The sequence below is a fragment of the Megascapheus bottae genome, chromosome 1, assembly GCF_031878675.1.
Source record: "Megascapheus bottae isolate mThoBot1 chromosome 1, mThoBot2.hap1, whole genome shotgun sequence".
Lineage (NCBI taxonomy): Eukaryota > Metazoa > Chordata > Mammalia > Rodentia > Geomyidae > Megascapheus > Megascapheus bottae.
The window spans coordinates 73,594,503-73,716,398 of record NC_143509.1 but is presented as its reverse complement, the minus strand read 5'-3'; the positions used below and the strand labels follow the sequence as shown (position 1 = coordinate 73,716,398).

At 40.0% G+C, this 121,896-nt stretch overlaps 3 protein-coding genes and 2 pseudogenes across 3 annotated transcripts; 4 read left to right on the top strand and 1 right to left on the bottom strand.

Annotated features, from left to right (window-relative positions):
• The first annotated feature begins 382 nt into the window (after nt 1–382).
• On the top strand, nt 383–15,242 carry Nit2 (nitrilase family member 2). Its single transcript, XM_090347289.1, has 10 exons — nt 383–439; nt 1,094–1,212; nt 1,960–2,080; nt 5,295–5,383; nt 5,705–5,798; nt 6,233–6,307; nt 7,486–7,564; nt 10,371–10,469; nt 13,613–13,668; nt 15,074–15,242. Exons 1-10 carry the CDS (start codon nt 412–414, stop codon nt 15,163–15,165), a joined length of 852 nt encoding a protein of 283 aa, XP_090203415.1. The 5' UTR covers nt 383–411; the 3' UTR covers nt 15,166–15,242.
• Nucleotides 15,243–17,078: 1,836 nt separating this feature from the next.
• Nucleotides 17,079–53,434, bottom strand: Tomm70 (translocase of outer mitochondrial membrane 70). The gene is made up of 12 exons (XM_090347252.1): nt 52,864–53,434; nt 38,593–38,766; nt 36,895–37,021; nt 33,449–33,558; nt 32,005–32,153; nt 29,858–30,065; nt 27,533–27,667; nt 26,318–26,425; nt 24,704–24,820; nt 22,095–22,192; nt 21,399–21,521; nt 17,079–19,308 (listed from the first exon to the last, which is right to left on the bottom strand). Exons 1-12 carry the CDS (start codon nt 53,188–53,190, stop codon nt 19,155–19,157), a joined length of 1,830 nt encoding a protein of 609 aa, XP_090203378.1. The 5' UTR covers nt 53,191–53,434; the 3' UTR covers nt 17,079–19,154.
• Nucleotides 53,384–116,291, top strand: LOC150069436 (transmembrane protein 45A-like). Its single transcript, XM_090347264.1, has 7 exons — nt 53,384–53,607; nt 84,994–85,140; nt 97,866–98,058; nt 99,439–99,627; nt 101,605–101,789; nt 106,360–106,505; nt 115,707–116,291. Exons 1-7 carry the CDS (start codon nt 53,542–53,544, stop codon nt 115,798–115,800), a joined length of 1,020 nt encoding a protein of 339 aa, XP_090203390.1. The 5' UTR covers nt 53,384–53,541; the 3' UTR covers nt 115,801–116,291.
• On the top strand, nt 76,344–76,817 carry LOC150069438 (barrier-to-autointegration factor pseudogene; annotated as a pseudogene).
• LOC150069437 (DNA polymerase epsilon subunit 3 pseudogene) lies at nt 109,920–110,621 on the top strand (annotated as a pseudogene).
• Nucleotides 116,292–121,896: the final 5,605 nt, after the last annotated feature.

The following is a 121,896-nucleotide window of genomic DNA, read 5'->3' as shown; positions in this document are numbered from 1 at the left end:
GGGACATAGTGATTTCAGGACTGTAATGAATGATTTGGCGTTTTTTTAGCGCCCACAGCAGACCATTGGCGATTTGGGACGGAGGGGGTTGAAGCCAGTCGTGAAGCCCTTGCTCAGCACGTTCAGCTCGAGCCCCAGCACCGCACACTACAAAGATCTCCCTCCCTCCACCTCAACGGAGGAAACCGGGTTGAGGCAGGAAGACAAATCTGTCCTCCCGCAGACCTTGAGCCCTGGGCTGCAGGCCGACTGGGGGGCGTGGCCCTGGAGGCAAGGTGCCAGGGGGCGTGGTTCAGGGGCGGGGCTCGAGCTGACCCGGGGGCGGGACCTGTGTGGACACGCCCCCTGGGTCTTGGCCCCACCCCTCACGCGCTGTCACTCCCCTGGAGTCTGCGCCTTTCGTCGCCGCTGATGTCGCTTCCACGGGGAGCCATGGCTAGTAAGTAGCGCCGTCCAATCCCCCAGCCACCTTGGCGGGGCTCTGGCGGAGACCCGTGGCCTCAGCTCCGCGCGCCCCACGTCCCCGCCGCCTCCGGGGTCACGGGTGTGGACGGGTCCGGCTGAGGGCCGCGCGGCCGGCGGCAGGACGGCTCTGAGGCCGGCCTCGCGCCCCGGAGATTCCCGGGTTCCGGCTGGCCCGGGAGAGCACGGGACTCGGGAGAGGCCGGGGTCGGGAGCCACCCCTCCCGCCGCCTGCCTGAGACCCGGGGTTCTCCGTGGTGCCTGCGCACCCCGCGCCCCAGCTCGTCCCTGTCCCGAGAGCGTGGCTCTTCCTCCACCTCCCAGCTCGCGGCCCGGGACGGCTGCCGTGCCCGCGCCTGCCCTCCCGACACCCCAAACTGCTTCACAGCCCGCGCCCGGGGCCGAAGCCCGTCCTCCCCGCCGCGGGTCCGGCCAGGTCGGCAACCGCCGAGGGGCTGTACTTGCAAGCTTAGCCTTGAGGCGGTTTTGGTAAGTTTGTGAATAATCTTACCTGTCCGTTAGATTGTCCGTAGTTTCTCCAGACAGTGCCCACTGCCCACGGTTTCAGAATACGAGTTGTATCTGAATTTAGTAGTCCAGTCTTCTGAAAACTCTTTTGTCATCTACTCAGCTTTCCGCTTGGCCCTCATCCAGCTTCAAGTTTCTCCCAACAAATCGGATAACGTCACTCGAGCTTGTAGCCTTGTCCGAGAGGCGGCAAAACAAGGAGCCCAAATAGTTTCCCTGCCGGTAAGTATGAGATAACCATGCCTTGCCAGGTGCTGAAGACCCAGCCACATCGTATTCTCTAATTCAGGCTTTAGCCCAGACCAAATGTGGACAGAATGTAAAAATGGTTAACCCATGATCTCCAGATACGTTTGATAAACAGGTCTTCTTCATGGCACCAGTCAATGAACTCACCTAGTCATGGTATCTTACTGGTTTCTGTTGCCGAGAAAGAGTAAATGCCTAGGGGTGAAAGCACTTGACTTCTGTGCATACCTGCTTCTCTGAATGACATGCATCCTATACAAGCTGGGGATCTTTGAGGATGAGATTCCTAGCACATGCTTGGTACATCTACATAAACTTTATTTGTGCATAGACTACATATACGTATAAATATTTTATTGCTTTGCCTAGTTAGTAATATGGCTTTGAAATAATGCCCATGCCCAGCTTTGTGAGTAAGCCCAATTCATTATGCAGTGCATGGATCCAAGGTTGGGAACTCATTGTTCAGCAGACTTAGTCTTGACATCAGCCAGGATATGGCAGCACTCACATGACTTTCTCTAGCCCAACTGGGACAAGTGCCTGGTCTGCCTTTGGTCACAGGCTCTTTAGCTCTCAGGTCTTTCTTGGCTGTAGGTTACCCACTCAAAAGAGCACATATATGGAAACAGCATTTGTTTTCTTTCCACAGAACTGTACAATGAATCAGATGAAATGGTGTTTTTTTCCCCATTTTGTTTTCTACCTACGTCATTCTAGGAGTGCTTTAATTCTCCATATGGCACAAAATATTTTCCTGAATATGCAGAGAAAATTCCTGGTGAATCCACACAGAAGCTTTCTGAAGTAGCAAAGGAGTGCAATATATATCTCATTGGAGGTAATTCCTTCCATGTAGAATAATGTCCTAAGCATTAAAAATATTTCAGTGATAGTTTTCACTGTATTTGAACCGTGCCACATAATGAATTTCTGAGGCATAGTGTCACATGTGAGCTCAAAATCAGCCTGGGCTATATAATAAAACCTTATCTCAAAAAGAAAGGCTTAAGCTGGGAATGTGGCTTAGTGGTGGAGTGCTTGCCTAGTGTGCATGAAACCCTGGGTTTGATTCCTTAACACCGAATAAACAGAAAAAGCCAGAAGTGGCACTGTAGCTCAAGTGGTAGAATGCTAGCCTTGAGCAGAAAAAAACTCAGGGACAGTGCCCAGGCCTTGAATTCAAGCCCCAGGACACACACACACACACACACACACACACACACAGGCTCAATATGAGTATGAAGAGGGTCTTTCTATTGAGATTAAGCCAGTACACACAAAAGTCACCTACAGACTTTTATAAGTAATTACTTATGTAAAGGAATACTAAGTATTATAGAAAGACATGTCAGCTGTACTGCTGTACCAGCTTGCAGCTCTCAGGAGGCTGAGATCTAAGGCAGCTAGGACAGGAAAATCCTTGGGACTCTTACTCTAATTCCCCCAAAGCCAGAAGTGGAGCTGTGGCTCAAGTGGTAATGCATAGCGTTGAACAAATAAAGCTCAGAGACAACACCCTGATTTCAAGCTCCAGGGTCAGCACACACACACAAACACAAACCCTACTACTGATGAGTTTCCTTGGAGAAGGAGAGGGAAAGCAGAGGCGATAGAAATGTGCTTCTAAGTCAGAGTCTGGTGGCACACGCCTGTAATCCTATCTATTCAAGAGGCTGGGATCTTAGGATCAAGAATCAAAGCCAGCCCAGGCAGGAAAGTTTGTAAGACTCTTATCTCCAATTAACCACCAGAAAACCTGAAGTGGTGCTGTGGCTCAAAGTGGTAGAGTGCTAGTCTTGAGCAAAAAGAGCTCTCAGAGGCTGGGAGTTTGGCCTAGTAGAGAGCTTGCTTAGCACTCATGAAGACCCAGGTTTGATTCCTCAGTACTACGTGCGTAGAAAAGTCGAAAGTGGTGCCGTGGCTCAAGTGATAGAGTACTAGCCTTGAGGAAAGTCCAAGGACAGTCAGTGCTTAGGCCAATCCCAGAATTGCCAAAAAAAAAAGGCACTCTCAGGGCTAGCACTCAGGCCCTGAGTTCAAACCCCACGACTGACAAATAAAATAAAAAATAAAGAAAAGAATATAATGTGCATCTATAGGATTCATGGATGCCACCTACATAAAAGCAGCCTTGTATTTGACTTTATTACCCGGTATATTGTATATATGTTTATTTATTTGAAATAGGAAAGGAAAGGGTAAAATAATGATTGGGAGGGGGTGAGGGGAGATAAATGGGGACAAAAGCATAAGAAGGGGTTTCAATGTGGAGAAGTAATATATCTGGTGAATGTAACTGTAACCCCTCTATACATTACCTTGATAATAAAAAAATAAAATGAAAAAAAAGCAGCCTTATTTTTGTGGCTTTGACATAAATTTTTAAACATTGTATATGTTAAAAATATAATAAACCTGTATACATAAATATAATACAATTATATATCTGTTAAGACTGGAAAAAAGAGTAGGCAAGGCAAGAAGCTTCCAGATGGATGAGCATGCCTATTGCATGGCATCTTGCCTTGAGGCTTTGGGGGTGTTTTTGTTTTGTTTTGTTTTGTTATGTTTTGATTTGTGTGTGTGTGTATATGTGTGTGTTTGTGTGTGTGTGTGTGTTTGTGTGTGTATGTTGGTATTGGGGCTTGAACTCAGGGCTTCACATGGCTTTTTTTTTTAATCACAGCAGACACTCTTTAGCTATGACTCTACTTTTGACTAATTTTAATTTTTATTGTTATTATAAAAGTGATGTACAGACAGGTTACAGTTTCATATGTCAAATAAAGATTGCATTTCTTTTTGGACGTCACCCTGTCACCCATTCCCTTGTTCTCTCCCATCCCATCCATAAGTTTGTATATCTTGGATTTATTTTCCTGCCTCAGCTCTCTTCAGAGCTCTATTCTCTGATTTCAGCTTTCTGAGTAGATAGGAATATATAGATGTGATACACTGGCACCCAGTTTGGGATACAGTTTTGTTGGGAACCTAGTGAGTTTAAGTTGACAATTAAGCCTATTAATTTTATATCATCATTATGAAGGTGATGTACAGAGCGATTATAGTTACATAAGTCAGCTAATAAAGACATTTCTTTTTGGACAATGTCTTCCCCTTGCTCTTTCCAGTTTTTCCCTCCCATCCCCACCCTATTTCTTTCAACCTGACTTTTTTTTGGCATCTAGCCTACCTTTTTTTCCCTCTAGTCCTGGGCCTTGAGCTCAGGGCCTTGGGCTTTCTCAAGGCTAGAACTCTACCATTTGAACCACAGTACCGCTTCTGCCTTTTTTCTATGTATGTGGTACCAAGGACTTGAACCCAGGTCTTCGTGCATGCTAAGCAAGCACTCTACCACTAGGCCAAACTCCTGGCCCCTCTAGCCTACTTTTTAAATCTGCACTTTGGAGTTTATCTCTGAAAGATATAATGAAGAAAAATGCTTAAATAATGCTTAGAATAAACTTCATTATTGGCCCCAATTGACAATTTGTCAGGCTGAGTGTGTGTATATGTATGTATGTGTATGTATGTCTCTGTCATAGGGCTTGAATTCTGGGCCTGGGTACTGTCCCTGAGCTCTTCAGCTCAAGGGTAGCACTCTACCACTTGAGCCACAGTATCATCAGTTTTCTGGTGGTTAATTGGAGATAAGAGGCTCACAGACTGGGCCGGGAGTTTGGCCTAGTGATTAAAGTGCTTGCCTAGCATGCATGAAGACCCGGGTTTGATTCCTCGGTACCACATACATAGAAAAAAGCCGGAAGTGGTGCTGAGGCTCAAGTGGTAGAGCTCTAGCCTTGAGAAAGTCCAAGGACAGTGCCCAGGCCTGAGCTCAAGCCCAGGACTGGCAAGAAAAAAAAAAAAAAGTCTCACAGACTTTAGTGCTCGGACTGACTTTGAACCACGATCCTCAGAGCTCAACCTCTTGTGTGGCTAGGATTATAGGCCCAGCTTTGTCAGGCTTTTATCTAGTTATCACGTAATATTTGCTACATTTGTTTTTCTCCTTATTGTTTTGTGTGCATATTTATGTTTTCTCTAATTGAAAGGCTCCATCCCTGAAGAGGATTCTGGGAAATTATATAACACCTGTTCTGTGTTTGGGCCTGATGGAACTTTGCTGGTAAAGCACAGGAAGGTAAGAAGGGATACGAAAGTATTGTTGCTTTTAAGAATTTGCCATGGGCTGGAGCATAGCCTAGTGGTAGAATGCTTACCTAGCATTCATGAATTCCTGGGTTCGATTCCTCGGTACCACACACTCAGAAAAAGCAGGAAATGGCACTGTGGCTCAAGTGGCAGAGCAGTAGCCTTGAGCAAAAGTACCCAAGGACAGTGACCAGGCCCTGAGTTCAAGCTCCAGTCAGTACTGGCAAAAAAGAAAAAGAAAAAGATGTCTGTTATTTCAGTTTGAACTGTGCTGGAAAGGAGATAACCAAGCCCATTGTTTGTGATGCAGATCCACCTGTTTGACATTGATGTTCCTGGGAAAATTACATTTCAAGAATCTAAAACATTGAGTCCTGGTGATAGTTTCTCCACGTTTGATACTCGTACGTACCAGACCAGTGTGCCTCTTTCAAAAATCCAGAAAAGAGGAGGGGGTCTTCCGTTCTTATTCTTTGATGTCTGCCTCCAGTGTCTTCACAGAAGTGAGGATGACTAAGAACAGTCTGAAAAGTTCTAGTTGAATGGACAGCTAAGGTTTTGACATGTTTTTGCTCTTGCATTTGGCCTCAGCCTTCTATGGCAGCTTGCAGAGAGTGCTTATTGAGTCACAATTGAACACATAAGCCTTTAGGATGAATTCCTCATATCTGCTCTGATATAAAATTGTGTCTTTGAGATGGAGAGAACTTACAAATAGTCCCTGTCCAGGGCTCGCATTGTTTCATCCAGTGTTTGTGATTATGGAGGCATGATATTTCCTTGCCACCTCATACCATAGGATGCTAACCTTTGACTTGTATATTTTGTTTGAAAACAGCTTACTGCAAAGTGGGCCTGGGCATCTGCTATGACATGCGCTTTGCAGAGCTTGCACAAATCTACGCCCAGAGAGGTGAGAGCATGTGGGGTAAGGGACAGAGGTGCTTCACGTCTGGTCTCTGTGTGTGGGAGGAGATTCCTAGTACGGGCTTCACACAGAATGCACGCTCGTGCACAGCAAAGCTGTAGCATCTCCACACCTCCATGTCTAGTCTTTTCACCTCTGCTTGGTGAATTGAACTTTTGCTGTGTAGGAATGTTAGGTTTAGAGGTGTATTTTCTGTGTTTGTGTGTGTGTGTGTGGGGTGCAGTTTGGAATCATGCTCCTAAATGTTTGCTGGATCTTTTTTAGTTTGAGTTTTAGTTTTTGTGCTAGTTCTGGGGTTTAAACTCGGCACTAAGAACTGTCCCTGAGCATTTTCCCTCAAGGCTGAAGCTTTACCACCTGAGTCATAATTTCACTTCTAGGTTTTGGCTGGTTAATTGGAGCTCAGAGTCTCTGGGATTTATCTGTCTAAGCTGGCTTGGAACCATGAATCTCAGATCTCAGCCTCCTGGGCAGCTGCAGATGTGAACCACCTGTGTCCTGTCTGCTTTTTTTGACTTCCATTTGAACTCCTGCTATCACTGGGTTTGGAGTCACTTGGACCCAGTGGAAGTGAAGCAAGGTTGTCTCCACGCTCATGGATCTCAGTGCTAAGATCTATAACTAGTGACACTAGTAGTGGTCACTACCATTGCAAAGTGTGGTGAGCCCTCAAAAGTGATGTGCTTTTCAGTTTCCAAATAGGAATGGTGTGAGGATGGATAGAACCCATGAAGACCTTTGTTGGTACTTAGCACATATTAGTGTCCTTCCTAGACAGGCTCAACTGTCCACAGAGTGAAGGGTAAGGATGTTTGAGTGCTGCTGCATGGGAGGTGGAAACACACTTTTTTTTTTTCTTTTTTTGGCCAGTTCTGGGGCTTGAATTCAGGGCCTGGGCACTGTCCTTGAGTTTTCTCAAGGCGAGTGCTCTACTATGTGAGCCATGGCACCACTTCTGGTTTTTTCTGTGTATATGGTACCAAGGATTCGAACCCAGGGCTTCATGCAGGCTAGACAAACACTCTACCACTAGGTAACACTGCTGGTCCTTACGATGGCCATCTTTTGTGTTTAGAAAGGGTTAAGTTAGGTAAGGAATCGAGGGAGAGACTGGAGTCACCCAGCCTTCACCTGTGTCCACTGTCTGGCTCTTCACCCCCTAGGCTGCCAGCTGTTGGTCTATCCTGGAGCTTTCAATTTGACCACAGGACCAGCCCACTGGGAGCTGCTTCAGCGTGGCCGGTAAGAAAGAAACCAAATATCCCAGTGTTTGTCCTTTGTGGAAAGATTTTTAGTGTGGCAAAAGTACTGAAGTGTAGTGCACCTACTACCTGACCAATGTAACTGTAACCCCTCTATACATTACCCCGACAATAAAAAAAAAAAAAAGGCACCTACTGAAGTGGAATTTTGGTGCTGGCATCCAGTGACAGGGCAGGGCAAATCCACAGGAAGGGCTGCTGCTGAGCAGAACAACCGTGTCAGAGGCCAGGACACCTCATCAAGGATTTTTGAGGACTGGGCATTTTGCATTTTCCAGCACATTCAATCCATAGATAGGCAGTGATTTTATTTTTTGATGATCAGATATGAATATGTCTCTCTGGTTCTTTTTTTGCCAATCCCAGGGCTTGACCTCAGGGCCTAAACACTGTCCTCAAGGCTAGCACTCTACCACAGGAGCCACAGCACCACTTCTGGCTTTTCTATATATGTAGTACTGAGGAATTGAACCTGGGTTTTGTGCATGGTAGGCAAGCATTCCATCACTAGGCCAAACTCCCGCTCCTCTCTCTTTTTTCTTTGGTGATATGTTGGGATTTAAACATAGAGCCCGGTGCAAGCACTGCTAAATGAGCTCAACTCCTATTCCTGATTAGTTTCCCTTAAAACACTTGCGAGCAACTTTTACAGAGAAATTGTGCGTGCATGTGCACACGCGCGCGCTCGTGTGTGTGTGTGTGTGTGTGTGTGTGTGTGTGTGTGTGAATCCATACTGCAGCTTGAACTAAGGCCTTGGACTGTCAGTTATGGGGGTTGAACTCTGGACCTGGGCACTGTCCCTGAGCTCTTCAGCTCAAGCCTGCTGCCACCCTACCCCTTGAGCTACAGCAACACTTTTGGGTTTCTGAGGGTTAATTAGAGATAAGAGTCTCACAGACTTTAGTGTCCAGGCTGGCTTTGAACTACAGTCCTCAGATCTCAGCCTCCTGAGTATCTAGGATTACAGGCATGAGCCACCATATGCTGCTTTTGCCTAGCTTTTTTAGTCAAGATTTTTACTTAACTACATTAACCACACTTTTACTTCTAGTTTTTTGCTGGTTATTGAATATAACAGTCTCTCAGACTTTGAACTGTGATCCTCAGATGACAGATCCTGGAATTATAGTTGGGAGATGCTGGAAACAAGTGCTGAGCTTATGTGCTCATAGTTTCAGAAGCCAGAGAAAGAAACAAGTTATGCTGAGAGATTTGAGGTTTCAGTGTAGCAGATTCTGCCATTCTCACTGGGTGCTATCACTCTGTCCTCTATTCCAGGGGATAATCTTACTTTGTCTAGAAACTCATGATAAGCCTTTGATCTTCTAAACTGTAGCACCAGGCCTTGCACATGCATCTCTGACATGTCATAGTTGTTTTTTCTTTAGCTTTCTAAGTCTCAGCAGTAGTGAAGGTCAAATAGCAGAAGAGGAGGTAACATGGAAAGGAAAAATGTGTGTGTGTGTGTGTGTGTGTGAGAGAGAGAGAGAGAGAGAGAGAGAGAGAGAGAGAGAGAGAGAGAGAGAGAGAGAGAGAGAGAGAGAGCGCTCTATAAATCATGAATGCCTCCAAGAGATGATGGGGGTTTTAAATGGGGGGATGTACCTATAGGAAAATAGTCTTATTTCAAGCACACTTAACGGCCACATTTGCTTGATGGCTTGCTCACCTGGGTGCTCTACTATTTGTGCCCAACTGGCCTTGAACTCATGAGCCTCCAGCCTCAGCCTCTAGAATGCTGGGAGATACACAAAACTATGCCTGGCTCTATTTGCTCATCTTAAAAAACTGAGTTATGGGCTGGGAGTTTGGTCTATTGATGAGTGCTTGCCTAGCATGCACCAAGACCTGTGTTCAATTCCTTGGTACCACATGCATAGAAAAAGCCTTCTAGTAGTGCTGTGGCTCAAATGGTAGAGCTCTAGCCTCGAGAAAGCCCAAGGACAGTGGTCAAACCCTGAGTTCAAGCCCCAGGACTGGCAAAAAAAAAAGGGGGGGGGGTTATTTTCAGCTGGATGCTGGTAGCTCATGCCCTGTACTCTGGAAACAGATCTGAGGAGACTCTTATCTGCAATAACCACCAAAAAGGGTAAAAGTGGATCTATGACTCAAGTGGTGGAGTGCTAACCTTGAGCACAAAAGCTAAGGACAGTGCCCAGGCCTAGATTTCAAGATTTCAAGCTTGCTTTCTGGCAAAGAAAGAAAGAATGAAAAACAAAAGAATGAAAGAGGGGGGGGAGGGAGAAGAAGGAAGGAAGGAAGGAAAGAAAGAAAGAAGGGAGGGAGGGAGGGAGGAAGAGAAGGAGGGAGGGAGGGAAGGGAGGAAGGAAGGATCAATCAATCTGGGTGTTGGTGGCGCATGCCTGTCATCCTAGCTACTCATGAGGCTGAAATCTGAGGATTGCAGTTCAAAGCCAGCCTGGGCACCAAAGCTGTGAAACTTTTATCTCCAATGAGCTACCAGAAAACCAGAAGTGGCACTGTAGCTCAAGTGGTAGAGTGCTAGCATTGAGCTGAAGAGCTCAGGGGCAGTGCCCAGGCCCAGAGTTCAAGCCCCATGACCATCAGAATAATAATAATAAGAAGAAGAAGAATAAGAAGAAGAAGGAGAGAGAGGGAGGGAGAGAGGGAAAGGAAAGAAAATAAATGAAAGAGAGAGATGGAGACTGAGATTACAGATGGTAATCACTTGTTAGTTTGGAAATTTCTGCCCGTTACGGAGATCATGTGCTCTATACAAGATCTATAGAGTGTGAGTTGCTTCTGTCCTGTCCATTCACTACAGGGCTGTAGATAATCAGGTTTATGTGGCCACAGCCTCCCCTGCTCAGGACAACAAAGCCTCCTATGTGGCTTGGGGACACAGCATGGTGGTGAATCCTTGGTGAGTGTATCTGTGAGGGTGAGCTCACGGTGAGTAGATACCTGGGGTCACCTCCTCCTCTACGTCCCCACATACCCTGAAAGGCAGAGAAGCTGCCACCTGAAAACCATACTTCACTGATTGAATGCTTTCATTGTCAGGTAGACCTGGGTTAAACAAGGCAGCAGTGATAGGTGGAAAGAGTTAAAAGAAGCTTGGGATTGGGTGAAAGTTTAGGCTGAGTGACTGCTCCTGGGGCAGGAATGTATTACAGGGCAAGGACTTTGTTCCTGGTGTAATGATTAGAGGAACGGGGAGGATGGAGGGAGCAAGGGAAACTGTGACCCTGTGCTGTGTGAAAAGAGATTTGATTACTCAGTGAAGGCTGAGTAAGACTGCCCCGTCCGTCATCTTTGGATGTACCAGCCCCACAGTCTGCACGTAGCCAATTTACAGAGTACTTTCGCACGTGTGATTTCAGCCTAGACTCCTGTCCTTATTCAGCTTGATTTGTAGACAGTAGAATTGTTAGTCTGCAGAGTTAAAGTGACTGCAACTATTATTTTAATCCAGGACATTGGACTTTGAATTTGGCTTTATTCCATACAGCACGCACAAACACACACATTCTCTCTCTCTCTCTCTCTCTCTCTCTCTCTCTCTCTCTCTCTCTCTCTCTCTCTCTCTCTCTCTCCCTCTCCCTCTCCGTCTTCCTCTCCCTCTCCGTCTTCCTCTCCCTCTCTCTCTCTCTTTCTCTCTCTCTCTCTCTCTCTCTCTCTCTCTCTCTCTCTCTCTCTCTCTCTCTCTCTCTCTCTCTCTCTCTCTGTCTATCTCTGTCTCTGTCTATGTCTATGTCTCTGTCTCTGTCTCTCTCTCTCGCCATTAGGTATTTCTGCAATTTCAGAATAGACCAGTAACAAACACCTCAAAGGGCCTGAAATTACAGCATTTAGAGCTCTATGTATATGGCACAAGGCCTGAAAGCACAAAACTAGTGAGAGGACATTAATGATTCTTCTTTCTGTTCCAGGCTGTTGAAGGCCTTCAAAGTATTTTGTTTGTATTAAAACAGATACACATGCTGGGTGCTGGTGGCTCACGCCTATAACCCTAGCGACTCAGGAGGCTGAGATCTGAGGATCACAGTTTAAAGCCAGCCCAAGCACGAAAGTCCATGAGACTCTTACCTCCAATTAACCACTGTAAAACCAGAAGTGGTGCTGCTGTGGATCAATGTGGTAGAGCACTAGCCTTGAACTGAAGAGCTCAGGGACAATGCCCAGGGCCAGAGTTCAGGTCCCACCATAGGAAAGAAAAAAAAAAAAAGAACAGACACACATGCTTCTAGTCAACTCTCTCATGGGTTTAGCACAGTATGTTTGTCTGACTGATAATTTTTATGGCCCGCAGATGCTATAAATACTTAAATGGCCCTTCACACAAAAAAGATTCCTTACTTCTGCAACACTGGAAGCCAGGAAGGATTATACTGGCTTGAAAACTTCCATGAACTTGCATCAAGTTCCTCTGTGTATTTATTAGTATTATAGGCTCTCTGTCTCTGTCTCTTGTGTGGCTCTGCTCCACAGATAGTTCTCGTGACTGTTACTGATTGAGCCAGATGCTTTGACATGAAGTGATCTACCTTCTCTTTCTTCTGGGGGAATACATTGATGTTGATGTAGGTAGAGAGCAATTTTTGAATGCCAGGACAAATATTAGATGAGATCAGCAAAGAATTCCTTTAAAAGGCATTCACAGTATTATTTACAGCTCATCTCTGCTGGAGATATTTCTGGCTAGTAAGTGGAACTAGTGATCATGCCATGATGTCATTGTTAGAAATGGCTTGGGATGTTGGGGTGTCATACAGGGAAACCATCTTGAAAAGAACTCGACAAGGCAAAGGTTATTTCTGCAGAAGGGGGTGCCATCATCCAGAAATCTGGCAGGAAAAAATAAAAGCGGGGAGGATGCTCCTTTTTTTAAAAAAATCACGAACACAGCACGCCAGTAAGACTTTGAGATAAGATTAACTGTACCCCAGCAATCTCAAAACAAACTCATATCCTTTGCTATTTTCTTGAACAATCTGCAATGTGCTTAATTCCATGTTGGAACCAGTTAAAAAGACAAAACCTTACATTTCAAAAATCTTTATCTGTCCCAAAGCATTTCCTCCTTTCCTTTCCTTACTGATATTGTCTTAACAGAATCATCAAGGCAAGCCACCAGGCCAAAGCAGGAAATTTAAGCAACCCATTTTGATTAAAAAGATGGCTTTTTCTCACATTCAGCCTGATGAACTTCAAGTTTCACCAGAGCTAAGAGTCTAAGCACTGGAAAAAGGTCTCCAGATTTCTCTAGATTTTTGAAGGAATAATATGCCGGCACCGCACATGGATCCCTTTACACTTCTCTCCAAGACCCAGTGTGTGGAAACCTTTCCCCTACTCTGAAGCTGAAACTAGTTAACACAGAGAGATTCCAGCAGATCTGGGCCCTGTATAAGCCCAGCCATAACAGGCTGACTTTCAGTACAGCCTAGGCAGCTAGGAGTTGCCTATGAAAACTGACCTTAACTAGGGCCTTGCCTGGGGCCGAGAGTGTGGTCTAGTGGTAGAGTGCTTGCCTAGCATGCATGAAGCCCTGGATTTGATTCCATAGTACCACATATACAGAAAAAAAATCTGGAAGTGGTGCTGTGGTTCAAGTGGTGGAGCACTAGCATTGAGAAAAAACCCAAGGACAGTGCCCAGGCCCTGAATTCAAGCCCAGGACTGGCAAAACAAAAAACAAAAAAACAAAACAAAACAAAAAAAACTTTGCTTTAGTGCACTTGGGTGGAAATGGGATGGTGATTTTAGCTGGCCCAGGTTTTATTCTTTTCAAATATTTATAGCAGTATGCAGATTGCAAAGCATCCTCTAGGCTTTTCTCACTAAGCCTCATAGAGCTCAGATTTTCACTTCGTGGGGCAGGAAATGGAGATTATACATTGCTTGCCACAGGTCAGAGTTCCTTAAATGCCAGGACAGGAATTCACGTACCTATTGAACTGTTTTAGATCTCAGAATCTTTCTCTTTTGTTCTGTGAACTGGTATAAAACATACTGAATACCCAGCATCAATGGATCCACTCATTCTCCTTGAATCTCTTTTAGGGGGGAAGTCCTAGCCAAAGCTGGCACTGAAGAAATGATTCTGTATTCTAACATAGGTAAGGTTTCCACTGCTATTATTGCTGCTGTTCATGAAGATGAGGTCTAGAAAGGGACTTCCAATGAGTGTTTTCAGATTCTTTTTAGAAAAAAATGCAGAGGTGAGAAAAAATGGAAGAGGGAAGAAGTTTTACTGCAGAGTGAAAGTACATCACTCTCAGGAGAGTGATGCTTTCCACACTTCTCTTCATGAGTATTACACTAAACCTTGGCAGTGTAATACAAGGTTACACAAGTCATTATTGTCACTCTAGTGACAAAGAATATTTCATTTTTTTAATTTTTGCCAATACTGAGACTCAAATCCAGAGTATTGTGCTCTCCCTTTTTCAGCTCAGGGCCAGTGGGTGCTCTACCAGTTAAGCCACACCTCTACATGCTGGTTCATTGGAGGTAGGAGTCTCACAGACTTATTGACACAGGCTGGCTTTGAACTGCAATCTTCAGAGGAGCTACTATTTCAGATGAGAGCTAATATTCCAATCTGGCTGAAATATTTATTTATCACATCAGGGACAGGGGAAAGATAAGATATAATGTTCATAGTTGAAACCTTTCCTAATACAAAACCTAGATTTAGGCTGGGAGTTTGGCTAGTGGTAGAGTGCTTGCCTATCATGCATGAAGACCCAGGTTCAATTTCTCGGTACCACATACATAGAAAAAAACCCCGGAAGTGCTGCTGAGGCTTAAGTGGTAGAGCTCTAGACTTGAGTAAGTCCAAGGACAGTGCTCAGGACTGGCCAAAAAAAAAAAAAACAAAAAACAAAAAAACCAAAACCCAGAAACACACCACGTAGATTGAGGGCTATTGATTCTACATAGGTTCTGAGTTGCTGATGTTTAACACTCCTTGTTTTTCTTTTCCTTGGTCCTGTGAATCCCTCGTTCACAGTAGTTCAGGTCTCTGATATCTTCAGTACTAAGACCAGGTCCCAAAGCTGAGACACTTGTCTCTTGGATGAAAAGCTCCCTTTGTCCAAATATCCTTGGCTGGCTTCTAGGATTTTTTTTTTTTTGCCAGTCCTGGAGCATGAACTCAGGACCTGAGCACTGTCCATGGGCTTTCTCAAGGGTAGAGCTCCACCACTTGAGCCACAGCACCACTTTCAGCCTTTTTCTATATATGTGGTACTGAAAAATTGAACCCTAGTCTTCAAGCATGCTAGGTAAGCACCCTACCACTAGACAAAACTCCCACCCCTAGATTCTAGTTTTGATTCTAAGTCCTGGGCATGTAGCTCAGTTTTGTTCGAAATGACTCCAGACTAGTGCCAGGTTGTCTGTATTGAGATAGGTCCAATTGTTATTGAGTCACTTGGTGAGATTGTTTACTTTTAGTTTGGGAAAGAAATCCTCCTGGTTAGCAAATAACTACTAATCATGCACTTTCCTATTTTGCAGACTTGAAGAAGTTGGCTGAAATACGTGAGCAAATACCAATTTTAAAACAGAAGCGATCAGATCTTTATGCAGTGGAAACAAAAAAACCTTAAGGTTTATGTTTCCAACTTGTCACACTAAAGAAGATATGATTTGTATGCACAATCAGCAATTAAATCTTTATCTTTTCTATGTGTGTTGAGGATGTTGGGAATTGGGTGTTAGGTCTTTCACATATAAGCTTTGTGATCCAACACTTAATCTGTACCCTTATATTCCCCTACTGACTTTGTGTGTGTGGGTCATGAACTCTTGGCCTGGATGCTGTCCCTGAGCTCTTCAGCTCAAGGCTACTGCCATACCCCTTGAGCCACAGCCCCACTTCCCATTTTCTGGTAGTTAATTGGAGATAAGAGTCTCAAGTTCTTTAGTGCCCGAGCTGGCTTGGAACCTTGATCCTCAGATCTCAGCCTCCTGAGTGGCTAGGATTATAGGCAAGAGCCAATGCGATTGGCTCCCCTATTGAATTATTTTTGTTGGTCGTGTGGGGCTTGAACTCTGGGTCTGGGTACTGTTCCTGAGCTCTTCAGCTCAAGCTACCATCCTACCCCTTGAATCACGCCCCACTTCCCATTTTCTAGTGATTAATTGGAGACGAGTCCCACGTTCTTTAGTGCCAGGCCTGGCTTTGACCTGGGATCCTCAGATCTCAGCCTCCTGAGTAGCTAGATTACAGGTGTGAGCTAGGGCTCCCCTATTGAATTTTTAACAACTTTTTAAAAGACTTTAACTGTGCAAAGGAGTTGCCATTCAACAAAGCAGTTTATGAATACAGTACATCAGTTACTTCTTATTCTCTCTGTCCCCTATACTTTCCCAAATTAACTCTGGTTAAATTTACAGGGTATTCATTGAATTTATGACCGCACTCTTCCCACTTCCTGTATGCTCTCTTCCCCTAGCCATACCCTCTACACATCAAATCATTTTATACAATTAAACACTTAAAGCATTTTCTTCCATGTATGTTATATGGGGTGGTGGGCTGGCAATTTACAGCTAACTCACTGATTACCATGGCTTCAGACAGGCATCAACATGCCACTTTGAAAGACTTGGGAATAAATACACAAATTGCCTCTTGTAGCCTAGTGCAGTACTGGTCTACTATACGACTGGCTATAGAAGATAGATATTTATATGGTAAATATTTATCTATTTTTAGAAACATACACAAGTGCATTCTGAGTGAAGTAATCACCTGACATTTAATCTCTGGAAAATAGCAATGTGTCCTCAGAACAAGAGTAAACAAAGTGACTTGCAAATGATTTTTTTCCCTCTAGTTTGGTGAAATTTGACATACTACCATGTAGGAAATACAAACTTAAAAATCAGTTTAGCAGCCAGCTGGAGACAGTTGGCTTTTCTCTAAATACTACTAATTTACCAAGGAAGTATTCGGCTGAATAAGCCTCTTGTATGGTCTTAAGATGACCATCAGTTGACTTCTACGTGTATTGACTATTTTAAGGGACTAACATCAATTCATTTCCAGAAAGCAGAAAGTGCTGTACAAATTATCAAGGATAATTATTTTATGTATGCACCTCAAAAAGTTTCATGTGAATGAGAACTAAAAAAACAAAAATTGCTGGTAGAACCAGTATGTAAAATTTAACTCCAAGGCCTAGTCCCATATCTGATTGGAAACATTCTAGGCTGCTATGCAAATATGAGACATGAGACATAGGTAGAGATAAAGTACAGCACTACTAGCTGTGTGCCTCACTTCATGGCACCATTCACCCCCAGTGTGGAGGCATGGCTCACTTGCCACCCAATGAGTCAAAGCATCTCATGTTCAAGTCCCAGTCTTGGACAAAATACCACCACCAGCACCCGATAAACTTGCTGTGCCTACTTTCAAAATTAGTCTGAACCTGCAAGCACAACTGAATGCACCTTACCCAACACTATAATTGATGAGTAAACTATCTTTCTGCCCAAAGAATAGATAGAAGAGTTGAATGTAATATTTATTTGGTGAATTTACATGTGAGGTCATTTACAAAAGAAAAGATACAGATGCAGCTTTCAGTGCAGTTTCAAATATTTTTAAAACAGGCAAGTCTGTGAGAATCTGGAATGATAGTATTGAATGGCACATGCTTCCTGTTTTTCTCTACTCAACCCCAGACGCAGGGAAAGAAGAGATAGAAGAAAATGTCAGTGTTAATGTAAATACAGCCATGCAAATAAAACCTTTTTTCGTTAAAGCCAGAGACGTAGAATATTTTCTGTATTCAGGGGTTTTCATAATAAGCAAATAAGAATAAAACGCAAAGCTCTCTATTATCCATTGATAATTGCCCCTACTAAAATCAGTTGGTTCCTTAGTATTTTCCAAAGACTGACCTTGGAAGGGGACTCATTTCTAATTTTCTAAAGATAGCATTTGTAGACAAAATCTTTTTGGTTTCAATAGGATATAGCACCCTTTGAAAGAGGGTAAAAATTCTCCCTTACTCCCAACAATGTAAACTAAAATCAGACTTCATTTCCAGGAAAGTATAACAGAAAGTTTGTTCTTTTCATTATGTTCTGACTTAAACCTTTCCCTGTTCTTTCAAAATGAGGCTTCACGAACACAGCCTTCTTCCTATTGGAAAAATACAGCATAAGCAAAATGATGGTCTACAAAAGTAAAACTGGGAATATATCTTAAAACTAAGTTTTAAGGATGAAGAGTACAGGTAAGATCTACAGGACAAAACCACCGTTTGCAGTGTGTCTAGTGCAGACATGGGATGGACCATGGCCTCAGGAGTGCTCTATTTGCACTTGGCAACTCTGAGGACACTGACTCAAAATTCCTTAAGCATGTGTGACCATGGCTGAAACCCTAACGTTTGTTACTTCAAAAAACACTGTCTTGGCTCCAAGATTTATACCTTTTTGAGCCACTGGCCCCCTTTTTTTTCCCACTAGGAAATTTAAGCTATTTAAATACCCACATATACTATTTATTTTGTTTTTGTTTTTTGGGTTATACAAAGAACCCAGTTTCCTTTTTTGTGCCAGTCCTGGGGCTTGAACTCAGGGCCTACGTGCTGTCCTTGAGCTTTGCCTAAGACTAGCACTCTACCACTTGAGCCAAAGATCCACCTCTGGCTTTTTTTGGTGATTAATTGGAGATAAGAGTCTCACAGACTTTCCTGCCCCAGCTGGCTTTGAACCACAACCCTTAGATCTCAGCCTCCTGAGTAGCTAGGATTATAGGCGTGATCCATTAGTGCCCAGCTTCACATTTTCTTTAAAAAGTACACTATTAAATAGCAGTACTTGGCATAGAAAACAGGCACGGGCAACTATAAACTCTCTCATCTTACCTCTTTTCCTGGTTCATTTTCCCCACTAATAGTCTTCTAGCATATACATCTATCAGGATATTCTGATTTTGCATAATTCACTATATGAAAATCAGCAGCTGTGGATTTTTAACATTCTGCAGAATCATAGGTACTATGCATGCTGGCGATTGTTTAAAGGGTCTATTTTACTGCAAACCACATTTTAACTTTACATGTTTCAGAAAATTAACTAAAAAGATTAATTGGATATAAAAGAAACCTATATTACAGCAGTTACTATGTTCATTTAAAAGCCAGCATACTATATAAAACACTCACATATGATACACACAAAGACAAAATCATCCAGAACATAATCAGCCTCAACTCCCATCCAAAAAAAACCCCAAAAGTAAAAAACAAAAAAAAAAAAAAACCAACAATTCAAAGTTTTATTTGCATGGCCAGTTATCTTTTTTTGTACTCTAAAACTTTATTTTAATATCCCTTTAACAAGTTCTAAGCTTTATTTTTGCACAGGGAATAAAAGCTGCAAGACTGCAAACTTCCTTCAACAGCCAAGTCCACAACACATAAACATGAAGGAGATGAAGGAGATGTACTGAGTGACAACACCACAGGGGATACTAAGTTCCACCAGTCAACCTGGTTCATGACAGTGTCTTCAGGGTTCAGTTGAAGAGGAGATAAGCTTCTTTTAAAAAGAGTCAGTTTCCTTTTTCCTGGTTTTATAATGTTGGTGGTTTTAATCCGTATTTCTTTGCAACTTCTGTTTGGGCATGGGCCGCATCACAAAGTGAATAAAGATGAGCCATTTCCATTTCTGATTTGGCCAGGTTTATAGCTTTGTTGAACATATCAATGGCTTTCTCCATGTTTCCTCTGAAAGAACAACATTTTAATTCCCAGATTAAGTATTTCACACTAAAGGGAGCTGACTACAAAACTTTAACTGTAATTCTAAGGAAGTTATTATTTCATAAATACTTTAAGAGTACTCAATGGCTGGTGACCACTTTATAAAGAAAGACGAAGGCCCTACACTTCTTGCATTCTAAGTCATAGGCTATGGAAATTACATGGGTTACTTACCATCGTAATTCCGTGTGTTCCCCAAGTCTGACTATTTCTGTCTTTCAAAGATGAGGACAGCTTGGGAGAACCTGAGTGGCTTCACTGGTTTGTGTGAACTCTCTTTCTGGCTTCCTTATCCTTATCACCATGTACATGGCTTGAGCAGGTACACTTCCACCAAGATTCTTGATTGTACTATATACTCCCCTAACTCTGTGGGTGTAACCCCCCAGTTACTATAACCGCCTCTGTTTCTGATTGTAGTCAAATCTTGCCTTTTCTTTTTTTTTGTCAGTCTTGGGACTTGAACACAGGGCCTGGGCATTGTCCCTGAATCTCTTTGTACTCAAGGTTAGCACTCTATCATTTGGCCACAGGGCCCCTTCTGGCTTTTTCTGTGTATGTTACTGGGGGATTGAACCCAGGGCTTCATGAATGTGAGGTGAGCACTCTTATCACTGAGCCATCTTCCCAGCCAAAATCTTGCCTTTTCTTAGGCTCAGTTCAAATGTGATATCACCAGCCCTCATGTGCACTCTCGCTTGGCTTTCTTACTCACAGCTAGTATTCTTCTTATACTTAACACATAAGCCACATATCCAGTCCAGTGAGAACCGGTATTTAATATCTAACATAATCATGCAACAAAAGGGGCTGGGAGTCTGGCCTAGTGGTACAGTGTTTGCCTAGCATGCACAAACACCTGGGTTCGATTCCTCAGTACCACATACACAGAAAAAGCCGAAAGTGGTGCTGTGGTTCAAGTGGTAGGGTTCTAGCCTTGAGGACCAAGAACAGTGCTCAGACCCTGAGCCCACATCCAGACCTGGGGGGGAAAAAAAGACCTACTGGATGTATGCCAGATTTCAAAAAATAACTATCTCTTTATCCCCTCCCCTATTTGCTACACGGTATATTAAATTTTTTTTTCAAGAGTTCATACTGAAATAACAGATCAACAGTAACACACTGAGGGTCAAGTGGTAGAGCTCTAGCCTTGAGAAAGTCCAATGACAGTGCTCAGGCCCTGGGCTCAAGCCCAGGACTGGCAAAAAAAAAAAAACCCCAAAAACAAAAGGAATGGCTTATGAACTATACAATTTTTCATTGGCCTATATATCTTCTGGAAGAGAGAAGACAACAAGGACAGAGATAAGTAAGGAAAATTAAAAATAAATCATTTTGTGGCACAACCAATTACTTTAATTATTAGTGAGGTACACTCAAATCATGTCTTCCAGTAGTGAGTATTAAACAACCTTAATCTAATCACTCTGACCATTTGGTTTCTACAGAGTTTGAATAAGCTAGGGACCAAACAATCTACTTTTCCAAAGATGGAAGTTTAAGCCACCAAACATGGACGTAATATTCAGAAGACTAGTTCAACACCTAAGCCTACAGTAGAAACATAAATGGAAGACAATGCTAGTACAAATGAAGATGACATATTAAGTTCCACGTATCAATGCTTATCCTTTTAATGCAGATCTTAAGTGCAACAATGGACAAATATTTCTATAAAACAAGTTAGGGCTAGGCACTGGTGGTTCACTTCTATAATCCCAGCTATACAGGCCTAGGACCAGCACCAAAAGTTATGAAAAGACTTGCAAAGAAACATTTATCTAATGCTAATTTTCCTTTTATACCCTTCAACAAGATTACATATGAAAAGAACACACAACAAGTATTGAAGAAAGACCTAATTTTCCTTTCAATTGCATATACGCTCAGCTTTGTATCTTTTAATTTGGAGGAATGATGAAGTAAGGCAAATGTGTAGTATTGAGGGAAGCATGCACCAGAAAGTGTGCGAATTTAAAAACTGAATGAATGTTGGTAAAAACATATCTCTGTAGCTGCCATACTCTCCAGAATAGATTCCTCCACATTACCTTTGGACTTCAATAGTCCCCATGGTTTCGTAGGCAAAATCACACTTGTTGTCAATTTCAATAGCTTTGCTGATAAGCTCCAAACCTTTATCCAAATCTTGCTTCCACTGAAGTTGAAGTAAACTGCAAATGCAAAAAGGTAGTAAGATGAGATCACAGCTCAGTATCAATGGGAATATAAATATATAATTCAGTTTCTTCCTTTAATAAATCTACAATTTACCTTACAAGGGAAAAACAAAAACTAATGCAGAATATAATCAGCATCACATTGTGTACACCACCCTAACAGATACTTGTTTTGTAGTCTTCAAGTTCCTCATTATAAAATGAGCACTTGAGGGGCTGGGAATGTGGCCTGGCGGTAGAATGATTGTCTAGCTTGCACAAAGCCCTGGGCTCAATTCCTGGGTACCACATACAAAGAAAAAGCTGGAAGTGGTACTGTGGATCAAGTGGTACACTAGCCTTTGAGGAAAGCCCAGGAACAGTGCTCAGGCCTTGAGGACTTGAAAAAAAAAAAAGTATCACTGAGATAAGTAACTCATTTCTTAGTGGCTGTGGATACTGTTTCTTCTACAGAAATTAGCAAATATACTATACTGATACTTCTTTCTTATAGTCCCATCCCTCAACGGCCAAAAAGATTTTAATTTGCTATCTTACTGGAATAAACAGAACCATAAAAATACATACCCTTTATGAACATAAGTTGTGGCATTATCTGGTTCCAAATCAATACATTTATCATACATTTCATCAGCTTTACCAAATTGTTGTTGATCTGTTAGTGCCTATGTGAGGAGATACTAGCGTTATATAAAAGTAACTGTTAACCTGAACAGTTAAAAGCATATTGCTTAGGGTGAACAAATGCAGCAGTGGTACTCAATAGACACTTTGTTGAAAATGAACTAGACAATGTTGGGTTGGGATTAGAGGGGAAACTGGCAGAGAACAAAGGTAGGGACAACACTGCCCAAAAAGAAGTACACTCATTATCTGACCTATGAAGCTGTAACCCCTATGTATATCACCTTTACAGTTACAATTTCCTTATTAATCATTAAAACTTATTAGCTCATTTACCTATTCAGACCAAATGGTATACCAAATTATTATTTAAACAGATTCCTATTTTATATCTTCATATGGGAGTTTTCAGGTCGCATTATTGTTAATATAAAACTTTAGCTGTTTTCTCTTTTCTTTGGCAAGTAGGTGATGTGTAAGCATCTAATCTGGTAAACTGCAGAACAGAGAAGATCCTGCTCTTTGTGACAGTTCTTAGGGACCAAATTTTCCCAAATATACTTACATTCACTTATCATTATTATAGTATATATGAATAAAATTAAGACAATGCTCATTTGGAAAGGTAAGTTGTGTTAACTGTCATCACTCACTCCTTAAAAATAACTGATAGGCATCCAAAGGCATGACTTCTTGCTGGAAGTGGACACGTGTTTTGAGTGTGAGTATGGAAGGGCACAGGAATGGAGGAAACATCTTAGAATTGCAATGGTAAAGCACAGGGAAATAAAATACAAAACAATCACCCTTTTGAATGCCTTCGGAGGACTGGAAATGTGGCTTAGTGGTAGTGTTTGCCTAGCACACATGAAGCCTTAGGATTGATTCCTCAATACCATCTAAACAAAAAAAGCTGTAAGTCAGCCGGGGGTTTGGCCTAGTGGGAGAGTGCTTGCCTAGCATGCACGAAGACCAGGGTTTGATTCCTCAGTACCATATACATTGATAAAGCTGGAATTGGTGCTGTGGCTCAAGTCATAGAGCTCTAGCCTTGAGAAAACCCAAAGACAGTGCTCAGGCCTTGAGTTCAAGCCCAGGACTAAGGGGGGTGGGGGGAAGAATGTCTTAGGGAAGAGCCAACAAAGCCTATGGCAACTCTTTAATGTTTTCTCCTATTTCTGATAATTTTCTTTTTGGGGGAAGGGGGAGATTGGTCCTGGGCCTTGAACTCTGGGCCTGGGTGCTGTCCCACAGCTCCTCAGCTCAATGCTGAGCTTTGAGCCACAGTGCTACTTCCAGTTTCCTGGTGATTAATTAGGAGATAAGTGTCTCAGAGATTTTCCTGACCAGGCTGACTTTGAACTATGATTCTCAGATCTCTGCCTGAGTAGCTAGGATTACAGGTGTGAACCACTAGCAACAGGCTTTTCTTTGTAATAAAAAACATAATTTTAAAGTCGGGCATTAGTGTCACCTACCTGTAAGCTCAGTACTTGGGCTTATAGAGAAGCAGGAGGATCGTGAATATAAGGCTAGCCTGAGCTACATAGTATTTTAAATTCACAAGCAAAAGAAAAACAAAAGTTGAAAAATATATTAAATGCCAAAGAATACCGATGGCAACTTTCAACTTATATATAAAGAGAAAATATTCTAATATCATTTATTTCAGGGGCAAAGTAAAATGTGGCCCCATAAATCAAGTAATTTTCACTGAGATAGATGACTTTAAATGAGCAAATTTAGCACAATATTATCAGAATTAAAGATTCATACTTATTGGCTGGATGTGTGGCTTAAGCAACAAGCACATCAGCCCTAAGTGGCAAAGCTCTGTCAGAGTATGAGGACCTTAATTTAAGCTCCAGTGCTGTCATAAACTGACAAAAACAAATCCATTCTAAACCAAGAAAGCATCAAGAGTTTCAGACAGACTGAAGAAAAATTAAAGTAAGCTTCTACATTTCAGCTAACTTTTTTTGTTTTTGTTGTTGGATGTGAGGCTTAAACTCTGGGACTGGGCATTGTCCTGAGCTCTTCAGCTCGAAGCTACCGCCCTACCCTTGAGCCACATCCTCACTTCCAATTTTTAGTGGGAGACAAGAGTCTCAGGTTCTTTAGTGCCTGGGCTGGCTTTGAACCCGATTCTCAGATCTCAGCCTCGTGAGTAAATAGGATTATAGTTGTGAGCCACACTGGGCTCAGCTAACTATTTAAAGACAAAAAGCTTTCCCTATGGATATCTTCTCCATCAACTAGTATGAATTTTCAAGAGTAAAATTTCCAAAGGCATTTACTTTTTTCAAATCCAATTTAAATGAAAACCAACCCCAAATGAGAGAAATGCTGCCTATGTCTCCCCATGCTTTATTTAGGTGTACAGTTTACAGACTGCATAGGGAGCTCAGCCTAAGTTGATTCAGACCCATACTGGGGCCTTGATACTCATAGCACTAGCAGAGCCACCTGCTTTTACTGTACAGAAGCTACATCCCTTACACATACACCAATACAGTTCATATAAAATGTTTTCTGAAACACACTGCACCTACCTGGGCATATAGTGCATAGCCTTCAGCACATTTTGGAAATTTCTTTATGACTTCTTCAAATCCTTTCATAGCTGCTTGGATCTGTGAAGAATTGTTTCCTGTATAAGCTTGGCGATACTATATTAAAAAAAAAAAATCAAAACATGCCTGTCAAATCAAGAACTCAAAAACCTCTGAAATATTAACATATTAGAGATATCAAATTATATAACAGCTTTTTCAGAAAAGCAAGTGCTAACATTTGCTGAATCCAAAGGGTTCTAAAAAAAAAAAATTCCTAACAATGACTCAAAAGAAAACTGACAACAGGTTCACCATATCACTTCCATTACACAAATGTGAACATACAGTAATTATTCAATATAAAATTACTTTGTCAAAAATGGAAATTTTAAATATGATCTTTTACCATTTTTAATCTGTAAGGCAAATGCAATGCTTGCTATTCCGTTAAAAGGAAAATTACCCTATAAACTTTATTGGCTTAATCCTAAAACTTGGTTCTATGGGCTTAATCTCCACATATAGGGATTATTTGCTATGGGAATAATTAATATTATTTCAGTCTTCCAAGTAATACATAGTGTTCAATACATGGAACAGATCAGAAGAAAGATAAGTACACCATTTTCTTCACAATAGATTGTAATTTTAAAAAACTAGGGCCGGGAGTTTGGCCTAGTGGTAGAGTGCTTGCCTAACATGCATGAAGCCCTGTGTTTGATTCCTTGGTACCACATAAACAGAAAAAGTGGCTCTGTGGCAAGTGGTAGAGTGCTAGCCTTGATCCTTGAGCAAAATCAGCTCAGGGACAAGTACCTAGATTCTAAGTTCAAGCCCTAAGACTGGAAAACAAACTAACAACTTATTCTTCTTCTCATAGTGGTGTTAAAATAGTAACTCAATATTAAAATATTAAATGAGACATCACTGTGTGGTAATTTCTATATCTACTGCCCTCAGTGTCTGTCAGATGGAACTGGCTAGTGGTATTCCAAAATAAGACTGATTTTATTCACCCTTCAGCTTTGTGCTTGTGAATATTGAGGAAATGCTCTATATAGTAGTAGTGATGAGTGATTTCCTCAAAAATGCCTTTGAATCTTTTGTGTTGGCTTATCGTATACAAGTAGAGACTAGAAAGTAGGTCTACATAGGTAACCATAATTATGCTCAGGAACAAACACAGAGCTGTCAAGACTTGGGTAATCCCAGCATTTGGGAAGCTGACGTAGGATGCTCAAGAGTTCAATAGCCTGGGCTACAAAGCAAAATCCGGTCTCAAAAACAAAATGAAACAAATACCAAAAGACAAACCACATATTGAAGCTACATATTGACACATACACACACCCCAACGTTTTTCTCATGTTATCCTTTGGGAAGAAAAAAATAGTGTCATGGAAGTAGCACTGTGGCTTAAGGGGGTTAGGGCAGTAGCCTTGAGTTGAAGAGCTCAGGGACAGCGCCCAGTTCCAGCATTCAAGTCCCATGACCCACCAAAACAGAAAAAATAGTACCTTGTTATTACTTTGTATACAATAAGATACTCATTTCTGTTGACATGAAACAAAAATAACATTTAGGAATTACAAAAGGAAAGTAATGACTTACCAATGCAAAACATTTCTGAGCTTGTGCCAGAGCAGACTCTGGTCTTAACCTAATACATTCATCAAAATCTGCTACTGCTTCTTCAACTTGATCAAGCAGTATTTTAAGCTAAGGAGAAAAATACACAGATTTACAGTTAAATCTGTACCAGGTCTCTTGATACTACAGTTAAAGCACAGCATGTAGTAAATATTCAACATGAAAGTACTTTGCCAAAACAATTAGAAAAACCATGTGAGGGGGTATAGAAAAAAAAAAAACACACCGTGATTTTATACTTAAAACTTTTAGGAAAAAAAAACTTTTTGAAAAACAAATTAAATACTCGATTTTGTACTACAATTTTGATGACTAAAAAAAGCTTTCTTTTAGAAAAGTCAGTATCTTTAATTTCAAAGTAAGTTAGACATATAACTGCTTTTCTAATTAATCTTAAGGCATAATAATAAAGACGAAAATGTCAAGAATTTGAAGAGGTGGGCTCGGAGTTTGGCCTAGTGGTAGAGTGCTTGCCTAGCATGCACAAAGACCCAAGTTGGATTCCTTGGTACTACATACATAGCAAAAAAGCTGGAAGTGTTCTGAGGCTCAAATGGTAGAGCTCTAGCCTTGAGAAAGTCCAAGGACAGTGCTCAGCCCCTGAGCTCAAGCCCAGGACTGGGGAAGAAAAAAACAAAAACAAAAAGCCGAGCGCAGTGGCTCACATAAGCTACGCAAGAGGCTAAGATCTGAGGATCGAGGATCAAAGTCATTAAGTCTGTGAGATTCTTATTTCCAATTAACCACAAGAAAACCGGAACTGGTGCTGGGGCTCAAGGGGTAGGGCTGTAGCCTTGAGCTGAAAGCTCAGGGACAGCGCCCAGGCCTAGAGTTCAAGTCTCACAACCAAAACAAACTTCAGAAGAGATTTGTTTGGGAGTACTTATATAGAGTTTGGGCTATCAGTTAGAAAAAGCCCACAACAATCCTCCTGTTGATTCTAGTACCAACTCTCAATATTTGCAGAAACTTGCAGGAATCAAAACCAGGAACATCTGACAAATTAATTCAACTAACAAGTCAACATTTTTTGCCTTTTCTCTTATTTTCATGGTACCAAAATTATGAAGACAAACTAAATAAAAGCAATCCAAACAATAAAATATTAAGATACTTTGTTCATAACTATTAGAAATAATGCAGGAAAACATCAAGAAATTCCCCCAGTGATCCTACCTGTCCTCGGTGATGATACACATCTGCATTCTGAGGATCAATGTCAGCAGCCATATTAAAATCCTGAGTAGACAGCAAAGGCTGCTGCTGCTGCATGTACATGCTGCCTCTCTTGATGAGGGCATTTGCTCGAAGCTACAAAGCCAAAATGAGGAAAAGTTCAGCATTACTTTTCTTTTCTTTTTCTTCCTTGTCCTGGGGCCTGAACTCACGAGCCTGGGCTCTGTGCCTGAGCCTCACTGTGCTTAAGGCTAGCGCTCTACCACTTGAGCCACAGTGCCACTTCTAGCTTTGAGTAGTTTACTAAACAGTCTCACAAAGCTTCCTGCTGGCTTTGAACCACATATTCAGATCTCAACCTCCTGAGTAGCGAGGATTATATGTATATGTATATTTCTTAAAATATAATTCACATACTACTAAGTTTGCTTTTTTAAAACTGGAGGTTTAAAAGTAGAGGTGTGGCTTAAGTGGTAGATGCTGGCCTTGAGTGAAAAAAAAAAAAAAACCAAGCAAGAACTCAAGGCCCTGAGTATTGGAGCAAACCCTGTAACAGCATGCACATGTACATACAGACATGTGCATGCAAATAGACAGATCGTACACGCTCGTTGGTTTTAGTATATTACCTAGTAATTCTAGAACACATCCCCCAAAAAACCATAATTAGGCAGTACTGCTGATTCCCTCCAATTTCTCACAGCTCATAAACTAGAAAATTTTCCATTTATATGAATTTGTATTCTAGTTATTTCATATGCGCCTTTTCACCTGGCTTATTTCATTGAGTATATTAGTTCATTTAGTGCCACAGCATGTGTGAGTATTTCCTTTTTAAAAATCGTTATTACATAGTTGTACAAAGTCCGGTTGTGAATACAATGCTTATTGAACAGTGTTACCCTTCCTTTACTCTCTTCCATTTCTCCCTCCCATATTGTTCCTACAAACAAGTTGGTTTTTTACATCTTGCACACTGAATCCAATGTCTGCATTTGCTTTACCGTTGCTCCATTTCTGTGACCAATTTCTTCTTTGTTTAGGACAACGTAACATTAGTGATAGACGTATCACATTTTACTTATCTATTCATCAGTTCAGGGACATTTAAGTTGCTTCTACCTTTTGGTTATCATGACTATTATATACAAAATTTTGAGCTGATATATGCACTGAATTCTCATGGGTATATACCCAGGAGTGATGTATGGCATATGGTAACATGTTTAACTTTTTTAGGAATTTGTCAAAATAATTTCCACACAGGCATTATTTTACAATCCCATTAGCAGTATAGGAGTGTTCCACTTTGCCACATCCTTACCAACACTTGTTACTACTCATCTTTTCTGACTTAGATTCTTACTGTCTTCTAAAAGTTACAGCAATTCTACTAGATGTGAAGTTAACATCTCATTGTGGTTTTGCCTAATGAATAGTGATTTTTTTCATGTTATTACTTATTATTATTATTGTATATATTTTTGGAAGAAATGTCCATATTCTTTGCCCATTTTAAATGAGGTTGTTGCTGTATTGTTGAGTACTTTATTGTTCTTTATTCTGGATTACTAGTGGTTTATCAGACAAGTAATCTGTGAATATTTTCTTCTGCACTGTGCAGTGTTTCATTTCTCTTAATGATGTCCTTCCAAACACAAAAGATGTGTGCAATTTTGCAAAAGTACACGTTATCTGCTTTCGGTGTTTCAGGAACCCCTCCCTGCCAAATCCAAGGTAATGTATATTTTCTCCTAAGAGTTTTATAAGTTTAGCTGTGATCCATTTTGGATGTCTGACCCATATGGGCTAATTTTTGTATATGGATACAATGAATATCACTACTACTTGCTGTTAAAACTAAATGTCACAATCACAAAAACAAAATACTGTGATTTTTTTTCAAAGCAACATTACATGTGTATGTCAATTACATATATATGTATATATATATATACACACACACATACATTGTATATATATATGAAATGAGAATGCTCCCATAATTATAACCTATCAGTAATAACAATATAAGGGCTGTAGCCATCACCCTTACTCTTACCCAATTACTGTTTAAGATATAAGTAGGCAGTGGTTACAAAGAAGCTGGAACTTCTAGAGGCTGAAAAAAAAAACCCACTTACTTTCCTAGCTGAATACAGTATTAATATTTATGTTTCATGTTCATTATTCACTCATTATTAGGTTGCTTCTATCCAAACAAAAACAGCAATTTGGAGAATGGCAAGAGAAATGCTAAGCTATCTGGCAAACATCTATGAAAGCACCATTTCCATTAACAGATACAGATCTTTCAAAATATACCTTCACATTAGCTTCTTTCAAACTGATGACCTTATCTAAATCAGGTTTGGCTGCGTTGGCATTGCCAATAAGCAGGTAGAAGGTGGCTCGTAGCAACAATGCTTCTGCCATGTATTTGCCTTGAGTATCTATTTCTTTTGAGCATTCACTTATGATTTTATCATAGTTTTCTTCTTCCATGTACTGTTTGGCTTTTAAATATCCAGAACTGAAAATGAAAACACATTATTAGTACAGGACCAAATGTTGACATTCATTACATTTGGGTACATCTGAGTTAAGTATTAAGTAATTGTCGATTTTCTTCTAGGAAGTCCCAGTGTGGGACTGAACTATTGTTTCACTGTAAGAGCCGGGCACAATGGCTCATACCTGTAATCCTAGCTACTCAGAAGGTTGAGATCTGAGAACAGCGGTTCCAAGTCAGCGTGGGCACTAAAAAGAACGAGAGATGCTTATCTCCAATTAACCACTAAAGAACTGGAAATGGTGTTGTGGCTCAAGGGGTAGGGCGGCTGCCTGAGCTGAAAAGCTCAGGAACAGCACTCAGGCCCAGAGTTCAAGCCCCACGACCGACTGACTGACCGACCGACCGACCGACCGACCGACCGACTGACCGACCAACCAACAAGAGACCTAGAATTAATAAGTTGACCTATCAAAAAAGTAAATTTAAAGAAAACATCAAGGGGCTGGGAGCATAGCCTAGTGGTAGAGTGCTTGCCTAGCATGTTCAATTCCTCAGTATCATATACACAGAAAAAGCCAGAAGTGGTGCTGTGGCTCAAGTGGTAGAGTGCTAGCCTTGAGAAAGTCCAAGGACAGTGCCCAGGCTCTGAGTTCAAGCCTCGGGACTGGCAAAAAAAAAAAGAAAAGAAAACCTCAACTATCAAATAAGACTCTCAAAAAAAAAGTATCTCTCAAAAACTGCAGTAAATTGTGGGCAGTGATGGAAAAGGAAACTAGAAAAAAGTGAAAGAAGAGGTGACACTGTCCAAAAAGAAATGTATTCACTATCTGACTTATGAAATGGTAACACCTCTGTACTACAACTTAATAATAGTAAAGTATTTTTAAATAAAATTCATATGTAGTAAGTTTCATATTATTCCTCTAAGATCATGATTGTTATTGGAAATTCATCTTCCATATATATATATATATATATATATATATATATATATATATATATAGTCTTCAATTTATATTTGTACTTTAATATGGTATGAAAGTGAAACACTTTAGTAGAAACCATACTGCAGGGTAGATACCAGTGGTTCAAGCCCATAATCTTGCCTACTAAGAAGGCTAAGATGATCACAGAAACCAATCTGGGCCAACAAAACCATGACTCTTATCTCTAATTAACCAGCCCTCTCCCAATCACCCCCTTCCCAAAACAGTAGTGATGCGGCTCAAGTGTTAGAGCACTGTGCTGGCGAAAAAGAATACAAATTAAGCAAGAGTTGAAGCACAAAAACAGAACAGAAACTGTGCTTCAAATTTCAACCACATCATGGGCTGAACAAAGTCTATCCTACCACTTAATATTGCTAAGCTATGATGTAGGTTAGACATAACAACCTTTTTTTTTTTAACTTAATTTTCACCACTTGAACTCTGGGTCTGGGCACAAAAGCCTTTGAGACTCTTACCTCCAATTAATCACCAGAAAATCAGAAGAGCTCAGGGACAGTGCCCAGGCCCAGAATTTAAGTCCTATGACAGATTAAAAAAAAAAAAAAGACCAAATAAGATGATGTAAGCTAAATTACAATCTTATGCCAGTTGTTATATTTGGTATAGAGAAAACTGGCAAGTGACTTTAAAGAAAAGCTGTGTCAATCAAAATCTAGTATACCTCTAGCTGTGCTTTGAGTTCAGCTTTCTACAGGATGAAATACAAAAAGTTGAAAGAATATCATTTTGTTACACAAGCAGAAATCTTGAAGGAATTAATAGCATGCCTATATTTGGATGTTAATCTGCACAATATTTTAGGTCAGTGCCTCTATTTAAATTCAGTTAACCACTTGACTCAATAGGAATCATCCTGGGATACCACACTGCACTATAATAGATTCCTGACACTAAAACTTGAGTCACACATGCACAGAGTGGTGCACACACCTGCTTGGCATACTTACTTTTCTTTTACTTCTAAAGCTTCTCCCTCCTTGTCTTTATCTTCATCAGACTTCTCTCCTTTAAGCATGGGTTGAGAAATTATATCATCCGTGAAAGAACTGAAGTAAGATTTAATAAACTGTGGAGATGGCATCAGAGGTTCACGATTCTGAAATTTAATCATGTTTAAATTGAGCAGGATTATAGATGTGGAAAGTGGTGTTTTATTCTACAGAATATAATTTCTTACTATCATAATACATTTATTACTCAATATAAGATTCCTTTGGAGCTTGGCACTGATTTATCGTGCCTATAATGCTAATTTGACTCAGGAGGCTGAGATCAGAGGATCATGGGTTGAAGCCAGTCCAGGCAGGAAAAGTCCATGAGACTATTCCAGTTAACCACCAGTAAACTAGAAGTGAAACTGTGGCTCAAAGTGGTAGAGCATTAACTTTAAGCACAAAAGCTTAGGGATAGCACCTAGACCCCGAGTTCAAGTCCCATTACTGACAGAAAGAAAAAAAAAAAGATTCCTTAAAGATTCAATTTCTGAGACTGTAACAAGATGTTTTTCCAAGTATTTTTGAGAAACATCAGTCTCATGAAATGCTCAAGGAAAAATGTTCTATAGTTTAAAGAGACATTTTAGAGATCCACAACACATTTTAATACATTAAAATCTTATAATACCATAAGTTGTTTAACTGTTTACTAACAGATACAGGGAAAAGGGGTGAGGATGAGAAGTATTAAGATTAATTTAAGAAAAAAGCAAGTCATTAATAGAAAGAAAAAAGGGAACCAACTTTCAAGTTATTATTGAAATTTAGCAGTGAACCTAAGTGATGTGACAGTCTCCCTTGTATACTCAACTGTATCAAGACTTTTATACTATGAGTCTTCCAATAAATTCTAATTCTGAGGAAAAGAATTATGCTTTGTTTTTATACCTATCCTTTCAGCATGGAACTTTGTTTTAGAACTGCTGAATTAAACTGCCAGACACTAATATCCTTAAATTCTAAATTCATACAGTACACCTTCAAAAGCAAATGATGAAAAACAAGGGCTGGCGAATTTTTCTACAAATGGCAGTTTTAAGTAAATAGTTTTAAGTTTTGCAGATCAAAAAGTATTCCTATGCTTAAAAAAAACCACTTAGCTACACTGTAGCTCAAAAGCAGTACAAAACAATGTATAAGTAACCATTATTTTAAAAAACAGAAAACAGACTAGATTTGGCTCATGGGCTATTGTGTAGCAACCATTAATACAAATGAATTACAATACCTTCTTATTGAAAAGGATATACTCTGTTATCACAAGATTATAGGAAAAAGAAATACAATCCATTTCTAATTTTTAGTTATGTTGAGCACTCTGTTCAATTCAAATGGCATAAATTAAGAAATTACTTTTAATGATATATACTATACAACACAATTCATAGTAACTTACCTTATATTTTTCTTTGGCTTTCTCTTTTCCAAGAAGTTTAAGTACTTTATCAGCTAACAGCATGCTTTGCTGATTTTGGAACCCTTCTAATATACACACAGCAGTGACATCTAGAAATGGTGAAAAAAATAATAGTAAATTTGAAATTATTGCAAAGATAACCAGCAACATCAAATGGCATAACTACAGAAAGCCAAACTAAGCCAGGAGCAGTAGCTCACGCCTGTAATCCTAGCTATTCAAGGAGGCTGAGATCTGAAGATAGAAGTTCAAAGGTAGCCCTGGCACTAAAGATGGTGAGACTCTTATCTCCAGACAACAATTAGAAAATGGGAAGTGGGGCTGTGGCCCAAAGGGGGTAGGGCGGTAGCCCTGAGTGGAAAAGCTCAGGCCCAGCACCCAGGCCCAGCGCCCAAGCCCCACTTTCCACCAAAAGAAAAGAAAAGAAAAGAAAAGGAAAGAAAAGAGAAGAAAAGAAAAGAAAGCCAAACTAAATCCATATCCTCATGGGGATGTTTCATTTTGAATGGATTGTAAATTCCTTTTATTTTATGATAAAAATGAAAGTTCAAAAACTCATTCCAATTCTCTGAGGGTTTGTTTTTTCCTAACTTGTGGAAGGGATTGTACTGCAAAAATTATGATTTTTTTTAAAAACTGGTCTAACATTCTATAAGTAGCAAAACTAAGAAAACCAGATATTCTCTTTGATTAGTAATCCTAAGGAAATCAACCCAGTATGGCTTCTCCTAGCTAGTTTTTTTTCTTTGAGATGGGGGTCTTGTGATATTCTCTTGGCTGCCATTAAAATCCTGGGCTGAAAATCAATCAATCAATCAATCAATCCTGGGTTTAAAGTGGTGCTGTGGCTCAAGGGGTAGGGGCTGAAGAGCCCAGGCTCAGAGTTCAAGCCCCATGAATAACCAAAAAATAAAAAAAATATATATATATATCCTGGGCTCATGTGATTCTTCAGTCTCAGTCTCCCAAGTTGCTCACCACTGCACTTAGCAAATGGATTAGATTTATAGGCTCCAATGTTATTCTCTGTACCCAAAGCTAACCTGCCACTGAACCTTCAAATAAAACTGCTTTTCATTTGGTTATGTTACAGCATAGATATGCTTAAATTTTAAATATATCAATGAGTGGTCTTTCCATTCAAAGTAGTCAAACAATGACTGTCCCCTTTTTCTGAGTTCAATTTCTCATTATTTCATATCCCCTTTCCTCTAAACAAGTCAACCGGGTATTATATTTCCCTGATAAGATTTTCCTAGTACCAATAATGTTAATGTCTCTTTCTTGTTCCATTTCTTTGATCTAAAATTGCAATGATCTCCTTTCTGTCAAACATTCTAGGAACATCAAAAGACTACTTCAGAACGTAGGATTTCCTTTTCTGAAGCAACTGTTCCTTCCATCCATGACCAAATTAAAGGAGACCCAAAACTTAACTGTTGCCAAGATGTTCTCAAACAGTCATTTGATAATCCGTGTTCTTAAAACTGAGCTTTTATCTTTGAGAAAGTGTCCCTGAGCAAATGATGTGGCTCAGCAGAAGGTACTTAGCAGTTGTGACCTCGGGTGTGATGCCCAGTAGGTGAAAAACAAGTGACTCTTAAAAATAATTACAGCTAAATATTATTTTTGTTTTAAAAGCATATTTAAACATGTACTAGAAAGAACTGTTAGAATGTAGAAATTACAGGGCTAGGAGCATAGCCTAGTGAGTGCTTGCCTAGCATGCATGAAGCCCTGGGTTTGATTCCTCAGTATCACATACACAGAAAAAGCCAGACATGGTGCTGTGGCTCAAGTGGCAGAGCACCAGCCTTGAGCTAAAACATGTCCAAGGACAGTGCCCAGGCCGAGTTCAAGCTCCAGGACAGGCAAAAAAAAAAAAAAAAAAAAATGTAGAAATTACAATTTAGTTTTACTTCATCTAGAAAAATGTACTTTAGAAACTAATTGCAGTTTGGGGAACAGACATAGTCAATTTAAGGCTATAAACATTTAGAGCATCTGCTCTAAATATTCACTTACTTTACTGATTACCAAATTTGTAAGTGGCTATAAATTAACATTTGAAAATTTGAAAGGCAAAATCATAAAGTTATCTTAAAGTTGCCTCATATTTTCATAAGGTATTAATTGAAATAATAAAACTTTTCCAATTTCCTTTATCATAGAATTATACTAATGGCAAATTTAAATTGTGTGATATAGAGGCTAGGAGTTTGGCTTAGTGGTAAAGTGCTTGCCTAGCATGCATGAAGACCAGGGTTCGATTCCTTGGTACCACATACACAGAAAAAAGCCGGAAGTGGTGCTGAGGCTCAAGTGGTTGAGCCCTAGCCTTGAGAAAGCCCAAGGACAGTGCTCAGGCCCTGAGTTCAAAGCCCAGGACTGGCGCAAAAAAAAAAATGATATATAAACTACAAATCTTTTTTTTTTTTTTTTTTTGGTGGGCAAATACAGTCAGTATTTATTTGACATATTTGGAAATGGAACCACATAACTTTGAGATTATGGGTGAGGTTGAGAGATGTAAAAGAAAGGAGTAATATTGAACAATATATACTGTACTTATTAACTGATAGCTTGAGTTGAAAACTCTTTCTACAACTACTTGAACATAATCCAAAATAAGTAATAAAGAATCCGGATGTAAAAGAGCAAACAAAGTAGAAAAAAATGAAGAGTATAAGCTGGGGCATGGCTACAAATCTTTTTTTTTTAATAATTTTTTTATTTCAATGTTACAGTTATATTTGCCAAATAGAAGGTGCATTACTTCTCACACATTGGTATCCCTTCTTCTATTTTTTGTCCCCATTTCTCTCTACCTACCCCACCTTCATTTTTCCCCACCTATTTCAAATAAACAAATAAACATCTACATAATATACCAGGTAACAAAGTAGGATGCTGTAACAATATGAGATTAACCAAAGGGCAACACAAGAGAAGAGAGAAAACATAATATATATAGAATAAGTCTCTTATAGTTGAGAATAGAAGCAGTACTTGAGTGCCATTGTTTTCAACTAGAGAACAACTCTCAATTGGGAAAAAAATTTTCAACTTTTTTGGCTGGTTGTGGGCTTGAGTTCAAGGCCTGGGGACTGTAGATGAACCTCTTTGTGCTCAAGGCTAGCATTCTACCACTAGAGTCATAATGCCACTTCTGGCTTTTGAGTGGTTAATTGGAGATAAGTCTCACCAGTAGTTTTCTACCCAGGTTGGCTTCAAACCATGATCCTCAGGTCTCAGCCTCCTGAGTAGCTAAGATTACAATAGTATTGAGCCATGGGTGACCCCAGCTCAACTTTTCAAGGCAACTGATTTCTGTATTCATAAGGCAGATTTCCATACAAATTTACCAATGACTATAAAATCCCCAATACTTTTCACAGGCAGACACACACAAAAAAAACCCTCACCTTCTAAACATTCCTTCTTATTGTCTAGCTTCTCATGGGCTTTTGCACGTCTAAAGAGAGCTTTCACATATTTGGGATTAAGTTCAACAGCCTTTGTACAATCCTGTGCCACCTCTTTCCATTTTTGCTGTAATTCAAAGTATTAAAAAAAAAAGTGTCACATCAAAAATAGTACACTGTTCAAGAGAAATCCACTTTTCAAACTGAATGGGTCAAGTATTAGAATTCTATACGTGTAGTAAAACAAATTTTAAAAATATAGGCAATTTACACTTAGGCCATCTGTCTACTTTCCAATCTACAAACTTACATACAGCTTTGTGCTCATATCATTTTTTTTACTACTCTCGTTAAAACTAAAATCCAGGAGGTTACCCATCTTCATGCCAGGTCATACCTCAACTGATGATTTCAGTTTGTTTCAGGTAACCTTTCTCTGCACCAATCTGCTTTTTCTTCTCACAAATATAAAATCTCTTGCTCTAATTTTGAAGCTCCTGTGACTACAGAAAGCTACACCTTTATTTCTCAGCTCTTCTTCATTAGCAACTTTTCAAGTTTTGTACCTGATTTCCACCTACCTCACTGGCTGTTCCTCAATTTTCTTTCCTGAATTCTCACTCTTATCTGATCTTTACATGAAGAAATGTTCAATGCCTCATTTCTTTTCATTACCCCTAGGTGATTCACCTAAAATTAGATGATTCTCAAATTTCTCTCTGTCCAGAAGCTCTCCTAAATTAGAGACATTTTCTCAGTTTAACTGTCTTAGTTGTTTCACTCCTTCTCCACCAACTGGTACTTTACAACTAATGAAAAAGCAAGCTATGCTGGCCGTCAGCTTTCCTTTATGCCTTATCTAGGCTAAAGTAACACAACCAACCCTCTTGGTTTCCTTGTTTCCATTCTTGACTTTCCAATATAGTTTCACTAGAAGAGTGAAAGTAATCTTGATGATTTATCTGTCCCCTACTGAGGACTTTAAATATTGCCATTACCCTGAACATCATTCCTAAAGCTGGCCAAGCTTTTACTTTTTTGAGACAGTGTCTTGAACTTGGATTCCACTTTCACACCACTAGTGCAGGACAATAGCAGCCAAAATCCTAATTCTTCACTAAGGCTTTTCCTTACTTGATCCCCAGTTTCATCTATTTATACAGTTTAGGAACTTCAGTGTTTCTTTAAGCATATCAAATTCTTCCTTGCTGAAATTACACATATTATTTCCTCTATAATACTTTCTTTCCCATTGTCTTATACATCAATCCACGGTACAAACATGGCTCTACATATAGCCTTCTAAAAGAATGAAATAAATTTTATTTATTTTGATATGAAAGATGCACAAAATACAGGGGCAACTGAAAAAACCTTTGGTTTTCTTCCCTCTGTATATAGAACTTATTACTGAGACACACACAAAGTTCAAGGAATAGCCCCCAACTAGTAAGGATAAGCTCACTAGAAAACTTCTATGTCTGATTTTATAAAAAGCAAAATACATGTAACTTGGCAGTATATTTGTAGGTAGTACAACTGTAATTTTTTCTAAATTTTTAATTAAGGGAAACAGTGAAAATTCTATAATTCCAAAGCAATTTTTCTAAAGAAACACATCTGCTTAAATTAGCTGAAACTTTATGCAAACCAACAAATAAAAGAAACAGAAAAAAAAAAACAACCCAGAGGACATACCAATTGCTCAAAGGCAGCAGCTCTGTTTTGATAAAATGTGGAAAGGTCGACATTCTTCTCAGTAGGGCACAAACTAATAGCCTCAGTATAGCACTGAATAGCTTGGTCGTATTTTCCTGCTTTAAAATATTTATTGCCTTTGTTCTTGGCTGCTTGGGCTCTATCTAGAGAGTTCTGAAATGAGAAAAAAATATTAAGAATATTAAAAAAATGCTCAGGCCACAGTGATTAAGTGATATACTAATGCATGAAAAAGAGGAAGACAGCTGTTTACAGTGAAAGCTACTACCTTTAAATCTCTACTTGAAATGGATTCTTTTTTTTCATATTTTTATTATAATTAATACAGGGGTTACAGTTATATTCACCAGATAGAAGGAGCATCACCTCACACACATTGATACCTCCTCATGCTTTTGTCCCCATCTTCTTCCCTCCACCCCCTCCCCATCTTGTTTTTCTCCCTTCTCTTTCCTATTTCAAATAAACAAATAAATGTATATACAATATACCAGATTACAAGGTAAGATACTGTAACAACATGAGAACAACTAAGGGACAAGAGATGAGAAACAACACAGCACACCAAGAACAACAAGCACACAGCTCCTGGCCCACACTCTGGAGGTCCTTTCATTTAGCCTCATCCCATATGGCCTTACGTATCTAGGATGTGAACTATTGTAATCCTCTACTTGAAATGGATTCTTATAGAATAAAAATGGTTCAGTGAAAATGTTTATGAAATGTTAATTTTAAGATGCAGATATTTTCTAAAATGGTTGCAATACTTGAAAGTACCATTTTCCCACCTTCCATACATTAGCAATTGTAGCTATTTTAAGTTTAGATTTGGGACTGTACAAAATACAATGTATTATATACTTACTGACAGAAATTCATCTGGCATCGACAGGAGGAATTCCATACCACATAACAGGAGAAAAGGATTTACATTCTATGCTATACACAGGTGGGCTATCTGTCAACCAAAGTGTACCTAGCATTCCTCAAAAAAGAAAGAAAAAATTGCCATATCCAATCATTAATAGCACAACATACTTGGCAAACTGTCTTAACTCTTTTGTCTTTAGTTACAAAAGGAGATTTGTGCTTGTCTCTGGAGGCAAAATGATAATTACCAAAAGAGGACAGTATGGTCTTGTCAAGTTAGATCCCGATGGCTATCCCAACAAACCAACCAATCAGCCTCCCTTCCTTCCCTACAACTGAGATCAAACCCAAAGCTTCATTCCACTAGGCAAGCTCTCTGTAGATGAGGCACAACCTGAAGGCCTAGACACATTTTTACTGCCATACAAAGTGCTCCTAGTATCAATTAGGCAGAGGACCAGGATGCTGCTGTCCTTCTATAATAAACAGGATAGCCTACAATGAAGAATTACTATCTCCAAAATGTCCAAGACCTGGGCTTATCAAGTAACACTCTCATATGATTTTTTTTTTTTTGGCCAGTCCTGGACTTGAGCTCAGGGCCTGAGCACTCAAGGCTAGCACTTTACCACTTGAGCCTTTTTTTCTATTTATGTGGCATCAAGGAATTGAACCTGGGTCTTTGTGCATACTAGGGAAGCTTTCTACCACTAGGCCAAACTCCTGGCCCACTCTCATATGATTTTAATGTATACTTTTCTTACTATTCTTGAATTTAAAAATATTTTATTACTAGCTTTTTGACTTTCTTGTTCTAAAAACCATTTATTCATATATTTTGCTTTTTTCGCTACAAGGTTCTTTGCAACTGATACCAAATATAAACACTGGTATATTCATTACAACGGTTACTCTAAATTTATCATTACTCATCAACAGACCTCTTGCACACTTATCTGCCCAGTGTCTGCTTTCTAAAACCCAATATGCATATATTTGGGAAATATTACCATTGTGCTTCATTTACGTTAATCTTGAAAGGATGGTTTTCCTGCTTCGGCCAGATGGCTTGGCCCTTATTAATTACATTTGAATTACATCCTTTTTCTGAGCATTTTAATTAAGACATCCTGTTAGAAGTTCCTTGAACTTCATGCATGTTTTAACTTCTTACAGCCATCCTGGTACCTACCTCTCTTGATGGGTGGAGTGAGTTCTCCACCCAGTGCTAAGGAATCTACAGGGGAGAGAGGCCATTTATTGAATTTCAGATGCCTAGTACAGAGGAGCTGGGAGCTCTGCTTCAGACAAATGCAGATGTCATAGATGCCATAGGAAAGCTTTGCCTAGAGAATACTCTGCGCTTCTCCCTTTGATTACCTCTCCAAATGGCTTGAATCATTTGCCTCTGAGTAACCTGTAAATATACCTCTATATGGAAGGGTGAGGCATATCTCCACTGATGGAAAATTTCTGCTGGTACTTGAGCTTGTACCTGAATGTGTCCATATAAGGTCTGCTTTTGTTGGGTTCGAGTGGCCTCATCCAAGCATGTCGTTTCTGTCTCTAAAAACATTCTCTAAGAAGCTCTGTTCTGGGCTGCTGGTCTTTGAAACAATAATCTGCCATGAAGATGCTAGCTTTCTAATAAAGACTTTCCAATTCCATCTCCCCAAATGTGGCTTCTCTGCATCTGACTGGATTTACCTTACAAAAGGTAAATTTGCCAATCACTAAACATGTCAATAGTCACAATAATGTGAATAGATTAGGACTTTATATTAAGTGATCAACTAACTAAATGCTGCCATTAAATTAAGAGGACCTAAAGCAAAATAATCCAGAAAAGTTAAAGGAAGAAAAGTAAGTTCAGGGCCGTCCAGGCCTAGAGTTCAAGTCCCACAAGCGACAAAAACCAAAACAACAACAAAAAAGTAAAAGTTACAGAAGGCAACTATTACAAAAAGAAGAAAGCATCTTATACCTACTAAGAGCACCAGACAGAATACAGGAGAGTTTTTAGTGCTAAAAGGATATAATAATCATGACTATCCAATAAGGCTTTATAATAAAATACTATTACTGATTACTAGCCCAAGGACAGTGCTCAGGCCCAGAGTTCAAGGCCCAGGACCGACCAAAAAAAAAAAAAATCATAAAATAGCATTTAATTTCATCTCTCAGAAGTTCTTTTGTACTGTTTTCAAAGTCTACTTTTTATAGTTTCATTAAAACTCTTAGAATTAAAGGCAAAAGCTCAAAAATAAAACCAAAGACAATTTTGAAAGTACTTTTTTTTTTTTTGCCAGTCCTGGGCTTGAGCTCAGGGCCTGAGCATTGTCCTTGGACTTTTTCAAGGCTAGAGCTCTACCACTTGAGCCTCAGCATCACTTCCGGCTTTTTTTTTTCTATGTATGTGGTACCGAGGAATCGAACCCAGGTCTTCGTGCATGCTAGGCAAGCACTCTACCACTAGGTCAAACTCCCAGTCCCCAAAGTACATTTTTATAAATGAAAATGTAAGACACAGAGGTCGAAAACATATCAGAAAATTGTGAAAAGCTACTATTTTTTTTAACATTCCTTTTGCCCATCTGTTAAATAGGAGTAAAACAATAAACATAGTGTTATTTACATCACTAGAAACAAGTTGATTTTGGTAATCTTAAGCCACATGCTGTGGCTCACACCTGTAATCTTAGCTACTCAGGAGGCTGAGATCGCAGTTCAAAGCCAACCTGGCCACTAAAATCTGTGAGCTGAAGAGTTCAGAGTTCAAGCCTCGGTATGGCTCCCACCCCCCACAAAAAATTCTATTTTATACACATTCTCTGAAAATAGAATTTTTTATGTCACTTCCAACCAACTAAGTTTTTTAATTTTCGGGGGGGGGGGGTGTGGTTGTGGGTCTTGAACTCTGGGCCTGGGCTCTGTCTCTGAGCCCTTCAGCTCAAGGCTAGTGCCCTACTCCTTGAGCCACAGCACTACTGGCTTTCCCGTGGTTAAATGGAGACTGGCCTTGACTTTAGGCCCCCGGCTGGCTTTGAACAGTGATCCTCAGATCTCAGCCTCCTGAGCTGCTAGGAGATTATAGGCATGAGCCACTGGAGCCTGGTTCCAACTAAGTTCCATTTCATTTTACACCTCTGTTCTCTCTCTTTTTTTTTTTTTTGCCAGTCCTGGGCTTGAGCTCAGGGCCTGAGCACTGTCCTTGGACTTTCTCAAGGCTAGAGCTCTACCACTTGAGCCTCAGCACCACTTCCGGCTTTTTTCTATGTATGTGGTACCAAGGAATCGAACCCGGGTCTTCGTGCATGCTAGGCAAGCACTTTGACCACTAGGCCAAACTCCCGGCCCAACCTCTGTTCTCTTATATGGAACTTTGGTGAGCCCAAAGAACACTAATTTCATCTGGTATATAAGTTATACCTGTTAATCCCTATGAGGCTAAGCTAGGCAACATAGCAAGACTTCTTCGTGTGTGTGTGTGGGGGGGGGGGCTGTGTGCCATCCTTGAACTTTCTTTGCTCAAGGCAACTTTCTTTGCTCCACTTTTGACTTTTTGTTGTTGTTGTTTAAAGTTTATTAGAGATTAGAATCTGAGCCTTTCCTGCCCTTGCTGGCTTCAAACCATAACCCCTCAGCTCTCAGCCTCCTGAGCAGCTAGGATTACAGGCATGCACCACCTGCACCTGGCAAATCTCTTCTCTTAATATTAAAATGACAATAAAAACTAAAACCCTATGGTGTATTTGTAAAAGAAGAGCATTTTAAAAATATTTGGTTCTATGTCTTCAATTTCAAAGGCATAGATCTGTAAGGTGTCAACACTACTTAGGATATAAATAAATTAAAGATGTTCCTTGTGACTCTATGTCTCATTACTATTATTCAAAATAATCTACCAGAAAATTTAACCTTCTCCACCCAAGATGTTAATAGGTTACATCTCCATGCGACTGTTAAATAAATTCAACCAGTATCTGGATACAAATCTTATAGCTAGTCTGGAAATAAGTATCAAGGATTCTTTAGAATACCATTCTAGAACTACAACATCCTCATTTTATATGTGAACCACTGAATCTCATATAGGTTGAGAAATTTGCTCAAGGTAAGATTCAATCTCCAGCAATTTGACTCCAGACTAACTAAACTATGAATAGATGGTACAGCTGACCATGGTTAACGAAAAGTAGGAATTTCTTTTTTTAACCATCAGAACAATCCTCAGACTCATAGTCTAGGACGGAAACAAAAAAGACCTCAAATCTTGCTAATTAGTGCATGCAGAGCAAAAACACAATGATCAGTTTTAAGATAGAAAGTTGTACAAATCTGTAATTAAATGTGCACAGACTTTTTGGGGGAAGATATGACAATGTAAATACAGTATCAGTATTTACATTGCATTAGATGCTAGTAGTAATATACAAATGACTAAGCATCACTGCGCACTGACGTAACCCTGGAGGATCCTGGAACCAATTCCATGTTGATTTAGAGGTATGATTATACAACCAAATGACTTTCTTTATCTTGAAGCCTGCCAAGAGAGGCAGTGTAGAAAACAAAACAGCAACTCTCATATGAAACACTGATATTACAATCCACATTAAAAAAAGTATTGATTAGTAAACATCATTGCTCCAAAGAGTTAACAGCATACACACATAAACCCAAACTATCTGAACAAAACACAAGGTGATTAAAGACAACTAATCCAGGCCAGGGGCATGGTCTAGTGGCAGAGTGCTTGCCTAGCATTCATGAAGCCCTCAGTTCCATTGCTCTGTACCACATAAAAAGCTGGAAATGGCTCAAGTGGTAGAGTGCTAGCCTTGAGAAAGCCAAGGATAATGCCCCAGGACTGGCCAGAAAAACAATAAAACAAAACAACAACAAAAGCACAACTAATCCAAGTAATACAATGAAAAACATTAAATGTCTTTTTCCCTCTCCAACGCAGATATCCTGACATCTGGCAAATCCTGAAGAGGCAAACCTATCAGTACTTTTTAAAAAGACAGCTCTAGGGATTATGATAAAATCTGGGTCTATTTAGTGGAAAAAAAGCAAGAAAACAAACTGTGTAAACTACCAGTGAATGTAGCTGAGGATCATCTATGAAACAGTAATGACTGAAGAACAGGAGGGCAGCATGAAGCTCAGTGATAGTCTTTTGCTTATTAGCAAGTTCCCTAAACCTTTGAGAAAATAACAAAGAAAGGAAACTTTATTTCCTCCAGCTGTTACTCCAAGAAGAAAAAGAACCTTAAAAGGATCAGCATACACAGGGAAGGTCAGAATATCAGAAAAGGATTTGTCTCTAAAACCAGTCCTATGATAAAACTATATAATTTCTATAGAAAGCTTTTAAAGTGAATCATTTTTCAATAAGGAACTATTGTAAAGATTTAATAAATGTTTAGATATGACACATACCATCACTACAAAAGAAAATGTACAATTAGGTCTATTAATTCATGTATGAGAAAATAAAATGGGTATTGTCACCAAAAGGTTACATTTATATTTAGTTAAATATATATGATTCAGTTTACTAATGTTGGTCTTATTAATATTAAGTGAGCCAAGTGCTATGGCTTACGCCTGAAATCCTAGCTACTCAGGAGGCTGAGATCTGAGGATCAAGGTTCAAAGATTCAAGCCAGCCTGGGCATACAAGGACCTGAGACTCTTATCTCCAATTAACCTCTAGAAAACAGGAAGTGGGGCTTGGCTCAAGGGTAAGGTGGTAGCCTAGAGCTGAAGAGCTCAGGGACAGCAGCGCCCAGGCCCAGAGTACAAGTTCCATGACAAATAATAATAAAAAATCTATATCTATAAGTAGTAAGATGATAATAATGAATCAAAACTAAAATAAGTCCTTTCTCATATCTCAAAAATTTTAAAATCCATAATCATCTCCACCTACTAAATTATAATCTGTAACTGTAAAATGAAACTACTTATAAGAATGATGTGCAAGACTATGGTTATAGGTCACACTAAATCAAGAACATCATAAAAATATTAAAGTCCAGACCTATGACTACCTAGTCTTTGATAAGGGAGCCAAAAAAATAGGATGGAAGAAAGAGAGCCTCTTCAACAAGTGGTGCTGGCAGAACTGGTTAAGCACCTGCAGAAAACTAAAATTGGATCTATGTCACCCTGCACCAAGATTAACTCCAAATAGATCAAAAACTTTGAGGTAAAAGCAGATACACTGAAAACTTTACAAGAAGGAATAGGAGATACACTAGGCCTCCTTGGCACAGGTCAAAACTTTCTTAATAAAGACCCAGAAACAACAAATCAGAGAAAGTCTGGATTAGTGGGATTGCAGTAAACTGCAGAGCTTCTGTATGGCAAAGGACAAGAAAGCTAAATAGAAAGCCCAGAGTAGAAGATCTTCACTAACCATACAACAGACAAAGGCCACATTTCTAAAATATATCAACAGCTCAAAAAATTGAGTCATTCCAAAACTAATCTCCAAAGAAACAACCATCCCATTAAAAGATGGGCCAAATACTTAAGAGTCTTCTCTAAAGAAGAAATAAGAATGGCCTATAGACTCATGAAGAAATGCTCAACATCTCTGGCCATAAAAGAAATGCAAATTAAAACAACTCTGAGATTCCACCTCACTCCATTTAGAATGGCCATTATCAAGAAATCTAATAGCAACAGATGCTGGCGGAGAAGTGGCCAGGAGGGATCACTACACCATATCTTTGGTGGGAGTGTAAACTCGTTCAACCACTATGGAAAGCAGTATGGCAATTCCTCAAAAGACTAAACATAGAGCTCCCCTAAGACTCAGCAATTCTACTACTTGGCATTTACCCAATCATCCAGAAACAAGGACATACTAAAGTCCCTAGCAAAACGATGTTCACTGCAGCACTATTTACCATAGCGAAGATATGGAACCAATCCAGATGCTCCTCAGTTGATGAGTGGATCAACAAGATGTGGTACTTATACACAATGGAATTCTATGCTGCTGTCAGAAAGAATGACATCACCCCATTTGTAAGGAAATGGAAAGACTTGGAAAAAAAATCATATTAAGTGAAGTAAGCCAGACTGAAAGGAACATATAGGTTCAATGGTTTCCCTCATTTGTCATAATTAATATAAACCTTGGACTCTCCTTGCAGAGGTTACAATAGGGAAAACCTAGATACATGACCCTAAATGAAAGGACCTCCAGGATATGAAAACAAGAGCCATATAATGTGATTGTTCTTAATGTACTGTTATTTCTCCTCTCTTTTGTTGTCCCTTGGTTATCTCATATTCTTACAGTATCTTACCTTGTTATCTGGTATGCTGTATATATGTTTATTTGAAATAGGAAAGGGAAGGGTGGGAAGAGGGAAATAGGGACAAAAACACGAGAAGAGGTATCAATGTTTGTGAAGTAATGCAACTTCTATCTGGCGAATATAATGTAACCCTTCTATTAGTTATAATAAAAATATAAAATAAAAAAATTAAAGTCTGAGATACTCTATAGACATGTCATATAGACCGATATGTATCTATGACATACAAGTCCTCAGCTTAATTTTAATTATGCTCTAAAATGTATGTGCCAGTGATTGCATATAGAGTCCCTTCTTGAATACTTGTTTGTTAAACATGATATTTAAAATATGTAAAAAAAATCAGTGTTAATAAAATTTTTTAAAATAAAAAAGTCTGGGATATACTTTTATTCAATGTGAACTAGTAGAATAAAAATCAAAAGCTGGAAAGTGGAAATTATGTAACTTGAGAAATTGATATATATGCACATATGTTGTTCAACATACTATGTCCCACTAAACCCCTTGTATTTGAAAAATATTAAGTAAAAAATGGATTTAATGAACCTAAAGTTCTATATATCAAGACTGAGCCAGGTTTACTGCCTGTAAACCTTCATTATCCTGTGCGTAAAAGGCATGATGACAATGTCCCAAATTCCAAAGAAGGCATCTCCAGCCTGAAAAAATATCATACCATGGCAAAATTAACAAATCACCCTAATTTGGGGTCTTCTTCACACCCTATCCTCAACAAGCTTACAGGTGTCGAATCTTTAATTACTAGTCAGGAGATGAAGCTTCATTCATTCACTGTTATGACATTATGCAAGATTTTGAAAACACAATGGAAAACAAGATGGAGCAGATGAGCTTTCAGATTCAGGAAGGATTTGTAAAGGCAAATAAGCAAATCTAACATCATGTGCTAAGTGCTGAAACAGAAAGGACAAAAATCTTGACTTAAGTTATGGAATCAGTGATATTCTTAGGCACAGACTCAAAGAAGTGTGAGTATGTATGCTTGTGTGGGGGAGTGGGGTGGGGGGAGGTTCCATTGTTCACACTACACATAAAGACCAGAACATACACTAATGAAAAGACTTAAATTACGGTAAGTAGCTCCAACTTTTATCTTCATGGGAAACCTACTTTGTTAACTCAAAGGGGAGAACAGATGGGATGCACTCTGGTTCCCATAGGGGATCATAACCAGGACCTCTACATACCACACCAAACTCTGTGGATGTTCATGTCCTTACAAGGGACAGTGCTTACATATAACCTAGGCAAATCCTCGTGTATACTTTTTTTTGCTCTTGAGACAGTCTTGCTATAGTTAGCAAGAGACTGGGACATTAGATGAAGCACATTAATTAACACAGGTATTTTTAGACAAAGACATGGAGTGTTAAGTACTTAAGATTCAAAGATAATTCCTATTAGTTAGGCTTCCTGGGAGGTTTAAGTTAAGAGACCAGAAATTATAGAAGTGCTATGCAAAGCTGCTGGAGGGCAAACAAAACCTAGGGAATGTAAGGAATATAAAAGAATGCTTAAGACAAAACCAAGGTTACTCAAAAAGAAAAAAGCAGAGTAGGACAATAGAACGAGGCTAAAAGTCCATCAGTGATGGGCCTCAGGATATTAAAAGGAAAGAAAAAAAATGGTGGGTCCAGCAACAGTGAAAAATATATTAGGAGGATAATGTGAAATGTTGCAAAGATAAAATAAGAAAGACCTAAATGTGTTTGTAAGTCTCATGCCTGGACGTTTGACATTGCTTACTTGGACAAACTTGTAAATAACTAAAAACAATTTTATTTCAGCAATTTATTTCATTACAATACATTATAATATACCAAATCCCTCAGTTCTTGATCCCTTTACTATATGTGTTAAGTATGGCCTACTCTACCTATTCCAGAGACCTGGCTTAGAAAGTGGTTACTAAGGCGGAATTCAAATTTCTGCATTACAGTTAGATGCTTTGTAGCTATGGAAACAATATTGGATCCACATCTCCAGGGTAACTGAGAGCTTGGTGAGGGCTCTACCAATCTACTGGAGGTCTAGATTCAAGGTAGCCACACACTAACTGCTAACCTGACTTGTAACTGTTCTGCCTTGTTGATTTGGAGACTACTTGGCTTAAGACCGTATCACTGTGGCTTGAGGTGATATTTTCAGTCTTTCATTGCCTTTTTTTTACAGTGTCAATCTTGACACCGAATCCAACATCCTGAGTTACTTCTGTGATTGTATTTGCCAACAAGGATTCTGCTTTATCATTCATTACATTCATGCTCTCTTTATACAAGATACTTTGGAATTTAAGTCTTTTTAGTTTTTTTTAAAGGTTTTCATTTTCTTTTTTCTGTTAAGTTAGAAGTGCACAATCATAATGTAAAAAACAAAAGCCTGATGTATTGTACTTCAAGATTAATTACCTGGTATACACCATCTCCTTGTAAAATATAAAACTGCATAGTATGTCAGTCTTCTCACCAATATTAAAATACAAGTCAGGCACAGTGACTCACACCTGTAATCCCAGCTGCTCAGGAGGCGGAGATGTGAGGATCAAAGCCAGCTCCGGCACTAAAGTACATGAGACTCTTACTACCACCAATTAACCACTAGAAAACCAGAAGTGGCGCTGTGGCTCAAGGGGTAGGGCAGCTTTGAGCTGAAGAGCTCAAGGACTGCTCCCAGGACCAGAGTTCAAGCCCCACGACTGACAAAAAATAAAAAAATACAAATATTTTATGTGGAATAGCACCTATCTAATGATAAAAAATTATGAACATTACAATAATTATCTCCATGCTTTTTAAAAAGGTGAATTTAAAAGAAATCTCAAGTTGTTGGAAAAGGATAACTAAATAAGGTATTTCTAAAGCTAGAATAGTATATTTGATAGTTCCTTGAGATACATTTAGATTGAGTAGTGCTGCGGATTAAGATCATTTTTAAAGAACTCTTTCAATTTTTTTTTTTTTTTTGGCCAGTCCTGGGCTTGAGCTCAGGGCCTGAGCACTGTCCTTGGACTTTCTCAAGGCCAGAGGTCTACCACTTGAGCCTCAGCACCACTTCTGACTTTTTTCTATGTATGTGGTACCAAGGAATCGAACCTGGGTCTTCATGCATGCTACGCAAGCACTCTATCACTAAGCCAAACTCCTGGCCCTGAATTCTTTCAATTTTGAAAAATTGTAATTCAAGTCTATTTGTTGTTTTTTTTTTTTTTTTTATAAAAAAGCAAACCAGTGCATAGTGGTAAAATTTGGTTGCTTAAAGTGGATATAATGTAATAAGTAGCTTGGTCTCAGACACTATCCATTGTGACTGGATACTCTTCTGTGACTCCTTGAAATTTTCATTAATTAAAACAAATATGAATAGCTTTTTAATTTTGCATTACAAAATTTTATTACAAATCAAGACAACTGGATAAGATCTATATTACACAAGGAAACTCCAAATCCAAGAGATAAAAGCCTAGTAATTTCAGTTGACTTTACATAAATCAACCTACACAAAGCCAAACACAGAATTTTCCACACTATTGTTGACATGGAATCTAGACTAGACAAATTTTATTGTCCATTCTTTCCTTTAAAAATGTCACCTACTGGCCAGGAGTGTAGCCTAGTGGTAGTGTGCTTGCCTAGCATGCAAGAAGCCCTGGGTTCAATTCCTTGGTACTACATATACAGAAAAGGCCGGAAATGGTACTGTGGCTCAAATGGCAGAGTGCTAGGCTTGAGCAAAAAGTGTCCCAGGACAGTGCCCAGGCCCTGAGTTCAAGCTCTAGGGGAAAAAAAAGAGTAAATGAAAATAACTTATTGCTCAGAGAAGTCAGAAAAATTTTCAGTTTTCTTTTTTTGAGCTGAAGCAAATATTTACCTATTTACAAAACACAGCAAGGCTGCCAATTTATAGTCGCTATTAGAGTAATTCCATACAACTGAAGATAACACGTTAATTACAAGTTAGGTATATTTAGGCAGTCTAAAATATTTCTAAGATTATTTGAAACAAAAATAATATATTTATTGATCACCAAAAATTAAAATAGGCATTTCTGTAAAAAAAAAAAAAAAAAAAATGAGAAGAGGGCTGTGAGATTGGCCTGGTGGTAGAGTACTTGGCTAGCACACCAGAAGACTCAGGTTCAATTCCTCGGTACCACATACATAGAAAAAAGCCAGAAGTGGTTCTGAGACTCAAGTGGTAGAGCTCTAGCCTTGAGAAAGTCCAAGGACAGTGCTCAGGCCCTACGCTCAAGCCCAGGACTGGCAAAACAAAACAAAACAAAAAAAACCCCGACAAGACATTCTTATTATTGCTTTATTAACTAACCCAGAAATTCAAAGTACTATATTAGGTAGAAGACCATAAAAACTTGACAGCCCAACAGTGGCGTGTACAGGGTGTCTGTTTTGTCTGGGATCAAAACTAGTAAATCATTTTTAAAATTTAAACTCTCAAAAGGAATTTGCTAAATCCTACCAAGAACAAATAGTATAGAATTTCTGGAAAGAAGTGCCATGGTTGAAACTTTGATAAAATGTCAAAACCATTGCACATACAGCAACTGTACTTTCATGTACTTTTCATTCATTTACTAGCCTATGGTTAAAATTAAATGACCTGAGAATTTCATGCATATGAAAAAAGACATTCTCACCATCATCTGTTCTTAGTCATGGAGGCAATGAAACAAGAAATCTAATATTCTAATCATTTTATTCCACAGCAATGACATGACAGGCAGATAAAATGACTCTCCCAGTGATAGTGATGGAGAGTCCATTTTTAAAGTATCCCCTTTTTTCCTACCACTCTCCTTCTGACAGCCCATGGGTTCTTCCCTAAAGTGTAATTTACTTCTTTATTAAAAAATTAGAAATAGGCCAGTTTTATGGCCCCCATAAGAAAGATCTCATATATGGCTCTCTTAATGGCTACCTAATGTGTCCCATAGTATAGGCACTAATCTACTGCATTCCCACCATAAAAATATTATAGTGTACTGTAACCATTCTTATATCAAAACTTACTTTGACGCTAGACTGACTAGATGGCAAAAACGTCTTCAAACTGAATCGAATGAAAATAACTGGCATATGTGCAAAGGTATTTGAGCTTTTATATGTAGAAAAGCGATTTACACGTGCACATAACTGGAAATTGTTTACCCTTGAGTTTCTCTGTACCCTGTGTTTTCTACAGTAGAACCACTGTATAAATCTAGAGTGCATTCAAATAAAAACACCCCAATATTGTTAAGAAGCAGTCAGGCTAACTCTGCCCACAGCTGTCAGATACCAAAAGAGTAGAGTTCAATAGTTCAACAAAATCAGACAAAGCAGTTTATCAGAACTTTCAATGATTAGCTTTTATCAGAGTACCTATTAAGATAATTTCAACTCTAGCAGTCTAAGAATTTTCTCTCATAGATTCAAAAGGAACGCAACCAGCATTATTTTTTAACCTTTAGAAATAGCCTGGGCCTAAAAAAAAAATAATAAAAATCAAAGCCATCTCTCTTCTCTTCTTTATGGTAGCTCTCCCCATTTCCCCATTAAAAAAAAAAACTTCAAAAAGGCGGGATTTCATCATTAAAAACTTCTTGCAGAATAAATTCTGGTTAACACAAAAAAGCAATCCGTTTTCCAACGAACCAATTGTTACGTTGTATTTTAACAAATCACTACATCTGTAAATGCAATCGCTACATTCGTAAATGTTACCCACACCTATGACTGTGAAATAAATGCTGTGTCACTGAGAAGACAAAAAAAGAAGATGAAGAAAAAAAGCAAAATAAGGTGTTACGGAAAGGTCTAGGAAACGGTTACGGAATGCGGCTCCCCGGTTCCCTCGAGCCCTGATCCCCATACAGGTAGCAGAAGCGAAGCCGCGGCATCTCCGGGGCCGCCTTCGGCAGTCTGTGAATGCTGGGGAGCCCCCCCCCTCGCGGACCCCAGCGGTTGGGAGGAGCCGGGGCTCGGGTTCCCCCCCCCCCAGGCCCGGCGGGCATCCTCACCAGTTCCAGGTGGGCACCCGAAGCTTCCGGAAGTCCGCTCCCCAGGGCTGGGCTAGCCCGGCCCTCCGGGGTCTTCCGTTCGCTGTTGCGCTTCAGGCCGCTGGCATCGCCCCGGCCCCCGGTCTCCCGGCGCCTCCGCTGTCGGCTCCACAGGTACATGGCCCCGGCGCCCAGCAGCAGGGGTGCCCCGACCGCCAGTGCCACCTGCCATCGCGGGAGGCCGCCCGAACTGGGGCCCGCGGCCCCGCCGCCTCCGCCGACTCCACTCCCGGGGCCCGGCGCAGCCACGGCGACCACTGCCGCCTCCACGGGCTTAGAGGAGGCCATGACGACTGTCCCCGGCCACCGCCTCGCAGCCCGTCGCGGACGCCACAGTCACCGGGCAGCGTGCGAAAGCACAGTGGAGGGACAGAGGAAGGTGATGGAGGAGCAAGCACGCCAGACACAAGGAGCGGATTAGAGAAAAGGGCCAGAGGTCACCGGAAGCCCGGGGCATGCTGGGCCAGACCCAGCCGTCATTCTTCTCCCCTCCCCACCGCGCAGCGAGAATCTCTTCCGGGTGAGGGGGCAATGCCTTGGGGCGGGATAGGGGGCAGCGTTTTCTCTTTCCTTTCCCCTCGCTTCTGGAAGGGATAGCTACCAGGGTGGTCGTTTCCACATTCAGGATGAGGGGAATAGATGGTCTCACGTGATGGGGAAGGGGGCGCCTGCCACAACGGGTTTGGCTATGTAGGTGGAGTAGAGGTAATGCATTTGGAGGGGTGGTGGGGTGTGGATGGGCGGGGCCTAAGAACCGTGGAGATAATTGGCTGGTGAGAATGGTGGGCGGGCCCTAGGCCGAGCCACTCAGGTGATTGGTCGGTTTTGAGGCTTCCGCCACGTTGACGCTGGGTCTTGGTCGGCGGTTAGCTTGGTTTGCTGTCGCGCGTTGGGGGAAGTAACCGATTGGAAGCGGTTTAAAGACGTGGGGGAAAGCGCAGGAGATACCATGTTCACTTCGCCCCGTTTCTTTGCCTTAAGCTTTAGCCAGCTTGTAAGCTGGAGGGATTTCGGGTTATGTGGGCGGGGGGGGCGAAAACGTCACGTAGGTTGGCTCCTGTGGAGGTGGCACGGACGGGGTCCGTGGGGGTCTCTCATCCTCCGTGGTCCCCCGCCGGTGACGTGTGTGTGGCGCGGTGTGCCGCGCGGGCCGACGCGCGAACCCCGGGTTCCCGTCCGCTTCCAGCCTTGCCTTTATGCATTTGTGACTCGGAGCTGAACATCCCCCGGGTTACCGGGGCCCGCCACCGCGCCCCGGTCCTCCAACTCCCTTTCTCTTTAAAAAAAAAAGAAGAGATTCGAGCCATAGCTTTCATACTTCCAACAGATTCTTTTTTAAAATTGTGTTTTACCGTGGGGGTGATGAATAGAGGGGTTGCAGTTACATTAGAATCTCGAAAATACCTTGTCTTCCCTCCCCCCCTGCTGTCTGGACTAGATCTGTGAAATCACCCTTGCCAAGAAAAAAAGACAAGGATGAGTGCAAAATCCCCAGGCATAGCTCCTCGCTTCAGCCCTACTGGTTTGCAGACCCTTGGCATTAAAATTGTATAGTTGAGGGGCCAGGAGTTTGGCCTAGTGGTAGAGTGCTTGCCTAGCATGCACGAAGACCCAGGTTCGATTCCTTGGTACCACATACATAGAAAAAAGCCAGAAGTGGTGCTGAGGCTCAAGTGGTAGTGCTAGCTTTGAGAAAGTCCAAGGACAGTGCTCAGGCCCTTAGCCCAAGCCCAGCACTGGCAAAAAAAAAAAAAAAAAAATTGTATAGTTGAGCGTCTGGTTTTGAGTACATACAGCAAGTTGTTCAATCGAACACTGAGCTATGAAGATGGAGAGGAGATAATTTATTAAAGGTCACCAGAATGGTCTGATGAAAATAGAATGGCTTAATCCCAACGAGCTTTTCTCTCGACTTCATGAGATTTCCGACTGATAACTTGCTTTCAGGCAATAGTATTCTCTTTAGCAACAAACCAAAGACAAAGAAAAAAATGGCAGTGGAATTGAGTTTATCAAGTAGTGGTTGTTACAGGAAATCTGTTTTTCCTGGTCCTAGAACCCCTTCAACATAGTTGTGCCCTCACCTTTTAAGAACGTAAGAGTTTCTATTCTGAAATTACAATTTTTCTGTGGTATGATTGCAGCATGCTAGTAATTTTAAACTATGGGAACAAAATATTTTGAAGAGTTTTAAAAAATTGCCTATTGCAATAGGCAATAAGCTATTATGGTTTGAATTTAAAAGTTAGAAAAGGTTGACCATGATATGCCTCCCTCCAGATCCTGTGCTCAGTCACACCATCGCCATCCCCAAAAGGCAATTATGTTAGTTAAATGAAACATTTTTATATTAACTAATATTTATTTGAATGGTTTGATTTTGAATATCTCAATTTTATTCCCTAGTTTATTCATCTTTTTTTCCTCCATTTTTATAATTGGTTATAGTGAAATAAGGATACCTAAATCTAAGTAAAGCCATCTTGGCTGGTCGTGGGACTTGAACTCCGGGCCTGGGCGTTGTCCCAGAGCTCTTCATATCAAGCCTACTGCCCCTCAGTGGCCTCAGGGCCACTTCCGGTTTTCTAGTGATTAACTGGTGAAAAGAGTTTCAAGGGGGGCCAGGAGTTTGGCCTAGTGGTAGAGTGCTTACCTAGCATGCACAAAGTCCTGGGTTTAATTCCTCGGTACTACATACCTAGAAAAAAAAAAAAATCCAGAAGTGATGTTGTAGCTCAAGTGGTAGAAAAAGCCCAAGGACAGTGCTCAGGCCCTGAGTTCAAGTCCCAAGACTGCCCCCCCCCCCAAAAAAAATAGTCTTAAGGACATTTTAGTGCTCGGGCTGGCTTTGAACCACGATGCTCAGATCTCAGCCTTCAGAGTAGCTAGGATTACAGGCTTGAGCCACTGCGCCCAGCCCGTCTTGGCATCTTGATAGAAGTTAAAAGAAAATGGATACTTTCTGAGAACTCTAGAGGTTGTAGAGGACATTTCTTGGTTGCAATTAGGTCATGAATTGTTGCGCTCTGGAAGCTCATGTTTCCTCTAGACAATTGAGGTCTGAGTCTGATTGCATTTATTTATTGGTTGATTGATTGCCAGTCCTGGGGCTTGAACTCAAGGCCTGGGGATTGTCCTTGGACACTTTTTGCTCAAGGCTAGCACTCTGGCACTTGAGCTGCATCGCCACTTCTGTTTTTTTCTGTGGATGTGGTACCAAGGAATCGAACCCAGAGCTTCCTGCATGCTACTCAAGCACTTTAGCACTAGGCTACCCTCCAGGCCCCTGATGGCCCTTTAGTATTCCCCGTTATAGTCAGTCTGCCTATGTATGAGAATTCTATTAGGAATAAGTTACCCTCTGTAGGGTTGTGTGTGTGTTGCCAGTCCTAGGGCTTGAACTCAGGGCATAAGCACTGTCCTTGAGCTTCTCTTGCTCAAGCCTAGCACTCTATCACTTGAGCTACAGTGCCGCATCTGGCTTTTTCTGTTGATGTGGTACTGATGAATCAAACCCAGGGCTTCATGCATGTTAGACAAGCACTCTCCCATTAAGCCACATTCCCAGCCCCTTGCTGTGTTTTATGTTGAACACTTTGTTAGATTGAAGTACCCTCATCCAGTTTGCTCTGCCTATGGATAACATGTTTGCTAAGGCTCAGTTTCTACCCCAACATGTGTTTTTTGTCTTTAAAAGCTATATTTTAGCTCTGGGACTGTAGGTCTTTGAGACTAGGATCTACCTGCAGCTGCAGGCTTTCTAATAGAGACTCCCAATGCAACTTCTCAAAATGTGGCTTCTCTGTATCTTACCAAATGAGATACCTTACAACAGTAGGATAGAGATGAACTAAAGAGTTTCGCTTAATGACTTAGAGACTTTAGCAATACCAGTGCATTCTTTTCTAAGCTGTGAAATGGAAAAATCTACAACTAAAGGTTATAATAAAGACTTTCTGAGATAGCATTTAAATTTTTCTGTTTGCCAGTTCTGAGACTTGAACTTAAGGACTGGCTGCTCTCCATTATCTTGTTTGATAAAGATACACTACCACTTGAGCTCCACTTCTGGATAATTAATTGGAATTAAGAGTTTCCTAAATTTTCCTGCTCAGATTGGCTTCAAACCATGATTGATCATCAAAACTCAGCTTCCTCAGTAGCTAGGATTTCAGGCATAAGCCAACAGGGCCTGGCTTAGAAATTGTTTTGAGGGTTGTTGCAACAATCAAATATACCAATTATTGAATATACCAACCATCAAACATCATACTTAATTTTCTCTTACTAAACATTTAAGAAAATTTTTTAAATGTTTCTAAAAATGATGTTTTGTATACATGAACATTTCTTGATGGATGGAATTTTTTTTAAAAGCAGCTCTTTTCAACTCTTCTCTGGTTTGTGTCCTATGAGGCAGTTGTATGAGGTAAAAAAAAAAAATCTACTAGATTGAGCAGAGAGTACAATACCAGGCATGTCCTTCTGTCATAACCACACTTAGATCTGCTAGTTCCAGACTGTAGCATGCTGTATCCCTCTTCTGTCACTGTTCCTGCTTTCAGTGGGACTTGATTGGTTTGTGCTTTGTATTTTATTCTACATGGAAATGTTGTAAGGTAACTCCATTGGTAAGATACAGAGAGGCCACATTTTGAGAGGCTGATATCTGCAGGTGGACTCCTGCCTCAAAGACTTGCAGCCTAGTACGGAGCCTGAACAAAGTGTTTAAAGACAAAAACCACATGTTTGAGTAGGGCACCCAAGCCCATCAGAAGTGTTATACATAAAACAAAGAAAGCTAGATGAAGATATTTGTTCATGATAACAACATCATAATAGGCAAAAACAACTATCTAGGGAAACAACCAGGCAATTAAGCCCTGACATGTCTGCAATCCAAAAATGTTTTCTATTACCTCTAGAGTTCTTCTATTAAGATACCAAGATGACTTAGATCCATTATCCTTATTTCAGAGACTCCTTTTTCTTCTCACTCTATATGTTGTTTTCCAATCCTGATGATTTCTGCCTTACTCAACTTCCAGCAAAGCATTAGCTTGAGTAGGTGGTACTGCTTTGCATGTCAGGAGGCACGCTGAGTCATGATTCAATCAGGAATTGCTCTTTTCACTGTCAAAAGAAGCCTCTACAGTTTCTTCGGAGAAAAGTCTACAGTAACAGGCTCCCTCTCCTGTGTGATAATTCCTGTGTCTAATTTATATACTCATCTGCTATCTTCTGCCCACTCTCACATATCTAAGATCTTTCTATCCTTATCAACTAAGTTCATTGCCACCCACGAGAATTTGTGTCATTTGCAAATGTTGCCTTGTACTTTAACTTGTAAAGCTATTACATACGGATTGTATGAATTTAGGCCCTGCATAAGGACACTGGGACAAATGAGAAAGGAGATCCAATGTGTACTTTGCTCACCACCAGTCTTGAGTCAGGTCGGTTTGCATAAAGATGCTGGTCTATCACTAACTGCCTGGCTTAGAGTGGAACATTCCAAACAAAAAAAATAGCATTTTCCTATTCACTTACGTTAGATTGTTATTGAAAGCATCTAGCCCAGAAGATCACAGTCATATACAGGAGAAGGAGACTTATAAGGAGGGTAATCAGAGGGGCTGAAAAGGCTATCTCTCTCACAGTAGAGGGAGAAATCTGATGCCTGTCCCTATCCAGGGGCATGCTTGTAACACCAGAAGGTCTGAGTGGAGAGTGGGAATGCCCATCTATCCCAGAGAAAATTGGTGGGAACCCCAGGAGAGTTCTTTTTGAAGGGCAGGATGGAGTTCAGGTTTGGGTGGAGGGCATTCCACGGATACAGCTAGGGGCAGATACCAGCTGCTCTGGGAAGTGAAATGGAGAGGATGTGGATATGGGATGGAGAGAATGGTAGTAACATTCCCCTCTTTGTTGCTTAATAAGTACAGGTACCAGGTTGGTAGTATGGACAGAGGTTTTTTTCTGAAGTTACTTCCTGCTGTAAAGGAGTGAAGTAGTCATAGGTCCCTGATTTATTGTTCAGCTGGCTACCATCCAAGAAGTATGTGCTTGACAATTTGATTGGTAAAAATATTCATCTTTTCCAGGAGAATAGTTATCTAAAATGCAAGGCACAATTAGTCGAAGGCAAAAATTACTAGCAGACCCAAGGGAGGTATAAGCCAGGGAGGGACTGATTCCCAGAAAGTGCTATCAAAGAGATTGCCTTCTCTGTTTGGATATATAAATGATATCTGACTCCATATCCTGGAGGGGAAAGTAAGACTTTTCCAGCTTTATCTTAGGATCATAGGAGCCTGAGGAGAACATAGAAATATTTAAAGGTACCAGAGCCACTGGGTGTTGTGGTCTGATCTGGCTACTTCCTGCTGGCATGGGGGTGTTGAGGAGTCACTAGGGCTGGGGTCTTTAGGGTCCAGGTCTGCACTGGGCAGCAGGGTAGGGCAGTGTAAGTGAAGCCTCTGATTACCTGTAGTACCAGGATGGCCTTGACTTGTTCCCAGGCGGTGTCCTGGGTGAGGGCTTTTATCCTGTTAAAAGAGAAACTTTTGAAAAGGTGAGATCAAGACAAAGCCTGACCAGGTGAACACACCCTGGCCAAAAGCCAGAAAAGTTCCATTTGGAGCACAAGCCCAGTTATGGACAGGGAAGGAGGGATAACTGGACTAGGGGCAGGAAGAGAGGGTCTAGGGGTTTTTTTTGTTTGTTTTTTTTTTGGCAACTGGGTACGGGAGAGCATAGTAGATTGGTTGGAATAGCCAGTCAGAGACCGGTGATTAAGGGCCCAATGGGAGGCCTTGGTAGATGTCTGGGCTATAGACTATATGTGGGAGACCCAGGGAGCTGTCATTAGTCTACGACTGACTATACAAATATACACTGTTACGCATTTCAGGTATCAAATGCAAGAATGTAAGTTCCTGTTCAGTTAGATGGTAGAGAGCTATGGACATTAGATGGACAAACTTATAAACTATTTTGAAAGGGTGAATGTAAAGTGACTCCATTAGGATGTGACATCATCTCCTCTCCAAGGTTCCTTGTTGTAAGGACTGGCCTTGTCCTGGTGGCAGGGAGGGGAGGGTGGAGGGGTGGTTCTGGATGGTTGCTGTCAGTCACAGGGTTTGGACTCAAGGCCTAGGCACTGTCCCTGAGCACTTCTGATGAAGGCTACCACTTGAGTCAAGCACCAGTTCCAACAGTTGGCTTGCTAGAAATGAGTCTCCTGAGCCTGCCTCCCTCCCTCCCTCCCTCCCTCCCTCCCTCCCTCCCTCCCTCCCTCCCTCCCTCCCTCCCTCCCTCCCTTCCTCCCTCCCTTCCTCCCTCCCTCCCTCTCTTCCTTCGTTGGCCCCCCCCATTTTTCTTTCTTTTTCTCAGCAAGGAAAAGTTTACTTCTGCAGAAGGATGTGCCACCAGTCAAAAATCTGCAAGCAAGCACACAGAGCAGGCAACTGCTCTCTTTTTATCCTTACCCAGCAGGCCCCACCCCTTTGATGGAGCTCAGGTTCACAATCTGCTAAAAGATGTGGCTTAATTAAGAGAATATAACTAAAACTCAAGGAACTTCTCAATCAGGTTTTTTTTGTGGGTCTTGGGGTTTGTACTCAGTCTGGGTGCTGTCCCTGAGCTCTTCAGCTCAAGGCCACCACCCTACTCTTGGGCCTGGGTGTTGTCCCTGAGCTCTTCAGGTCTAGGCTACCACCCTACCCTTGAGCCTAGCCCCACTTCCCATTTTCTAGAGGATAATTGGAGATAAGAGTCTCAGGTTCTTTTGTGCTGGCTTTGAACCTTGAACCTCAGATCTCAGCCTACTGAGTAGCTAGGATTACAGGCTTGAGCCACCACTGCTGGCTAATTTTTTTTCTTTCTTTCAGCACTACTTCAGGCATTTTTTTTTTTTTTCTGTGTATGTGGTACAGAGGAATCGAATCCTGGGTCTTTGTGCATGCTAGGCAAGCACTCTACCACTAGGCCAAACTCCCAGCCCCAGGATGTTTTAATTCAAGTGCAAAAGGAAAAGGATGTAACTAAAATGTAATTAACAAGGGCCAAGGTTCATTCATGGTCTTGTATCTATTTATAGCTAATTGTCTCATTCACAGTTCCAGTGACTCTGATGATTTCTTTAAGCTATTTTATTAAGTGTATCTCACATAAAATTTTAGATTAATTCCTAAATTCCTACAAACTATAATTGTGCTTTTGTGATATTGTTAAAATCAGAACCTTGTTAAAAGTCACCTTACAGGATGTTAATATCAAAATGGAATGGAGTTGTTGCTCTTGCTAAATATCAAAGGTTTAGGGTTGCTATTCTGGGAATAAGATGCCATATGCTTAGGCATGTCACTCTATCTCTGTAATAAAGTCATTAGTCACAAAAGCCTTAGTTATTTCACCTCCCTCAGATTCATTTTCCTCATTTTGAAGTGGAAATGACAACTCCTTTAGATTTTTTTTTCTTTCTATTTGGGGGGTCATAGGGCTTGAACTCTCAGCCTGGGTGCTGTCCCTGAGCTCTTCAGCTCAAGGCTACCACCCTACCCCTTCAACCACAGCCCCACTTTCCATTTTCCAGTGCTTAATTGGAGATAAACATCTCACATTCTTTAGTGCCTGGGCTGGATTTGAACCTTGATACTCAGATCTAGGCCTCCTGAGTAGCTAGGATTACAGGTGTGAGCCACCGTGCCGGGCTTCCTTTCGATATTTATTTTTTCTGGGTTTAGAGTCTAAGCTACAACACCCAGTGTGCCTGGTATACTCTGTATCAAAACTCATTAACTAGTGCCTGACCTTTACTTGCATTGTGTCTCACCTCTTTGTTAACCATTTGCTAGAATAAAAGAATAAAACTGAAGATGCTTGCAGATAAAACTAGAATAAAGTACATTACAAATGAGGTCTTGACATGAAAATGTAGAACTCAAACTTCTCCATTCCTTTTAACTTTATTTCAGTGCATGCTTTTTAAAAGAGCAGTATTTGGTTCACAGCAATATTGATCAGCAGGTTTAGAGATGGCCTGTTTAACAACTGTCCTATTGACATCCTTGACTGCAGTGACACCTTCTTACACTGAGAAGCCTACTGTCCTGTATCTTTCTCACCCGGTGTCCATCTTTTACATTAGCATTCACTTTTCCTTTTGTACACATTATAGTTTGGAAGAATGTATAATTTATTGACACTATTATCATAGTGTACAGAATGGCTTCTCTATCCTGGCATCTACTTTGGGTTTACTGTGACTTGGGGTCAGAGTACACAGGATTTGGCTTTGGCTGAGATTGTTGTTGGTAGAGCACAGTGGAAACACTTGTGCCATTTAGAGACTCCTCTCTGTCCTGAGAGTTCGTGCACTGGGAAGACAACAAATGTACTGATAGCCACAGTCCACTGAAGCCATGGAACCCATTGTCTAGAGCCAGCTTAATGGGTAGAAAGAGTCCAACACTGTTGCACAGTTGAGAGAAGATGAACAAGGCTGTTCTGATATATTTATGACGTAGTTTCACATCTTTTCAAGGGAAATTATATTTGAAGGACATAAAAAGTTCCAAAAATAGTGCCTGCATTGAAAGGGAACATCTTTTAAAAGGGAAGCTTCTTCCTGTTTCCAAGTAGAATTTTCTTTTAAGCCCTCTTCCCACAAAATTAACCACAAAAGTAAGAAGACAACTTAGTCTCTGTCATGTAAGGAGACATCGTGTTTATATTGCCATGAAAACTCTTGGCATTGTTTTTGGGGTTCCTAAATAAAAAGAACAATTTTATAAACATCTATATTTTACTCCCAGTCTCAAATATTCAAAGTATTAATCTGTGTCTCGTAATATAATGCACGATTAGAAAAGGTTCTCATAGAAAACTAGAAAAATACTGAAGAAGGCTGATGCTCTACCACCTGACCTACATACACATCCACGTCTAGCTTTTTGGTGGTTAATTGTAGATAAGAGACTCATGGACTTTGAAGCATGGTTTCCAAATCTCAGCCTCCTGAGTAGCTAGAGTTACAGCCATGAACTACCAGCCTGCTTCATTTTTAACTTAAACTTTTGTTTTTCTGTCAGTGTCTTTATCTTTGATCCCTTCTTCATTTCTATAGCTCTTATCTGGTGAGTACAGTATTTTTGATTGGTAATCTTTTTGGTTGTGTTGAATCTACTTGGTAACTTTTGGTCTTCCTATAACTGAATATTTGTGTTATTCTCTACATTTTTATTATTTCTTTGAATAAGACTTCTCATTTTCGGTTACTGTTGAGTATCATTAACTTGAATGTTGTTTATGTTAATGTCCCAATATTCTCATAAGCTTTCTTCAAGACTCCTCATCCTTCTTTTGTTTTATTGTTCTCTGTATTTCTGGGAACTCCGTCTTCAAGCTCACTAATTCCTTCTCATATTGGATCTATTTTACTCCTAATACCTTGTATTGTGCATAATTTTGCTAAATTGATTTTTCAGCTCAAGGATTTCTGCCTAGTTTTTAAAAAATCTTTTCTATTTCTTAAGTTTATTTGTTAAAGAATATTGAATGAGCTAGGTGGGGTGGCTCATGCCTATAATCCTAGCTACTCAGGAGGCTAATAGGATTGAGGTTCAAAGCCAGCCCTGACACTAAAAAATCTGTGAGACTCTTATCTTCAATTAGCCACCAGAAAACTGTAAGTGGCAATGTGACTCTAGGGGTAGGGCGGTAGCCTTGAGCTGAAAAGCTCAGGGACAGTGCTCAGGTCCAGAGTTCAAGCCCTATGACTCCCCTCCCCCCCAGAATATTTAATGATCCCTCTGTGTTCTGTTGAAGTTCATTGGGTTTCCTGAAATATTAAATTCCCCATCCAAGAATTTGTCCATATGTTGGTTTTCATGCTTCACTGTATTGCTACATGATGTCATGGTTTCTGATGCTAGTTGATAGGCAATTTCTTTGCTTTGAAAACTCAGATATTTATTTCATTATGCAAAATCTGGAATTATGCTTGTCTTTTCTGAAAGTCTAAGCAGGCTGCTTATTTTTCTCCAAGTTTGCTGCTACAGGTTTGCAGCCCAACTGTTTTGATGTAGTGTCACTGTTTTAGCACTAGAGGGCAGTCCACCGCCAACTGTCACAAATCCACAGTCTTCTGTACACTATTTCTAAGTGGATATCTAAAAAGCATAATCCATTTTCCCAGTCATCCCCCTGAAGCTTATATATGACTGAGAATCTCTTCCATAGTCACTGCAAGATTCTGGCTGGTTTGGGGCAGAATTAATCAGTCTAATGCCATGATTTGGTGCTTGTCTTCATACTTTGCTTGAAGTAGAAAGTAACTCTTTTCATATTGTGTTGCCTATGATTGTAGCTGAGTAATCCAATATTGGCTTATTTTAATATTTTTCACAGCTGGGAGTTTGGCCTAGTGGTAGAGTGCTTGCCTAGCGTGCACGAAGACCCAGGTTTGATTCCTCGGTACCACATACATAGAAAAGCCAGAAGTGGTGCTGTGGCTCAAGTGGTAGAGCTCTAACCTTGAGAAAGTCCAAGGACAGTGTTCAGGCCATGAGTTCAAGCCCAGGACTGGCAAAAATATTTTTCACCTTTTATTTACATGTGATAACATGCAACATATATCAATTCATGGTTTATTAATAATTCTTGGGTAGTTTAGTAAATGGAGTAACATATATGCACCTCCATGAACAGCCATTGGTTGAGATGGAGTTTTGAAAACTTTTTTCTGTCTTTGCTGGCTGGCCTTCAACTGCAGTTCTCTGAGGTTTGCCTCCTAACTAGCTAGGTGTTCTTATTGATTGGCTTCCACCTGCAGAGGGAGTATGTAGAAGATAGTCTTTCTAGATTTCTTGTTTCTAGAACAATAATGTGTTAAATCGATCAGTGAATAAAGGTGGATACACACCTATGCTAGACAATCTGTTCAGTGGTAATCTGCTTGGATGTCAGTCTTCAACACTATTCTTTACACAGTCCTTACTTTAAAACTTAGTTCAAACTCTACTATTATTATTGAGTAAACGTGGGTGATTGGGATCATTCTGATGTAGGATTGTCTTTTCCATAGCAAGAACCTCTCACTATTCATTTGCAGGTTGAACTTCTTTTTCAGACTGGCTGCGATACCTAAGCCTCTTTATTTCTTCTCTATAAAAGACTTGAGACTTTGAAAATATGATAAGTTGGTTTATTATTAGAAGATATGGAAGTATGCCATGTGGTCATGGATTCTTCATGCCTGATTGTTGAAAGAAATGTGAAACATGGCGGGCTGGGAGTGTGGTCTAGTGATAGAGTGCACGCCTAGCATACATGAGGTTCGATTCGTTGGTATCACATGTAGAAAAATACAGAAGTGGTGCTGTGGCTCAAGTAGTGGAGCACTATCCTTAAGAAGGCCCCAGAACAGTGCCCAGGCCCTGAGTTCAAGCCCCAGGACTAACAGAAAGAAAGAAAGAGAGAAAGAAAGAGGATTTCAAGAAATGTGAAGCATGGTCAGTTGCTAGTACATATCCACCCTTTTCTTATCCTTCTGTCTCAGGGACCCGAGAACAGAAAGAAGAAAATAAGAGAATGCTTGAAAGAGGAGGATGCATAAGAAAGGCCCAACGACTGTGCTCAGGCCCTGAGTTCAAGCTAGGACTGGCAAAAAAAAAAAGAAAAAGAAAAAGAAAGTGGAGGAAAGAAGTCCCGTAATCAGGAAAGAACTCAGAGAGGCAGAGATGATGCCTCTCACTCCTCATGCCACCCCTCTTCCATTAGAAAAGGGGCCAGAATCAGTTGTTTAGTGTATACCACCATGGAAGGTTCCAATGGCTGTTTTGAGACTTGTTTCACCACTTCAGGATGTCAGGATGACAGCTGTAAAAGGGCACAGATGCTGAGTGACTCAAGTGGGTGGTTTGAATGGCTGGAGCTCAAGATGCTGTGCATCGTTGCCAACTGCTGCTGGCTTCTGACTTGAGAGTATAAGCTGCTTTCCTGCCCTTCTATGGGAATAAGAAAAGATCAGAGGGTATTTTAATAGATAATTTCTGTACATGTAAATGAGGATTTTTAAAGAACCACCCACATCAGTCTTCCACATCAGTCTCCCAAATCTTCTTAAGAGTCATTGGTGTGATCTCTTCTTCTTCATTAGAAGTAATTATGTAAGTCTAATGGTTATCATCTAGGGGAACTGATAATTACTAAGCCACATTACCCTGAATGCTTTAATGTACGACTAAAATCATCTTGATTTCTTTGGAGTGGGACCTTGTGTTAGGGTTCTTCATATAGTGACAGGAATGGAAAGGATACACAGAGAAATATGTGAAAGGGAATTTACTAGAGGAATTGATTCATCTGATTACAGAGGCTGAGAAATCCTATAAGATGTTATCTGCAAGCTGGACAAACAACTAGGGAAGTCAGAAGTCAATATTGTTTTTCAGGCCATCAGTGTAACTCTCGCACCAAGGCCAAAAGCATGAGAACCTGGGATGGAACTAGTGCAGGTTTGTGTCTAAAGGCTCGAGAACCTGGAGTTGTGATACTCAAGGACTGGAGAAGAATGGGCCCGATGTGGATGAGAGGGATTTTGCCTTTCCTTAGCAAAACTGGATGCTGTCCAACCACAAGGTGATGGCACTTTCTCCCAGGAACTTAAATACCAGTCTGTTCCAGAAACTCCTGTACTTTTATACACACAAATAATGCTTTCTTGCTGAGTACCCATTAAATAATCAAGTTGACATCAAATACTATCACAGATTTATTCTCCTCTTCACTCTCTGGTTGAGGAAACAGAAACCTAGGAAGATTCTGTACCTTGCTGCTGGTAGAGAGTTATTCTGTATTATAATTTAGTTAACCCAAATTATTATATTGGGTGAATTGGCCTAATATTAATGACAAATCTTGTAAGCCATGGTTACTATACTTTAATCTGTCCTTTCTCCAATTAGCTTTTTCCCCTCTCTCCTCCTTTCCTCCTTTCTGCTTTTCCTTGCCAAATAAAAATGTTCTTTCATAGTCTTGTATTAAAACAAACCTTATGAAGGTTTTTTTTGTTGTTGTTTTGGGGGTATTTTTTGTGGGTCATGGGGCTTGAACTCTGGGCCTGGGCACTGTCCCTGAGCTCTTTAGCTCAAGGCTACCACCCTACCCACTTGGGTCACAGCTCCATTTCCCATTTTCTAGTGGTTAATTGGAGATAAGAGTCTCGCAGACTTTAGTGTCTGGGCTGACTTTGAACCATGATTCTCAGATCTCAGCCTCCTGAGTAGCTAGGATTGAGTGTGAGCCACTGCTCCCAACATGAAGTTTTTTTTTTTTAAATCATATGATGTGATGGTTTCCTTATATGTCTGTTTTCTGAGACAGTACTAGACTATAGACATCTATGCAGATGACTGATATTTGGTATAATGAAAAATTGTCAGATACTATAAATTCTACCTTTGTTTTTCAAAATGTGTTTTTGTGGTTGCTTGAAGTTTTTATTTCTTTGTTTTTTCTTTTCTTTAATAAACTGTCAATAGCAGGAAACAAATCTCAACCATCTCTCATCCCCAAAATCAGTTGCCCCCTATTTCATAGTATTTCAGTGTGTGTGTAGTTTGAGGGATTGGCTCTTAACAACCAGGTCCTAAAACTTGAATTATTTCCATATATTCTGTCATTTATCACAGAATGAAAAATCGAATTTCTGCATAAAAATTCTCTCATAATATAGAAACTGTATTTGTTCATAAAGTATTTAAGACATTTTGAAATAATGTGGACACATATGAAATATTAAGCATATGAAGTTAAAAGTCCCCCTGAAAAGCCAAAGATCATAAGGTCCAGCTTTACTGTCAGTGCAGTTCAGTGACTTTCCTCCAGGGGGCAGACCTGACCTGGTATATGGAGAGGTACTACTGTATGTGAGCCTCTGACAACAAAATTATTACCATTACTTACACTCCATTTTTTAGGGAAGCACTTAGAGAATAGATCAAGCAAATTAAATGTTTGGTCATATTCTCTTTCTCTCTGTCTCTCTCTATCTCCCTCTCCCTCTCCGCCCCTTTCTCTCTCTCTCTCTTCCCTCCCCCCCCCCACCTCTCTCTCTCGCTGATCTTGCATCTTGAATTCAAGGCCTGGACGTTTTCCTGAGCTTATTTTGCTCTACCACTCTAGCCACAGCTCCACTTCCAGCTTTTTGCTGGGTAATTGGAAATAAGTACCTCATAGACTTTCTGCCAAGTCTGACTTCAAGTCATAATCCTCAGATTTCAGCCTCTTGAGTGACTAACTAGGATTATAGATTATAGGGATGAACCTGACATGTTTTTTGTGAGTTATCAGTATGTTTAACAGCACACATGAAGGAAGATGAGAAGCTTGTCATTGGATACAAGGTTAAAGTATTGAGCATATGACTGATATTTGAAATAATGAAAAATTCTCAGGTACTATAAATTCCACCTTTTTTTTCTTGCCAGTCCTTGGGCTTTCTCAAGGCTAGAGCTCTACCACTTAAGCCTCAGCACCACTTCCGGCTTTTTCTATGTATGTGGTACTGAGGAATCAAACCCGGATCTTTGTGCATACTAGGCAAGCACTCTACCACTAGCTCAAACTCCTGGCCCAATTACCTTTGTTTTTGAAAATGTGTTTTTCTGGTAACTTAAGGTTTTCACTTATTTCTTTTTTTCTTTCCTTTTTTTTCCCCCAGTCCTGGGGCTTGAATTCAGGGCCTGAGCACTGTCCTTGGAGTTTCTCAAGGCCAGAGCTCTACCACTTGAACCACAACACATTTCTGGCTTTTTTCTATGTATGTGGTACTGAGGAATTGAACCCAGTGCATGCTAGGCAAGCACTGTACCACTAGGTGAAACCCTGGCTTTTTCTTTCCTTTAAAAAATATTTTTATTGTTTTACAGTAGTGTATAAAGGAGTTGCTGTTCAACAGAGCAGTTTTATGAATAGAATGCATTGTGCTCACTGTCACCCTTTTCAACATTCTCACCCCTTCTTTTCTTTTTTTCTTTGGATTTTTTAGGATTCTGTTATAACATTGGATTATACAAATCTGTTTTGGCTGATTTCCTGCAATAGCTTTGCAGTAGCCAGTTATTAGGAGATCACATTTGCTTGAGCACAATTGTACCCTAACTACATGTGATGAAAAATACCAATAACTGTAATCTCTGTTTTTCCCAGATTGTGCATGCACCCAACAGTTCTTGAACAGCTTAGAACGTAGTGACTATTGTCACCAGGCTGGATAAGATTGACCTTGGTTCATGATTTCTCCCTTACTTATCAATGAGGGAATAGATCAATCTATAGTCATACTATCTTAAAGCATTGGATCTTGGAAGTGGTGCTGTGGCTCTACCACAGTGGTAGAGCATTGGCCTTGAGCAAGAAGAGCAGAGACAGCGCCTAGGCCCTGAGTTCATGTCCCATGCCTGACAAAAACAAAGCACTCAATCTGATTTGATTACCAGAAATTGTGTGTTTGCTCTCAGTAAAGAGGGGTGTGTGTGTGTGTGTGTGTGTGTGTGTGTGTGTGTTTTACTGCCTGTGAGATTCAGAGGATACAATAATAAGCAAAGTGGACAAAAACTACTGTCTTCAAGAAGCTTATACTATACTGGGGGAAGACTAAACACAAATGAAAGACTCCTTTAGTTTAATTTTATGACACATAATAATCAATTCAGAAGATAGAGAGGATAATAGTCATTTTTTACATATGGTTAAAAAAAGCTACCTGAATGAGTGCTGAGAAGAACCCTCTGGTACATCAACAGTTAACAGTTATTCATACACCAGACTAGTAGCACAAAAGCTATGGGAATTACTTGAGGTCATAATACCTGTTTTTACTATAACAAAATGAAAAGACATTGTAGAAGAATAAGTCTCCAATGTTACCTCCTATCCATAACTCCAAGAAGTCCACTAAGAGAGATACCTGAAGGAAAGGAAAGAGAACTAGGTCCAGGTTTTAGATTCAAATCCCAGCACTAAGTCTTTCTTGCTGAAACTCAGTGTTGGGAAGAGCTCACTGAAATCTTCTGATAGATCAATAACTATGGATTGATCCTTAAAATGCAGTAGGCCAAGTGGAAAAAGACTGCCTCCATCTCTCTTCCATCAATGTTGGGCAGACTCTACCCCTGGAACATAGGGCAAGAAAACTAGCTCAGGGCTTCTTCTATCCAGTACAGGCCTATCATGGTGAGATCAAGCATCAAGAAGAGACTGAAAGCTCTGAATGGAAGCTAGAGCTCATCCACAGATCCTCTAAAGTGGCCTCAAGTTTCATTATTCTATTTTCATATATAATGTACCTAAATTATGACCCCCCCACCCTTGCTCTCTTCTCTGAGAAGAGTTGTGCTTACTCTAGACCTTGTGGAAGGGGCTTATGTCAAATGAGAAATCTCAGAAGAAGAGCTGGCGTTCTAGCCTAGGGCTTACAACTCCAGAAGTGCTACTCAGTGCTCCTGTCGCTCCTGGGGAGGTATAATATGTGCTTGCCCTTAAGATGATTTGGGGAATACAGAACAAGCTGTCAGGATGGTCCTGGAGTGGCGAGACACCCTTATTTCTGCACTTTGTCATTGCACGGGTAGTTCTCCTCTATGGGGCTGATTTCTTTTATTTCATTTGATATTTACATTTTAGTAGGAGATAATACTGTGATCCAAAGGAATGCAAGTAGCCAGAGAATTAGAGTGACATGTCTGTGCAGTTACTTTTAGTGTCATGTTCTGTGGCCTTCTTTCTTCTAGGAGATGCTATGGTCGAGGTGCTGCTGGACACCAGAATGAAGCGGCTCAGGGTAGGCCGATCTCGTTTTATCTACTAGCAGTAAGGATCTGAGCCATTACTTAATGTTTTCCCACCTCACTTGCCATATGTAAATGGATTGTTGCCAACAGTAAGTATGTCCTGCGTGCAGTGTAAAAATTCAATTACTAATGTCAAGAAAATATGGCATACATACAATATATGTATACACACATATCTCTATACCTATACATACATGTGTGTATATATGTACACATTTATTTCATGTATGTTCATATACATAAACACATACAGTAGATTTTTTTTGCCAGTTCTGGGGCTTGAACTGGAATTTTGTAAAAGTTATTTCAAAATGCAAATGAATATCTCCACCACCCCAAACATCAGCAAGTAAAATGATGTAAGAAGGTATTACGATCTACTTCAATGAAAAGACTTTGGCACCTGTTATATTATGGACTGAAGGGATGTTTGCTTTCTCCAAAGACATGTTGTATTTCCTCACTGGCAAGTTTTGGAGATAGATTGTACAGAGGAAATTAAAATTACCTGAGGTCGTGAAGATGTGGTCACTGTTTGATAGGCTGCTTTCCTTTACAAGAAGAGAAACCGAGTTTTCTTCTTCCCTTTTTATTTTATTTTATTTTATTGCCAGTGCTGGGCTTGAACTGAAGGCCTGAGTACTATCCTTAGGCTTTTCCTCAAAGCTAGTGCTCTACCACTTGAGCCACAGCACCACTTTTCTATGTGTGTGGTACCAAGGAATTGAACCCTGGTCTTCATGCATGCTAGGCAAGTACTCTGACCACTAGGCCAAAGGCCCATCCCCCTTCCCTTTTAATATACACAGCAAAACATTATGTAAGAGCAGAGTAAGGAGATAGCTATATTTCAAGCCAGGATGACAACAATTACCAGAAACTGTGGCAGCCTTGATTTTGCCTTTCTCATCCTTCAGAACTTTATGGCTGTTGTTTAAGCCACCCAGCCTATAGAATGTGGTTATAGTATCCTGAGAAAACTACAAGGTTTTTTTTTTTTTTTTTTTTTGCCAGTCCTGGGCTTGAGCTCAGGGCCTGAGCGCTGTCCTTGGACTTTCTCAAGGCTAGAGCTCTACCACTTGAGCCTCAGCACCACTTCTGGCTTTTTTCTATGTATGTGGTACCGAGGAATTGAACCCGGGTCTTCATGCATGCTAGGCAAGCACTTTAACCACTAGGCCAAACTCCCGGTCCCAAACTACAAGTTTTGTTTTTTTTTAAATCAGGGATGATAATCATGGGATAGTAAAGAACTAATTAAAAAAATTAGTATACAAGACTTCAGTCTTTAGAGTAATATTCAAAGTGATGTGTGGCTTAGATGAGTTTTCTTACTACCTCAGCTTCTGATGAGTAAGAAAAGCCCTTAATCTGTCTTAGAAGAACATCCTAAGTACCAGTTTAATGACAGAAGAGACGTGAATGTGTATTGCTGGTTACCTCTGGCCTATCTGCTTTTATTGTGGTGAGTCAGAGGACAGTTATTGCCTGGTAGTATAGAACTGTACATGCTGTGAATGTTTTGACACACTGTGGTGAAACTATACTTCTCTGGTGATGATGAGAGAAGATCTAATGAGGTGTTCCTCAGCATGTAGATGACCTTGCCTACTATGATTGACAACAGTGTTTTGATGTCTTTATTCACATAGATGGAACTCCAATCCGACCTTTATCTACATGACCATGAACAACAGCCCTTGCAAAACCCAATCTCTGATAAAGGCTAAGAAAAATAGAATACATGAAAAGAAACCTCCAGAGCTAATGATGAGAACATTGGGTATGTTCCACGTTCAAGATGCAGGATTAGATTAGTAATCAAAACAAAATAATCCTTTTGTAACACACCTGTTGGATTAAAATGTAAGTGCTGTGACATCCTGTAACTTATTACAAAGATGAAGCAGATTATTAATCTTTCCAAGAGAAATGGACAGGTGACATTTTTATTGTTGAAGTCAAGGAAAACTTGTGTGACAGGTTTATAGTGATGTGTTAGCAATAATGGAGAAAGCCAGTCTGGAGCACCATACAGCTCAAAGCATTCTAAACTCAGCTAATTAGGAAACTAAATGAATCTGGTTAAATCACTGCTGTTCAGGTGAGTTTGGAATCATAACAAGCTTCTTTTATAAGTCTTATTGTAACACAAACAATATTTTTTTGCCAGTCCTGGGCTTGAGCTCAGAGCCTGAGCACTGCCCTTGGGTTTTCTCAAGGCTAGAACTCTACCACTTGAGCCTCAGCACCACTTCCAGCTTTTTCTATGTATGTGGTACCAAGGAATTGAACTCGGGTCTTCATGCATGCTACGCAAGCACTTTAACCACTAGGCCAAACTCCCGGCCCCACAAACAATATTTTTAGATGAGTTACATAGTGAAGCAGAGGCTTTACATAGAGGGAGACTTGGGAAAATATTGAATAGTGCTTTCTGTAGAGTTGTTAGCACCAAAATAAAATACATGCAGATTATGCATCCTGGAGAACTGTCTCAGATTAGATCATATTGAAAACACATTGTAGGATTCGCAGTTTCTCTCTCTGTCCTATGACAGGATAATGGACTTAACAGTGATACTCAACTGGCTGTTTTTTCGTGCATAGTATAATTTTAGTGACTGAAATACAAACGGAACTAGGATTCCTAGGAAGCATACCGGGCACTATAAGAGGTAAGGACTTAGACTTGGTTTATCAATCAAAAAACTTGAGGTAATATTTAAATGCCAAGTGGGTGTACCACAGAGGGAGTTCCAGCTATGGTAGGCTCATGAAAAGGTTAAGTCTATTTGATAAGAAAGTACTGAATTGAAGCCAGGCATTGGTAGCTCATGCCTATATTCCTAGCTATTCAGGAGGCTGAGATCTGAGGATCATGGTTCAAAGCCAGCCCAAGCATGACAGCCCATGAGATTCTTCTCTCCAGTTAACCACCAGAAAACCATAATTGGTGCTGTGACTCAAGGGGTAGAGTGTCAGTCTTGAGATGAAGAGTTTAGGGACAGCACCCAAGCCCAGAGTTCAAGCCCCACGACCCACCCAAAAAAAAAAAAAAGAACTGAATTGTCTCAGTGTTGATATGCATTGAAAGATTCAAGAAGGTGAAAAAAGAAAACAATCAGCTGATATGCTGATGTGCTTGATAATCTATAACACAAAATCATTCAGCTGCAAGGTGAAGATGAGCTGAAAGGTAGGTATAATCTTCCTACTGCTTAAATTGTATGTAAGTACTTTTTTCATATATTTTTATTGTAATTAATAGAAGGGTTACATTATATTCTCCAGATAGAGGGTGCATTACTTCACAAACATTGATACCCTTTCTCATGTCTTGGTCCCCATTTCCCTCCCCCCAACCCCACCCTTTGTCTTGTTTTCCCCACCTTCCCTATCCGATTTCAAATAACCAAATAACACATATGTGTGTGTGTATGTAAGTACTTTGTATGGTGAATTTCCTACTTGGAGGAGATGTGCTGGAATTGTTCAGACCAAATTACAGCTGAGAGAAGTTCTTACAGAATTTATCATCTCAAAGAGAGTTGACAACATTCCAGATTGATGGACACAAACTTACAAAATGCATTTGGGAAAACATTTGTAAACACTAACATTCTCAATAATAGCTAATGTCACATATCTCACCAAAGAGAAACAATTCCAGCCATTACATTAAAGGTGAGCTCATTACATGTTTGACTAAATATAATATACCAGAGCATTTTTGTTGTTGGTGGTTCTGGGACTTGAACTTTGGGCCTGGGTGCTGTCTCTAACCTCTTTAGCTCAAGCTAGCGCTCTACCACTTGAGCCACAGCACTACTTCTGGTTTTCTGATGGTTGATTGGAGATAAGCATCTCACAGACTTCCCATGCCTAGGCTAGCTTTGAACCAAACTCCTCAGATCCTAAGTAGCTGAGATTACAGGTGTGAGCCACCAGTTCCTGGCTCAGAGCATTTTTTAAGTTGATAATTTTGCATAGTCTATGATTAATGGTACAAACATCCAGCTGACAAAAGAAAGTTCTCACACTTTTTGTATAGATCTTATCAAGGGATTTACTAAAGAAGCCCCTGTGTATCCTCCTGATGCCCTCTCCAGAGCTTAGGTAGGAACCCCATTCACAGCAGTCTGTGGTCAGGCCCTCCAGGATTCTGCATGAATCTGTGCAGAATCATCCTGGGGGAACCAACCCAGTCTTTTATGACTTGATGCCATGACTTGGTGCTTGCCTCCTTTTTCTTCTCCAAATGGAAAATTGGTCTCTTTATGTCCCTTATTGTACTGCATGGGGTTAGGGGGGAGGTGGGGGCAAGGTGGACACCAGTATTGCTGTGCCATTTTCCGTATCTTGAGTCCCCAGTTTGTCCATTTAAAATTAGTGAATAGGTGTATGAAATATGCTCGGCATCATTAGTTCTCATGGAAATGTAAATTTAAAATACTGTGAGACATCACTTCATACCCATGAGGATGACAACCATAAAAAATTCAAAGCTAGACATAGTGAGGCACACCTCCAATCTCAGCACTCAAGAAAACCGATGCAGGAAGACCATAAGTTTGAGACTAGCCTGAAATTCATAGTTTGTTTGCCACCAGTCTGGAGTACATAGCAAGACTATTTTAGAAAATAATTGTCAAGCCATTCACTAGAGTGAGACTCTTATCTCTAACCACCAAAAAGTTGGAAGTGGAGCAGTGGCACAAGTGGTAAAGCCCTAGCCATGAGCAAAAGACCTCAATGACAGTACCCAGGCCCTGAGGTCAAGCCCCAGGACTGGCAAAAAAAAAAAAAAAGCCAGTCCTGAGGCTGGGAGTTTGGCCGAGTGGTAAGAGTGCTTGCCTAGCATTCATGAAGACCCTGGTTCAATTCTTTGGTACCACATACATGGAAATGGTGCTGTAGCTCAAGTGGTAGAGCTCTAGCTTTGAGAAAGCCCAATGACAGTGCCCAGGCCCTGAGTTCAAGCCCTAGGACTGACAAACAAAATGCCAATACTGGTACCTGACCTCAGGGCCTGGGTGTTATCCCTTAGCTTTGTTCCTCAAAGTTAATGATCTATCACTCCACAGATCTCCTGAGTAACTAGGTTTCTAGGCATGTGCCAATGACACTTAGTTTGAATTTTAATGCCAATAAATTGCACAACTGAAAATCATTAAGAGAGTGAATTCTGTTATGTACATTTTAAATTTTATATTATATATATTTTACAACAATAAAAATAGAGTTTAAAAGCTTAAATGCTGAAAGATCAAATGATTCACTTAATTCAATAGTTCTCAAAAGAAGTATAAATAAATGGTCAGTGAAGAAATGTTTGATATCCTTTACCATAAAGGAAATACAAATCAAACTACATGGAAATTTGGAGTCACTATAGTCAGATTGGCTATGAAACAACAAATGCTGGAGAGGATGGGAGTAAAAAGGATTTTAATATACTGTTAGTAGGAATGCAAATTAGCACAGCACTATGGAAATCAGTATGGAGATTCCTCATAAAAGTAATAATCTTGGGAAGGAGCCGTTACTGGAGCTACAGCTGCCAGATTAAGACCGATTAAGATGACCGCCTCTCAAAAGGATGGAGATTTTGTGACTGAGCCCATGGGGAAAAGCCAGTGGAGTACCTGGCTGGGATTGGTGAAGTCCTGGGCAAGGAGTGAAAGGGGCTTTGACAAGGCCTATGTAGTTCTTGGCCAATTTCTGGTGCTAAAGAAAGATGAAGGCTTCTTCCACGAAGGCTGAAGGACACATGTGTCAATGCAAAGCAATTGACTGGACTGCTTTGGGTGCTTCGAGAGTGGTGTGATGCCTTCTTGTGATGCTCTCTGGAGCCCTCTCCGCTTCCAGCTCCTGTGTTGAGTCTCCAGTGTTTGCAGCAGAGTAGAGGCTCTTCCCTACAAAAGAAAATATTTCTGTTGTCACACTCACCTCCAGTGTATACCAGGATCTTTTGCGAGTGGGAGTTCTCATCATTTCAGCTTTTTTGTATTTCTCACTCTTGAATACATCACTCTTCCTCCTCCTTCCTCTGCCACTTCCACACCTTTACAAGTGGATTCCTGGCCTCTCCCCCTGTCTCCCCTCTAGTCTGTTGAGTGCCATTTAGCTCCTTTTTTTTTTATCAGAAGTCACTGTCCTTGTAAAGTTTTTAGATCAATAGTCAGTGGCCTTCAAAAAAATAATACAGTCTTGGGCCAGGAGTATGGCCTAGTAGCAGAGTGCTTGCCTGGTGTGCACGAAGACCCAAGTTCAATTCCTTATTACCATATATATAGATGGAAGTGGTGCAGTGGCTCAAGCTCTAGGCTTGAGAAAGCCCAAGAACAGTGCTCAGACCCTGAGGTCAAGCCAAGGACTGTCAAAAAAAAATAGTCTTAATATATTCTACTGAGCATACATCCAAAGAAATTAAGTCAGCATAAAATAGATATACATTTATAATCATGTATATAGCAGTGCTGTTTATGACAGACAAACTATACAACCAGCCAAACTACCCATTCAATGATGAATGGATAAAGAAAACATAGTTTATACACAATGGAGTATATTTTAGCCATAAAAGAGAACAAAATAATGTTGATTGTAAAATTAACCACCAAGAAGTAGGCAGTGAAACTCTGGCTCAAGTGGAACAAAGCTAGCCTTGAGCACAAAAGCACAGGGACAGCACCACGCCCCAAGACCAGCACCAAAACAAAAAAAACTAAAATGTAAAGGAGAAGCAGAGTGCAGTGGCTCATGCCTGTAATCCTAGCTACTCAGGAAGCTGAGATCTGAGGATCGTGGTTCAAAGCCACCCTGGACACTAAAGTCCATGCAACCCTTATTCCCAATTCACCAGAAAACTGGAAGTGGTGCTGTGGCTCAAGAGGTAGCCTTGAACTAAAGCGGTCAGGGACAATGCTCAGTCCCAGAGTTCAAGTCCCACAACTGAACAAAAAAAAAATGTAAAGGAGGATAACTGTTCAGGAGGCTGAGATCTGGGGATTATGATTCTAAGCCACCCCAAGCAGATAAATCTGTGAGACTCATATTTTCAGTTAGCCAGCTAAAAGTTGGAAGTAGAGGTGTGGATAAAGTGGTAGACTGCCAACTGTGAGCAAAAAATCCAAGCCTGAGTGAGAGGCCCTAAGTTCAAACAAAAAACAAAACAAAAACAATAGCTGTAGGTGGAGGTTACCATGTTAAGCAATGTAAACAAAATTTAGAAATATAAATATCTCATGTTTTCTCTTGTATGAATCTAGAATAAACACATGTGAGTATAAAACAGGATCTATTTGGGGAAGTAGGAACCAGCAGTAATAGGGAGAAAAAGACAGTGATGGTGGGATTTATATGATCAAAGTATCTTATTTTATTTGTCATTTATGGGACTTGAACTCTGGGTCTGGGTGTTGTCCCTGAGTTTTTCAGTTCAAGGCTAAGCACTCTATCACTTTGAGCCATGGCACCACTTCTGGTTTTCTGGTGTTTAATTGGAGGTAAGAATCTTACAGACTTTTGCGGCCTCCTGAATAACTAGGTGTGAGCCACTGGTGCCTGGCTTCAAAGTACTTTATATACATCTATAAACACAAAATTGTGAAATCAATTAAAATTGTAGAAGAAATAGGAGAGGTAGATATTTTATATGCATATATGGAAAGATTAAAATGAAACTAATATGCCACTAATGTATGCTAATAAAGAAGTTTAAAAGGTATGCTAAGTGAAGCCATTCATTGCTGGCTCATGCTTGTACTCCTAGCTGCTCAGGAGGCTTGAGGATTATGATTCAAAACACACAGGTGCAGGGAAGTCCATGAGGCTTTTATCTCAACTACCAGAAAGCCAGAAATGGCACTGTGACTCAAAGTGGTAGAACTCCAGTGTTGAGCACAAAAGCTCAGGGATAGTGCCCCAGCCCTGAGTTCAAGGCTCAGGACTGGGACAGATACATGTATGTGCCTGTGTGTACACATACAGACACACAGACAGACAGACAGACAGACAGACACACACACACACACACACACACAGTATGCTAAGTGAAAAAATAGACAAAAATGTTTACTTAATATTACATTTATCCACATGCGTATATAGAATAAACACACACTGAGTAGCTGTGGGCACAGCATTTATCGTTAGAGAAGTGGAAGTACCCATTGTTTCTTGAGGTTGCTCAAGAGTGGGCACACAAGAAGTTAAACAAATATTATTTAGATAACAAGACATGGTTTAATAACACCCTCTTTGGATTTCTGTTCATAGCTGGTGAGATCTCTCTCAGATTCTGAATGCTCCCCAGGCACTGTTGATATGGCTGCTTTATGTAGATGGCTCTCTACTAGTGGCTGTTCCAGTAGTGGTTCAGTGAGCATTTATCTTCTGATTAGACACTAGTACAGGCCTTGATGCAGGCTGGTATTTCATGTGGACAAATCTTTTAGCAGCTATTTATCTGGGAAGGTATATGCCATTGTGTGTGTGTGTGTGTGTGTGTGTGTGTGTGTGTGTGTGTGTGTGTGTGTGTGTGACTTAATGTGGTATGCTACATAGGTGAAGAAGAGACATGGATATATTCTTCTCTAGTGCTACAGAGCACATCAAGAGCAGGAACTCTGATCCTCTCACCTGCTTCAGTTCCTCTTGTCTAGGGACAGGGAAATAGCCAAGGAATTTTCTTCTGGGACTCTTAGTTGTAATTCTTACCAGTGATGGATAAGTGTAGGTCATGATTATCCAGGAGTTTTTTCTGTGGATCTTCTTAGGCTGTGCACTCTGAGAGCAGGTGATAAGTCATTGGTCTCCCTCCCTCCCTCCCTCCCTCCCTCCCTCCCTCCCTCCCTCCCTCCCTCCCTCCCTTCCTTCCTTCCTGCTAACCTGCCTGTGTATCCACAGTTTCCATCTCTTTATTTGCCACTAACTCTCTAAAGCCAATACATTGCTCTGGGGAAAATAAGTTGAAGTAAAGGTCATGATGATAACATCAAGATGAGAGTTACTTTCTTTTATCCTTCTATCTGCTAGGTCAGGCATGAAGAAACACTCCAATCCCTGATTATATAGCAAGGAGAGCCTTTTTTCTAGTTTCAGAATGAGCACAATGCCTAAACTCTGAGCATCTTTCTTTTGTAGTGACTGTTGGGCTTTTTACAACCTGTTTTCTCTTTATGCCTTATAAATTATTTTAGTCTATTCATGTTCTTTTCCAGGAATGATTCTGCTGTGAGCCAAGATGATGAAAGGGAGAATGAAAAGTTATTAGGTGATTGTTTCAACTGGTAATGAGAATTTGTTAATAGGGAGCAACTGTCATTTTATTAAGTACTCAGTGCACTGGGGAGAAATATATGTGCTGGAAAAGTTGTCTGGCGAGCTTGGCTCTAATCTTTGTTGTTGCTATCTAGAGAGCCTCTTGTTTAGAGAAGCTAAGAACTCTCATCCAGTCTCCCTATTGTGCACTTCTGTGGCAAAGAATGAGAAGAAAGTGGCTGTATATAAGATGGTCACTGAGACACAGAACCTGTGTTAATAAGAGGGCATCCTTTCAATGTGCGACTGTTCAGTGCATTGCTTACTCAAACAATTGCTGGATTTTCAGCGTTGAATTTCAGTTGAATTTCAGAGTTAATAATTGTCATGACCATGTTGACAATCCTCACATTTATGTTCAATAAATTTTGGAAAGTAATGTCTCCTATGCTTTTGTAAAGTACTCTGGATGAGGTAGGTGATTCAAGAAGATTGTATTTTCTATATTCCAGGGCATGATAAATTATATAAGAACCTAGGCATTCACACACAGTGAGACCAAAGAAGGATGCTCTTAGGGAAGCAACACAAAGGCACAATGCCTATGTGCCTCTGATAATAAAAATAATATTTATCAATAGAAACAAGAGGGTTTTTTCATTGTTGCTTTTTTTCTTTTTCTTTTCCCATTACATTGTTTGTTTATCTGTCCTTGGGAGGGTGGGGGGGCACAGAAACTGTAGGACACAGGGTGAACAAATGCAGCAGTGTTATGCAGTAGACACTATATTGAAAATGAACTATACAACTTGTGGGGGAATGGGAGGTAAAAACTGGGAGATAGTGAGGGCAGAGAAGACATTGTTCAGAGAGAAATGTATTCGGGCTGGGAGTTTAGCCTAGTGGTAGAGTCTTTGCCTAGAATGCACCAAGACCTGGGTTCAATTCCTCAGTGCCACATACATTAAAAAAAAAAAAAGCTGGAAGTGGTGCTGAGGCTCAAGTGGTAGAGCTCTAGCCTTGAGAAAGTCCAAGGACAGTGCTCAGGCCCTGAGCTCAAGCCCAGGACCGGCAAAAAGAAAAGAAAAAAGAAAAGAAAAGAAAGAAGGAAAGGAAGAAAGAAAGAAAGAAAGAAAGAAAAAAAAAGGTGGGCCGGGAGTGTGGCCTAGTGGTAGAGTGCTTGCTTAGCATGCATGAAGACCTGGGTTTGATTCCTTGGTACCACATACTTAGAAAAAGCCAGAAGTGGCTGAGGCTCAAGTGGTAGAGTTCTAGCCTTGAGAAAAATCCAAGAACAATGCTCAGGCCCTGAGCTTAAGCCCAGGACTGGCAAAAAGAAAGAAAGAAAGAAACAAAGAAACAAAGAAAAAAAGAAAGGAAGGTATTCTTGGGGCTGGGAGTGTGGCCTAGTGGTAGAGTGCTTGCCTAGCATGCACAAAGCCCTGGGTTTGATTCCTTGGTACTACATACACACAAAAAAGTCAAGTGGTGCTGTGGCGTAAGTGGTAGAGCACTAGCCTTAAGAAAGCTCAAGGGTAGTATCCAAGCTCTGATTTTCAAGCCCCAGAACTGGCAAAAAAAAAAAAAAGAATAAATAAAAGAAATTTATTCTTTATCTGACTGATATATCAATAACCCCTCTGTACATCACCTTTATAATAACAATACTAAATTAAAAGTGTTTATGTAATGAACTTCTTTGTTGTTTTTGTTTTCTTTTCACTTGGTTCATCTATCTGATTTTGGGAAGGTAAGAGGAGGCACAGAAATGGAGGGACAAAGGGTGAAGAAATGCAGCAGTGGTACTTTCTAGACACTATATTAAAAATGAACTATACAGCTTGTAGGTGGAATGAGAGGGGAAAAAAGTGGGGGAAGTGGTGGCATGGTTCAAAAAGAAATGCACAAATTGTGTGACTTATATAACTGTAACCTCTGTGTACATTACCGCTACAATAACAATCAGATACATTAAAAATAAGTGCATTTTCTATGTAATCATGTTTCTATTGGATGAAAAGTAAACTGAAGTTTTTAAAGCTCTCTTTCTGTTGGAGATGGGGTAATATGGTTCACTTTGTCCTTTTGCCTAAAGCAACTACACAAATTAGATAAAACAAATTAAAAAATTGTTTTTCACTGGGCACGGTGGCTCATGCCTGTAATCCTTGCTAATCAGGAGGTTGAGATCTGAGGATCACAGTTCAAAGCCAGCCTGGGCACTAAAGACTGTGATACTCTTATTTACAATTAACCATTAGAAAACTGGAAGTGGCTCTGTGGCTCAAGGGGTAGGGCGGTAGCCTTGAGCTGAAGAGCTCAAGCCCCACGACCAAAACACACACACAAACAAACAAAAAAACGTTCTCCTGGATTTCTATTCTCAGGGATTTGCTTTTCCATACACACAAAAAAATTAACTTGAACTTGGGAAGCTATTAAAGGCTAAGTCAAGAGCATTTTAATTCAGTTCAGTCCCATTTAATTTCCACATTCCTACAGTCCCAATGTTTTTCCCTAGTGCATTGGAAGAAGTATTGAAAAGATAGAAGTGGAAACATCAATTGAAAGGATATTGTTTTTTGAGGCATCCTGATTCCAGCAAGAAATTGGTTCTATGGAGGGGGGGGGGTTATTCTCACTCACTCCTACTCTCAATGAGCCTTAGTCCTACATATTGTAGACAGTAGCAGGGAATCTAATTAAATCCTGCATATTCCTTTCCCTGCTTTGTGAGTTACTTACTGATGGTGCTAAATTATGAGGCACATTGCCAGATTTGGGATTGAAATATTTTGTTTAAAATGAAGTAGTAAGTTCTCAGAAAATAAATTTTCAGGACTTGTCAGGACTTAGCACCACATCACTTTGCAACACTAATTCACAAGTAACACTTTGTAATATTCATCCCTCCCATGTTCCTAGATGACAACTCAGAATGGCTCAAGGAATTAAGGTATAAACATAGTTGACTATATAAATATAGTCCTTATTACAATAGGAATGGCTTGAGAAGTAATTCAGGGAGGACAAATCTGAGTCTGTGGTAAACAGAAACAACAAAGATGAATGAACTTTTTTTCTTAATTCAAATGGAGAAATGACAAGCAGATTAGTTTATACTCCCTGAGCATCTTTCCTTGTGCAAAGTGGTCAATGACAGTGGTGAATGCATTCTTAGGTGTCATCTCTTTTAGGAAAGAGTTGAGTTTAAATGAGCTTTTCTGATGTCCTCCTTTTGGTTCTTTCTTTACTTCTCATTCATCTACTACCATTAAATACTGCTGAATCAGATCATTTTGGTTCATGAGATAAGTGGATGTTGATTGAGGTATGATTGATACTATCATGATAGTGACTGAAGGTTGACTCCCATCCTGTTTTCCCACCTGCATACAGATAACCAGGCCACCCACCAAAAAGAAGTGCAGACTGCCTGACTCCAGAAGGACAACTATCTAAGCCTGGCTGTAAACCCCATTGTAGGCAATACTGAAAAGACCCCCACCTCCCTTGACCTAATGGCTTTTGCACTAACCTCATAAAAACTCAGCCTCTGTCCCCTCATAGATACACAGTCCCCAAGCCTGTGGGAAGGTTCTGTCTTTCACTGCTCTCTCTCTCAATAAACAGTCCTGGCCTGTGGAAGATTGAGGCCTGCCTGTTTCCTTCCTTTCTCCTCCATTTTCCTAATAGTGCTGTCAGCTATACAGTGTTGTCAGCTAGTTTATTTCATCTTGGCCCTAAGGGAGCTTTCCCATGAAGAGAAAGGCTGGTTAGGAGAAAGGATGACAAAGTAGTAAGAAAAAGTACAAGACAGAAATAATGTTAGACGTCTGCCTGAGGAGTACTCTTGTGTTAGGCTCCAGTATATATAGTTGAACCTTCCTCTGTTTTCAGTCTCTCTAGTCCAATAAATGTGAGCAATATGAGTCAAAGAATGATGTTAATCCTTTTTTTCAAAGTTGATATGTTCAGACAAGCAGGTGCGGAAACTATTCCCTTCTTTTATCTTGATTGATTTAATGCTTACTCTTTTCTTTTTAAATAGAAAGGTTCTTTTTTTGCCAGTCCTGGGGCTTGAACTCAGGACCTGGACACTATCTTTAGACATTATTTGATCAAGGCTAGCACTCTGCCACTTGAGCCACATCACCACTTCTGGCTGTTTCCTGTGTATGTGGGACCCAGGAATCGAACCCAGGGCTTCATGCTTGCTAGGGGAGCACTTTACCACTAGGCTATGCTCCGAGGCCCTAAATAGAAAGGTTCTGGGGGGTCTCTTTTCTACTTTGAGGGTAATTTAGGTTTTGATGTGGAGATTTTAGTTAAAAGAGCATTTGGCCTTGGTAGTAGTATCTGTTAACTCTCTCCTTTGAAAAGAATAGTTTCTAAATATCTTTGGTTTACTTTTTTGGTAATAAGGCAGCACAGCCTCACATTTCATAGGTGTATACGACACTCACCTCAACAATTTATATTTCTTAAGCAAGAACCAACTGGAGAGCTTGACTATGACTGAGTGACATTGGAACCTGTATGTGTAACAGTAAGTTCATGGCTTGATGTGTCAGCCTTCTGCAGTGTGTATAATGATTGGAGACACTGGCATGAGTACAACGCCCAGAGAGAAATATGAGTGGGAGGAGGTAAAGGGATTGCTTTTTCTGGGCCCTAGCAAGGCTGATACTTGTGAATGGACAGCTGGATCAGTATGCAGTATTTATGCTGAGCAGCTCCTCTGCTGAATTGGTGACCAGAGGAGATCTTGCACAAAGGTAAAACTTGGGTGAGTGTTACTGCTATACTGGGTCTTCTCACTGTGTTTTTGAATTACCTTTGTTTTACTCGTTGCCTTTGGCCCATACACAGGTGTGTGTGTGTGTGTGTGTGTGTGTGTGTGTGTGTGTGTGTGTGTGAAACTAACTATATATGTTAATTTTAACCTGCTGTTCTCTTTTTCTAGAAAAGCCTCTACACTAAGAAGAAAGATAAAAACTGGACTTCAGCTGTTTTTTCTTATCCTTTCTACTTCAGTTTTAAGTTGTTTGAGCTATTGAAGCTAATCAACATGAATAATTCAGAACATACAATTGGAGTGAATTCCCCAAAGGTTAGTTTATCTCTGGAGTGATTTTAAGGTTTCGTTCTTTTCTCCCTTTTTTTTCTTCTATTTCCCTCTTTCTTCCCTCCCTCCCTCCCTCCCTCCCTCCCTCCCTCCCTCCCTCCCTCCCTCCCTCTCTCTCTCTCTCTCTCTCTCTCTCTCTCTCTCTCTCTCTCTTTCTTTCTTTTTCTTTGTCAGTCCTGGGGCTTGAATTCAGGGCCTGGGCACTGTCCTTGGGCACTTTTTGCTCAAGGCTAGCGCTCTGCCATTTGAGCCACAGCATCATTTCCGGCTTTTTCTGAGCATGTGCAGAATTGAACCAGGGCTTTGTGCATGTTAGGTGAGCATTCTACCACTAGTCTACACTCCCAGGCCCTTCCTTCCTTTTCTTTTCTTCCTTCCTTTCTTTTTCCTTTTTTTCAACCTTTCTTCCTTCCTTTCATCCTTCCTTCCTTTTCTTTCTTCCTTACTTTCTTCCTTAACTTCCTCTGTTTGTTCTCAAGTTCATTCATTCTTTTAGAGAAACTGACTCAATATACCTACTGAGCTGACCTGCAGCATATGACTTTCTTTTCTTAGGCCCTTCGTGTTGGTATTATAGATATGCACTATTGTGTCTAGCTTCTGAGGTAACTTTTGGTTTGATAATGCAGATATAACAAGAACTTGAGGCTGGGAATGTATCCTAATGGTAGCATGCTCGTTTAGCATGAACGAAGCCCTGGTTTCTTTAGTACTACATACTCAGAAAAAGCTGGAAGTGGTACTATGGCTCAAGTGGCAAGGTACTAGCCTTGAGCAAAACGTGTCCAAAGACAGTGTTCAGGCCCCTGAGTTCAAGCCCCAGGACTGGCAAAAACAAACAAACAAAAAAAAAACCTTAAAAAAATAACAAGAACTTTTGATTCATAAAGTGAAAAATTGACACTGCATAAGTAACTTAATCTCTCTGGGCTTCAGATTTTTGCTTGTAAAATAAATATGTTATCAGCTTTCCATAGCAGTAAGGATTTAATGAGATGGTGCTAGAAATGAGCCTACTGCAGTGTCTTTCACATGGTAGAAACGCACTAAAAGTTGGTTTACTTTAAGTTTGTCAACTCTTTTTCCAGGCTCTCCCAAAGAATTGAAAATATGAGTCCTACAACCAATATGGGTTTTTTTTTCAGCCTGCCTTGTGGGTTTGGCTGATTTTTGACAAAGCACAGTAGCTTAATTCTGACAGAAATTCTATGGAAATTCCTTTTCATTTTACATTAAGAACTGACATTGCGGCCAGGCCTAGTGGTAGAGTGCTTGCTTAGCATGCACAAAGACCGGGGTTTGATTCCTTGATACCACATACATAGAAAAAAAAAGCCAGAGGTGGTACTGTGGCTCAAATTGTAGAGCTCTAGCCTTGAGAAAGTGTGCTCAGGCCCTGAGTTCAAGCCCTGGGACTGGGGAGTGGGGGAGGGGGGAAGATGTGACATTGTGGCTATGAGAATTCAGTTGAGAAAAGAAGAGTTAATTTTTTTCCAGTCCTTGAATTCTGAACCCTGAGCGCTGTCCTTATGCTCCTTTTGTTCAAGGCTAACTAGCACTCTACCACTTGAGATACAGTACCACTTTCAGCTTTTTCCGTGAGTAATTGGAGATAAGAGTCTCATAGACTTTCCTTCCCTGGTTTTCTTAGAACTGTAATCCTCAAATATCCACCTCATGAATAGTTTGGATTCCAGGGATAAGCCACTGATGTATGGCTAAAAAGTATTAATTTTGTGGAGCTGGTAGTCTTGTGGAGGTAGGTAGTTAAACCACCATAAAGGAAGTTAACGTATTAGTCAAAGAAAGCATTGTAACCACAAAATTACATGTCACAATACATATTGTGAAGATGGCTCTCTGTGTGGAAAGAAAACAGGAAAGTTTAGTTTAGGTCTTGAGACTAAGGAAAGCCTTATGAGAAAAAGGCATTTGTGCTGAGCTGTGAGAGAACTTCTTCGTATACAGAATTACCAGGAACAAAGAAAACCAGCATTTCAAGGAGAGAAATCAGCCTTGCAGAGAATATATATTTAGTTTACTCAGTGTCAATCCCAGCAGCTGGAAAATCTAAACTCTCCCTGACTCTTTGGAGCCTGTGATCTGGTGAGGAGATAAAAATGGACAAACATAAGCTAGCATGAAGTATCTGTGTGGGAGTCTTGTCCTCTTTTTCTTCATCTGCATCTTAGAGCCAGCATGGACCTCAGCCCCAACCATGAAGGTCTGTAGAGTGGATCTGTTCTTACTTGTTCTTACTTACATAGTTAGGAAATAATCTCTTTACTTCTGTTTTCACTCCTCTGTTCTGACTTAGACTCATCACACATAAGAAATAAGCATTACAAGCCAGGAGGGCGCAGTGGCTCATGCCTGTAATCCTAGCTATTAAGGAGATTGAGATCTGAGGATCACAGTTCAAACCCAGCCTAGGCACTAAAGACCGTAGACTCTTACCTCCAATCACCAGAAAACCAAAAGTGGCACTGTGGCTCAAGGGGTAGGGTAGTAGACTTGAGCTGAAGAGCTCAGGTACAATGCCCAGTCCCAGAATAGAAGTCCAATGACTGACAAAAAAAAAAAAGCCCATTGCAGTCACCTTTTAACAGATTTTCTTGCCTGTAGAATCTTTCTCCCTTTGATATATTCTGTAAATGACTGAGAAATTAATCTTCCTGAAATACCACTTAGAACTTTCTCACTCCAAAGTTTTTCCCAACATGTTGTTGGCAGAGGAGCAGTTTACTCTTGCTCTCACAAGACAGTATCATCTCTTTGTTTTAGTTTAGAAGCATGGCTAGGACCCAACTTCTTTAAGTGATACTCAGGAATATCTTCCCTGTCCTCAGACATTGAAGGCTTTGTCTTTTAAGGATGGTGAGAGCATAAGGATAACCACTCAGGTTTTTTTGTTGTCAGACCTGAAATCAATACCAGCTCTGTCATCGACTGTGGAAATCTTTTCTATAAATCATTAATCTTCTTTAAGCCTTAATTTCCTCATCTCTTAATTTCAGGATGCTCATTGCAATTGTATGCATGAAAACTGGATGGTAAAACACAGTATATATAAATATTAATGAAATGATTCATAAGCTATATATGTATTGATGAATAAAGTTTCAGGTGATGATTTCTGACTTGCTTTTTTGTACTTCTAGGATCAGTTAGTAGTTTTCTTCTACATATTGTTTTGGGAGACTTTCCAAACCACTACTTTTATTTCTTTTAGTTTTGTTGATTTACAGAGGGGTTATAGTTACATATGTAAGGTAGTGAGTATATTTCTTATTTCTTGGGCTTGAACTCTGGACCTAGGCACTGTCCTGTAGCATTCTTAAGGCGTGCGCTCTAGTACTTGAGCTATAGCACCAGTTATGGCTTCTTCTGTGTATGTGATACCAAGGAATTGAACCCAGGGCTTCATACATGCAAGCTCTCTACTATTAGGCCACATTCCCAGTCGCTGTGAGTATGTTTTGTGTTGAACATTGTTACCCCATGTCACCACTTTCATTTAGTGTGGCTGAGAACATTGGACTAGGGATACTGAATTTTGATATCTAGGAGTTGGATAGAACCTTCATAGATGAAATTGAACTAAAGAAAGTTAGTTGAGGGGACTGGGAAGGTGGCTTAGTGGCAGGGTGCTCACCTCACATGAATGAAGCCCTGGGTTTGATTCCTTAGTACCACACACAGAAAAAGCCAGAAAAGGGGTTGTGGCTCAAGTGGTAGAACACTTGCCTTAAACACAAAGAGGCTCAGGGACAGTGCCCAGGCCCTGAGTCCAAGTTCTACAACTGGCAAAATAAAAGAAAATTAGTTGATAATCTTCTGTGGATCCTTATTTGATCTTTCTTTGTTTTGCACAGCCCTGTAGTTTTGGGGATTTTTTTTCACGTCACAAAGTTATGTTGCTGCTGGCTTATTACTTTCTTTTGGTCATTCTTAATTAGCAATTTGTTTTGTCCTTTTAATTAAAAATATGAAAAGGTCTTAAAGTTGGGGACACAGGAGACTAGGGTTCTTAATGTTCTTATCCCTCTTTTGTAAGCTCCTTCATAAACTTAAATAAGTCACAGAATTAGAAGCCCCATTGTTAGATTTTGTTCACTTATTTTTTTGTCTTTTTTCCATATACTTTTCATTGTAATTAATAGAAGGGTTACATTATATTCACCAGAGAGAAGGTGCATTACTTCACAAACATTGATACCCTTTCTCATGTCTTGGTCCCCATTTCCCTCCCCCCACCCTGCCCCTCACTTAATTTTTTTTTTAGGATTTAGTATCAGGCTCATTGTTAGAATGAGGAGACACTATGAGTTCTCATAGGAAATGCTCTTTTAGATTCTATACTTCCATGAGTAGACAGAAAACAAGGATCAACGTAGCTGGGCGTGGTGGCTCACACCTGTAATCCTAGCTACTCAGTAGGCTGAGATCTGAGGATTAAGGTTCAAAAACAGCCCAGGCACAAAAGGACCTGAGACTCTTATCTCTAAAAAACAGGAAATGTGGGTTTGGCTCAAGGGTAGGGCAGTAGCCTTGAGCTGCAGAGCTCAGGGACAGCGCCCAGGCCAAGTTCAAGCCCCATGACCCACAAAAAAAAAAAAAATGAAATGCCCTCCCCCAATACACATATACTCAGGCTCATATTTTGTGTGCTTTGTCTTCAGCTGATAGTGCTATTTGGGGAGGTTGTAGAAAAAGCTAGGTGCTTGTGGTTAAAATCTGTATTCCTAGCTACTCAAGAGGCTGAGATCTGAAGATCGCAGTTCAAATACAGCCAGGGCAGGAAAGTCTGTGAGACTCTTATCTCCAATTAACCACAAAAGAACTGGAGGAATTGTGGCTCAAAGTGGTAGAGCACTAGCCCTGAGCACAATAACTCAGAACAGTGCTCAGATCTTGAATTCAAACCCCAGGAATGACAAAAGACAGGAAAAGGGTTGTGGGGGTGGGGACAAGGAAGAAGGAAAGAAAGGAGTATTATGACAGGGAAGTAGGAAACTAGAATGGTGAGAACAAGCGAAAATAGTCTTGATTATATAGGCTATATAACCAGGAATAGTATAGCTGCATCATATAATAGTTCAAATTTTAGCTTTGTGAAACATTCATGGCAATTTCTTCCCCACATCCTCACAATATTTACTGCTTTTTGCTTTTGTGATCATAGGTCTTTTGACTTGTGTGAGATGATATACTTTCAGTTTGCATTTCTTTATTTCTTTTTGTTGAATGCTAGGTGTTTAACCTACCATTTATAGTTTTGGGAAAATGTCTGTTCATGTTGTAGATATTAATTTCTTGTCCTATAAATAGGTGGAGAAGATTCTTCTCACATTCCTTTTTTTTTTTTTTTGCCGGTCCTGAGACTTGAACTCAGGGGCTAGGCACTTTCTTTGGGCTTTCTCAAGGCTAAAGCTTGACCACTTAAGTCACAGTACCACTTGTGGCTTTTTCTATGCATGTGGTACAAAGGAATCAAACCTGGGTCTACAGTGCATGCTAGGCAAACACTCTACCACTAGGCCAAACTCCTGGCCCTTTCTCTCATTCTTTACTTGTTTTTTCATTGTGGTAATTATTTCCTTTCTTTTCTTTTTTGTGGGACTTGAACTCTGTGCCTGGGAGTTGTCCCTGAGCTCTTCAACTCAAGGCTACCACCCTACCTCTTGAGCCACAGTGCCACTTTCAGTTTTCTGGTGGTTAATTGGAGATAAGTCTCATGGGCTTTTGTACCAAGTCTGGCTTTGAACTGAGATCCTCAGATCTCAGCCTCCCAAGTAGCTAGAATTATAGGTATGAGCCACCGTGCTCAGCTGATTATTTTCTTTCTTTCATTTGGAAACTTTAGTTTGATGCAACCTGACTTGTCAGTCCTTCCCTTTGCTTGCAAAACACTCGGAATCCTATTCAGAGTATCTTGCCTATGCCTGCATCTTAAAGTGATTTTCTGAAGCAGCTTCTATTTTAGGTCTTTGACCAATTTTGAGTTGATTTATTGTACATTGTGAGATAGAAGTCTTGTTTTAATCTTTTACATGTGATATCCAATTTTCCTAGCAAACATTGTTGAAGAAGTCTTTCCTTCAATTTTTGGCATCTTTATTGAGAATCAGACAGGTCTGGATATTCTATTTTATTCCATTGACCTATAATTCTATTTTGTGGTAGTATCATTTTGCCTTTTGTTATTATGCTTCTATAGTAACTTTGAAATAAGATATTATGCTACTTCAGCATTGGTTCTTTTGTTATGGATTGGTTTGAGTATATAAAGTATTTTGTACCTCTATGGAAATTTTAGATTTGTGTTTTCTATTTGCATGAAGAATATAGATTGGAGGTTTGATGGAGATTACATTGAATTCAAACATCAGTTTTGGTAATATGGATATTTTAACAGTATTTTCTTGATGCATGAACATTGGAAATCTTCTCATTTTCTGCTGTCTTCTACAATTTCTTCAGTGCCTTTTTTCAGTATTAATTATGCAGGCATTTCACCTTCTTCTTTAGATATATACATGATATAATTTTTTAGGCTATTGTGAATAGAATGGTTTTACTGATTTCTTTCTCAAAATGTTCATTAACAGCATATAATAATGCTACTGATTTTTTTGTTGTTGTTGGTCATGGGACTTGAACTCTGGGCCCAGGTGCTGTGCCTGAGCTCTTCAGCGCAAGGCTAGCTGTGTACTCTTAAGCCACAGAGCCACTTCAAGTTTTCTGGTGGCTAATTAGAGATAAGAGTCTCATGGACTTTTGTGCCTTGGCTGGCTTTGAACCACGATCCTCAGATCCTCCTGGCTTGAGCCACTGGTGCCCAGCAAGCTACTGATTTTTTTTTTGCCAGTCCTGGGCTTGAACTCAGGGCCTGAGCACTGTCCTTGGACTTTCTCAAGGCTACAGCTCTACCACTTGAGCTTCAGCACCACTTCCGGCTTTTTTCTTTATGTAGTACAGAGGACTCGAACCCAGGTCTTCATGCATGCTAGGCAAGCACTTTAACCACTAGGCCAAACTCCCGGCCCCAAGATACTGATTTTTTTTTAAAGACTCTTTTATTTATTTTTTTATTTTATTTTATTTTTTTGCCAGTCCTGGGCTTGAGCACCACTTCCGGCTTTTTTTTCTTATGTATGTGGTACCAAGGAAATCGAACCCAGGCAAGCACTTTAACCACTAGGTCAAACTCCCAGCCCTAAGATACTGATTTTTATATGCTGACTTTATATTCTACTTGGCTGAAAGTGTTTATTACATCTAGTAGCTTTCTAGTAGAGTCTAAGGTCTTTTAGACACAAGATCATATCAACTATCAATAGGAATGACTAGACTTCTTCCTTTCTTGTTTTTATACATTGTTTCTTTCTCTTTCCTTATTGTTCTGGTTAAGAATTCAAACACTATATTGAAAAACAGTGTTGAAAGTGGACACTATTCTCTCTCTTTAAAATTTCAGGGCATATACATTCATTCTTTGCTCATTTAGTATAATATTTATTTTTACATATACTTTTTATTATTGCTGCAATGTAATACTTATTTCTAATTCTTAAATTGTTTTATAATTAGTTTTACAAAGGAGTTACCACTTAACAAAACAGTTTGAAAACAATGTATTTATTTTTTCAGAGCACTTATCATGAAATTATGTTGAATTTATGAAGAATTTGAACGCACTGTCTGAACTATTGAAATCATGTGATCTTTATTTATGTGCTGCATTAAATTTATTGATTTTCTTATATTGAACCACCTTAGGATTCTGTTTCCTTGTATCCAACGGAGAGTCAAAGTGGGCTTAGCAATGGCTTGTGTCAGTGTAGACTGGCTGTGTGTGTGTGTGTGTGTGTGTGTGTGTGTGTGTAAGAGTTCTGGGGTCAAGACACTTTCCACTGAAGTTTCAGTGAAAAAATTGAGAGGCTACACAGAGGTTTGCAGCAAGGACCCAGTTACCACACAGGGTTCCCTGTGAGAAAATGCTAGTAGCAAATAAGAACAATATTTGCTATATAAACAAAATCCCCTGCCTTTCTATACACACACACACACACACACACACACACACACACACACACCCTACCCCCACACACAACGCAACAAACAATAAAAAAAAACACAAACCATAATAAGGAAGGGCATAGGTGACTCACACCTGTAATCCTCGCTACTCAGGGGCATGAGATCTGATGATTGCAGTCAAGGCAGGAAAGTCCACGAGACTCTTATGTCACAGAAAAAGCTAGAAGTGGCATTGTGGCTCAAGAGACGGAGCACAGTGTTTATGACAAACAAACAAAAACAAAAAACCCATAATAAGTGGCTGTAACTTTAATATATTCATGAGTCACTTGGATGCCTTTTACAATATCTGTTTCTTTCCTTCTCTGTTGAGACTGTGCCTATATGACCTACATTGAACTACCAGGGTCTACTGTTTTACTTTTATATCACAGTCACTTGATTTGACTTTTCCCTGTTAGCTATCAGTAAAGTATCTAATATAGCTCTATTTTATAATGATTCTTTGTTCTTGTAACAGTTGTTACTACTAACTTGTCAGGCACAGAGAATTATGGAAATGATTTAAAAGAGAATGAGGGTTTGGACATGGAGGACTTTGAGTTGGAATCCTGGCTTTGGAAATAATAAATTCCTTTTCTTGTTAGTCTTGGGGCTTGAACTCAAGGCCGGGGTGCTGTCCCAGAGGTCTTTTTGCACAAATTCAATGCTCAACTACTTGGAGACACAGCTGCAGTTCTGGTTTTTGAGTGGTTAATTAGAGATAAGAGTTTTTCAAGGACTTTTATGCCCTGGCTAGCTTCAAATTGCAGTCCTCAGATCTCAGCCTTCTGAGTAGCTAGGATTATGGGCATGAGTTCTTGGTGCCCAGTGTTACAAGGTTTTGTTTTTTTTTTCCAGTCCTGGGTCTTGAACTCAGGGCCTTAGCACTGTCCTTAGGCTTTTTCCTCAAGGCTAGCCCTCTGCCACTAGAGCCATAACACCATTTCAAGCTTTTTGTATGTATGTGGTACTGAGGAATCAAATCTGGGTCTTCGTGCATGCTAGGCAAGCACTCTACCAATAGGCCAAACTCGTGGCCCACAAGATTTTATTTTTCATGAACAAATTATTTAGTGGAGAAAGCACAACCTCAACATTTTTAGAAAACTGTTTAGCTTGTAAGGAGGTGGGTGTCCAACAAATTTAACTACATCTTTCTTGGAGCAAATCTTGGTTATGTCACAACACTGTGAGTTGCCTTCTAATTCCTATGTCATGCAGCTCATTATCATTACATTTAAAGTGGGGATGACAATTATTAGAATTAAATTAATTGGTACATATAAAAATGTCTTGGCACTTGGTTATTTTTTTTTACTCCTCCCTCCACTTAGTGATGCAGTTTATAAACCAAACAAGATTAGAGAGCAGGAATAAGGAGAGTAAGAGAAGGTCCAGTGATTTTAATAGGATAAAAGAGCTTAAGTATTTCTAGGTTTTCCCCCAAGATTTCTGATTTTATAGGACTGATTTTATAGGTGGAAGAAGGGAAGCCTTTAAAAAGGGGGAGATTAGGGAGGCATTGGTTATAGTTGCTCCCTTTGTTGTTAATAAGCCACCCTCTTTCTGAATGGCTGCATGGGACAAAAGAGTACGGAAGGCATATTTTCAATCAGTGTAAACATTTATAAACTGTCCCTAAGCTACAGGAAAGGCATGTATGAAAGCATGCCTGTTGATTTCAGCAACTATTTAGGCCTCCATTGTTCCTCATGAAGGAGTGAGCTGCTGTTGGTATACCAGACATTAGCCAGTGGCTGGGTACCTTTCTGAATATGAGAGGGACACGAAAGAAGGTGGTCAAGGCTCTCCAGACAGGACTGAGTTGGGTGAGGAGGAGAACTGGGCAGGGAGAGTACCTGTATTAGGAGGGGAGTACAGTTCAAAAATGAGGGAGGAATCTTCCACTAGGGAAATCTGAATGGACAAGATACCTGGGGGTGCGGGTTAGTGTAAAGTCCAGAGTACCTCATATGTTAGTAGGTGTGCCAAATGTTCAGTTCCTGAACCAAGAGAAAATCTGCAGCCAACATTGTAAGACAGGGGGCCCAACCTCTAATAGGGGGAACCAGACATTTAGAGAGATAAGCTACAGGAGCAAAGGTGGGACCAAATTTGTAGCCTAAAACAAAGCCCTGATTTTCTGAGACACAGATTAAAAAGGGATGGGAAATATCAGGTAAGGGAAGGTCTGGGACTGGTAACAGGGCCTCATAGTTTGTGAAATGGTGAGGTTTCAGGGTGGTGGAGGGGCTTCTGTGGCCCTTGATAGTCTCATACAGGGGCTTGACAGGATGGAATAAGGAGGAATCCACACCCTTAAGAACCCTGCCAAGCCCAGAAAGGACAAAATGTGTATTTTTGTTGAGGGAGTTTGGCTATATGACCTTTTCTATTGACCTTAATTGCCTTATGAGATGGGGTAGTATGTATTCTCAAGTAAGTGATGGCTGAGGTGGAGCCTTGGCTAGGATAACTCAGTAACAAAGATCTCCCAAATAATTGAGTAATTGTGCTGTATGGTGTTTACTCGTGACCACAGACAGAGGGGGCTGCATAAGAGGAGGTCATTGACGTACTGGAGAATAAATGAAGGTGATAAGGGCAGACTGGACAGGCCCCAGGCTAGAGCCTGCCCCCAAACATAGAGACTTCCTAAACCCTTGAGGAAGGACTCCCCCTGTTAATTAGGCAGAGGTATGTGAGTCCAGGTCATTCCAGTAAAGGCAAATAAGTCTTGGGAGCCCAGATCTAAGGGGATGGAAAAGAAAGCATCCTTTAGATCTAAGTCTGAGAAGTAGGTTGAGCTTGAGGGTGTGGTGGAAACGAGAGTGTATGGGTTGGGATGGATGGGGACTGCTGCTGTAGTGATGAGATGCAGGTCCTGTACTAGTCTGAACTTTCCATTAGGCTTTTTAACTGCCAGACTGGGGGTAAGGATAGTTTGGAGGCTGTAATATGGCACTAGAAAGAAGGAGGGTAGGGCCAGGAGTTTGGCGTAGTGGTAGAGTGTTTGCCTAGCATGTGCAAAGACTGGAGTTTGACTCCTTGGTACCATATGCATAGAAGTGGTGCTGCTGTGGCTTAAGTGATAGAGCATTAGCCTTGAGAAAGTTCAAGGACAGTGCTCAGGCCCTAAGTTCAAGCCCCAGGATTGGCAAAAAAGAAACAGAAAAAACAGAACAATAGGCTTTAATCTTGGAAGAATAAGAAAAGGTAGGAGATATTGTGGTTGTGATAGAAAGTTTAAAGGATCCCTTTTTAAAAATAAATTTTAACAGGAGCGTGATGTCAATTTTTTGTGATGTCACATTTTTGGGGATACTTCCCACATCTGAGGGTTTACTTCTGAAGGGGGAAGAGGTAGTGAATTAGAGGGCTAGTAGGGTGGAGGTAAGAGGCTGAGAAGTAAGAAGAAAGAAGTGGAGTGAAGATGGGTAGTAGTCTGCTTAGGAAGGGAGAAAAAGATGACTGAGCCAAATTTGACCATGAGATCCCATCCCCAAAAGGGAACAGGGCATTGGGGAATCCCTAAAAAGTAGAGGGAAAGAGCACAAAAGAGGCTGAGTTTGTTGGGGTATGTAAGGCTTACCCTCCTCTCTGGAGGTTGAGGCAGCATAGGTGGATTCTCAATACTGGGTTAACACTAGCCAGCTAGCCCCAGTATCAATAAGGAAGGTGTCCTGCCTGCCACCTTCACAGTTACCCTAGATTCCCATGTGGTTGTCAAAGCCCAGGGCTGCAGTCAAACCTGACCTGCTTCCAGTCAGCCTGTGGGGAAGAGGGTGTGGATGGTACCTTGTGAGGTGGTGGGACAGTGTGCCTCTCTTTGACAATTAGGGCATGGTTTTGTTGGTGGGCAGGGTGGGGGCTGGTGTGTGACCAGTAGCCAGTCTGGCCACATTTGAAGTACGGGTTTGGAAGTTCTTTGTGGGATGTGGCACTTACTGGATGGGGCAGGTTGATGGGCTGCCTTGGCTATAAACCTTTATATCACCTGAAAGTGAGGTAATATCTCAATTATTCTTGTTATAGTTATTAAAGATTGCATGTAAAACACATGACCCAGTAAGTTTAATGAATATTTAGTATTTTGTTTGAATTGCTGCTGTTGTAATAAGATCACAGTTTACCCGTGGTCATGAGACTATAATGTACTCTATGGGGATAAGAGATGTTTTTTTAATATATTTTTAATTGTAATTAATAGAAGGGTTACATGATATTTGCCAGATAAATGGTGCCTTAATTCCCACACATTGATATCCTTTCACATGTCATGGTCCCCATTTCCCTTCCCCCCTCCCCCACCCCTCATCTTGTTTTCCCGTGTTCCCTATCCAATTTCAGATAACCAAATACAAATATATTTGATATATCAGGTAACAAAATGAGATAGTGTAACAATATGAGATACCAAGGGACAGTAGAAGTGATGAGAGATAACATAGTACCTTAAGAACAACAATGATTAATTATATGGCTTATGTTTACATCATATTTTAAATGACAAGTTTAACAAACAATTGTTCAAGGAGGGAATCTCTAATTACATTCTCTGGGGACAAGAGATGTTTTGCCTGTGTTCCAGAATGACTGTCTTCTGCATATTTTTGTCTTTGTAGGTCATGGGTGATTTTGGAGGTCATGCTCTCCCTGGAGCATTCTTTATTACCATGGGTCTTTGGTGGTATATAAAGATTATTTTGTTATATACATATAAAAAGCAAGCACGGATCTGTTACCTTCAGTCTAAAGCATTCTTCCAGAGAACAGAAAATTTGGAGGGAATTGTCTTCCTTGGCATGGTCTTAACTGGTAAGTGGAAGATTTGTTTTATTTTTCCCTATGGCATATTTTTCATGTACATAGACATATATAAGACTTAATAGAAATAATGACTACAAATATTTTCATATTCAAAATATCTCTTACTGTGTATCTAATTGTAATTGCCATGAGATATAATTTGTTCAAAAAGATAGTACCTCATGTTTAAATAAAGGCTTGTTCCTTAATGAATTAGAGTATTTAATTTTCCTACACAGAAAAGGTGAATTTGATTTTATAATTGGTTAAAACACTCCATAGCAAATTGTTCTAATACCTAAAAGACCTCTAATTTAAACCATTTTTCAAATGGTACCAGAATGATTAAATGATTAATGAAAATATTTACTAGTAAATCACTGTGGATGGTCTATAGAGGGGAAGGGCACTCATTCTTTTCTCTCATTCCTTCTTTGTTTTTTGCTCTTCCTTCATTTTCTTCTCTCATTTTCTCTTCCTTCCTTCTTTCTTTATCCTTTCTTTCTCTCTTTCATGCCAATTTTAGGGCTTGAGCTCATGACCTGGTTGCTCTCCCTGACCTTTTCAACTCAGGCTAGTGGTCTACCATTTTGGGCTATTTGGTAGTTAATAAGAGAAAAGTCTCCTGAACTTTCCTTCCTGGACTGGCTTTGAACTGCAGTCCTCAAATCTAAGCCTCCAGGGCAGCTAGTATTAGAGGCTTTTCTTGTTTTCTGAAGTGGATGAGGAGGTTAAGTTAGTCCAGATAATTTCTGAGACATAATCATTGCCTTTGAAAATTCTACAAAAAAATTCTATATTTTAGAGTTTTATTACAGATTCTCCTTCTAATACAAATGAGATTTTTGTCATGCAGTAGGTTTTCATTATGACCATGAATTACAGATCAGCTGTTTCCCAAGAGAATAATTTCCTTATCAATTTATATCAGTTAATGTAAGATATCATCTCTAAGAAAGTTTAAACTGTTTGTATAACTGACTAAATCATATGGTGTATCTGTCTAGGCCTCTTCAGTTATCCTTAATCGAGTCAAAGTAGAACTATAGAATTTTGATCAGATAAGAGGGACAACTCCTTTCATGTGGCAGCTATGCAAAGATGTAGAAGCTAGGAAGGAAGTAACCACCTTTTATCATATTGACTCTTAAGCCTAATTCCTTAAATCATTCAAGATTTACTTTAGATTCCTTCCTTCATTAGATTGGAATTGGTAGTTGAACTAAAATCAACGGCACTGATGATCTGAAATAGCCAGGAGAGAGGAATCTGGCTCATAAGACTATGACAGATTAGAACACACTTTGAGCCTATCGTCCTACATCTTTATGCAATCCTAGATAAAGTTATGGAGAAAGTTACTCATACTGTTTTTCTGTTCTTCTACAGGTGTAACTTGCATGCAGATTTTTTCTGAAAGCAAAGAAAGCCAGTTGAACAAATTGCTACGCTTTCATCATTTAACTGTCTATCTCTTCTTTGGTTTGTGGGCATTGATCAACATCTTATGCTTCAACATCAGGTCAATTCCAGTCTTCTTAACCAAGTTAATGTTGGCAAATGCCTTTTTGGTGAATGGTAAGTATGAATAACTATTCTTCATTAGCTGACATTTAGATAATCCTATATAATAATGCAGCTTTGCTGCTTACATGCAGTATTGGTTGATAAATCTGTACATCTTGGCCATTATGAGATATTTGCATGTACTAGGCAGAATGCCAAAGATCTTTCTTCCCTATTAACTTAATTAAAAGAAGTGTACAAATACTATTTGTCAATATTTTTTTCATATCATACCTAACTTAAAAAAAGAATTATAGTTCTTACCAATCTCTTGGTGGTCCTGCATATTATCATTGGTCTCACATTTGACAATGAAAACTGAGCTCAGAACAGTGGATCATAAAAATCCTGTAATGAGGCAACTACTTACAGCAGAATGCCTTCCACCATCTGCTCACTCAGAATACTGAGAACAACACTGCCCCCGTCTGTGATGGGTAGAGTCCAAAAGTTTCCGTTACATCAAAATGTAAGGTCTTCATTTTTAGACTTTCATGAAAAAAAGACTTTTTTTTGTTTATGTTTTATTTTTCTGTGTGCTGCTCCTGAGGCTTGAACTCAGGGTTTGGGTGCTAACACTGAGGATTTTCACTCAAGGATAGGGATTTAACATTTGAGCCACAGCTCCACTTCCAAATTTTCAGTGATTAACTGGAGATGAGTCTTATGGACTTTCCTTCTCAGGATGGCTTTAAACTTCAATCTTCAGATCTCCGTCTTCTGAGTAGCTAGAATTATTAATTTAAAAGCATTGTTATTGAGAGGGGGTGAGGGGAGGGAAAGTGGGAGAAAAACATGGGAAGGGGTAACAATGTTCAAGAAGTAATGTACCCACTATCTGATGAATATAACTGAAACCCCTCTGTACATCACCCCAACAATAAAATAAAATTAAAAATTGTTATTATAAAGGTGATATATAGAGGAGTTATAGTTACAGAAATCAAGTAATGAGTACTTTTTTTGGACAATGTCACCCCTTCTCTCTATCTCTCCAGTTTATTCCTTCCCTGCCAATCCACAAATTGTATAGTTCATTTTCAGCATAGTATCTAGTGAGTACCACTGCTGCATTTATTCACCCTTTGTCTCTCCATTTCTGGGCTTCCCTTGTCCTCCCAAAGACAGACAAATGCACAAATAAGGCAAAAAGAAAAAAACAACAACAACAAAAGAAAAAAAAAAAACCTCAGCTAGGAGCTTACCCTAGTGGTAAAGTGATCTCCTAGCATGCACAAAGCCCTGGGTTTGATTCCTTGGTACCACATACACAGAAAAAGGCAGAAGTGGCACTGTGGTTCAAGTGGCAGAGTGATAGCCTTGAGCAAGATGTGTCTAAGGACAGTGCCCAGGCCCTGAGTTTAAACCCAGGACTGGCAAAAGCATCCATAATTCATGTTGATACATGTTATTTTGTATGATCAGAGGCACATAGTCATTGCACCTTTCAATTTCTCCCCCAAGAATATCCTCCTTTGCTCTCATTGTGTATGAATACTTAGAGTCCTGTATAACATAGCATAGATGTAGCATATGAGAGAATACATTCGCCATTTGACTCTCTGAACTTGGCTTGCCTCATTTAACATGATTTGTTCTAGATCCGTCCATTTCCCTACAAATGACATAATATTATTCTTTCTGATGGCTGTGTAAAATTCCCTTGTGTATAGGCATCAAAGTTTTTGGATTCACTCATCTATTGTAGGGTGTCTAGGCTGTTTCCATAGCTTGGCTATTGTGTACTGGAGGACAGAATAAAAATTGGGGAAAGGAGGCAGGAATTATATTGTACAGAATCAGTGATGAACCTAAGAATGCAAACATATATTCCTGTGGGAATCAGTGGGGACTTCCTTTTTCTTTTTTGCAATTGTGAATCTACGCAGAGAAAAAGAAAGTCAAGCAGTGGGTAGCCTTTGATTTCACTGAAATGATAATAGTGATAAAGATAATGATAATAATTCATTGTTTTCCCTTTTCTATTAGCTTTTATCTTTTACAACCATACGCATGGCCGGCAAATGGTGGACATACTTGTACATCAGTTGCTATGCTTGGCTTCCTTTTTGGCTGGCTTGGTTGCCTTCCTAGAGCTTCTCTTTACAAAAAGCATAGTTCTGGAGCTTCTACGGTCAAGTCTTACCATACTACAGGGAAGCTGGTTGTGGCAGGTAGGTCTCCAGATGATATAATTGGTGACTCCCACAGGTAACATCTCTCCTTATTTAGAGAACCCTTCTGCTGTTGATTTCAGAGACTTCCCTCTGCTGTTCTATCTGCAGTGACAATGTGGACCTTTGAGATTCTTCTGATACACAGTGACCTTATTTGTGGTATTAGAACAGCTGCGTAGGAAGCAGAATGTGTATAAATTTATCACATACCTGGTCCTTCTGAGCTGATGGTTTGTTAGAAGCAGTTACTGATGCTAAAATACTTATAATCCTAATGGGTAGAGAGACTGAAGAATATAGGAAAGGCATGAAAGTGAGAAAACTCATCTATTGAGAAACTAGTAATGTTAGCCACTGTATATTTTACACACTCTATTTTACTCTGTCCCAACCATAGCCCATAAGTTATGCTTTACCATCTCAAAATTATGATGGGGAGAATTGGAAAGTCTAGGTTCACACAATAATGGAACTGAGGTCTAAATCTGGAAACATCTTTAAGACACCATAGTATCCAAGCTGTGTAATGGTTGTTTCTGGCTGTTTTTAGATAGTTTTATAGTGAGAATCAGGAACAAAAGGAAGAACCAAAAGATTTGAATTCATGTGATTTCTATTGAGAAGAAAGATCTGCAAAAGTTGCCTTTTCACACAATACTAGATATAGACGTATTTTTCTATGTCCACCTACAAACATACTCAAATCACTTCAGTCATGACGAAAGGACCCAGGTGCTACTTGAGCTTGCAGCAGACCTTATTATTGTTCACATGATACTGGCTATGTAGGTGTGAAGAATGCAAGACGTATGTATGGGTTGTAGAGATTTCCACTGAGATTTCCTGAGGCAGGGAGGCTTGAAAATATGTGGCACAGAAAAGATCTTTGCAGGCAGCTCCCAGGAGGGTGATGTATGACACTGAAAGGGTGAAGCTAAAGATGCAGTGGAGACACAAGGATGTTGGGATGGTAACAGTCTAGAATTTCTGCTGAGGAAAGATGCAGGCAATGAACAGAGCCAGCTCAGGTAAAAGGCCATGTATACTGCATTCAACCCCAGGTCAAGGCTGTCAAGCCCATTGGAGCTCAAACCATAACACCATGTACCAGGCACAGCATTATGGGATGTATATTGAATTTGGTTTTAGGATATGTTCAATGCTATTGAATATAAATATTGCTTTTGTAGCTATTTATATACTTTAAAGCCCCCTTTTTTCATTTTTCTTTAATTTTATTGCCAGGGTGATGTATTAGGATTGCAGTTACATATGTACGGTAGTGAGTACATTTCTTATTGGACATTTTTACTCCGCACATGTTTTTCTTCCAATTCTTCCTCCCCCATCCAACCACTCAAAAGTTGTAGAGTTTATTTCCAACATACTGCATATCTCTCTGTGACATTGGTTCACCCTTTGTCCTTTGTTTCACCATTTATTTTGTTATTGATCGTGGGGCTTGAACTCTAGTCCTGGACCCTGTCCCTGAGCTCCTCAGCTCAAGGCTAGTGCTCTATCACTTGAGCCACAGCACCACTTTTGGTTTTCTGATGGTTAATTGGAGATAATAGTCTCATGGACTTTAGTGCCCAGGCTGGCTTTGAACTGTGATCCTCATATCTCAGCTTCCTGAGTAGCTAGGATTATAGATGTGAGTCACTGGGCACCCAGCTGTCGCACCATTTTGCTGTTCCCCTTTCCTCCCCTAATTAAAATAAGTGTATATACAATACATTAGGTACCCAAATCAGATACAGTGGCAACAAGGAATAAACCATAGGAGGAACAAACAAAAGAAAATAAATAACTTCATATGTGTACTTTTGTACTCTTAATATGAAAAGAATGGAAAGTATAAAATGTAGGTATCTACACATTTTTTATTTTGTTTTTAAAAAATTTTATTGTGATTAATAGAAGGGTTACATTATCTTCACCAGATAGAAGATGCATAACTTCACAAATATTGATACCCTTTCTTATGACATGGTCCTCATTTTCCTCCCACCCTCCCCCCACTCATCTTGATTTCCCCTCTTCCCTATCCATTTTCAAATAACCAATTAAGCACATATAAAATATATCAGCTAACAAGGTGAAATATTGCAAAAATATGAGATAACCAAGGGATGGCAAAAGAGATGAACGATAACATAGTACATTAAGGACAACAACCATTCATTATATAGCTTTTGTTTCCTTCTCCTAGAGGTCCTTACATTTAGTGTCATACTACTTGGCCTAATGTCTCTAGATTTTGTTCTATTGTAAATCTCTGCTAGGAGAGCTCAAGGTTTACACTGATTATAACAAATGAGGGAGATTATTGGGCCTATGTTCCTTTGAGTCTGGCTTACTTCACTTCATATGATTTTTTTCAAAGTCTTTCCATTTCCTTACAAATCGGGTGATGTCGTTCTTTTTGACAGCAGCGTAGAATTCCATTGTGTATAAATAACCACATCTTGTTGATCCACTCATCAACTGAGGGAGATCTGGGTTGGTTCCATATCTTTGCTATGGTAAATAGTGCTGCAATGAACATTGTTGTGCTAGTGGATTTAGTAGGCCCTTGTTTCTGGACGGTTGGGTAAATGCCAGGTAGTGGAATTGCTGGGTCATAGGAGAGCTCTATGTTTAGTCTTTTGAGGAACTGCCATACTGCTTTCCATAGTGGTTGAACGAGTTTGCACTCCCACCAACAGTGGCCACATCCCCTCCATCATCTGTTGTTATTAGTTTTCTTAATCCTGGCCATTCTAACTGGAGTAAGGTGGAATCTTAGAATTATTTTGATTTGCATTTCTTTATGTGTCTATAGGCCATTTTTGTTTCTTCTTCACAGAAGACTCTCTTTAAGTCTTTGGCCCATCTTTTAATGGGATGGTTGCTACTTTGGAGATTAGTTTTGGAGTGATTCAATTTTTTGAGCTGTTGATATATTTTACATATGAGGCCTTTGTCCGTTGTATGGTTAGTGAAGATCTCCTATTCTGTAGGCTTCCTAATTAATTTACTAGCTATGTCCTCTGCCTTACAGAAGCTCTGCAGTTTAATGCAGTCCCACTTATCCAGACTTTCTCTGATTTGTCATGTTTCTTGGTCCTTGTTGAGAAAGTTTCGACCTGTGCCAAGGAGGCCTAGTGTGTCTCCTATTCCTTCCTGTAAAGTTTTCAGTGTCTCGGCTTTTACCTCCAGGTCTTTGATCCATTTGGAGTTAATTCTAGTGCAGGGTGACAAAGAAGGATCCGACTTTAGTTTTCTGCAGGTGCTTAACCAGTTCTGCCAGCACCACTTGTTGAAGAGGCTGTCTTTCTTCCATTCTATTTTTTTGGCTCCCTTGTCAAAGATTAGGTGGCCATAAGTCTGTGGTTTAATAGCTGGGTCCTCAGTTCTATTCCATTGGTCTTCAGGCCTGTTCTTGTGCCAGTACCAAGCTGTTTTGACTATTATAGCTCTGTAATAGAGTCTAAAGTTTGGTATTGAAATTTCTCCTGTTCTTTCTGCTAAGAAGTGTTTTTGCTATATGGGGTCTTTTATTATTCCATATGAAATTTTGGATTGCCTCTTCTTATGTCTTTACAGAATGACATTGGGATATTGATGGGATTTGCATTGAATTTGTAGATAGCCCTTGGCAAGATTGCCATTTTCATGATGTTGATTCTTCCAATCCAGGAGCATGGGAGGTTTTTCCACTTCCTCAGTTCTGCTTTAATTTCCATTTTCAGGGTTTTAAAGTTTTCATCAAAAAGATCCTTTACATTCTTAGTTAAGGTAATTCCTAGGTACTTTATTTTCTTTGAGGCTATTGCAAAAGGAGTTGCTTTCCTGACTGTTGCCTCGTTCCTCTCATTGTTGGTATATAGGAAGGCAGTTGATTTTTGAGGGTTAATTTTATACCCTGCTACCTTCCCAAAGTTTTGAATCAGCTCAAGGAGCTTGGGAGTGGAGTCTGTAGGGTTCTTTGAATACAGAATCATGTCATCTGCAAAGAGGGAAAGTTTTACTTCCTCTTTCCCTATTTGGATCCCCTTTATGCTTGCTTCTTGCCTTATTGCTCTGGCCAGGAATTCTAATACTATGTTAAAGAGGAGTGGAGAGAGTGCATCTCCACATTTTGAAAGCCCACCCATCTTCAGAAATGATCACCTCTGGGCCGGGAGTTTGGCCTAGTGGTTAAAGTGCTTGCCTAGCATGCATGAAGACCCGGGTTCAATTCCTCGGTACCACATACATAGAAAAAAGCCAGAAGTGGTACTCAGGCTGAAGTGGTAGAGCGCTAGCCTTGAGAAAGTCCAAGGACAGTGCTCAGGCCCTGAGCTCAAGCCCAGGACTGGCAAAAAAAAAAAAAAAGAAATGATCACCTCTTATATTTTGAATATTCCTCCCTAGAAGTTCTTAAATATACTGTCTCTACTAATAAATAAGGTAGAAAACCCTGATGTTTAACTAGGATACCACAGATGATGGGTGTTATTTCAGTTGCAAAGGATTTTGAAATGCACCATCTTTGAGAATGTGCTTAGGTATTTTAACATGTGCTTTTTGTTTTAAATTGCAGCTGGGTTTTGTTCTGTTTACTCCAATTGGAGGTCCTGCATGGGATCTAAATGATCATAACAACAGTCTGTTTCTCATCATCTGCTTTTGTTGGCATTATGCAGTTACCTACATCATCATGGGAGTGGTTTCTGTAGCTGTCACCTGGTGAGTTACCGGTTTTTATTCGTGGAATTTCCATTCTTTGGTATATGATTATCAATGGTCAATAATATTGAAATTAATGTTCCAAAGAAGATTTAATTGCCTACTATCCCATAAGCCTGGAAGCATTGCAGAAAATTCCTTGCAAATATAGACATTGCCAATAAAAATATAGACATTGCTGATGTAAAGTTAAAATAGCTTATGATGTGTGCTGTGGCTCTGACTCATACACTGATGACATACTGTTCTGTGTCTCCATGTCTTCACATATACTATTTTGGCTTCAGAGTGATCAGATGCTCTGTTTATAGTAAGTGTTACATTTATATAGTAATCAAAACAGCTTGGTACTGGCACAAGAACAGGACTGAGGACCAGTGGAATAGAACTGAAGACCCAGACATCAACCACAGACCTATGGCCACCTAATCTTTGACAAGGGAGCCAAAAAAATAGAATGGAAGAAAGACAGCCTCTTCAACAAGTGGTGCTGGCAGAACTGGTTAAGCACCTGCAGAAAACTAAAGTTGTATCCTTCTTTGTCACCCTGCACTAGAATTAACTCCAAATGGATCAAAGACCTCAAGGTAAAAGCTGACACACTGAAAACTTTACAAGAAGGAATAATAGATACACTAGGTCTCCTTGGCACAGGTCGATACTTTCTTAATAAGGACCAAGAAACACAACAAATCAGAGAAAGTCTGGATAAATGGGACTGCATTAGACTGCAGAGCTTCTGTTTGGCAAAGGACATAGCTAGCAAATTAACTAGAAAGCCTACAGAGTGGGAGATCTTCACTAACCATACAATGGACAAAGGCCTCATATCTAAAATATATCAACAGCTCAAAAAATTGAATCACTCCAAAATTAATCTCCAAAGAAAGAACCATCCCAATACTGTTTTTTGGGCTCCCATGTCAAAGATTAGGTGGCCATAAGTCTGTGGTTTAATATCTGGGTCCTCAGTTCTATTCCATTGGTCGTCAGGCCTGTTCTTGTGCCAGTACCAAGCTGTTTTGACTATTATAGCTCTGTAATAGAGTCTAACGTTTGGTATTGAAATTTCTCCTGTGCTGTTCTTTCTGCTAAGAAGTGTTTTTGCTATATGGGGTCTTTTATTATTCCATATGAAATTTTGGATTGCCTCTTCTATGTCTTTACAGAATGACATTGGGATATTGATGGGATTTGCATTGAATTTGTAGATAGCCCTTGGCAAGATTGTCATTTTCATGATGTTGATTCTTCCAATCCAGGAGCATGGGAGGTTTTTCCACTTCCTCAGTTCTGCTTTAATTTCCATTTTCAGGGTTTTAAAGTTTTCATCAAAAAGATCCTTTACATTCTTAGTTAAGGTAATTCCTAGGTACTTTATTTTCTTTGAGGCTATTGCAAAAGGAGTTGCTTTCCTGACTGTTGCCTCGTTCTTCTCATTGTTGGTGTAGAGGAAGGCAGTTGATTTTTGAGGGTTAATTTTATACCCTGCTACCTTCCCAAAGTTTTGAATCAGCTCAAGGAGCTTGGGAGTGGAGTCTGTAGGGTTCTTTGAATACAGAATCATGTCATCTGCAAAGAGGGAAAGTTTTACTTCCTCTTTCCCTATTTGGATCCCCTTTATGCTTGCTTCTTGCCTTATTGCTCTGAGTATGAATTCTAATACTGTGTTAAAGAGGAGTGGAGAGAGTAGGCATCCTTGTCTCATTCCTGATTTTAGAGGAAATGGCTTTAGCTTTTTGCCATTAAGTATAATGCTAGGTGTGGGTTTGTCATACACAGCCTTTATTATATTGAGGAATGTTCCATGGATTCCTAGTTTCTCCAGAGCTTTTAGCATAAAGGGGTGTTGGATCTTGTCAAATGCTTTTTCTGCATCTATTGAGACAATTATGTGATTCTTGTCCTTGCTCCTGTTGATGTGTTGAATTATATTAATTAATTTGCATATGTTGAACCAGCTTTGCATCCCTATGATAAATCCTGTTTGATCATAGTGTATAATTTTTGGATGAGTTGCTTAAGACGGTTGGCCAGTATTTAGTTGAGAAGTTTTGCGTCAATATTCATCAAAGCAATGGGTCTATAGTTCTTTTTCTTTTATGAATCTCTGGTTTTGGGATGGGGGTTGTAGTGGCTTCGTAGAATGATTTGGCAAAGAGCCTTTGTTTTCAATTTTGTTGAAGAGCTTGAGGAGTGTTCGTGTGAGCTCTGCTTTGAAGATCTTATAGAATTCAACTGTGAATCCATCTGGCCCTGGGCTTTTCTTGGATGGGAGGTCTCTAATTGCCATTTCTATTTCAGTGCTTGAAATAGGTCTGTTTAGTTGGATTAGGTCTTCTTGGTTCAGTGTGGATATGTTAATATTGGCTAGAAATTCACCCATTTCTTCTAGATTCTCAAATTTGTTGGCATAAAGGTTTGAAAAGTATTCCCTCATGATGCTCTGGATCTTGGTAATTTCTGTCGTGATACTACCATTCTCAACTGTGATTTTGTTTATTTGGGTGTGCTCCCTTCTTTTTTGGTAAGATTTTCTAAGGGTCTGTCAAAGAACCAACTCCTTGTTTTGTTGATTCTTTCTATAGTTTTTTTTGGACTGCAATTCATTTAATTCTGCTTTGATTTTTAATAATTTGCTTCCTTCTACTGGGATTAGGATTGGTTTGTTGCTCTTTTTCCAAGAGTTTACGCTGTGACATTAAACTGTTGGTTTGCGATTTTTCCAATATGTTAATGTAAGCACTCAGAGCTATAAATTTTCCTCTGAGCATTGACTCTGGGAAAACCTTTGTCCTTTTATTTATGGTGCTGCTAACACCACTTCTCAGGCTCCAGTTGGTTTGGCAGGGTCTTTGCCAGCAGTCAAGATGGCGCTGCTGTCGGCTGGTGGAGGAGTGGATTACTTCCCAATGCCATTCCTCGAGCAGAAATGGAAACATCCACAGAGGTACTCAGAAATTGCTGGATTCTCTGGTTCTGTGAAGCTGGCAGGTCCCCGCCATGGCCGAGTGACGGCTCTGGGCTCGCGCAGGCTCTGTTTGGCTCTGTCTGGAGCTGGCAGGTCTGCACTGCTGAGAAGCACTGTCTGCTCAGGTTCCAGAAGGAGGATTTTACATCATTCTAATGTTTTTGGCCAGGCCATTTCCTTTACTTGATATATCTACATTTAAAATGCATCTCCTTTTTTTGTGAATATTTTTGTGATTCATCTAACCTTCTTCATCTCCCTTTCTTGATTTTTATAGAACAATATTTTCTACCAGATAACTTAGCAATTATGATCTATCAATTGTGATATTGCCTAGGAGCTCACAGCTAGCTAGATTATGTATCCTTCTGAAAAAGAATAAATAGGCCACCAGCGACGCGGGAAGTCCGGACACTGTGGTACCCTGAAGAAGAAGGCCCTGCGGTGGCGATGGCGGAGAGGCCCGAGGACCTGAATCTGCCCAACGCTGTCATCACTAGGATTATCAAGAAGGCGCTCCCGGACGGAGTCAACATCTCCAAGGAGGCCCGGAGCGCCATCTCCCGCGCCGCCAGCGTCTTCGTGCTGTACGCCACGTCCTGTGCCAATAACTTTGCGATGAAAGGAAAGCGCAAGACACTCAATGCCAGCGATGTGCTCTCTGCCATGGAAGAGATGGAGTTCCAGCGGTTCGTTACCCCCTTGAAAGAAACTCTAGAAGCATATAGGCGGGAGCAGAAAGGCAAGAAAGAGGCATCAGAGCAAAAGAAGAAGGACAAACACAAAAAAACAGATTCAGAGGAGCCAGACAAGAGCAGGGATGAGGACAATGATGAAGATGAAGAAAGGCTGGAAGAGGATGAGCAAAATGAAGAGGAAGAAGTAGACAACTGAATAGAGTAGGGTGGACAGGATGGCATTCTAGAAGATACCATCTTGAAATGTCTTGAGTTTATATGAAGCTTTTCTCTGCTGGGTAAATGGTCTTAGACACAAGTGCCTGGGATCAAAAACTGAGTAAAATTATCCCAGACTTGGAGCATCCGTATAGCAGAATCCTGTTTTGCTTGATTGGTCTGAAAGTTATGATGTTCTAGTAAGGAGGATTCTGAATGCTGATTAAATTGGCCAAGTGACATCTTTTATTTACTGAAGTGTATGTTTAGATAGTGTTTTGATCCCCTATCTCCCTGTTCCTCCATAAAAGTAATAATAATTTCCATGCTGCTGGCTGTGTTCCAGATTACGGAGGCAGTGAAGGCTCAGGAAAATTTGGGACTTTGATCATGGTCAGCCCATGTTTGATTGTACAATATTTGGCAATACAGTAGTCACTTATTAAGCATGGTCAGGAGGCTGGGACCGTAGCTCAGTGATAGAGCATTTGCCTAGCATGTGCCGCGATGGATGGTCCTGTGTTCCATCTCTAGCACCAAAGAAAGAATAGTAATCTGAATGTTTCTGCTTTAGGAAACTACCAGAATGCTGGGAGAATAATGAAATCCAGTCTGTCGTCTCTTTATTTGACACAGTAACATTAAGCTTTGCTTTTCCGCTAGGCCCACTTTGCTTGCAGCTCCTCCTTATGACCTTTCCATTTGACTTGCTGAGGTTGCTGCACTCTGGCTACTTATATGCTGTCAAAATAGCAGTGTAGATTGAAGTTGGTCCTGCAAAGGTGTGACGTTTGTCTTACAGAACACATGACTTATTGCTACATGTATCTCACACCCGACCACTGTATAGCTTTAGAATTATCACCTCCTGGAAGGTGTAAAATCCCAGGCTTTTTCTGGCCCTAGACTTGTGACCAGCTCTAGACTTCCTCCTAGACATAATTTTCTCCCTCTGTGCTTCTCTCTCCTTGTTTCTTTTTACCTCTCTGCTTTCCATTCCCACTTTGTTTGCCAGTCTAGGAACTTTGAATGCCTGCTTATATCCCAAGGTGCAGATTCTTCTGATTCCCTAGTGTCATGTCATTAATATGGTTTTATAAAATTCAACTTTAAGGGAAATCTGATGGTGCTCAGGAATCATACACATACCCTCCTTTAACTGCTTCTAAAGTACCTGTGTTGGGTTTTCTTAGTCTTCTCTTCCATTCAGTATTCCAAGCATGTTCTTGTCTTACTTGAGCGCTTGGGATTGGCAGGTAGTGTTATATAGCTGGACACTTGTTAGGTGAATACAATGAAAAGTTTGTTGATAAGTAACAAGACTTTTGAGAAGATTGTAATGTTTTGTATAAATAAAAAACATTGTTGTTTAAAAAAAAAGAATAAATAGGCCGGAAGTTTGGCTTAGTGGCTAGCTTGCCTAGCATGCATGAAGACCCAGCTTTGATTCTTTGGCACCACATACATAGAAAAAAGCTGAAAGTGGTGCTGTGGCTCAAGGGTAGAGCTCTAGGCTTGAGAAAAGTCCAAGGACAGTGCTCAGGCCCTGAATTCAAGCCCCACAACTGACAAAAAAAGAAAAAAAAGTAGAAATAACTTCACATAGAACCTAGTATATTCCCATACCTGCTGGTACACCAATTGCTCAGTAATCAGCTGTTTGACATTCAATACATCTGGGTTTTAGAGGCACTACATTATCCATTTAATTTGTTTGAAGATCATGTTTATTTTGTCTATTCTGTCTATTTTATATAAACAGACACATATTTTTGTGAATTTTTTGTGACTAGATTCTTTAATTTAGCATGATTTTCAAGGCTTATCTATGCAATAGGTCAGGGATTCATTTTTATTGAAAATGTCTTTTAAAAATCCATGTTTGTTTATATATTTATTTATTTATTGCCAGTTCTGGGCCTTGAACTCAGAGCCTGGGCACTGTCCTTGGGCTTTCTCAAGGCTAGAACTCTACCACTTGAGCCACAGCACCATTTCTGGCTTTTTTCTATGTATGTGGTACCGTGGAATCGAACCTAGTTCTTCGTGCATGCTAGGCAAGCACTCTACCACTAGGCTAAACTCCCGGTCCCATATTTATTTATTTTTAATTTTATTTTATTGTCAAGGTGATATATGAAGGATTACACTGTCGAACATTATTATCCCACATTTTTCTCCCACTTCCCCACCTCAACCCCCCTCCCTAGTTGTAATATTAATTTCCAACATATTATCTTGTGAGTATTGCTGTTGCATTGCTTTTCCCTTTGTCCTTTGTCTCACCTCTTTTTGTTCCCCTTTCCTTCCCTAATTCAGATAAATGTATATACAATACACCGGTTACCAAAATCAAATATAATAACACTAGGGGATAAGCCATGGCGGGGTGGGGAGGGACAAAAAAGAAAAAGAAGAAATAACTTCACATAGTACGCTAAAAACAACAACCATGGGCTGGGTGTTAGCCTAGAGGTAGCGTCCTTGCCTAGCATACATGAAGCCCTGGGTTTGATTCATTGGTACTGCATACATAGAAAAAGCTAGAAGTGGTGCTGTGGCTCAAGAGGCAGAGTGCTAGCCTTAAGCAAAAAATGTCCAAAGATTGTTCCCAGGCCCTGAATTCAAGCCCCAGGACTGGCAAAACAAAAACAACCACAAAAATCCTCTTGTTTTCATATTTTGGAGTTCATTTCACTTAGAATCATCTTATATATATAAGATGTCATATGTATATAGCTATTGAGCCAGCTATTGTGATCCTCAGGTAGGACAATCCTATACATATACTAATTCTTGCAAATGAGGGAAACGATGAAGTCTATGTTACTTTGGTTCTGGCTTACTTCACTTAATATGAATTTTCCAAGCCTTTCCATTTCATTATGAATGGGGTGATGTTATTTTCTCTGAATCAATTACAAATGGACCAAGACCTCAAGGTAAAAGAAGATACCCTGAAAAATATTACAGAAAGGAATAAGAGAAACACTAGGGTTCCTGGGAACAGGTCAAAAATTTCTTAATAACAACCCAGAAATACAACAAGTCAAAGAACAATTGGACAAGTAGGAGTTCATTGAACTGCAAAGCTTCTGTATGGCAAAGAACATAGCTAACAAGATAAATAGAAAACCAACAGATTGGGAGAAGATCTTCACTATTCATACAACAGACAAGAGCTTCATACCTAAAATATACTTAGAACTCAAAATATCAAATCCCCCCAAAGCAAATCCTCAAAGAAACAACCACCCCATTGATAAAGTGGGCGAAAGACTTCCCTGAAGAGGAAATAAGAATGCCCAAAAGAAACATGAAGAAATGCTCAGTATCTCTGGACATAAAAGAAACACAAATCAAAACAATGTTGAGATTCTTACCCCAGTTAGAATGGCCATTGTAAAGAAATATAAGAATAACAGATGATGACCTGGGATGTGACGGAAGGGAACCCGACTACACTGTTGGTGAGAGTGTAAACTTGTTCAACCACTATGGAAAGCAGTATGGAGATTTCTCAAAAGACTAAACATAGAGCTCCCCTATGATCCAGCAATTTCACTTTTAGGCATTTACCCAAATGAATACAAACAAGACTATACTAAAGCTACCAGCACAACCACGTTCATTGCAGTATTGTTCATTATAGCTAAGATAAATGGATGAAAAAAATGTGGTATATGTACATAATGAAGTTCTATGCTGTCATGAGAAAAATCTGTTTTTATCCAGATGCTGACTCATGCCTATAATCCTGAATACTCAGGAGGCTGAAGTCTGAGGATTGTGGTTCAAGGCAACCTGTGCAGGAAAGTCTATGAGACTCTTATCTCCAGTTAACCACCAGTAAACTTCAAGGGCAGCTGTGGCTCAAAGTGGTAGAGCACTAGCCTTGAGCAAAGGAGCTTACGGACAGAGTCCAGGCCCTAGGTTCAAGCCCCATAACCGAACCAAGCCAAAACAATACAAAACTTAATTGATAAAGAGAGTCAGATGCTTAGTTCTATCTTAATTAATATTACCCTATAGGTTACTAGAAGAAAAATGCTCTATAGATTATAGTATTTCTTTCTCTCTCTCTCTCTCTTTTTTTTTTTTTTGGCAGTCCTGGTGCTTGAACTGTGGGCCTGAGAGCTGTCTCTGAGCTCTTTAGTTCAAGGCTGTTGGTCTATCACTTGAGCCAAAGTGCCACTTCTGGTTTTCTCTTGTTTCATTGGAGATCATAGTCTATGGACTTTCATGCCCAGGCTGGCTTTTAACCACTATCCTCAGATCTCAGCTTCCTGAATAGCTAGGATTATACACGTGAGTCATTGGTGCCTGGCTAGATGATAGTATTTCTACAAAATTCACTATTTCAAAAGTTCCCTGATATTAGTATTTCATAACAATAGGAACTTTGAAACATTTAAATTGGAACAAAGTTATATAATAATTCAAATATGATGAAATTAAAACATGAAATGTAAGAAATAGTTTTATACACATATATTCACATGTATGGTCTAGATTCTACATATGAGGAAAACAGCATATTTTTCTAGAACTCATATTTCATATGCTTTCCAATTTTGTTTTCAAAATTTCTCTACAAAAGATAAGACCATGAAATGAGTGCTTCTGCATGTGATAACTGAAAAAATAGCATGAGTAGTCAATACCATTATTCAGTGTAGTTAGATGGCTAGTCAATTCAGTCTTAAATTTCAGATTAAGGAGCTTAATTTTTTTTGTGGGTCATGGGGCTTGAACTCTAGGCCTGGCCACTGTTCTTGAGCTCTTCAGGTCAAGGCTACTACTACCTTACCCCTTGAGCCTCAGCCCCACTTCCCCTTTTCTAGTGATTAATTCAAGATAAAAGTCTCATAGTCTTTAGGGTCTTTAGTGCCTGGGCTGGCTTTGAACTGAGTAGCTAGCACAGACGTGAGTGACCAGTGCCACAGTAGCTCATATTTGTAATCCTACCTGCTCAAAATGCTGAAATCTGAGAACTGTTCAAAATGAGCCCAGGAAAAAGTCTGTGGGGCTCTTATCTTCATTTAACCACTAAAAATGCTGTTGGTGGAACTCGGGTCACAGTAGGCTTGAGAAATAAAAGCTCGGGGACAGTGCCCAGGCCCTGAGTGCAAGCCTCAAGATACCAAAACAAACGTATATTTATAAATTGACATGTTGAATGGAGACTGCTTGTAAAATTATTTAAAGATAATAAAAAGTTTACTTTTTGGTTGTCACCCATATTTGCACAAATAATACCAAGTTAGTTGGATGATATTATTCTGTTTTTATTTTAGACATCATCTAACCAAAGATGGTTTTATTTTTTCTCAGGGTGGTTAAATGGAAGGTTAAGAATCTTTGCCCCTCAGAATTTGGTCTCCTGAAAAATGCTGAAAGAGATGAGGAATCAGAAGAGGAGATGTGATTTCAATGGGCAGCCAGTGTCTCTACAATAAACTTTCCTTTATAGCACTGTTCTTACTTAAAACTTGGTCTGCTGACCTTTTGTTTGGAAAACAACTGGCTGAAGTTGGCTTTGTACTGTTTGTAACTACATTTTTCAAAACCGCTTTGCTTTCCTTTATTGCTATGGTTTGAATACAGAGTCGTGGTTCAGCTTGTTTATTGAGCTGATGCTGTTACCACTGGAGCCACACTTCTAGCCTTACTTATTGGTTGCTATTTTGAAGATTATGGATATGAACAATTTGAATTTCAATGTTTCATTTTTTAGCTTAGCAAATATTCAGGATGACAAAGTTCATTTTGCATATTGCAAATATTGTGGTATGCTTATTTGGATATAGGTATGTTGAAAGAAACTTTATTTACATTATAGTTTTGTGCAAAGGGTCCTCAGCTTGTTGTCACTTGTTATTCATCAAATATGGATGTGTACTGTTTAGCTTGTTACAGCAATGGAAAATAAATAAATGCATTTATCTTGGTGCAAAAGCCTCAAATCTTTTTTTTTTGAAAGCTCTATTTACTCTTCAGCAATTCAGAAAAAGTCTATGACACACGGAAATTCCTGTTTTTTGTGGAATCATCTCTCCATGAGAACATCAGGTCTCCCGTGGGAAAAGTAGAGCCAATGTCCTCCTGAGATGCATAACTTTTCTGCAAAGTCATCAGAGACAGGGAAAGGAGAGTTGGGCTGTCATCTGTAAAATTCATTCCAGCTGAAGGTAACCACCATAATAACCATGATATCTCCCAGGTAGATGAAAGGTCAGAGCGAGGAAAGCCTTGTGAATGGCCACATGAATATCTCGTGGCCATTCTGAAAATGAAGTATCTCCCGTTAGAAAGCTGAGAAATCTCATCTGTAAACCTGGTTTTACCTACCACTAACCACCCTCCAGTTCTCCAGGAATAACCATATCCTTCACTGACGGAAGGGAACTAGCCAGGCACTGGTGGTTCCAGCTAGTAACCCCACTATTAAAGAGTCTGAGAACTGGGGATTATGGCTCAAATCTAGCCCTGCGAGGCTCCTCCAAATTAACAAGCCCCAAAGCAAGGCTGGAAAGCAAGGCTCCTGCGGTAGAGCACTACCTGAGAAAGCAAGCTATGCAAGTTTGTGGTTTTGAGTTCAATCCTGAATACTTACATTAAAATAGTAATAATCACGAAGTAGGGAAGCCAAACTGAATGACTCAGAGGGCTCTTTCTGGCTGTTATGTTTTATGAATATCAAAATGAGAAAGTGTAGATAGTGAATGTATTACATTAGTCATAAATGCCAGTCACTGCCATGGCAGAAAGAGGAAGGATAACTTCAGATATCTTGAGGGTTGACTCAAATGTGGAGGAATGGAGCTGATACCTGGGCATTAATTTCTGAATTATTCCTGGTATTCCAGAGCACTGCCAAGTCCAGAAGCTGCCCCTATTTTGTCTACCACAGAGGCAACAAAGAGGCAGACTTTTTTCAGTTAAAGAACTGGAAATATTCTCAGCATTATATAAGGTTAGAAAATAGGTGAGTGGATCAAAAATTGTCTTATTTCCATTCCTGAGTGTAAAAATGTTTACATCCCACTCTAGTTCAGACGCAAAGGAATGAGTCACAGTTAATTGAAACTGGTATTACCATCTAGGACTTAGGGTGAAACCTCTGAAACAAAACCCCAAAACAGACCTTCTCTCAACTTGCTTGTTTCAGGTATTTTGTCACAATTAAGAAAAGTTGACTAACATGCTAAATATATCCATAAAGATAATTACGATAGTTTGATTTAGAATCCTTTTCTGAGATAAAGAGAATCTCCATCTTTCATTTGGTTATTTTTCTTTTCTGAGAAACTATGGTGAAAATATGCTCTATATTTACTTTTGAATTGCAGGCTGATTCTGACATATGAATTCCAACCTTTGGGGGCCAGGAGTTTAACCTAGTGGTAGAGTGCTTGCCTAGCATGCACGAAGACCCAGGTTTGATTCCCAGTACCACATACATAGAAAAAAGCTGGAAGTGGTGCTGAGGCTCAAGTGGTAGAGCTCTAGCCTTGAGAAAGTCCAAGGATAGTGCTCAGGCCCTGAGCTCAAGCCCAGGACTGGCAAAAAAAAAGATGAAAAAATTCCAACCTTTTGCAAATTGGCTCTTGGTTTTGTGTAGCAAATTATTTCTAATTACTTACTTTCATATAGTAAATGACCTCAGTACTTTTTAATGATTTTTGAATATGGATATTAACAATGATAGGTACTATTATGAAAAGAATGCATTTGATATGTGATTACTTAAAAGTTATTGATATTTTCTGTGTACTAGAAAAGTTCATTCCACCATGACAGGACTCTATGGAATGGAGCCATCATATAAATTAAGAGTAACTTCAACCTTCTCCATCGGTAATTTCAACCTTCTACTTTGAATGTTTCCATGTTTCCCCCCAAGAAGCAGCTGCTCAAGGGTGATCCAAACTGGAAACTCATCCTTAACCAGCTGCCTTTTGTTTGACAGTTTTGGAGCTTGATCGTAGGGCCTAGGTGCTGTCTCTGAGCTTCTTTTACTCAGGGCTAGCTCTCTATCACTTGAGCCACAGTTCTACTTCTGGCTTTTCTAGTATTCTAGTAGTTAATTGGAGATACGAGTCTCATGGATTTTCCTACCCCGGTGGGCTTTGAACCGTGATCCTCAGATCTCAGTCTACTGAGTAGCTAAGATTACAGGAGCCGCTGGCACCCATCCTAGCTGCCTTCCTTTTTTTTTTTTTTTTTTTTGGTCAGTCCTGACCTTGAACTCAAAGCTTGATTGGTATCACTGAGCTGATTTGTGCTCAATATTACTGCTGTACCACTTGAGCCCACAGCACTTCTTCCAGCTTTTTCTGAGTAGATTATTGGAGATAAGAGTTTCAGGGACTTTTCTGAATGCTCAGGCTTCAACCATAAACCTCAGATCTTAGCCTCCATAGTAGCTAGGATTACAGGCATGAACTACCAGTACATGGTCCCACCTGCCTTTAAATAGTGATTTTATCTATGGAAGCTACTTCAGTGAAGATCTATAGAGGAACAGTGGAGTAGGGAAGCTAAAGCGAGAGTCCTAGCAACTAAGTCACATGACTCAGTATTGAATGAAAGCCAGAAACGTCTATTAGATGCTGCAATAGGCTCAAATTGATTTTAGAAAGCACTCAATTGTATAAAGAGATCAGCATTTAATTTAATATTTAAATAGGGGTATTTCTGATTTTTAGCATAATATTGTTCTCTCTGATGTACAACTTTAAAAATCAAGACCAAAAGCTTAGGAAGGTAGAGAATTAGAGACACACAGGACTTTTCTATGTCACTGTGAGTCTGAAACAAAATATCAAGTGTGTGGCTGTAGGGAGAGGTAAGTGGTATGGGAAGGCCACAGTAAATGATAGAGTGAGACTAGGAAAAACCTAGAAATATTGAACTACAGAGCTATACAAGAAAAAGTACCCAAACATCAGAACGAGGCAAAACTGCCAGGAACAGGTAGAAGCTTATTGAAGCAGTAAGAGAAAGAAGACAGATACTAAGGGAATTCCACAATGACATGATAGGTATTCTGTACATTTGAATGCCCAACTCCCAAACACTTGTTACTCTCTATTGCCAAGCAAGGGACCTCCATCAGTGTGTGTGTGTGTGTGTCCAGAAAACTGATTGTGACTTGAATCCAGTTTTGTGACCACAGGTCTATATGGTCGGAGGTGTGAGGCATGATTGAGAAGGAAACAGAGGTTCTTAAGAGCTGGGATTGAGAGCTGAAAAGAGGAGCACATCAGCTTTGTGAGAACCTGAGCAGTGGGGTCAGTGATATGGACTCTGGTGGAAACAGGGCATGCAGAATTACCTGGTACCCCATACCTTGCTGTGTGTCACATACTGATTTTATCTCTCTGCTTTCTACATTCTCAGGGCACCAGGGATGCTTGGGAGAAATATGGTCACTGCTCTGGCATTTCCACAGCCACACCTTTCCTGACAGAATGTCTGTGCTGTTAGGGAAACAATGGTACTCAGCTGGCAGAAAGAGCTTGAGGTGGTTCCTGTTCTTACTTCCTTACCAGCTTTGTATGCTCCACACCCTAACAGGTATTTCAGCACTAGTCATAGTTGAGTGCATCTGCTGAGAAAGCAAGTCGGGGCTGGCGTTGTAGGCATCCCTTTCTAGTTTAACCTCTTTGTAGTTCAAAGAGAAAACTTTTCAATAACAATCCTGGTCCCTATACCAAGTAAGTTTAAAAAAAAAGACATCTGGAGGGAAAATATGAAATATCATCATCTTCTTTCCTTTAACAAGGAATACTGACTTTTCTTCTTTTTAGTTGTTTTGTCTTGTGTTATATTTGTTTTATTGTGTTTTACCTCACTGATATGTACTTATCCTCTATTCCTAGATTTTTTTCTTTTCCCTTTCCCCATTTCTCCTTTCTTCTTTATGTTAACAAGTGAGACTTCTATTAAATGTGTGATCTAGTAAAAAAAAACATACCTTCAGTGCTTCAACACTAAGATTTGCATTACTCTCAGGTGCTATTATTAGAATTCTTCCATAGCATTAGGTGTGACACTGCTCTGGTATTTGTGTATAGGCATGTTTTACAAGAATATAGAACAAATCAGTTCCAAAGTATTTAGAGAGAGATCTGATGGATACTTGTCGCTGCCCATGGCAACGACACGTCACTTCGGAGGCGTACTGGGAATGATCACAGACTCAAATCCCTGCAAGCAGAGGTCATTTATTTCTCTCTTCTTTCTTCTCTGCTTCTCTCCTGTCTCCTCTCACTTCTCCGTCTTTTCTCCTTCTCCCTTTTCCCCGCAAACCCCACACTATTTATATCCATAAGCAGCTAATCACAGTAAAGGTCATCTGCAAAGCAGCAAACAAACCTGGAAGAAATCTAGCAATCCACTCTATTCACAAGCACGGAAAAAACAAATCAACAAATGCAAAGAAACTTCCTGGTCAGCAAGTACTGACTCATTAGCGAGCTGCCAGGTGCCATCTTATAATCTTACGTCCTCAGGAGGCTGAGAGCAATGGTCTCCAACAGATACTTGTGAAGTTTTTAATTCTGTGTTACTATGGAAGAGACAATCTGCCTTAGAAAGATCATGTGACACATGTCTACAGACTTTTTTGTCAAAATTTGGCCTAGCCTCCTTGAAATTACTTAGCCCAACTCAATGGGTCAATGTTAACATGAAATGGCAGGCACGAATACATAACTATTCATGGACTTAATATTTACTCCTTAAATCCTTGTGCCCAAGATTTAAAAACTGAATAAAAGCCTGTAATCTCAGCTATTTAGGAGGATGAGTTGAGAATTTCAGCTTGAGGCTAGCTCAGGAAGAAAAGTATGTGGGGCTGAAGATATGACGTGGTGGAGCTCTAGCAAAGTAAGAAAGCATGTGTGGATCTGTAAATTTAAACCCTAGTACCAGTACAAACAAAGAAAACCCTGATAAAAATGTATGAGCAGTACAGGTGTGAAATGTGTGTACATGTATATGTGTGTGTATGTGTATATGTGGTGTGTGTGTGTGTGTATGTGGTGTGTGTGTGTGTGTGTGTGTGTGTGTGTGTGTGTGTGTGTGTGTGTATGTTTGGAGGCTAGGGGTCCAGGATAAGGAAGAAGTTTAGACAGAAAAAGTCTTTTATTTATTTTTATTGTTGTAATAAAGTGGTATACAGTCCAGGTGCTACTGCCTCACGCCTGTTATCCTAGCGACTGAGGAGGCTAAGATCTGTGGATCACAATTCTAAGGCAGCTCTGGCAGAAAAGTCAGTGAGACTTTTATCCCCAATATACTCATTTAAAAAAAGGTGGAAGTGGCACTCTGATACAAGTGGTTCACCTGAGCAAAAGAAGGTCAGGTTAGTGCCCAGGACCAGAGTTCAAGCCCCATGTCTGGCAAAAACAACAACAAAAAAGGTGACTACAAGGGGGTTTCAGTTACTAAGTCAGGTAAGGGGTTCATTTCTTTTTGGACATTGTCACCCTTCCCTGCATTCTCTCAGTTAGAA

What these genes read in the sequence shown, in the direction of transcription:
- Nit2 (XM_090347289.1), top strand. Translation starts at nt 412, where the DNA reads ATGTCGCTTCCACGGGGAGCCATGGCTA. An exon ending in ACAAATCTACGCCCAGAGAG is followed by an intron (nt 6,308 to 7,485) that starts GTGAGAGCATGT and finishes TTCACCCCCTAG; the next exon opens with GCTGCCAGCTGTTGGTCTAT. An exon ending in GATTCTGTATTCTAACATAG is followed by an intron (nt 13,669 to 15,073) that starts GTAAGGTTTCCA and finishes CCTATTTTGCAG; the next exon opens with ACTTGAAGAAGTTGGCTGAA.
- Tomm70 (XM_090347252.1), bottom strand. Translation starts at nt 53,190, where the DNA reads ATGGCCTCCTCTAAGCCCGTGGAGGCGGCAGTGGTCGCCGTGGCTGCG. An exon ending in CTGCTGCCTTTGAGCAATTG is followed by an intron (nt 37,022 to 38,592) that starts GTATGTCCTCTG and finishes TTTGAATTACAG; the next exon opens with CAAAAATGGAAAGAGGTGGC. An exon ending in TGAAAGAAGCTAATGTGAAG is followed by an intron (nt 27,668 to 29,857) that starts GTATATTTTGAA and finishes TTGGCTTTGTAG; the next exon opens with CTTCGAGCAAATGCCCTCAT.
- LOC150069436 (XM_090347264.1), top strand. Translation starts at nt 53,542, where the DNA reads ATGGTCTCACGTGATGGGGAAGGGGGCGCCTGCCACAACGGGTTTGGC. An exon ending in TTGGAGTGAATTCCCCAAAG is followed by an intron (nt 85,141 to 97,865) that starts GTTAGTTTATCT and finishes TTGTCTTTGTAG; the next exon opens with GTCATGGGTGATTTTGGAGG. An exon ending in AGGGAAGCTGGTTGTGGCAG is followed by an intron (nt 101,790 to 106,359) that starts GTAGGTCTCCAG and finishes TTTAAATTGCAG; the next exon opens with CTGGGTTTTGTTCTGTTTAC.